The following is a 134,535-nucleotide window of genomic DNA, read 5'->3' as shown; positions in this document are numbered from 1 at the left end:
AACAAAAAACATTGTGTATTATTGCGCAAACAAGAACAGTAGGCGAGTAACCAAAAATTACATTATACATCATTTGGCACTACTTCCGCCAATCGAAACCTTTAGATATTATATGTATAATCTAATTAATTACATAATTTTTCATAATATTGGATCAAAACCAGAACTCTAGAATTTATTTTCTTCAAGTTATTTGCTTTCTTTTACCTCCACCACTTTACAGCTGCCAGATGTCCGGATCTAGAAATAAGCATAGTATTGCAAACTAACTAGAGGGGTTTCGTTGCTCTCATTATTGTGTCATATCTGACGTGGCCAGCTCCCCGTCTAAGTTAAAATCCATAATTCCACGGACTGATTTGACAGCTCCTGGCATACAAAGCGATTGTCAAATGTATGAAAAGAGCTGTCAAATCAGTCCGCGGATTTATGAATTCTACCTTATAAGTAGTTTTGCTTTTTTTTGGATAAAAATAACATTATTATTTCCTTTATTCATTTTCGTTCTTAGGCTACGTTTTACATTATTATTATCGTGTATGTCTTTCCCGACCACGGAACAATGGTGTTCCGGACCTTTGGGAGGCGTATGCGGAGCCGAAGCCAACGCGCAGAGGCCCTTTTGACAATTTAATGAAAAGAGAGGGGTACACTAAGCGACAGCACCCGCCATGGTGTAAGGACTATTGAGAGTTAATGGAGTCTAAAATGTACTAGGCTATTGGGTGAATAGTATGGACTGATTACTGGGCTATTGGATGAAGAACCGGACGCCTGCCTAATAAAACGGTATCCAATTTTATTTCCGGCAGACGGTGACTCGCCCTCCGCAAGATGGGCCCCCATAAAAAGCGACATCAAAGATGGCTCAAGGGCAACACCGGTGCGGGAGCTGGGGGTAGAGAGGTGTCACTGGACTTTAAACATATAGCCAACTCGCCACGTAGGTTTCCACATCTACCCTCGAGAACAAAGCTCTAACGACCCCACTCTGGACAGCCGGCTAAGGCAAGCCAGAGGCAGGGGACCTGTCCCACCATCCGACAGGGCACCCCAGGGGCACTCAGGTACGTGGAGTCGCTACTCTCCAACAGCTCGCCACAAGCTGCCCTGCGTTGACTGATTGCGCTGGTGAAAACCAGTGGGCGATGGGGTCGTCACATCCCTACGCCTCTATTGTCAAGGCGATAAAGTGCTTGTTCGCATATTTTTGAGTACCCTGGCCGCTCCGATGTATCTGATGGCGACTGTACAGTCGCCATCAAATATATCGGAGCGGCGAAGGCACTCAAAATATCTGAACATGCACTTTATCGCCTTGAGAATAGCGTTGTTCAGATATTTGTGACCACCTTGGCCGCTCCGATATATCTGATGGCGACTGCACTTAAAATGATTAGTATAGGTATCTAATATCTATCACGTTTGAATTGTTGATCAAGTACTAGAACCTACTTGGTAATTATCTTTCACGTGCGAACTCTTTTAACTCGCGTAGTCCTACTTCAAACTGCGTTCGATATTTGATTTCTTCATGTTTTCTTGGTTTTCTATATTCTTGACGTTGACAACTTCCTGCAATTGTTAGCCTCGTAATATTTTATCGAAAGTAGACTGCGAAAATTGTTATTTTAATCTTTAACAATTTTGCCCACGACCATGATACCCTATCGCGTAGATATTGAAATAAAAAAGAAAATTATACAATTGCGGAATGATGGTCTGCCTATAACAGACGTAGCTAATGAAGTTGGAGTTGCAGTAAGTATTGTTTACTATACATACTTACAGAATTTAAATGCAAAGGTTATTACGATAATGATTTAATAAATTAAAATTTTATTTCAGAGAAACACCGTGTATCGATGGCTGGAGAGATGGCAGCAAGAAGGAGCTTTGTCGAATCATGTATCTTTTGGACGTCCACGTTCTACGACACGGCGTCTAGACATGGATATTATAAATCAAGCTCGTGAAGAAAGATTCATAAATACCACCCAGTTTGCAAACCAATACCAAGTATCGAGCAGTACCATACGACGGCGTCTAAAAGAGGGTGGTTTACAAAATAGAGTGCCAGCAAGGAAACCGGCACTAACTGATAGACACAAAGAGGACAGGTTGCAATTTGCAGCTAGGTATTTGAATCATAATTTTAATAAAGTCATTTTTATGGACGAAAAGGTGTTCTGTTCAGCAGATAATGGCAGAATGAGTTTATGGAGACCAGACAATACGCGTTATCTGGAGCAAAATGTAGTGCCTAACCGCCAGAGTGGGCGTATTACAATTGGATTTTGGGGCTGGATGTGTAAAGATGGCCCAGGGGAGCTGGTAGAAATTACAGGTCGTATGAATGCGGTGGATTACAAAGAAATACTTGAGGAGTCGTTTTTGCCTACTGCCCAAATATTTTACCCCAATGAACATATAACATTCATGCAAGACAACAGCTCGGTGCATAATGCTCGCTTGGTTCAGGGATGGATTCATGACCACAGAGATGTGCTGACTCGCATAAAAATGCCTGCAAAGAGCCCCGATCTCAACCCCATAGAAAATCTATGGGGTAAAATGGTGCAGGAGTGGGACGGAAACCAGTGTCGCACCAAAGATGCTTTAAGACGCCACGCTCTTAACGTTTGGGAGTCTTTTAGAGGGCGAAACGTGTGTGAAAATCTGGTCGGCTCAATGCGAAGACGATTGCAAGCTGTATTAAACGCCGAGCCACCGGGAAGTTACACGAAGTACTAACGTTTTCACAGGCTGAAGAAAAGCAGAGTTTTATTTTGTTTACGGCTAGCGAAGCACGTATTAAAAGGTTATTTTAATGGTATAAGTAAATATTGTTCGTGTTTGATTCTTAAAATAAAAATATTTTCTACTAAATCAGTTTTTTTATTTATATTAAGTTTTTATATTCATATGAATAAGGTAGTGATACCAATGATCGACAACTTAATACCCAATAAACGACACCAGTAGTTCACGTCTATTACTTATGAAATAAGGTTGAAAGTGTCGATCATTGCGTGAATATCGAGCACTGGTGTCGTTAGCTTACCTATCAATATACAGTTTTCGAGAATGCTGCTTGAAATTATCTCATGTGTCTAAGAAACTTACTTGCTCATCCATAATAGTCGTCAAAATCATCCTTGACATTGACAACTTAGTCAATATAGGTAGTAACGAATTCAAATGTGTAGGTAGTCGCCATCAAATATATCGGAGCGGACAAATATCTGAACATGTACTTTATCGCCTTGACAATAGAGGTTTTGTTCAGATATTTGTGACCACCTTGGCCGCTCCGATATATCTGATGGCGACTGTACTATGTCATACGGATTTACAGTATATTTTTTCATAAATGTTCCGATATTTATGATCACCTTGACTGCTTAGATACCATTGACGATCTGTTTGTTACGATATCTTTGTCTCATTGTATGTCACGAATTAATTGAAAAGTCGCTGCTCCCAAATTTACGGCGAATTATATGGTCCCATATTATAGACCTTATCTATCGTAACTAATATATTGAAATTTAATGCTGCTCCGAAATATTTGAGTACCTTGGCCGCTACCATATATCTGATGGCGACTGTACAGAGGTTGATGAACGTAATACGCGACGTGGTACGTATTTATTAATTAAGGCCTGTGACCAGCAGTGGGACGTATATAGGCTGAATTATTATATAATAAGTTGTAAAACATCGTGGTACAGTCCTCCATAAGCATACCTTTAAAGAAAATATGCCAGTCTATTTTTTCTACATTAATATTTTTATACTTGTAGTCAGCGGCGTAAAAATTATAAACAAAATTAGGCGGCAGCTTAAGACTAGGTGTACCTATAATTAAACTGTAATTTAAACGTTAGCGATTTATGATGAGAATCTTCATATACAAGTGGTGTTCTATATCTCTTATGATATTACACTCCCAGGGTAAATACCGAATACAACTGCGTATTTTCGCACTATAGCCTATCCGAGTGAAAAGGCGAGTGGTTTTTACACATTTTAGAAATAAAATAGTAAAAATATACTTGTCCTACACTTTCGAAATATTAAATAATTTTATCTACACACAAATCATAAACCCTCTATGAAGTCTATGATGCCTTCAAAATTCGTAAATAATGGCCAACATTACGATAAACTGTTTTATTACAACAAAATTCTTATCTGTGAAAAGGTTGTAATTGCTTCATAACTACATCAAAATCGATTTGGTTATGACATTCAAATTTGGAACAACTCGGAAAAAAAGAAATTATATTATATTCTCAACCAATTATACGCTAACATTTCGAAATTCAATTTGAATTAATTTTTCTGGAATTTAGCGTCCGTCACTAGTAGTGTTTAAGTCGATAAAAAACGGAATATCGTGCTAATTCATAATCATATTTATCATCATTATATCAGTTCCGTCATGGAGAGACCTCGTGGAAATAAAAACTTAACAGTAGCTATACAAGAAGCAATTATAAATGGCTATAGAAATGGTGAAGCCATTTCAGCACAATCGACGCTGGCTAAGCAATTTCAAGTTCATCAGTCTACTATATCGAAGGTTTAGAAACGGGAAAAAGCTCACGGAGGTGTCAAAAGGCCCAACAGACCTGGTCGCCCACGCTGCACATCAAGTTTGATAGACCGCAACATGTTGCGAATAACAAGACACAATCCACGACTCACGGCGAGCGACATTATGCGGGGAATATCGTGTGGATTTTTTTTTCCGTTTCTGTGTCCGTACGTACTGTAAGAAATCGCCTGATGGATGGTGGACTTCGTGCTCGTCGTCCTGCAAAAAAACACTGATTTCCAAGAAAAATCGAGCAGCTAGAAAAAAAAAATGCGAAAGAACATCTTTCTTGGACTGCGGAAATGTGGGAAAAGGTAATCTGGAGCGATAAATCCAAGTTTTTACTGTTCGAAACAGATGGAATTACCTACGTACGACGTCCCGACAATGCTCGCTATGACCCCAAGTATCAGCAAACACGGAGGCGGCTCCCTTATGGTGTGGGGCTGTTTCAGTGCAAGTGGAGTTGCTCCTTTACATAGAATAAACGGCATAATGACGAAGGAAGTTTATGAATGTGTTTCTTCCCTGGGCACGCCAAAATTTCGGCAGAGCGTTTATGTTTCAACAAGATAATGACCCGAAACATTCGTCTATCTTGTTAAACAATGGTTCAAAAAACGTAGAGTGAGGGTTTTGGAATGGCCCAGCCAAAGTCTGGACTTGAATCCTATAGAAAACCTATGGAAGGAGCTAGGTCGTCGTGTGAGTGCAAGAAATGCAGGAAATGTCAACGAAAGATTTGAACAATTAAAGGAAGAGTGGGAACGCATTCCAAGTTCTTTCCTCGCGCAGTTGATTGCATCACTGTCCCGAAGATGCCAAGCTGTTCTTGATGCAAAGGATTTAAGTACCAAGTACTAATCTAATATTTTGATTTTCTGTGCAGAATCAGTAATTTTTGTTGTTTTCTTTATTAATAAACCACTTTTACCTATATTTCGAGAATTAGTTATTTTATGCACTTTTTAATCAACTCGTACAAAACGGTGTCATATAAATGTAGTTTAAAATTTTACTCTCCATCTAAAGGACTTTCACATGATAATCGTTTAGGCAGCCTTAGTCGTTCTCATAAAAAAATACTTAAAAAAAACACAAATATGATAGATTATTTTCCGCTACTGTATGTGAGTAGGTAAAATAGTTTAAGTAACTGTACATAATTAGGCATTAAAACACTCGTGTATTTTAATGCCTTTCATTATGTAGCAGTGACATAAACTACTATTAACAAATTATTCCGATCCGAGAAAATACTCCTACATTCCGTTAAGCCAGAAATTGAAAAACCTATGAAAACTATGCCATCAAACTTTTTACAATTCCGCTACGTGATAACTACGCCAACGCTACATGTGGATCAAAATAATTGAAAAACATAACGAGACAAAAATAATTGTTTATTTATCGTCAATACCTTCCATATGCTCCTTTTAAATATTTGGTTAATAAGAAGTAATGAAGATATCCAAATTATGTTGTCATATACAGAAAACCAATATAATCCAAATTCAGTTTTCTGTTTCATCTTAGCTTTTATGGATCTGAAAAGTTATAAAAAAGTCAAAATTAGAGTATGTGGTGACATAGTATAAAAATATATGATTTTAAACAAAAGCCCCTGTTGTACAGGTTGGACCATAATAAGTACAAAGGGTGTAGCAGGATAGCCTAGGAAAAATTGCCCCCAGCGATTTTGGGCCGAAACTGTAATCAAACGATGCCTTTTGGGGAGGTTATACTCTGCACAAAGTTTCATCCCTCTGTTACCCCCTGGGGGTGAAAAACACCCGATTAACCCCAAAACTGTTTTAATTATTTTTTCCTAAACTATGAAAGTGACGAATTTCAAATTTCGTACAAATATTTATAAGACTAAAAGCTATGTGCTAAAAAAATATTAACCCCCTAACCATTGAAATTCTTGTAAAAAAAACAAAAATAAAAAAAGAATCAACCTGTATATCAAGTTTGGCTCATGGTACCACACCATTTTTTTTTTCAAAAATGAACCAGTTTATATTCTACATGATACAAAAGTTTCATGGACCTACTCCAGAAGGAACATTGCGAAATTAATATGTATTGGCTCTTTGGTACGTACTATTCATTGAACTCCCACTAAGAGCCTTGCATTATTAATAAACAATGGCTTGCGATCGGACCGCTGGCGCTGCTCGTGCCCGATTTGAAAAAGGTGGGGATAAAGAAGTATGAATCAAACTCATTTGTATTTATAAAAACATTTTTAAGGTTCCGTAGTCAACTAGGAACCCTTATAGTTTCGCCATGTCCGCCTGCCTGTCTGTCTGTCTGTCTGTCCGAGGCTTTGCTCCGTGATCGTTAGTGCTAGAATGCTGAAATTTGGCATGGATATATAAACCAATAAAGCCGACAAAGTCGTACAATAAAATCTAAAAAAATAATTTTTTTGAGGGTACCTCCCCTACACGTAAACTGGGGGTGAATTTTTGTTTTTTGCTTCAATCCTACAGTGTGGGATATCGTTGGAAAGGTATTTCAAAACTAATAGGGGTCTTCAACAAAAAATTTTTGATTAATTGAATATATTCGGAGATAATCGCTCCGAAAGAAAAAAAAATGTGTCCCCCCCTCTAACTTTTGAACCATAGGTCCAAAAAAAAATAAAAAAATCGTGGAAGTAGAGCTTAAGAAAGACATTAAATGAAAACTATAGCGGACATGATCAGTTTAGATGTTTTTGAGTTATCGCAAAAAGTTTCCCCTTCATAGTAAAAAGACATACTTTAATTAGGTACTGATTATGCAAATTTGCCTATTTGTTTAACTCACGTGAAAGGTACCGTTTCATCCCTTGGTTAACAATTTACTATACTTTAAGCTCCAGTTTAGCTTATTGTGGCGGAAGAGTAACTACGGAACCCTACACTGAGCGTGGCCCGACATGCTCTTGGCCGGTTTTTTTAAATTATTTTGTTTTCGGGTCCGAGACGTTGCGTATTAAGCATGATACGAGTATAATGATTAGTAGCTACGAAATAGTACGTTTATTTTAATTTCGCAATGTTCCTTCTGGAGTAGGTCCATGAAACTTTTATATAATATAGAATATAAATTGGTACATTTTTGAAAAAAAAAAAAATGGTGTGTGTACCATGAGCCAAACTTGAGATCCATGTACAAATGAGTTTGATTCATACTTCTTTATCCCCACCTTTTTCAAATCGGGCACGAGCAGCGGTCCGATCGCAAGCCATTGTTTATTAATAATGCAAGGCTCTTAGTGGGAGTTCAATGAATAGTACGCACCAAAGAGCCAATACGTATTAATTTCGCAATGTTCCTTCTGGAGTAGTTCCATGAAACTTTTGTATCATGTAGAATATAAACTGGTTCATTTTTGAAAAAAAAAATGGTGTGGTACCATGAGCCAAACTTGATATACAGGTTGATTCTTTTTTTATTTTTGTTTTTTTTACAAGAATTTCAATGGTTAGGGGGTTAATATTTTTTTAGCACATAGCTTTTAGTCTTATTAATATTTGTACGAAATTTGAAATTCGTCACTTTCATAGTTTAGGAAAAAATAATTAAAACAGTTTTGGGGTTAATCGGGTTTTTTTTCACCCCCAGGGGGTAACAGAGGGATGAAACTTTGTGCAGAGTATAACCTCCCCAAAAGGCATCGTTTGATTACAGTTTCGGCCCAAAATCGCTGGGGGCAATTTTTCCTAGGCTATCCTGCTACACCCTTTGAATTACCGCTTTATTTATGGGAAAGTGTCAAAAATAAGAGCGACCATTGGGAATGTCGAACCATGACCTCATTTCCCAAAGAACAATGCGAATTTTGTGTACCTGCGCGACTATTACTTAAACCCATCGACATATTAAAAAAAGGTGACGCCGACTGCCAAAGAAATATGTTAAAACTAGCTGTTGCCCGCGACTTAGTACGCGTGGATTTGTATGTTGGTGGTTATATACATGAGCATAGAAAATTATGCAGCAAAAGGTAGCAGTAGGGATGGTTAATCACTTGTTAATAATTATACAACATGAGATTTGTCTGACATAACCTACGAAGTTTCAAGCCCGTAAGTGAAATAAAACGTTCTCGATATAATCCCTCTTAATCCCTTAAGAAGATTTTCAAGTTCACTATTCCAATCGAATGCAAACTTTAAACCCTCTTTTCACCAATGTAGGGGATTAAAACAAACTTTCAATGAACGCCATTTTAACTCACTTGGGGAATTAATTTCTAAAAACGTTGAAACCACTTTTCATGTTTCCTATTATTTTGTTTTTTTACGACATTTCAATATCACTGTTAACAAATAATTTCGTTCCCCATGCAAACTTACAACCCTTTTTTCACTAACTTAGGGAATGAATTTTCAAAAAGGGTGATATGTCAGTTTTCGTCTATTTGAATATAGTGGTAATGCCCGTTTGCCAAGTTTCAAGTTCCTAGCTTAAAAGGAAACTCGTACCACATATAAACTTCTATCCCCTTTTTTAACCCCCTCAGAGGTTGAAATATCAAGAAAATTAAAATAACTTTTTTTTAAACTTACATTATGTTTTTCTATAAGGTTTTAAAGCATTTGTAATGGATTCAAACTTTCAACCTTTATTTAACCATTTTAGGAGAAGATAATTAAAAACGCTGAAAATATTTTTGTTTTATTCTAATAATATGCCCATAAGTTTCAAGACCCGCACTCAAAAAAATGTTTGACGTCCATACAAACTTTCAAGTGAAAAAGGGGTTACTACCTTGGGGGATGAATTTTCAAAACCACTTAAAATAGTTTTCTTCACTTTTAATGAAGTACCAATTAACGAAGTTTCAAGTTCCTAGCTTAAGTTAAATTTTAAACCTCATACAAATTATCAACCCTTTTTAACCCATTTCGGGTATAAATTTTTTAAAACGCTGAAATAACTTTTCTTGAATTCTAAAAATATGGCGTGATACAACAATTCAAGTCCAGCACTCACAAAAATGTTTGATCTCCAACCCGTCGTTCACCACCTTAAAGGATGACTTTTCAAAAACTTCGTAAATTTTGAAACCCATACAAACTGTCAATCTCTATTTAACCCTTTTAGGAGAAGAATTTTTTAAAAACGCTGAAATAACTTTTCATGAATACTAAAAATATGCCTTTATACAAAGTTTCAAGTCCAGAACTCAAAAAAATGTTTGATCTCGATACAAACTTTCAACCCCTTTTTCACCGCCTTGAGGGATAAATTTCAAAAACGCCGAAATTAATTTTCTTCCATTTTAATAAAATACCTTTTTACAAAGTTTCAAGTTCGTAGCTCAAAATAAAACTTGAACACCATACAAACCTTCATCCCCTTTTTAACCCCCCTTAGGAGTTGATTTTTCAAAAACATTGAAATAACTTTTATTTGTAATCGGCTATTATGCCTTTATAACAAGTTTCAAAGCATTGGTAATGGATTCAAACATTCAACCCCTTTTAACCCCTTTACGGCATGAATTATAATACCTAGTTTCAAGTTTTTAGCTTAAAATAAAACTCGTACCACATATAAACTTCTATCCCCTTTTTTAACCCCCTCAGGGGTTGAACTATCAAGAGCGTTAATATATATATATATATATTTTAAATCTTACGTTAATTTTTCTACGAAGTTTTAAAGCATTTTTAATGGATTAAAACTTTGATCCCCTATATAACGCTTTAAGGAGAAGAATTTTTAAAAACACTGAAATAATTTTTGTTTTAATTTAATAATATGCCTACGTACACAATTTCAAATCCCGCACTCAAAAAATATTTGATCTCCATACAATCTTTCAACCCCTTTTTTACCTTAGGGGTTGAATTTCTCAAAATCGCTTCTTAGCTCTTGTACACTTTATAAGTGCAACCAAGTGTGTAAATTTCAATTTCTGGCATTTATAGTTTCGGCTCTGCGTTGATGAGCCAGTCAGGGCACGCGCATTTACGCGAAGTTCGATAGGAAGGGAGGAGGTCACGAAAAAATCACGACAGCGAGTCTATTTTACGAAATTTTTAAGCGCGTATAGTAAATATACATGATTTTCATAACGCAAGGGAGGGGGGGGGGGGAGGTAAAGAAGATCCTCACCAAATATCACCAAAGGGGAGGGAGAGTCAAAAAGTAGCCGAAAAAAACTCGCGTGAGTTGTGCACAAGCCATTATAAAATTTATAAATCCTAATATTTCATACAAAAGTAAACATAATGCAAAAAAGTTTAAGTACCGAAATTACAAACGCACATTTTAAAACATTGAATACTTTATGGTTTAATGGCTAGTGTTGGTAGGAACTCAAGACTTTTGAGCCTGAAGGATTTGCCACACTGGATGCGTTCTGCGGGCTGCGGTCAGGTCAAATTGAATGCAGCCCGCATTATGTATGAACGACAATGTTGGTCTCTATATATTTTGTATAGATATGCGATCTGACCGTGCGAGCACGTGGAAGGAACGGAAGGACGCGAACGGGCAGATAGGCGGGCAGCGGGCGGCGGGTGGCGGTCGCTGTCAGTACTTGGATGGGTCACCGTTTTTATAGATATTGGTACGGAACCCTTCCTGTGCGAGTCCGACTCGCACTTGGCCGGTTTCTTTCTTATGCTTCTCTGGAAATGATATATGCATCCGTCAATGAATTAGTCAACTTAAGTCTATAAGGAAAAAATACTAAGTGTAAAAATGTCGGCAATACGAATATTGTCGAGAAAGAAAATTGGAGGAAAATATTATTGACTAAGTGTAAAAATGCCGACATTTTAAAATGACTGCTATGACTTTTGAGTGAGAATAAAAATGACGAGAATGACTGAATGTAAAAATGCCGACACACATTATTTTAAAACTAGACGAGACCCACTGAAATCAATTTTGACCGGAAATACATTAAAGTTTTAAAGAAAATGACCAAGAATGCAGTACCGCCCATGGTCATTGATTTTAAGTGTATCGGTACCAACCTTGTTCGTCAAGGCAAACCCGGCGAAATAGCGACATTCTTTTTGATAAAACATATAAAAAGTATTTAAAATAGACTGAAATATAGATCTTAGGACGACCTAACCCCTTTATGCATAAACGTCTCCTAAAGTTCCTCTCCAGCAATCGTTTATACCTTTCCAACGTATTGGTATGATGGAAAGGGAGAAACAGAGGATAAATGTAGGTATAAAGGAAACCAACCTATGTGAAAGGCTAATTTTTTATTATTTTGGTAAGTTTAATATTTGATGAACGTTTTAGTTTTTACGAAAAGAAGTTACGATTACTTTAGTTTAAGTGAAGAAGTGTTTTGTGCTTACTGTTTTACAATGTGTTATTCTTTTCATATAACCCCTTATAAACAGTTTTTATCTAGGATATGTTTATTCTTTTCCCCTTTTCCAAAATGGGGCAGGTCGTTAAAATAGGCCAAAACTCCATGCAAAAATTGTTTTTACGCCAAAAACATTTTTTCCTACGTTTACCTATCAGAACTCATCAGATTACGCCCTTAAACAGATCACCAGCATTCTGGTTACACCTTTATAAGCAAGTGACCGAATCTATAATTAGACGTTCTACATTATCAAAGTTTTTACGACTAAATTATTTGTTGACATTTTTAATTATCGACAATTTTATACTTGGTATTTTTATATTTCATAACTATACATATATGTGCATTTTTATTTATCGTCATTTTTATATCACGACATAAAAATATTCCGACTATTTCATATTTTTAAAATAGACATTTTTACATTTAGTATTTTTTCCTTATAGACCTAAGTTGACAAATTCCCGTCAATTCTTGCAGCTGGAAACATTTTGGACATTGCCTGTTTTTAAAGTTCCGTTGCCTAAATGGCAAAAAACGGAACCTTTATAGATTCGTCATGTCCGTCCGCCTGTCCGTTTTTTTTCATATTTTTTCATATTAATCAAAATTTTAATTCTAATTACTCTTAATGGATATATACAGATGATAAGTACTATAACTAACTTATATCTGAATTAATTATTCAATATTTTAATCATTTAATACGCGTTTGGGACATTTAACCTATGCTACATACTCGTATTTCCGTATTTTGTTTTAATAGTGCGGAAAATTTGTGTTATATCATAATGCATTTCTTACATTTCTGACGTCATCTTATCGCGCACTGTTGTCAAAATTATAAAGAAATTTGAAAAACCTATTTATTTTTAAGTCATTAATAAAAGGAAAAATTTGTTTTAACGACTCAATATTTAATAAAACCATGGTTTTATGTATCGAATAGTGGCGGGTGATGTATTATTATTTTTCAGTGCGCGAGTATTTTCTTGGGCTTTTAGCACATTCTAACTTTTTTAATAATAAAATTGAATACAAGTTAATATAATTAACCTAAACAACGACCAGACCTTGCGCGGGCACTTACCTATTTTTTATTGAGTATATAATAGTAGGAAATACGTTATAAAGCATATCTACCCTTATATGGTATTTATTTGTTATAAGACGTAAATGATAAACGTAAGAATGAAGACGTATAAGATAATATCCACATTGACTCATTGCAAGTAGGTTGCCTAGTAAAATTGCGTAGGTACGGGCAGAAAGAAACATTACTTTTCCCTTTTTTGTTTGTTATTTCATCGTAAGATAAGCTTTCATTTGATATATCATACGATTAAAAAATAACAAACAGAAAGTAGAAAGTAAAATCTGTCCGTAAATTTACTAGGCAACCTATTTGCAATATGTCAAAGTAAATAATATCTATCATTTATTTCTAATCAATTAATAATAAAAAAAATTGTTTTACTACAACTATCCCATGTTTACGGTGATTAGACCCGTTTCAGAGAGGCTTAGACATAGTACAGTTTTTGTCAGTATATCTATGTATGAGGATTTAACTGATTGTAATTACTGTAAATTGAAGAACTGCGATATTTGAAAATAGTCATCTGTATCTGTATCGTGGAAATAAGCCCCTTTGATGCGTATGCCAGATGAAGTTGAGGAAGCGTTTGAGACTCTTGCAATGAATTCATCCAGAGCATAGCACGACACATTAATAAAATCATGTTGTATGAGCACACTGTAGACCTCGTTTGTGCACCTGTAAATGTCAATAATATTAATAAAACCGGCCATATGCGATCGGACTTAGGGCTTCGAGAATGTCAAGCCTTCACACATTTTCTATGTATATTTTTGCTTAAATCTTACTCCCGCTTGAGCAGTTTATATTTTTTGTTTTTATGCAAAATAGTTTTATTAGTTGAGGTATATAATGTGTTCAAATCTTTAATTTTCAAATCTAAAACAATAAAATTCGTTTTATCCAATGCTTATAAATATTCGTCTAATTGTAGCAAAAATAGTACGGGAAGATCTTAATAGATGTCAAACTATAATTTAAAAAAAACTGCTATTTTAGCGGACGGGAAGCTCATTTCCACCTTCTAATAGTAGTTTATGTGACTGCTACATAATAAAAGGCATTAAAATACACGAGTGTGGGTTTAAGAAACGAACGAAGTGAGTTTCTTAAAAAGATCAAACGAGTGTTTTAATGCCTAATTATGTACACTTACATACACTATTTTATCTACACACATATTATAAACTTTCTATGAAATATTCACTAACCCAAATTACAGCCACCGTTAGGGTATCGTTGCCAAATCGTTGCTCTTATGGCGGAACTCGCGGATATGTGGTGGCGTCACCGAAATATTTTTATCGCTTATTTTACACGAAACTTTTGCTATAGTTACCTTAAAAACAACAAAACATTCATTTAATACTTTAAACTAAAAGATAAACTGCACGTCAAATGTCGGTAAATGTAAAACTTTTATCACGCATGTAGTTTTTTTTTTTAATTTAGAGACAAATTAGAGTCGGGGGTCTATTTCCATATCATTCGATACAAACGAACATGCGAGATATGTTAATATTGTATGCAATTGACATTTCATTTCATACAAAAAGGCATCTCGACTGATATTAGAATAGAGGTCAAATCGAATTGTAGTTATGAAGCAATAACAACATTATCACAGATAAGAAATTTGTCGTAACAAAACAGTTTATCGTAATGTTGGCTATTATTTACGGATTTTGAAGGCATCATAGAGGGTTTATGATATGTGTGAAGATAAAAACATATTACGAGTACATATATTGTGTTATTACCTAAAGCGTCAAAAGAAAAACACACTCAGAAGATTTCAAACATCAATCTATATCTGTTTTCGAGCTTGTTCGGACAGATGCAATACGGTTATTTTTTAGCTATTTGCATGCCTTTTTTGCAAATCAACTAGGTATGGCAAAATACTGATTTTTGATATCATTGATAATGAAATAATGTGACTAGAAAAAATTAATGTAGGTAACATTAAGGTAGGTAATGAAGCTTTTGTATTTGTCAAGTACAATCATTTTTGCGTCTAGCTGAAATATTCGAATAAAAACTTGGATTTAAACAGTTTCAACACCCATTTTAACTATATTCTTAGACTTAGCTTAGAATATTTTGTATACATGTATTTAAATCAGTCCAAAATGAAGACAACTATACTTTAAAAAATTAGAGTGATGTGGAGGAGACAGTGTCCATTCGCCACTTTTTTTATGATGAGACATTGCATATAATTCCTAATAGACGGTGTTCTATGCATTGACTAGGTTAAAAATACCTGTTCCATGGTCGTTGATCGTAAAGTCCCGTACAGATGAAGTCGAGAAACATTACTTGCAGATACGTAGAAAAAAATAATTGCGATACGCCAATTAATATCCATAAAATATTAAGACCTGAAATAACACACTTTATAGTTTTGTAGTATATCCTCCAACCACTTAAATGCAATGAAAGGCTTTATGGAAGCGCTGGTGGCGTAGCGGTAAGATCGTGCGACTTTCAATCCGGAGGTCGCGGGTTCAAGTTTCGTCGTAGTCGCAGGGTTCCGTTTTTAGGAACTTATGTACGAAATATCATTTGATATTTACCAGTCGCTTTTCGGTGAAGGAAAACATCGTGAGGAAACAAGACTAATCCCAATAAGGCCTAGTTAACCCTCTGAGTTGGAAGGTCAGATGGCAGTCGTTTTTGTAAAAACTAGTGCCTACGCTAATTATGGGGATTAGTTGTCAAGCGGACCCCAGGCTCCCATGAGCCGTGGCAAAAATGCCGGGACAATGCGAGGAAGAGGAAGAAAAGAAGAAAGGCTTTATGAAAAACAGAAAACTTGTCCTACCAGTAGATTAATATTTTTTCATCACACTTGCTCGAAAAAGATCTTATTTCATGCGGGTCTGCTGAAGGACAATGGCCTATTTTGTTCCCCCGGGAGTTATAGATTGTGAAAAAAAGCTATAACTCCCTAGAAGGTTATAGCTTTTTTTTTTTAATTATGTCGCTTATTCATGCAAACCAAGTAGCATAATAGTACATTATGATACAAGTGTGCTAAGATGGTCATTAATTATTTACAAACGAGGCGATATTGTGCGCGCGAGCTATAAGCGAGCTAGCAATAAGAAAGCCGATGTGGGTAATGACCAATGCCCACGCGTTTCATACGACGTTGAAAAACACTTGTGAGGAAAAAACAAATCTTATAAATTAGATATTTTTTTGTCAAATGGTGACGTACAGTTTTAATATCGAATAATTGCACCAAAGAGTACTGGGCTTGTAGGCACTTATTCGCCAGCTCATTGAAGTAAGCTACAAACACATTTTCAAAGAAAGACTGGGCGTTTTGCTGATTTTCCATTGGCTCGGCTCTTGCCTCTATTAGTATTACTTGCCTCTATTACATTACTTCAAAGCTTGAAAATGACATTTTCATCAATATATAAACTAAAACATGCAAAACTATTCCAATTTTATGACCAATACGGAAAATGGCTGGCGCTTTATTTTTTTTACGCACGATTCCAGTGCGCGCAAGGCAAAGGCGCGACAAAATTGACAGCCAGCCAATTAAAAAAAATTAAAAAAGCCATAAAAAAGCCAATATTTTTGTATTTCTATTCGACGGATGGAGTTCAAATCGATAAAATGTTACGTTTATTCATTAATGTAATTTACGAGATAATTTAATCTATAAATTATGTTTGGTGTGATAAAACCTCTTTGAACTAATATTTTAAACCTAATAGTTGGTTAATTTTTTTTTATTACTCGACCAAATTAAGAAGGCTCCGTTTCCATGCTTACTATTAGCAATCAGTTACCTTCTTAACTCAGTCGGATAATATAATGAAAAAGCACGAGTGTTATAATATACCGGAAAAGCACGCGTGTTTAATATCTAGGATTATGAGCCTAAAATAGGTGGAATAAAAACGGCGTTTTGAGCAAGTGTGTTGAAAATGAATTTTACTTTTAAAATACTGACGTTTATAATTTAATATTTTTGTATATGTGTAAAATGATTTAATTTGATTCATTTAACAGCCGTTTTAAATATTTTTACTTAATTTTCAATCGTGGCTGAATGCCGAATAGGTCTGTGCCTTCGATGCCTCACCTGCCAAGAAATTACAAACTGGCGGACGAATGTTTGATATGTCACCGCATTTAAGAATTATTTCACTTAAAACTTTAGTTTTTTCTTCGCAAGTGTGATGAAAAACATTGTGTGTAACTCCGGGGGTAAGAATATTGCAAACTCGGGTCTTTAATTCCCTCCAGCCTGCGGCTGTCGGTTCCAAAATTTCACTTATGTTTAAATATTGTACTGGAAGATTTTTTTTAATATTAAGAACGACTGTCAAGGCGACTAAGTCTATTATATAAAGCCGCAGCCCGAAGATTAACTGTTAACATTAAGATTAACTGTTCTGCCAGAAGAGGGTGTCCCGGGGGTTGAAGTTTACAGAGAGTATGGTTGTATATAGAGGGTGGTCCGGTGATAGAAAAATCTGAGTTTCGGTCTGCCGGATCTCGACCAAGTGTCATAATTATTGTGGGACGAGGCCATTTTTTTTTTAAATGGCCAACTCAAAATGACACCTCCATTTTGTTTTTTCAAAATGGCCATTTCAAAATGGCGCCGAAAATTCAAAATGTTCTTAGAGCGCTAATAATCACACTCAGTGAATCCTTTATAGTTATACCTCCAATAAACGTTCTATATGACAAATTGGCTAAAAAGACTAGTATTTCCAACTAGTTTGAGGTAAAACGGAATAAACGACAATAGTTTTATATCTGAAATTAGGAAAATGATGAAAGTTCCCATTTTATCATTTTCCTAATTTCAGATATAAAACTATTATCGTTTAGTTCATTTATCTATCCATGTTAATTTGTACATAATGATATAGGTGAAATGTCTCAAACGACATTAAAAAAAAAAAAGTTATCCGACAGTGAAAGTTTATTTGTCATAAGGCAAAAATATCCAAATTAAGATTGAACTGAACTAAAAAATAAGTAAAAAACGTGAAATAACTTTCATCTAATCTCCACTTTTCAAAATTTTGTTAAAAACCAAGTCGTTTAATAATTTTTCCTACTCCTCTACTGTTATCTGTCATTTATGCATTCATTAACACGAATATAAGAACATACATAAAAGATTTCAAGAAAAGTCTATATTGTCTATTCCTCATAAAAGCTCTTGTGCTTTTATAAGCTATAACGTTACTGCGATTAATGGCTACCAACCTAACAAAACCAAAACGAATACAGTTTTAAACTAAGTGCATTGCTGCCAACTTACAAAATATTCATTTGGTTGCATAGTAAAAATAATTACTTCATAAGAAACACGCATGTGACACCCGTAATATAGCAACACCCATAGACTACAAAGACCGCTTAGCGTTGCTTGTTAGTCTCCGTAGGCTACGGTGGCCAAAATTGAGAAAAAACTGTCCAAAAAATTAATTTAGCAAGTAGCAAGTACCAGGGCCTCATGAGTTACGAGGAGGTGTCGCCGACCGGCCGGCCGCGGCCCGGGGCGGGCCGGGCGCGTATCAAGGTATGCTCGCGCGTCTTGGCTATATACTTTTGCTGTAATTTGTTTACCTAAATTAAGATTTATTTTTGTTGACTCGTAGGAAAAATATTGTATGCAACGTTGTATAAGTAGGTCAAAAAATTCTCGTGGCGTATTCCTTTACAATGTTCGCCTACGCCTTCGGCTCCGGCTCACATTGTAACTCACGCCACTCGCCTTTTTTGACCCTTCTTATACAACTGTTGCATAAAATACTATAAATGTACGAGTGATTCTCTAAATCATCGACTGGATAAGCTACAATAAAGTCGTCAAATGCATACGAAACCTTGTCCATCCGATGCGATGCGATCTGGCGATTCCAACGATGTATATAACTCAATATGTTGCCTCTGAATATAACTGTGCCACTGAAGAATGTAACCTACTATTAAGTAAATCTAGTTTAAGCTTGAACATTGTTAGTCAAAACATCCGTAGTGTTTACAAAAACTTTGATGGTTTTATAGCACAACTAAGTCGCTTCGAATTTGAAATAGATATTATAATATTAACTGAATGCTGGCTAAGTGATCATAAATTGGTACCTTCCTTGGAAGATTATGTTTCATATTCCTCCTCAAAGTGCCTAAACCAAAATGATGGTATTGTTATATATGTGAAACAAAATATCAAAAACTCTGTAAATGTGAACCAATTGGTGCAAATTTAATGTTACGAAAAATTCAACCTGACATCTATATACTGGCAGTATACCGCTCCCCGTCTATACAATCTATTGATGGACTTCTGAGCTCCTTGGAACAAATTATTCGGCCAATTTCCTATGGAAATAATTTAATGATAGTTGGTGACATAAACATTGATATCAAACCAAATAGTATTGACAGGAACAAAGCACCATACCTTAATCTATGCGCTGAGCTTGGTATGTTACCAGGTCATTCTTACCCAACACGATTGTCAAATTGCCTAGATCATGTTATTATAAAGACGGCACTGCCCGCTTCTATTTTTGTCATTGACTCCACAGTAACCGATCATGCACTAGTTCTATTAAACCTTTCACTGTGCCTTCCTCAGTCTACGAATATGCAATTGACATGCGTCGGTGCGCTGACGCGCTATTAGCACTAATAGCGCGTTCAGTCTGCTGCACGTGCGCGTGCACAGTGCAGGCGAGCAGAAAAGTCTCCAGTCGCAATTATGAACGGCACACAGAAAGAGTAATTAGTGAGGTGCGCTAACATCCTAAACTGTGGGATTAGTCTCATAGCTTGTACAAAGGTCGGTATGCAAAACCAGAAAGTGTGGCGGCTAATTTCCTTTAATTTTAATTATCAACGCCATTCACCACACAATTTTTCACACGACTGTTCTTTACAGTGATCGGTTTTGCAGTGCGGGTTTTTTTTGTCATACACGACCGATGGTACGCTCAACCGACGTCAGTGACCGATGTCAGCGTAGGAGGAAATCAAGCCTAATATATAAAGAGGCCGCCGGTATATCATCCTGTGTCCCTTACCTCCTATAAGACTGTAGACCCTTATAAAGGCCTATTCCAACATAAATAAGACAAGTTTGAAAATCTAAACTAGAGCTTCTGGGACTTATAGGTAGTAAGATATACTCAACGAAATGTAAGGGCCCTACGAGCTTACTTAAGTAAATTTCAACTACGAATATTAAGGCTATATTGTCTACAGAATTTAAACATGAAAACTGCTTACCTATATATCGTAATAATAATAAACGTTAGCATGATTTAAGCTAAAAAGTACGTTTTTTTTTTTTACCTAAATTCGCTAAGCAAGGGCAAAAGTAATGGGTCATTGTAATTACCGTGCAACAGTGGCGTCATTCTTGTCAGAAATAAATGGTGCTGTCGGGCGTATGATCCAAGAAAAAGATACAAGTAACAACTTGGCAAGGTTTTTAGAAACGCACATCCTAAATAATTCCAAAATAATCTGTAATGTATCAAAAAAGGGTATTTTAGTCCAATATGAGTAATAGAGAAATAAAGCATTAGTGATATATTACAATTACAACTCATTATGGTGTCATGAAGCGAAATGATGATGTGAAAATGTTTTTTTTTTATGTTACAAAAAGTTTGTCAACAATATAAACTATGCCGACGATATGCTGTGTCCATCGGTCAATGCACTATACAACAACTGATAAACATCTGTGAGACATATGCCGTGACATATGGACTCGAGTACAATGAAACAAAAAGCGAGCTCCTGGTGTATAAGGCCGGGAATAAGATGTATAAAAAGGTTCCGCCTGTAACACTAAACGGCAAGCCACTTGTGAGGGTTACAAAATTCAAGTATTTGGGTCACTGGGTCCCGGACAGACGATCTCACCGATGACTTAGATATGGAGAGGGAACGGAGAGCGCTGGCCGTGCGCTGCAATATGCTGGCACGCAGGTACGCAAGGTGTACTAATGAAGTTAAAATAACATTATTCAAAGCTTATTGTGAGTCCATGTATACTTGCGCCCTGTGGACCAGATATGCGCAGAAATCGCACAGTGCTCTCCGGGTCAAGTATAACAATGCCTTCAGGGTGCTGATGGGGCTGAAGAAATATTGCAGTGCATCGGGAATGTTTGCGGAAACTCGAACGGATTGTTTTTATACAATAATCCGTAAACAAGTCGCCTCCCTGATACACAGGGTATGGAACAGCACCAACAGCATCCTGAAAGCCATTGATTGACGAGAGATTATTTTTCTGGGTAAGAAAACACACGCAGTCGAGTTTTATCACCCGGAAAATATTGTTATAGGATTATTTCTGTTTATTAATTTTAAATTTATTAATTTATTCATAGTCGTCATAGTTTACTAACCATTTTTCTACATGTGTAACTACTAACAAAAATATGGATTTGAAAACTTCTGAAAATAAAATAAAATATTTTATATACATGATATACATCATATGTGAAATAACTTCACATTTACGTCAGTGGCACCAAATGTATGGGGTCTGATCATCACTGTAGCTGCTGCTACAGCCAGCTTTTGTTTCTTTCTTAAGAGGCTGTTAATACCCAATTTCGTTTAAATAAATGTAATGGCGCCGTAGGACCATAGATAGCACGGCGCGGATTTTCACGCGACGTGTATCTCGGGCTTAAGAACAAAATTTACTTACACGTTAAAATTTATAAATTGTATACCAATGACATCAGTTTTACTCGTAAACGACACATAAGATCGGATATAAGTCAATTTCTCGCATTTAGTTGCAGGAATAATAGGCCTGCTTGACTTAAGCTGCTTCTAAAAAAAATGGTTATTATACATATTAGACACTGACATTATTGCAAACATCACCTTTTCGGAAAAAGGTTATTTCTTTCCTGCAAGAAGAGAACAAAATGGCACTTTTCATCCCTGCTAGGAGGGATCGAAGTAGCAGTTTTCTGTTCTAGGACAATATGTTTTTACTTTTTTTGTATACTATTTTCTTAGCTTTAGTAATATTTTGAAATATAATAATATGTGTCAACTTTCCACCTTGGGCGTTTACACTTGAATCCCTCACTACGCTCCGGATTCTACTATAGACCCCTTTACTTTGTTTAGGATTCAATGTACGCCCTCGCCGTAAATCCTCATTCAAGTCATTTTACTTCCTTGTCACACAATCTAATATTTTAGGTTATAATTCATCAGATAAGACTGCTAATACGCTCTTATTAACCTACTTCAATTTCAGGAAGGGTGAGATTCTGTGTTCGGTTGTGGTTTTTTTATGTATGTTAAGAATTTCAATTTATTAGTTTGCCGGTTTATGGTAAAATAATTTGTTTAAGATAGTCCGTATAATATTTATTTATATATATTATTGTATCTCCTTGGATTTCACGAACCTAATAATCCCGGTATTTTGATAGGCTTGCATGGGGATATAGACCCAACACGTAGATTCCCCTTGGAGAGCCTTAATGTCATTTATTATTATAATTATAAATATGAATATTTAACAATGTTACACAATTGAATCGAACTAGTCCCACAGTAAGCTCAATAAGAAAAAAAAGAATGGGCACTAGACTACGATATATTATTTAGCCCCAATGCATAGTCCTCGTCTATAGTCAGAGCATTCTCTGAGGTTCTCCCATTTGTACAAAAAAGATAATACTGATGTAAAGATGATACTGATTCAGATTTAAAGCTAATGCTGATGTAGTTTAATTTTTTATGAAAATATTCTAGAATAACTTTCTAGATTAAAATTCAAATATAAGAAATATCATTAAGTGTACGAAGAGAAAAATATGTTTTATTCTTTCCTTTAGGAATATAACAGATATAGAAAGGGCTATTAGGTACTAGTGAAGCAACAAGGCTCTACCAATATAGGTTCTTACAATTTTGCTTCGATTGAGCCCATGCTTCCAGAAGTCGCTGGCCCAATATTACAGAGTTCTATGTTACAGTTTCAAGATAGTTTAAATTCGACTCAATATCACTATGTAGGGACTGCGTCCTACATTCGCCCAAGCTTTAGATGATATTAAATAAATAATATATTAATTTAGCTTTTCCCGTTATGCGCAATGTGCATTTTAGTTAATAGCATACGTAACTGTTTATTATGACCGTTATAGGGATGAGCTTGTAAAAGCATTGTAATACAAGTAATCTGTTTCCTTCCCTTTGTCGGCACTTGCCTTTGTGTTAATCTCTCTTTGTTTTATTTCTTTGTCAGTTTCCGAATATTGTTAACTTTAAGTCATAAACTAATTTGTAGCCAGCGGGGTAATTCGTGGGAAACGTTAGGATTCGCCATGTGCGAAACCGTTATAGGTTCTGTACCGCTATTCCTATTCCGTACCTGATGCAAGGTTATAATCATCGGGATTGCGGGAGTCAGAAGATAGTTTGTAGTCAGACGTCAACTCGACAAGTTGTCTCGTACCAATTATTACAGGTCGAGCTTGATATCGTATCGCTCCCTCGTGTTCTCTTGGTACCTATCTTTAACGGTCGAGCTCGATTATATATCGCTCCCTACTTATTATTGTAATTAGTGTTAATATAGATTTATTATTGTTACCGCGTCTGAACTTTTTATTTACCAAACCCCACTGCCAAAACTATGACAATGTTCAAATTTCAGTTCGATAAAAGTGAAACATAGAACCCTGTAATATTGGGCCAGCGAAGTGGTATAGGAGAGGACAATATGATTTGGACAACGCTGTTTAAAAGTCAATTATTTTCAACACTAAAGGGCTAATGTCATTTTATTATACGATCCAAATAAACTAGATTAAACGTTACCTTTATGGGTTCGATAACTGAGTCGTTTCATTTGCTTACATGTGTAAAATTTATGCCAATAAATAAAATATTTTCTTTATCACTAGACGAACTCCACTGAGTCCGCTGCATCGGGGCTAGCTAAATATAAAATAATCGAAATTATGGAAGCGGAAATATAATCGAGATATATGTTATCCTAAATAAAATGATATTTTTAATTTACTTTATACTTATAGTAGTATTTTGTAGTTTATTTCATTAATTTGGTATAGGACGCTACATCGAGGGTCATTGGGTGCTCAGAATAATCTAGGAGGACCTTGGGCTTGAAGTGTGCTCAGACAATTTACGCTCTGCTGAAGTATTGGGCCTTTACTCCAGAAAGATGTTAAAGAGGGCACCACGATCCATACAGATTATTTGATAGCGTATGCTTGTCTCGACGAGTATGGGTACAAACATACTAAAAAAACAACAATTTTGTTCCATACAACCCTTTCATAGCATCTAATGGAATACATGCCCGGTGGATTGCAAGCACAGAAAAAAAAAATGTATCGCACCTTTTGATGATTACTCAAAATTTCCTGTTACACAAAACTGTAAAGTTAATCGACACATTTTGAAAGGTGACAATGAAAATTTTGACATAATGCATTTTCCGTGTAAGGACATCTAGAGATATCCATATGCTTAAAAAAAGATGAGAAAAAGATGTCTGATACATAAATAAGAAATGGATACCCATTAAAAGAATGTATAAAGTGCATTAAATATGGTTTTCAATTTAAATAAAATATTCATTAAAATATATAGCTTCAATTATCATTCAAATCACTATGCTCATATGGCAATTTTAACATTCAAATTTGATTTTGAATTTATAGTCTATTACTTATTGTTTACCACCACTACAACACCAGAAACCGAACGGAAATTTTATAATAATCAAGTAAAAGTTAATTTCGTCAAATTTAATGGTTTATTTGTATACTTATAAAGTCATTAAAGCATACTACCGACGTGTTTTTGTCATATCCCTAAAGTGTACTCTCAAAGCCCGAGGAACCGGGATATATCACACTGAGGCGGAAGGGATCTCTTCCCGCAGCGCGGTAGCGGTCACATTGTCCGACTGCTAAAGTTGAAGACTCACAGACGTGATCCTATTGTCAACGTACAACGAGATTCAAGAGCAATATGTAGAGAAGGATAGGACAAGCCTAGCGAAAATAACCGATTTTCAGCGCTATTATAACCTCAAATAGCATTCATAAATATTTCACAAACCAAGCAGCACGCAAGCACTTGGGGAAAGGACTGTAGAGGTTCCCTATCCCTTCCTTCTACCCCAAAATCATTCGCACCCTCCTATTAAGGCGACTTGTTTTTAGGTTTTATCTTGGCGTATATAAGAGAAAATGGGATACTGCCGATCCAAGTTACAGATATTCTTTAATTCTGTATCGTCAATTCGTCAGATCAACCGAACACTACAATCAATTTAAAGATATATATTTCTGTATAAGTATTTTATGCTTACCTTTTGGACGACGTACAAGTTAATATCATTAGCTGCGTAGTATGTATCGGAAGCACTGTCCTCCCTTGATTCAATAGAACTTATCTTATCTAATTGCCACTGCGAGTTTCTCCTCAATACATCCTCGCTGCTGCTAACAATGTTTTTTTGCGTACTCATTGATCCAACATCAAAAGCATAAAAGTTACCCTACAAAATTCAACGTAAGTTTCCTCTTGTATACTGTGACGGATCTGACAATTGTCGACACACGTCACCTAATTCTTAGTTTTATACAAACCAAGGAGGATTTTCGTACGGATTTATAAGTATGCTAAGCTCATATATATATATATATATATATATACGAGTATAGTACCTGGGCGACCGAGCTTTGCTCGGTTATAACTATTTATTGTAATATGGTGGTGTATAGGTGATAATCTACATAAACTTAAAAAGTAAAATGTGAACTGACAATTATTATTATTTACAATCGATTTTAACCTTACAGCACTTGTCACAGAGTATCGCCATCTATTGTCAATTTCTCTTATTACATAGGTCATTTTTTTACTAAATTAAACTTGTCTTAAACAATAAAAATTAAAAAATTATTTATAAACTTGAACATATAAAAAAAACAAAAGTTAGTCACCGGGCGAGATCGGGACCTGGGCCAGACGGACAGTGGCCGGCAACACGAAATTGGCGACCATATTCTGCGTCGAAAGAAAAACGCATGAAAACTCGAAAACACGCGTTTTCCCAAACTTAAGACTAATCTAGATCGATTGTATACCCCCAAAAACCCCCATACACCCAATTTCATCGAAATCGTTAGAGCCGTTTTCGAGGTCACAGAAATATATATAAACATATACAAGAATTGCTCGTTTAAAGGTATAAGATACCTTTAAACGAGCAATTCTTGTATATATATATATATATATATATATATATATATATATGTATGTTATATATATATATTATTTCCGGGATCTCGGAAACGGCTCTAACGATTTTGCTGAAATTTGGTATATGGGGGTTTCTGGGGGTAAACAATCGATCTAGATTAGTTTTATGTTTGGGAAAACGCGTGTTTTCGAGTTTGCATGCGTTTTTCTTTCGACGCAGAATATGGTCGCTAATTTCGTGTTGCCGGCCACTGTCCGTCTGGTCCAGCGGGTTAAAACGCGTACTGCTAAACGAGTGTTACGGGTTCGAATCTCGCCCGGTGACTAACTTTTGTTTTTTTATATGTTCAAGTTTATATATTTTTTTTTAATTTTTATTGTTTTAGACAAGTTTAATTTAGTAAAAAAATGTAGTTAAGATTATCACCTATACACCATCATATTACAATAAATAGTTATAACCGAGCAAATCTCGGTCGCCCAGGTACTAAGATATATATATGTTGTAAGGTAAGGATGCTAAGCACGAAGAATTTTATATCTCTATCGTACGCGCATAATTATTGTTTTGTCCTTATCGCACAAGCGGTATCGACCGCAAATCATGGGCGGGACAGCAATGTAATTATGCGCGTGCGATAGCGATAGATGTTGGAAATGGCGGGTCAGTATACGAACTTATTCGTGCTTAGGATCCTTAATTTAGCGTTGAGAACTTCGAGCAACACCGGCTTCCGACACGTCGGAAGGGAGGAGCCTTAGGGCTCCTCTACACGATGGCCCAGTGTAGGCCAGTCTAAGGGACGCGGCTATGCGGTGGAATGAGATAGCAATATCACTTGCTCCCTCTAACGCATAAATGCGTTCCTTGGACTGGCCTACGCTGGGCCATCGTGTAGAGGAGCCATAAGCGATATCTTACCGTACAAATCTTTCTGCCATTTTTTGCGAGGGGAAGCGTGCACGCAGTCGCACTTCTCACTCACTACATACAAAATATAATCTGTAATGACGACACAAATACATAGAAAATGACACACGTCAAAGACAAATCTTGCACACCTCGATCTCTTTTTATGTAGGTACGAACGAGTCAAAACATGCACCGGCATAGGCACAGTTGTGCTAATGCTTTGGCAGAGGGGAAATACTATGAATGACGTCTCCCTTCCCTGTGTTGCTCGAAGGTTCGGGTTAAGGATATTTTATTTATCTTACATTTCACTTAATGAGATAAGTTGATACATACAAAAAAATTATAGGGAGCGTTAATAGTGATGTAAATTACATATTATTTTTATTTCCAGTAGGGAATAGTAATAACAAAGGCAAGGAAGGTTGGGAAGTTTATCTGCTCAGATCCAGAAATTTCCAAGGAAAATGGCAGGCTGAGATTAAGTCTGACCCATCAATCTGTTTCTGGTTTGAAAAAAAAATGTGTAGGTACTTAGAGTTTATTAAAAGTGTTTAGTTGTTTTATAACGCAGCTATAGTTTTTTTTTTAATTCACCACTTCTGGCGCATATCTGGCGCCTTTTCATTGTCATCTGTCAAATACTGTGAAATATACCGTAAAGTAAAAAGTACACGTTTTCTTTCTTAAAATCACGGAATCCTTTATGGTAGCTGAGCGTAGTTAATAATCATTGTCGTAAGCAGTAATTGAAGGAAATCTGAAGTGCTATTGGAAGTATTAGAACAAATTAAATTATTTTCAGAAAATCTTTAATTTGTTTTTATTTCAAGTAGAAACACTACTATATAAATTATAAGTCACTCATGTCACCGTCTTGTGGAGCACATCCTTTTTTGGATGACTAGCGGTAACCCGGGGTAGTTACGGTTAAACTTCCACCGACATATTAGGACAGTACGCGATCATGCAGCTTATTATGTATGCAGACGTCATTGCCTTCTAAATAAGAAGAACAAGTTGTCGATTCGTAATAAGCTGCACATCTACAAAGTGTGTATCCGTACAGTTTTCTCATATGCCTCGGTCGCCTTCGCCCAGACCTCTCCCCGCCAGTTAAAGAGCCTACAGGTACTCCAAAACAAATTCTTGCGGAAGTTGGTTGGGGCGCCGTGGTATGTGAGAAACAATGATTTGCACGAGGACTTGACTTGACACTAACAACTGAAGCTCAACACTTTGTGTGCGTCGTCTGAGGCATGTCTTATTAGATCCAGACGATCGGACAACTATAGACTATGTTACACAAACTATGTTTTTGCGTTTATTTCTTGAACTATGTACTTTTACAGAAAAAAGTAAAAAAATATTATGCTTCACACAAAACTCACGTAATATATGAGGTTATTAGTTTTCACGCTCACCACTAAATGTAAAGTATATTTACTCAAAACTATGTTTTTTGAGATAGCAGAGATACGACTGACACGGCAGAGACGGAACCCTAAAAAGTTGTATTTAATGACTGTATTGTAAGCCCGATGGCCTTTATTAAGTAGCTCTTTCTGGGAATAGTGCAAGTAACAAAAGGTTTTGAAGGTTAAACTTATTTTTATTAAAGGCTTTTCGTTGTATTTAACGACAGTAATGAAGTGTATCGTGACCTTACGATAAATACTCGCTTTGTATTGTTTGGCGATCAATATATAAGTAGATGAACTTGTCTTGATACTCTTATTTAACCGCCTCTTTTTCATGAAGTTTTCCTCCATGATATGCTTTTCAGAATTCAAACGACCTCGCTCTTCCTCTAATTATCGAATTGTGTTTGAGGTCCCATAATGAAACTATCCCTGTCTAAAATGTAAGTTTCTTACGTGTATTTTTTGTCATATTATAAATTATATGGTACTCTTACTTTTGAGATTTTTTATTTGGTAGTTTATAAGAATAAATGTTATCTTTTCCACAAACTCTTATTTTGAATATGGCATATAATGATTAATTGTCAAATATCATGTTCTTTGGAGAGCGCAGCATATTTCTAATCTTTACATGAGGACGGAATATTGTCCTAATGCTAAACCCCCGGCCTAATAGGCGTCCAATTTCGTCAGTCACTCCCTTAATGTACTTAGGTAAGCAGGTGCTCTCTCCGCTGTGTGCATCTTTTAAAACGATGACGAACCTGCTGCACCAACCTCGAACAATATGGGTCTGTTGGCTCTGTCTCCAACCATACACATTCCTTTGTAACATCTGTCGTACATGTCGCAGCTCGCCTTGTTGATATTGCGGATCACAGAGACGCACAGCCCTGTTAATCAGTGCGCGTGGGACTGACGACAGGTGTGCGGGATGATGTGAGCCAGCCTGCAACCCTGCAAGTATCTGTCTGGTGAGTGTGGTGACAGTGTAGTAGACATAGTGAGTTTGTGCTGTTTTTCGTTACAAGTGTAAGGTGATCCACACCCAAACACATCCCTATGCCCGCCTACTACGTCAGCGCAAGACCCAAGGGGGGGTTGAAGGTACCTTTTTCAGACTTTTGCTCATATCTCGAATAGCATTATAATTACTCCGGATAAAAGTTTAATCGTAAAATTTCCTACAAATATGGTAATATTTATTTTTACTCCACGATCAATACTTTAGGAGCTACGGCTGTTTAAGTTAACAAAGAGACAAAAAATAGACATTTAAGGAAACGTGGTTTTTCGTAATTGTTCATCATTACTATTTTTTTTGTTTAGAATAAGCTAACTTAGTCACCTGCCGACCAAGTATAAACAAAAAAATGGCCAAAACATGTCGGGCCATACTCAATGTAGGGTTCCGAAGTTACCCGTCCGTCAACAAGACTTTGCAAAAACTCAAAAACGGCTGGACCGATCAGTTTCACTAAGGTTTTCCTTGAAGCCCTTACTAAACTTTACTTTTACGATTTTGTTTTGTTTTTTAGACCCATGGTTCCGATGTTATGTGAACTAGAGGTGGTAACATATTATTTTTTCTTTCAGAGCAATTATTTCCGAAAATATTATGTTTATCAAAAAATGGTTAATGAAAGACCTATTCAACGACACCCCACACAGGGTTAACTAAAAAAATGTATCCCCACTTTTAGTGTAGGGGAGTCACCCTTAAATTTTTTCTTAAGGATGGCTCCTACATCAAAAACCTCCACCCACGAGGACTTTTGGTATGTTTATCTGGAGACTACAGGGTATAACTATACCACTTTTCAAAACTACACGAATTATTTCTCCTGATTTTGTTAATTTTCTTGAGCTACTCAGCGCGCGCGCAGCGTGCGACTCGGCGCGGGGCAGTGGCAGTACCCGAAGCACGGCCGTCGTGAATGCTGTTCACTTAAACATGACGCGCAAGGGATTAGGTTTTATACTGGTGTTATTTTGTTCGTCGATTACAAGTGTGTTAACATGTGTTATACATTGTTTGTTATCATTCTTTTCTGTATTAATAAAAGTTTATTCTTCAACTTGCATGTAAATATGTAGTTCTGGATTAGTAAGTACTACAAAGCGGTCTAGTAGGTTTTTAATTTCAATTTTATTAAAGTAATATCATATTAATATAGTTAGTCAGGTTCTGATTAGGGATTGCAAATATTTGAAACTTTTCGGTTTTCGACAATTCGATTTTTTCTGATGAGATATTCGAATATCTAGTCGATTAAAATTCGAATATGTATTAAGAAATAAAAAAATCAATGAGAAATCGACTTTTATAATCATTTTATTTAAAAACTATTTGCACGTATTGCAAAAAATAATGATATTTTGCAGCAATCCACTTAATTAATTAAATTTTATCATCCTACTGAGATGCCTACATTTATAAAAACGAGTCGAAACGCAAAAATTAGACGTATTCGATATTTCTAGATAAAACTTTTAGTATAAATGCATCGTTGCGTGAATTAATATTATTATAACTAAGTAAAACCATCCAAACACGTAAGAGATAAAAATAAATTAGTAGGTAATTATTTTCCGAATTAAATTTAATATTTATGTTTAGTCACTCAGTTGCCTATAATAAATCCTTTCATTCCATTGTATTTTGAACCGCTCTATTCCAGTCTGGTTGTGTGAGAGTAAACGGACAGTTGAGTGGTTTAGCATCGAAAAGAGTGTTAAGCAAGGATGTGTAGCGGCACCGTGGCTGTTTTAATCTACTCATGGACAGTAGCTTGCTTTGCATCATTTGAGAAATGATGAATGCGAGCTGAGAATGCGTGGGTCAAATGTCTTCTTTAGATGACCTGGTATTGCTAGCGTCATCGCGTGAAGAGTTGCAGGAGATGGTTACTAGAATGCATGGGTCTTTTGAAAGGAAAGGAATGAAAATAAATGTAAGCAATACGAAAGTAATGGTATTTGGAAAGGAAGAAAATATGTCAAACTGTGTAATTTTGATTGGTCAAGAAAGAGTGGAACAAGTGAAAGTGTTCGTGTATCTGGGAGCCTTGTTTACTAGGGACGGTAAGCATGATAAAGACATTGAAAGGAGAGTAAATGTTGGAAATCGTGAATGGGTCACTTAACGCTTTAATGAGCCGCCAGAAGGTGTCACAAAAAGCACGGTTGGCTGTGCATACGTTGAGTGTTGGTGCCCTTATGTATGGTTGTGAAAGTTGGGAATAGCAGAAGAGGCATCAGAGCCAAGTGGATGCAATGGAAATGAGACTGTTGAAAAGTGTGTGTGGTGTGAGATTACAAGATACAATTAGAAACAGTGTTATAAGGGAAACATGTGGACTGAACGAAGATCTAGTGACAATAATTTAAAAAGGTATGTTGAGATGATTTCAACACGTGGAAAGAATGAGTGAAAGAAAGCTAATAAAGAGAGTCTGTAAGGGAGGAATAGTCTGGGGGGGGGAACTGGAAGGGATAGACCTCAGCGGACTTCGTCTGATCAAATCGGGGATAATCCGAACGTTTTCGATTTAGTTTTCTTTGAAATCGAGTTAGGTTTAGCTGTTATTTCACGAAGCCTATCGAGAGGAAAACAATAAAAATATTATTTTCTTCGCCTTTTGGTCAGGTCGGATATTCGACAAATTCGAATTGCAAGCCCTAGTTCTGATATACTACGACCAGGTATGTCAGAAAAAAGTAGCTACTTTGTCTATATCCGTTGTAATATCAATATTTCGTCAACAACTTACAACACATACTTAAGGTAAGATGGGGTAAGACGAATAATTAAGTTGATTAACCTGTGCTTGAAAAAAAACCGTAAATAAAATACGGCAAGACCAAACTAATAATACTTGTATTCCTGAGGGCCTACCGCGAACCTCGTTCGATGTGTTGCCTCTCTGTCGCACTTGTAAATTCGTACGTAAGTGTGACAGGGAGGGAACACGTCGAACGTGGTTCGCGATAGGCACTCAGTAGGGCACTAAAAACAATGTCACGCTAAAAAGTTCATTTATGTATAAACACTAGTATCAAAATGTGTAAGCCGCCAATGGAACTCGAATTGCAAGTCATTCACTTCACCGTACCTACTAAATACTCGGTATCATATCACAACTTCTCACACAGTCGAAGTTCATTCTTGCTACATTTAGCAGATTAAGTATATTATCTTAATTTTAAATAAGTTTGTTATCAGTTTGTGACAAGTGCCATATAAATCGAATTATAATGTTAAAGGACAATGTGTTTGGTATGAATAACAAAAATGAATAAAAATGCTGTAACGTCTCGTTGGAGAATAATGCAGTCTAGCGTTCCTAAAAACAAGGATGACGATTTGCAATTGACAAACAAAATCGTTAACTTCGTCAAGGATAAAGGTAGTTAAATTATTATTTTGATATTTTTTTTTTTATGATATGGGTTTACTTATTGCGCAAAATAAAATATTAATATTTATTTTATTTCAAATATGCACGGTAAGTGGAATATTAATAAACAACAATCTATTTTGCCAGGCAATTAAAGCTGAAAAACCCAACAAAACATTATGCTTAAAAGGAGACAGATTAAGATTATTCAGAAATATGTGTGTTATGGAACAAACATCTCATTTTTTGTATATTTATATCCTCAAACATTATAAGTACACTGCTTCGAAATAGAATAGTACTTTTATAACAATTAGGCCTCGAGCAAAATTAGATCAAAGAGACAAAAAATAAAGCGTAAACTGAGATTTTCTGTTAGTTGGTTGAACTTTACTTACCTAGATAATATATGTTACAGAAAACAGAAAACTAGGTCTACAACATGAATTTTTGATATAACTGCAAATTTCAACGAGATATGTAGATTTTATTGGTATGAAAATCTCAATTTCATTTTTAGGGTTCCGTAGCCGAATGGCAAAAAACGGAACTATTATAATAATAATAATAATAAATTTCTTTATTTCAGATACATGCGATCCATAATTACACAATCATTAATATTATAGCAATTTTGATAAAATTATTTAGACAAAATATAAATTAATAAAAACAAATATATATTAAAATTACAATACTTACTTAATTACTTGCACACATAAAATTAAAAACTAAAACGAATAACGAATAACATACAATTGATAAAAACTAATAAATCAGTTAGACGCCCTGTGCAGCTTATCCCAATGAAGCTGGAAAGGGCCGTCTAGGCGCTCTGCCACCGTCTGAAGGAGGCTATTCGGGCTGCCGCGCAGGCGCCTCACCAAGGACGCAACGCGCTTGCGCATTATGGCATGGAAGCCGTCCGTACGTCTCTCGCAAAACATTCCCGATGCACTGCAATGGCGCGGCAGCCCCAACAGCATCCTAAAGCTATTATTATATTGGACGCGTAGGGCGCTGAGAGCCCGTAGTGTGTAGTTAATCCATAGGCTGCAAGTGTAAAACGATTGACAATACGCCTTAAAAAGGGTAACCTTAGCTTCTTTAGTACACCTTGCGAACCTACGAATCAACATATTGCTCCTTACTGCGAGCGCCCTACGCTCCCTCTCCACATCTTTGTCGTCACTCAGACTCTCCGTGACCCAGTGTCCAAGGTATTTAAACTCTTTAACGATACTAAGAGGTGTGTTGTCCAGTTTAGCCGGCGGCACGCGTGGATAATGTTTGGTACCCGCCTTAAAAACCAACATCACGCTCTTAGACGTGTTGTACTTAAGCCCGTGTGCCTTGGCATACTGTTCACAAATACTGAGCATCTTGTTGAGAGCGTTGACGGATGGGGCTAGCAGCACCATGTCGTCTGCATAACTAATGTTATTCACAAAAGTGCCATCCACAGAGCATCCTACCATGGTGCTACTGAGCTCCCTAATCAACCTGTCAACGTACAAGCTAAAGAGCCTGGGCGACGACAAGCCACCCTGTCTTACACCACATTCCAGCCTGTATGAGACTGACAGCGAATTAGCCCACCTGACAACATTTCTCTGATGGTTGTACCAGTACTTAAATAATTCAACCAACTCACTGGGTAGGTGCGCATCCTCATACAGTTTCTGCCAAAGTTTGTCGTAGCATACCAAGTCGAAGGCCTTTGACAGATCGAGGAAACATGCATACACAGGTGTTTCCCTGTCCGTGTAGTACCGCACAGTGTGTTTCAGACAGAGAACTGCTGTCTCTGTAGAAAGGCCGGCTCTAAATCCAAATTGTGCATCATGCAGAGTCAAATGTTTTTCCAGTTCCCTGTCCAACACACTGTCCAGCACCTTTGCCACAATCGTGGCCAACGAAATGGGTCTATAATTATTTATGGTAGCGACATCTCCCGTTCTATTCTTGACTATGGGCACCACCACGGTCTTCATCATGTCGTCAGGTAGGTATGTATGGCTCACGCATAAAGTGAAGAGCATGGCTAACACTCTTGGCAGATGTGCTCCGGCGTTCTGTAAGTGCTCTATACTAAGAGAATCATGTCCCGGTGACTTACCGCGTCGCATGCCCCTCAAGATTGCTGCCACATCCTTCGCTGTGATTCTCACACGAAAGCCTTCCGTTACCCGCTCCACGTGTGGCACCCCCACGCCAGCACCTAGTTCAGACTCGATCCGAAAATGGTTTCTGAAGAGTTCGGCAACCTGCAAGGGATCGCTAACACCCTCGACGATTATAGATACGTCATGTTCGTCTGTCTGTCCGTTTATGTCACAGCCACTTTTTTCCGAAACTATAAGAGCTATACTGTTCAAGCACATTTTCACACAAAAATAGAAAAAAAAAACAATAAATTTTGGGGGTTCCCCATACTTAGAACTGAAACTCAAAAAATCTCTTTTCATCAAACCCATACGTGTGGGGTGTATAGGATTGTTCAAAAATGATATTGAGGTTTCTAATATCATTTTTTTCTACACTGAATAGTTTGCGCGAGAGACACTTCCAAAGTGGTAAAATGTGTTTCCCCTCCTCTAACTTCTAAAATAACAGAATGAAAAATCTAAAAAAAATATATGTCAAGGGTGCGACTGTGCCTGTTGCAGAAATTGAAGTGGTAGTGGTAGTGGTAGCATCAACTAATCGATTTTGTCGGATGTAGACCGTAAGGTTGTAGTGTCTTAAAAAGTCGGCTCCGAGAATCACTTTACCGTCGTCGGCTACGATGAACCGCCAGGGATAATCACGACGTAGACCCAGGTCTAGAATTAGGTGCGCGTAGCCGAAGGTGTCAATGGGGGAGCCGTTAGCGGCGGATAGATGGTAATTTGTTTTAGGGCGGCGCTGTTTAAGTAATGTGTAAGGGAAGACGCAAAGTTCACTGCCCGTGTCGATGAGAAACTGCATCTTGGTATTGCGCTCAGTTACAAACAGGTGACCTGAAGTGCCGCGGCAATCGTCCGTCGCCGTCACTGACTGCCCGGCAAGTTTTCCGACGGAAAATCACAAAGTTTGTCACATCTTGTTGCATTTTTGCCGAAATTGGCGTGGTACCAACATACAGGAAATCTTTCATAATTCGATGATAAACGCTTGACGGACTTGCTGGGTTGGGAACAATACGGTGAGCGAGATCTACTAGAGTTGATTTTCAAGGTTTGCATTTGTTTCCTTAATTCTGAGATTCATACTCCTATACCACTGGCATCGCAGGTGAGGAACCTGGGGTTGATTCATGACAGCGGCCTGACGTGAGAACCGCAGGTGTTGGACGTATGTCGCCGGGTCACTAACACACTTAGAGACCTATACCGGCTTAAGCACTTCCTTCCATTATGCTGATTGTATGTTACGCGAATATAACACAAATTTCTCGGAACAAACTAGATCGGCTTCTTAATAATAGCATCAGATTTATTTTCGGACTCCGTAAATATGACCACATATCTGCATATCGCCGTCGGCTTAACTGGCTCCCTGTTCGTAAACGTAGATCGTTGCGATTTTTGTGCACTCTATACTCTGTTTTATTCGATCCAACAGCACCCGACTATCTCAGATCCAAATTTCATTTTATAACTGCCCGAACAAGTTGCACCCTTCGCGAATCCCGTAGTCTCAAGCTTACTGTTCCTTGTCATCGTTCTGGTTTTGTCTCTAACTCCTTTACCGTTCAGGCGATCCGGCTTTGGAATGATCTCCCACTCAACATCAGACAGGCTCAAACCAAGCTTTCCTTTAAGCGCATGTTAAGCAAGCACTTTTTCGACAAGCTCTCTGGTTAATTGTCCATCGTAGTCATAGTATTTTTTGCACTGGGTACATAAATTAATATATATGTATGTATTATAGTATATTTATGTAAGTTCTTTAGACAGTGTTGGCCCGCCTAGGCCTTTGAGATGTCTAAGGAACTGCGATGGTTTGCGGTCTCCAAGTTCCTCATGCATCAGCAGTTGTTTCACTTTCTTGTCTTTAGAGGCGGAGAGTTTCTTGTTTAGCTCTTCTTACAGTTTTTTATATTTATTTTCGGCAGGTGGGGAAATAATCAAATCTTTGAAATCTTTGCAGTTTTGTTGGTCTAGATGGCTGATCACAAAGTTGAATTCGGTCTGGTCTACCGTAATATTCGATAGGCTAAATTTCACTTCTATCTGAGCAAACCCTATCTCGGGATTCTCAGACCAAAAAGGTGGAACTTTGTCGCTTACGCGATATACTTCGGCAGCGGGTGTAGAAGGAAGCGGCTTTCCAAATGTTGCAGGTAGTTCGCCTTGAGGTGGTGTTTTCGTTCTGTGGTCGGTCATTTTCCGGGACGTTTCATTTTCTTTACTTCGTGTTCGTCGGGGTCATCAGTGTAACGGTGAAATGAAAGTCTCTGATGAAATCACTAAACTTTGTATTTGGGGCACAACACTCATACAGTAAATTAATCAAACAAACAAAGTACGACAATATCTGTAATATAGCTTTCGTGAGATGCCCAACAGTATTTAAAATATTAAATTAAACGGCTAGGCAAAAGCAACCGACATTTTTATTGACGTGCCGAGACAATGACAGAAAAGACGGCACAGGCATGTGCAGGTGCGCGTGCAACCCTTGCCTGCCACAAGTTTTTTGATTTATTAAAGAGGTCCTAAAATTATCTCAAAACTACATTCGTGCTTCCGTTCAACCCACTTAGTATAAGGCAAACACGATATTAAACGTAATTCATGAAAAGTTTATGAAACGATTAACTAATTAAAATACGTGAGTGTCGTGGAACACTTGGTTTTAACAAAATATATTATTATTGATAAATGTTTATAATATTGATTAACAAATACAAAAAAAAAACACAATTGACAAAATACTAATAATAAGTATCGAATCTGCTTACAAAAATTCACAGGTCAGTTCAGAACTCCAGAAGTGCGACTGCGACGACAACCAAACATAAGAAAAGATTTTTGTACAAGCTGAAACTGATACGCTTAGCTCGTGCTTCACACTCGCAGTCATTCAAAAATATGAAATAACTGCAAAGAAATATAAAAAGTATCATACACGTCCGGGGTTCAAACTCGGATTATTGCTGCTACAAAGCGGCTGTTTGCCAACTGCGCCACTATGTATAATATGATATACGTATGTCGGTGAAATTAGGCTACTTATTTTCGAGAAATAATTAAATAAGAAAGGGCCGTCACGGGTTTACGCCTAGTAGTGGAAGGTGGGGCTCATAAAAGACGCCGCTGCGTGAACTTTGCGAGGATAGGACCCAAAGATGGATTCAAGAAGTGGAGCCACCAAGATTGATTATGATGTAAATTTTGAAGGGGGGCTTTCCATATCTATCACTTAACCATTTGGCCAAGTTTGGTGTTGTTATCATATACATCGGGGATGCCGAATTCATTTATGGTATCATATTGACAGCATTAACCAAAGAACATAGGATAGTTTTAATCCCAAAAAAAATCCTTGAAAATGAAAAAGGAGGTGTAGGTTTGTATGGGGAATTAATAACTGCTCAATCCACATCTACATCTTTGATTTAGTTGAAAATGATACTTAACTTAGAACCTAAACTTAAACAATTATTTACCTCAGACGTCGACGCTGAATTAATTCTGCCAAAGGATTTCTTTTGTTCAGACGACGCCGAATTTTTAACCTTTATGCTTTCTGCACCTTCGACTATAGCCCCCGTCCGACAATCGTCCGATGAGAAACTTCGTTCGAATAATAATTGATTAGATAAAAGGTAAAATTTGTCATTTTAAATGCAAATAATCCATTATCAAGGTTGCTGCTAGAACTATTTTCATACAAAAGTTTATTGACCTTTATTTCTCACTTTTGATACTAAAGCCGCCATAATAACATTATATCCTAGAGGCAACTTTATGTCACGATTAGAAAACTAAATCCTAAGAACAAAGAGAATTCAAATTGTCGTTGCTAGTATAAACAAATTTAATTTAATTTAATCGACCGGAATACTCCACCAGTGTTGTGGGCTGGCACGTACATCAGTGTGATCTGCAACTTTACCTAAGTATTTAAAGGTACCATTCTAAGTTATGTAAATTGTAATTTACATAAACATTTTGTCGCACTATGTGTCTGTGTTTGTACACGAAACATTCTGCAAGTCGAATTGGTACTGTTCAGTGTTCTTACCCTACCATTGTCTCTATATATTTATATCTGTTGGTACGTCTAAACCTTAAGATAATAAGACAATGTTATAAAGTTACTTAATTTCATTGCAATTAAATCAGGTTTCAATAATGGATCATTTGACAAAGTATTTATTGTACAATCGGACACCAAAATCAAATGACAAAATGGATTATGAAGCGATAAAGGCGCAGCAAAAAGGGAACCAAGAAAAGGGAAATATTGATAAAAGGCTCCTTTTGCTATCGCCGGATCTTGGGAGAAAGAATGAAGGTATGACATAGTTAAGCAAATAGTTGATAACATTCATGGCAAAGTCGTTGTTGTAGAGCAGAATAGAACTTTATTTTTCAGAAGATGTTTTTAAACGATCGCAGCGGGATAGGGAATGTACAAACGGTATTTTTTTAAGATACATAAATCACTATCAGCTAGTAGTGTATGGATGCGCCACCTACTCAATTTTTGTATTTCCTATTTTAGGTACAGTTAGCATCAATAGTAGCGGATTAGACTAGATACGCGTCATACGTATTCTCCAATAGCTTAACAAAAAGACATATGTCTCTATATGTAGAACAATTAGATTGTAAAGATTTATCTCAATAATAATTCTCGGGTAGCACACGCCATTGGCGCGTTTTTTTTCATCCGCTACTTATGATGCTGACTGTACTCATTAATTTGAAGGATTAAAACGAGCAGGAAATATCGTAAGAAATATCGAAAAAGGTTAGATTATTTATAAAAACTGCCATTTGTGATTTAAGCTACGTCAAAAACCGGCCAAAACGATGTCAAGCCATAGCATTTATCCACTCACATGCTTTCGGTAGCACAGCTGTAGCTACCAGTTGTCACCATTATTTTATTATAATAATACTTACTAGAAGTCACTGAAAAATATCAATCACGTAAAATAATTTTTAACAAGCAGAAACGTCTGCGAACGATGCTATTAAGCTTAGAATAAATTTAAAAGTGGAAAATCCAGAGGCCGTGAGTTCAAGTCTCACCCAAGACAGCTCAAGAAAATTAATAAAATCAGGAGAACTAATTAGTGTAGTTTTGAATTGATATAGTTATACCTTGTGGTCTACAGATAAACATACTAAAAATCCTCGAGGGTGGGGGTTGTGCTGAGGGTGTAAGGGGGGGTTGAAGGTACCTTTTTTCAGATTTTTGCTCATATCTCGAATATTTGTACAAATAGCATTATAATTACTTGGAACAAAAGTTTTACCATAAAATTTCCTATAAATTTGGTTGTGTCTATTTTTACTCTACGATCAATACTTTAGGAGCAGTAGGAGTGTTTAGCTTAACAAAGAGAAAAAATAGACAATTTAAGAAAACGACGTTTTTTCGTAATTGTTCATCATAACTCATTTTTTTTGTTTAGAATAAGCAAACCTGTTGACCAAATATAAAAAACCAGCCAAGAACATGTCGGGCCATGCTCAGTGTAGGGTTCCGTAGTAACCCGTCCGTCAACGTAGACTTTTTGCAAAAACTAAACAATGGCTAAACCGAGCAGGTTCGCTATAGTTTTCCTTGATTTTTGAAGGGGTATTTCGTTCGACTTTGCAAACCAAAGCCGTTCCCGTTTAAAACCCCTTCATAAGGCTTTTTAAACGACTTTTATTACGGATATCGGTATACCAAACGGATACTAGATACCCTTTGCTAAGCGCTTAAAAAGTCGTTCGAACTGCTTACCTCTTGAAGGGGTTTCCCTTATAACGCTTGTGCCATTTTAATCCTTGTATCCATAAATATAAGAGCAATATTTCAGTATTTACGTTGTAGGCGTTTAGCGCATTGTATCGACACGCGCCTTGACGTTCTTTGATAATGCCGCCGTCGCTTGCGATCGAAAGTATCTTATCAAATCGTAATAAGGTTTAATTTTGTGTGGCATAGGGCGCGTGTATGTTGCGTCGTTTTGTTCCGTGTCCGTGTTGCGTTTGTTTATATTTTGTTGAAGTGAAAACTTCGTTAGCGGCGCTGTGCACTTTTTGTGATGGGGAAAAAAAATTAGACTCGCGTCAGGTGTCACGTGACCGTCAGATTGAAAATTCGTAAGAGGGACACGTGACATCATGGTGACGTGCAAATTGAATGTCATCGAAGCTTGTTTACTTTTGAAAAATCGTATTCCATTCAAGTGTGACATTTTATTTTCTTCATAATCAAAGTGCTGTCATAACGGTTCTTAATCTTAATCTTTGTTAAGACAAGGAAGGATGAATTCATAATATATGTATATTCGAGCAATAAAAGCGTAAACACCAGCCGCTATATGGTACATTTTTATATAGAATTGTAAACTATCACATATTTACACCTTAAAGTCAATAAACTCGAAATGCACACTAACTAGTTGTCTGTCAGATCATCGCTTAGCTATGCTCGATCAATAAAATGAATCACTTCAGTTTTCACAAATTTTGAACACGTCATATACCAACATATATTTTACCTTCATTGTCCTCTTCGAAGTTGGTATTAGAATCCTGTGCATCGGGCAATGAGCTTATTTGACATTCACTAAAAGGATCAGAACATTGTGTCTTATTGTCGTCGTTATCATCCTCTATTTCTAGGGCATATATTCCCCTCCTAGTGCTAAAAAAAAAAAGAAATAAGTAGGTATACCGAAATTATTGGTAGCTTTCTCTATCAAAATTACAATGAGCAAAACTACCCGCATATAATGACTATACGCACATAGAGTGAGAGCAAGACAAGTCTGCAACGATTTTGATAGTGCAAGTGTTATTTTCGTCAAAATTCTATGAAATTATAAATAACACTTGTACTGCATGTACTGGACAAATCGTTGCAGACTTATCTTGGTCTAACTCTAATCCGATTCCAACGTTTTATTTACTAACTTACTCATAGCTTATGTTCTTTAATAACTTTATAAACACGAATTTTCTTCTTTCTTCGTCTTTATTTCATTACAAATAATATTATAAAAATGCGTGTGTGTCGTGAAACACTCGATTTAAACAAGGTTTAATTAATACTCGATTTAAACGAAGTTTATTATTATTGATAAAAGTAGTATATTACTCGTATTGACTAACAAATACAAATTATCAAAACTGCTCACAAGTCAATTCGCACATAGGACTTACGGGCAGGGAGAACCACTAAACATAAGAAAACATTTTTGTACAAGCTGAAACTGATACGCTTAGCTCGAGCTTCACATTCGATGATAATCAATCAAAAATATTAAATTCAAGTACAAAAAATATATAAGTTAGAAGTAATATCTGCATACACATCCGGGGATCGAACCCGGATCGTAGTTGTTACTATCTGTTTTATAGCAGCTGTTTGCTAACTGCGCTACTATCATCATCATCTCCTAGCCGTTTTCGACCACAGCGACTGCGTTCTACCGCTGAGAGCGTCGGTGGTGCGCTCTCAGGTGACTGATGTAGCCAATTTTTGCAGCAAGTTTGCTATCACACTCGCTGCACCCCTCCGACATCATTGTTAAGTATGGTCACAGGTGGTCTGGCCATCAGCTCGTCGCGCTCGAGAAATAATTAAAATAAAAGAGGGCTGTGACGGGTTTTCGTGATGGCAAAATTATACACTTTTTTCGCCTAGCCCTCACCAGCCAACCGTCCGATGAGGAACTATGTTCCAAAAACTTAAAACGAAGTATATAAAATTGTAGCAGCTCTAAATAATAACAACTCTATATATAAGGTTCGGAACCCAAAACAAAACTGAATCAAAATAATAAATTTGTATGTTTAATTTAAATCGTAGCACTGTGTATTACCGAGCTGAAAAGCCTGACCAGTATGATCACGCGCCATATTGCGGAATTTCATTAGAACTAAAAATTTCGTACTAAGCTGAACTGTCACTCTATACATGAAAATAACAGTGCCCTCTTGACAATGGTCATATATTTCTGGTCGGGCTTTATATAACGATGGGATGTCAAAAAAGGTACAATACGTACAAAACAAATTAGCGTGATGTAAAAAGAGGTATTTCTTTAACGTTGTAGGCATCCATAAACTAAAGTACTACCGATTTTTTTTAAGTTTGTAAGACTGAGGTAGGGTAAAGAAGGGCTCAGAATCTGCCAATTTGACGTTTTACGAGTATAAACATAGATGACTTGACTGCTTTTACTCTTGCACGCCCACTTTATCAGTAGGAAAAGATGCGAAATCCAAATATTCTATGGAAAGCTAGCCCTTCGCACCTACATTTTTTTTTATTTGCCTCCTTTTTTATCGACAATGTAATTGTGCTAGAATACAGTATAGTATTCTTACCAACCCGTTTCTTCTTCTTATATCCGGATGGATGATTGTTTGATATAGTAGTCCATACGAGTAAATATAGATATTTACATTACTTCGTACAATTGTCTCATTTTACTTACATTTTTTTTTTTGTAATTATTTCAATTAAATATAGTAGCTAAAAAACAAGCAAACAATCACCATAACATTTAACTCACCATAGCGATGCATACGGACGGAGCTCTGAACGCCACGAGTCATTGCATGACTCGGACTTGGCCAATTTTTTTTATTTTAATTTAAGTGTGCGCACACGCGCGTCAACACTGTCATCCCGTTTTACCGGCATGATTTTTCAGATTAAAACTGTAAAAATATTATTTTATTTTAAAATACGTACCTCCGTATAAATGCTATACGACTTCTACGCACCGACAATAGTCAGCAACTAACTCAAAAAATGCCCCGCCTAACAAAATCAGACCGAAATAGGTACTTATAGATTAAGGTTAGGGAAACAAAGGGAAATCCGTTCCTGAAGGTCGGCTATCCAATATACAATTAAGCTGTTCCAAAAGCTTATTTAAAGAAAGGGAAACCCCTTCCTACATTCAAGTGACCGCGAAAGGGAAACCCCTTCCTACACTCATATAACCGCGTAAGGGAAACCCCTTCCTACAGGTAAGTCAAATGAATGGGAAAGCAATTCAAGTGGTAGGCATGTGATTTGGGCTATTTTTTCAATGGCTTTTGTCTGGGAAGAGGTTGACCGGTCCCTGCTGAGCATGGCCCGACATGTTCTTGGCCGGTTTTTTTTTATATTTGGTCAACAGGTGACTAAGCTTGCTTATTCTAAACAAAAAATTAGTTATGATGAACAATTACGAAAAAACGACGTTTTCTTAAATTGTCTATTTTTCTCTTTGTTAAGTTAAACACTCCTACAGCTCCTAAAGTATTGATCGTAGAGTAAAAATAGACACAACCAAATTTATAGGAAATTTTATGGTAAAACTTTTGTTCCAAGTAATTATAATGCTATTTGTACAAATATTCGAGATATGAGCAATAATCCTACAGCTCAAGTATTAATCGCAGAGTAAAAATAAACATAACCAAATTTATAGGAAATTTTATGGTAAAACTTGTCCGAAGTAATTATAATGCTGTTCGTTAAAATATTCGAGATATGAGCAAAAATCTGAAAAAAGGTACCTTCAACCCCCCCTTACACCCTCAGGACAACCCCCACCCTCGAGGACTTTTAGTATGTTTATCTGGAGACCACAAGGTATAAGTATACTAATTTTCAAAACTACACGAATTATTTCCCCTGATTGTCCATACTGATGTTAATTTTCTTAAGTTAACAGTAATTTTTACACTTTTAAATTTATCAATCACGTGAGTGGTTATGCACCCATGTCTAATTGCAGCTTTCTAGTACTAATGATCATACTTTACACTCGAGGGGGCATTTTGCGGGCACATCAGTTACTAACGTTTGCAAATAAATCTATACATTTTCGAGTTGTCAGAAAAAGGTATTTATCTATAACTAGGTATTTAATCATTATTTTTAATTATATCTCTCGTGTTGAATAATGATGCCTATGACAATTCCTTCAAGTCTTTTTTGGTTGGGTTCAATAATAAAAAAAAATTCTACATAGGTATATTTACGTGACAAATACTCCATAATTATCTTTTACCTTTGAACGAGAAATTCTATTATATATGTATATAATATTTCGGTTACGGCTCAACAATTTCGATGAAATTTGCTATGGGTACAGCAGTTTTGGGTGCGAAAAATTGCGCTAGCTATATAACAATAAATCCTACAAATACGACTACGGAACCCTAAAAAGTGACATAAAAATATTTGACAACATATTTTTCTCAAACTTGTAATGAAATGTTGACATGACTTACTTCAAATTAGGTCCTGAAATACTATTTACATATCAGGTGCAGTGAAGATGATATTGTAAAGGAATTTCATACAGCCTTACACACCTAGGCCTATGACGCAACCTTCTTTTGAAAAAATTAATAAAAGCGTAATGGCGTGCGTGATATCGCCAAAATAATTTCATTTTTGTTCCCCTACAATACCCCACGCACTGAATAACCTATCAGATTATGACATGAAACAATCATCATCATCATCCTTTTGTTTCATTGTAAGTTTGAGAAAAGCACTATACAAATCTCGGCGAGAAACGGGGTTGCCGGCCGCGTATCCCTACTTGACCTGCAACCCTTCGTTTCCCGTCCTCTATAGTAACGTACAATTCTTCTACATAGCATATTATCATAAACAAAAATTAAATATTTAAATCATTACATTTTGCCTCTCGTGTAGAATTTCTCGCCGTTACAGGGTTGCAGGTAGTAGAAGAATCATTCAGTAACCATAAGCCGGGTCAAAGAGCGCAGCCAACATCTTGAATTTCTTCATTTCTGGACTAGATATTTGAATCTGAAAAACCCTCCTAATAAATCCGTATTTATTAATAATTTATCGATCAGGCCGTTGTAAATTTGTCTAAGGTCGTTTAATATTTAAATACGTAGTGGAAAGTATAATTTTTTTATTCAATCGCGTCGCAATTTAAATGTATATCTGTGAATCTATCTATATAAATCTGTGGTCAAAAGATGTGAGACTAGCTTTTTACATCCAGGACCACAAGGTTGAATTCCTAAAATGTTAGATTTGCAAAAAGTTGAATTTGCAGCATGTTGAATGTTAAAATGTTGAATTTGCATAATGTTGAGTTCTCTTTATGTCCAAATTGCATAAAGTTGAATTTGCAGCTTGTTGAATCCTAAAATGTTGAAATTGCAGAAAGTTGATTTTGCGGTATGTTGAATCCTAAAATGTTGAATTTGCATAAAATTGAATTTGCGGTACCTATAGAGTGTAGCAAAGGTCCCGAGCGATACCTTTAACCTTTTGAACGCCGCTTAGGATGTCATCGGACGTGCCCGTGTCGCCGCCTATACTAAGTAATAACAAACTGTGTAGTGCTTGCCACATAACTTACGATAAAATATTTTATTGTTTATAGTTTACAGTGATTAACTTCATTTTTTACCACCTTATCATTAAAAAAAAATATTATAATAATTAAATCACGTTTACCAATGTCTTTTTTATGGTTTTCTTTTTTATGGTTTCGTCCCTTTATTAATGGATTGAATCTGTGAATTTTACCAGCTATGCAAATTTATTGATGGACTTTGCTACATCACTATTATTTTTTATTTCGTATCTGTGACGTCATGAGCGGTCTACTATTTCAGACATTGGCGAAGGCTTCATTGTATTTTCGTTGATAAGTTGACACTAGTAGGGAGAGGATTGATCACATTAGAAACGTATCGAATCTGAAAATTTCAACGTTGTTTGGCATAATAAATCATAAAATTTTACACAGTAACACAATTCTTTTGATAAATAAATATTGTAAACTCAATATTATTATAGTATTCAAAGTTATAAAACTACTAAACAGTACCTTTTTATATATTTTGTTGACCTAACATAACTTTGAAATATCGAGTAATACCACCACCACTAAAATTTTCTAAGTTATATCTTTGACGTCACATGCGGTCTCATTTTTAAGACGACGGCGTAGTCTGTATTGATTATTATTGCGGAATATAATAACTTAGTAGGGATTACCGATGAACCACGATAACAGAGTCTCGCCTTATTTATCGATTCAAATATCTATCATCGATGAAAAAAACCGACTTCACGAAACCCTGGAAGGTAGGCACTAGTACAATTCAAATATATTTATTTCTAAGTTCAACTTTGAAAACGTCCAAGGACTCAATATGTCCAAGTGTCAAAATGTCCAAGGGTCAAAACATCCATGGAATCAAAATGTCCAAAGAGTAAATGGTAAAGTGGAACTGCTTGGATCGGGATCACAATGACAAGGATTAGGTACTCGATCATTTACTGCGAGGCCATCATGGCATGTCGTGTTGCTAGAGTCAAGTTTCTGGACGCTGAACGTGCATCTAGAACTGCAGAAGGAGTCTCTGCATGGCAATAGCGTATGAAGCGAATGTATCAACACTTGGTGTGGCTACTTAAGTCATTGGGTAACTTGATTCAGTTAAGGACAGATTCTGGTTACGGCAGATTATTTTTATGACAGATTCAGTCATGGAAAAAGTGTCTACCAAATCTATCATTCATGGATCTATAAAATATTATACGTATAGACAATATAGTAGGTGACGCCAAACCGCATCAGACCGGTAGGTCAGGATTATTGGTAACAATCAACCAGGGTCGCGTTTTATAAAGCTACAAATTACAATTTACAAGCGTAAGTCTCTTTCTATCCTCTTGTGTTTAAGGTAGACAGTTTTTTAAGGTTACCTATGGATAAAAATTCAAATTCTTAAATTATGATTTTTTAGGTTTTTGGTCGCAACTGCCCAACTTCTGCCATAACACGAATCTGCCGTAGCCAGAATCTGCCTTAAACAGAATCTGTCCTGAACCGAATAAAGGGGTTGGGTATTGGCAGTTGCTCTTTCTGCGGCCTCGACAACCGCGGCAACCTGAGCCCTACCTCTGTGCCGGCGGCACCCTAGGTTAGGTTTTTATAATGTTTTTATTGTTTTCGGCAATTAGGTACATGCAATCCGAGACATTTCCCAATTAAGCGGCTAACTATACACAAAAATTGAGAAATAAAAAACATGTTAACATTCTTAAATTTATTTAAAAGTAAATATAAGTCCTATCCTCCTGGATAAACAAAAAAACTTTTTACGCAGTCCATTCTGACATACGCATTAGGTACGGAAACAAAATCTTTTATGTAATTGAAACGGAGACTGTGTTTTTGTCTCTGGCAATGCCACTTAGCACGATGGTTGTTTGGATTGGAAACTAAGTAAATCGAACCTCCTAGCCACGCGATGAAGCCCTCAAATAGGAAAGCTTAATCTCGTGGCTAGGGGGCTTGATCAGCTTAGTTTGACCTAACGAACAAGCATGCCAAGCGGCGTTCCCTGAGACAAAAGTGCAGACGCCATACATTTCCTCCACTACTAAACTAAGTATGATATGCGAAGACAAGATTTTACAATGTAATATAACAAAGTATTACAGATTAGTATTTCCGTATCTTTTGTTAACGTCATTAGCAATTCGTGCAGTTACGGCGAGAAATGCTTTTTTGAATATTTCTTTTAATGCTCTATTGTGCTCAAAAAAGTCCTCGGCCAAAATAGTGGCGAACAGTTCATGGCGCTTAGTAAGACTAAAACTATCTTCCGTCTGCGTATAAGTAGAAAGCGTAGAAGCTGGCTCGACAACCAACCCGTCATCATCTGTTTGCGTCCATCTTTCTAAAACAGTTGTTTTTGGTGTTTGCGTCCCACGTTGTACGTATAAATCGGGTGTGGAGACCGTTGATCTCGATTTGAAAAACTCCTGGGTTTCAGCTAGATACACTTGGTCTACATAATCAAGTAGAATTGATTGACTGTAATCCGTATCCATTTCTGAAACGCAAAATATTATAAGAAAAATGACACGACTTATTGTTTAAGCGTATCGTATCATACACACGACATAAATATAATAGTGAATATTTTTTTTTTACCTTATCACGAAATAAATATCTGTTTAAATTGTATTATTAAATTAATTTGCTGTTACTTTAAATAATACTAGCGTTGAAAATTTCCGGAAAAAATCCCGTTTTTTTCCAAACGGCTCGTTTTTTTCATGATTTTTACGGAAAAATCATGAAATTTACCGCTTCAATTTATCCGAAAAAAGGTAGTAGTTGTGTAGGTAAATGATTATTGACAATATTGACATCGGTGTCAGTTCAGTTCAATTGTCCCAATGAAGCCACACTCATTATGCTTATCAGTTGGATTAATTTGTAATTAAATACGGCACTTAGATTGTTATAGTATCTACTATCCACTTACCTAGTACTCATATTGAAAAACAGTTCTTAGTGATCTTCAAAAGTGCGTTATAATGCCGCGTGCAAAAAGCGGTGTTTGGAGACATTGGGATACAACCGAGGTAAACAACAAAAAAATAGCCAAATGTGTATTTTGCTCTAGAGAGTAATGATATAAGAATAGAAATGATATTAAATAAATTGTAGTGACTTATTGTATTATTTCTTTAAAAATCCGAAAAAAACGGAAAAAAACCTATATTTCATAAATTCCCGAAAGAATCATTTGTTTTTTTTCGACATTTTCAACGCTAAATAATACGTAGAAATGAAGTGATAATAATGACATAATAATGTTTTGTTTTTTTGAAATATTATAAGGTATAATGAATATTTAAACAAGAAGTATGTATAGGTAGGTGTCCTATCAACTTCATAGTAAAAACGATTTAACGTACCACAACTGAACGGCTCACAAGTTAAGATGTGAAATAGTCGACTGCAAGGCTCAATACATAAGTACACGTTACATTCCGTGCACATATACCTGGTCTGTTTCCTTACTTGGCGCATAGCACACATTTTACATCTCTGGCTTTTTCGATTCGGTATGATCACTGCTTAATTGCATCACTGGACAATATGGCGCCAGGATTTGACGACACCGACCTTGGTATCCATGACTGCGAAGCCATTCTGTATTTTGTTATGAGTTGTCTGATAACAGCCAATTGAAAATCTGCGAAGTGTAGCCCTGTCTGTTTTTTTACAAATTTATATAAAAAATATGCGTTTAAAAGTTGCATATCGAAAAATCGAAATGCTAACTTTTTAAACCATTTCTTAGTTTTGCGAATGCAAGTCAATGAGCTAATCATCATGTCAGCGGTATCTACTGACCCCATATTTTTTGTATATTCCTCAATGCATTTTGGTTTCATTTTTGGTAGCCCCGAATTTCTATCCTCCTTTTCTGTTGGTATCATTGTTGAATCATGCATCGTTGATAAGACAGTAACACTTTTCTTATCCTGCCATTTTAGTGCCATTAAAGGTGCTGAGTAGAAAGCCTGTATTTCCCCCTTCTTAATTTTCTTAAATTTTGGCATTCCTTTTCTATTAGTTCGAACTGTACCACAAGCATAGACCCCCCTTTCCTTCAAATGCAAGAATAGTTGTGGCGATGTGTACCAATTATCTACGTATAGCTGCCTGTTGCAGTGTAAGTAATCAGTCAATAGAGTGTCGACTATTGAGCCCGTTATACCTAGTTCAGGTAAAATTGTTACACTAGTTTCCGTACCGCAATAAACTATAAAATCGACTATGTAGCCGGTTTCAACGTCGCACAGAACAAACAATTTGATGCCAAGTCTATTTCTTTTATTTGGCAAATACTGCTTGATAACTAGTCGTCCTTTAAATGGAACTATACTCTCATCGATACAGAGTTTACAGTAAGGGTGAAGAGTCTCTTTAAACATTTTTCGACAATGGTTAATTAAAAATTGCACTTTACGTAGTCTTGATGTGTTTAGCATTTGTGTTAAAGGATCTGCAAAATGTATCATTGCCATTATGTTGCAATAACGATTTCTACTCATTAAATTGCCAAATATAGGCGAATTCAGAAGGATGTCGGTTGACCAATGTTCCTCGATTGTTAGTCTTTGGTTTCTCGTAAATAGCATTGTGATAGCTAAAAATAAATGCATTTCATCTGATGTAACGTCCGTCCAAGATTTCTGTCTTGAACACACCCGAATGTCTGTATGCCGGATAAAATCATGTTGATATAAATTCGTACACCGCACTATTTCTTCTACTTCGGTTTCATTGAAAAAATGTAGGAAAAAAATCTAATTCTGTAGAATTTTGGGGGTGTAAGTTCAAATCTGGTCTGACACCCGCATTGTAATCATCAAAGTCTTGCAGTGCCGAAGGAAAAGGTTCGGAAGTCCAATCAGTTTTTGAACCACGTTGCACATTTGCCTAGAATTGTAAAGAAACGGTATGTTAGAAACAGACAAGACAGACAACTTTTCTCCTATGTTGTGAACTAAGAACCTACGACTTCGTTCGCGAGGAATATTATATAGAAATTAAATGACTACTTTGTGGAGAATGTTTCACAAACGTTAGCAAAATATGAAGTCCGGCTAAGCCACGGAAAATCAATGAAATTTGATTTACTTGTACCTTGAACCCATAGAAGGTAGTAGGGACCGTGAAGGTAGGGAAGACAAAGTAGTAGGGACCGTGAGTAGCGATGAAAGACTTCCACTCCGATGGAGTCGTTGGTAGCAGTTAGGTTACATTTTTTCCGTGGGAATAAAAATCAGAGTTTAGTTTGCAATACCTCAATAGTTTATACACTTCTTTTTCTTATAAATTCAACTTCTTAAACCGTACCTGTTGCTCAAATTGTATGTCGTCATCCGACTCGAAATCTTCATTTTCGTCCGCTCCTTCTAAAATTCTAATTAATTCTTCAGCGGACGACATTGTAGAATAATAGACAACTTACGTCATAATTTTATAAGAACATATCGAAGTGATAAAATAGGTTAGCTAAGTAAGGTCAGTCGCATGCATAAATCTTACGTCGTAAATCTAAACATCGAATGAGAAAGTCGACGTAGATATTTCAATACCAATCATCGTCACATCACTGGTGTCTTTTAAATAAGACTTTGGCTACGAGACTTGGGGTAAAATCATACATAATCTAATGGTATAATTAAAGTTTATTTTCAACTAGAAAATATAATAAAATCAACAGATCAGTCTCACTGTTACTTAATTAACAATTACTGCGACTTACTTATGCAAAGAACCAAAGTAAACTTTATTAAAGTAAAGAATGTCTTGAGAAAAACATGAAAAAAATTGTCTTATTTATCAGACTGTGGCTACACGAGGTGGGTATTGATTGTCTGATATATCAGACTACGGCGGTCAAAAGGTTAAATAAAGTCTGAAGACTGAAATTCATGACCATCAAAGGTACTTTAACAATTCGGATCATATCTTCTACATGCATTTGAATAAATTCTTGGGTAAGATTTTCTCCGTAATCTACTAATTGCGACCAAATTCCACGCTGCTCTAAATGTTCAGAGCAGACACGACTTCTTGGTGGAATGTAAAAGTTGTACACAGCTTTTGTCATATCAGAAATCGGTAATAAAATACGATTATTGCAACCTGTAAAAATGCAATGATCAGGATTATCACATGCTTTCAATAGTGGACGAATGTCTTGGTGAAGTGGAGGTGCGATTTTCTCGTCGTAACCATTCATTTTACCTTCTTGTTCTCAAGATACTCACTACAGAATCAAAATCAGAAATATAAATTGAACTCAGTTCCTTGAAGTAAGATAAGATCAAGCATTTATTGACAGTAGTGTTCGACAAGTTATCGACAAGGTTCTAAAAGCTCAAAAACGGGCTATTCGAATAATGGCTAAAAAACCTCACGATCATCCAGCACAGAATCTTTTTAAAGAACTAAAAATACTTACCCTACCCAGCGTTTACATTCTTGAAGCCGCCCTGCACGTTAGGCAGAGCCTTGCGTCGCATCCGACTCGCGCGCAGCACCACGCCCCTGGCCGGACCACGCGTGGCCAGCACCTGCTAGTCGTACCATCTCGGAGACTCGCTAGGGCTCGGAAATCACTTAGTGTCTTGGGGCCCAAGATTTACAACTCTCTTCCAGCTGATATAAAAGAATCACCATCTGACGCAATTTTCAAAAATAAACTGAAAAATATTTTGTTACTCATGGCTTGTTACACCATTGAAGAATTTTTTGAGAAAATTAAATCACTCAATGAACTAGGTATATCATTGACCCACTCACATAAATAACTGCCTATTGCATAATAATTGTACCTATTTGGTCATTGAACCATTATTTTAATGAATTATTAAATTATTTTTAGTTTTTTTTCCGATTTATACCTAGGTTAAGAAAAAATGACATGTAAAATGTTGAATTTTACCAATAAATTTCTGATTCTGATTCTGATTCTGTTGACATTGAATAAAACAATACCATAGAGCTCATTAGGCATATATAGTCTTACCAGAGACTGTCCGACTTCAAGCATAGACTGGATGAATCATACTGTCTCTTTCTTATGATAATACTCTAACCATTCAAAAAGGGAGGGATATAGTATACTCCGTTGTTACTTACTGCGCTTTTTGTTTGCCAGACTATAATAGGTAGTACTACGTCGAACTAGAATGCTAGAGCTCACTGCAATAAAAGGCGGTTGGGATCATTTAGGATAGTAAACGACTTCAAAAACTTTATTTAGCCAATTGTAGAAAGTTCATGTTACAAATGTTAACGGGTGACGGACATCGTCCGGACGTCAAAAATCCAAAAACAAATACAGAAATAAGGTTTACTTATGGGGTTTATTGAAACCTAGTAAATCAAACAAAAAAAAAAAACAAAACATCCTTACTCCTTAGAACCAACTTACAATAAACAATAACAAATTAAATATACTCTTGCATATCTTGTTCACTTCATAAAACCTAGTTTCAATTTAATAAAATTTATTTTTCTGAGGAAATTTATAGGTGATACTGTTTTTCTCTCCAGCTTTTTCAATAAATGTAAATATTTTTTATCAAAAAGGATATCTCTTATACGCCCTGTTCTTTTTAAAAGGCATGCACAACATATACCGTTCGATTTTCCTATCGTAATGTTGCATTTCTTTTATAAGTGTGTTGAACACCAAGTACCAGTTTGGATCTCCAGGTAATCTTGAATTAATTCGACTATGGTAACCCTCACAAATGTTTGTAGTGCGATGAGTGTCTCCTGCTCAACTTATCAAACTGTGGTTGCTGTTATACCATGTATCCTTAATGTATTTAAAAAATAACTTCATTTTTGTTGTAGTCGGTGCAGCATTTTGAATGGCAATCCATGCTTGTGACATAGAAGTGGGTGGAAGTAAAACAAAATTACAGCAAATTCTTACAATATTTCTTGCACTCCTATCATCAGTTGTAGGTCTTCGGATTTTTACTATTTTAATTTCTTTTGCCTTTCGCCAGACGGCTTTGTTGAAGTGTTGATAGCATCCAGATAATTTAACATCTGGAAAAGTAGACCTGACGGCATTGATCTGGGCAATTTCGAAATCACACTTATAGGATTTTATGACGACAGGCAGATTTTCTTTTATCAAGTTAAATAATCTCATGTAAGTTTCTCGTGTCTTGTTAGGAAGAAATGCGTATATAACCGGGAATACGTTAACCGTTGTTTGGTCTGAATATATGTCTAGATGAATAATATAAAGCTGTCTAAAAGGACGCGGAGCTGTTTTAAATGTACCGTCACCACTGTAACTAGGGTAAAGGCACCTATTACCGTGGTAGTTAAGGAACTTTTCAAAAGAGATCCAAAAATTAAGGGTATCAATGCTGTCTAACAGCCAGGAATATTTTTTTTTCATCAGAGCATTTAATGAACTTTCCGTTTCACACGTTTTTGGATTCATTTTGGGTTATTATATGTATTAAAATATTTTTTGAAGCCAAAATGACCAAATCTTCTATTACCGTGGCAAGGGACAGGCTGTGATTCTATTATCGCGAATTGAGCTTTCATTACCGAGGGTACAAATGGCATGATTTTTCTGCACTCGTTAATAGAAACCAAACTCAAAATTCGAAACCTAATACCGATGGTTTAAACAATAATAACGACGTGGGTTCTGTATATTATTTTTGTGTCATTAAGTTTAATAATGACACAAAAATAAAAAATAAAACTATAGGAGTATGTTGAAAAATAAGAGATATATTCGAAGAGATTATAATTTTATTACACTTTGGCACAATCAAATACTAACTTACCAAGTACCCAAGAGTACCAGTACCCCTAGTGTAAATAAATTCGATTTTGAAACGTGACGTACGCGTTTGCGTTTAGTCTCATTTTGTATTGGATTTAGAAAGAGCGCCCCAAGCGGGACGTTTTGGAAATTCAAAATCCTATACAAAATGAGACTTAACGCAAACGCGTTCGTCACGTTATGATGTCGATAAAATTTACACTAGGGGTACTGTATAACAAGTTATACTTAAGTTGAATGTTTTACATGTAAAACAACAAAAATTATTGTTAGTAAAGTTTTACTAAGGACGTATAAGACAAATAGGCCTGCCTGTTATTAAATAAAGTAATTTTTAAATGCTATAAAGATTGATAAGAATTTGTCTTACTGACATAATTAGCTGCACAAAAAAAAAACAAGTAAGTAACATTTTCTCATAAGGCACAGCGTAAATTATAGCCGAAATTTAATAAGCTGGACGTTTACCACCTGACTGAAAGTTTACCACAGTGAAATGGTAAACGTCCACCTTATAAAATTTCGACTATATATAAAAACATGAAAATTTTTAATTCTAATATTTTTGATAGGGTAATTAAGTTAAATAAAGTCTCTCACATATTATGTGTTATAATTTACCCGTTTATAATTAACAAATCACAGTACTTTTCTTATTGCTGATTCTTATAGTATTTAACGAATAGTAAAGGAACTTTCAGGATCTTGCATAATAACTATACCTAATCTCTATCTTAATCTCTAATAAAGATTAATAAAAACTTGTCTTAACCTACTGACATGATTAGCTTCATAAACCAAAAAATTCTTCAAAAAGCTTCACAAAATAAAATAATGTCTTATTATAAATCACAGTGTGAATTACACATTCACATAATGAGTCTCTCAAATATTACTACGCGTTATAATTACACAACAATTATCCTCTCTCATCCTGTCAGATAATTTTTATACATTTGATTTTCTACCTTACAATGATCATAAAGTCAGTATGTAAAACACGCTAATACACAATTTACCAAGGTAGAAAAAGTAGGAAACCAATCGTATAAAAGTCATCTGCCAGAGTCAAAGTTCACATAATATAATTGTAATATTATCTGGATTATAAATCTCTAGCATGAACTTTTTTTTCTTTTACATTACAACTTATCGGAAGTCGTTAATTTTTTTTTCTACTATTATTAATAACCATTTTTTTTTTTAAATTAAACGTTGTTGTTTGTACCTATAAAGTTAATATTTAATATAACTCCGAGAGATACTTAAGTACCTATTTTGAAAGTATTTGTGTATTCACGTTACGAAAACGATATTTTTTTATTTTAAGATAATCAACACAACATTCTAAGACTAATTATACAAACTTAGACTTAAGTACCAATTATTCAAAGACCATACAGCAAAAAATCACGATTATTTTAATTGCACATTTTCTGAAATGTTATTTGAGATCACGATAAGATCAACTTTGGCTTAAATATTAAATAAAACTTTTAGGAATATAGTTCGTGAACCTTAATATTACTGAATTATTTGTCATTACGTATCGGAATCCGAGTCAAATAGACTGCATCTAACTGGTCGAACCATTTTCGTTGGCAGAGAAAATATTTCTTCCTTGCCACTATCGGAATCTTCTTGTATTTCTATTCTACTTGTACTCGGCATATTAGTTTTCGTCGGCTTCATAGTTGTTTTCTTGACTACTTTAACATTGGGTTTTTTCAAAGTTATGATTTGCAACGGTTTCTGTTTCTTGCATTCTTTTTCTTTTTCTATAGACTCTCGTTTTCTTTTTTGCTTGAGATTTTCTTTATCTTCTTTTTCTTTTTCTACTTTTTTCAAATGATTAATAAATTCTTCTGCAGTAGCTACTGTTGGCGTTACTTTGTTAATTTTTTTCTTGTTAGTAGGTTCAGTTTTTTTTGGAAAATATAAGGCTTTCTTGAATGGCGTATTGATACGTTTAAATGGTGTCGGGATAAGTTGAAGCGATGATGTACTATTTAAAGTACTAGCGATAGGTGCATGCTGCTCAGTATTTGAAGGTGTAGCCGCCCGTTTCAACGGTGTCTTAGTCCCACTTAAAAAGGAACCAGCAACAGGTGACCAACGGTTTTTCTCATGAGTGGTTCTTTTTTTTTTGTCATGCAGGTGTGCTATGTCTTTGTTCTCATTGTATTCAATTTCGGATAACGAGCTGAGGGGACTACAACATTGAGCTGATTCCGGTGTTGAAGTTCGCATTACTTGAGCCATTAAAGAAGTTGTTGGTGTTTTCAAAGCTTTATTATCAATGCCGGCATTAGGACATACATTGTCGATAATGGTGTTTTCAGACAAACCTATGTCAGTTGTATTCACAAGTGTGCTGGAGCTCTGTGCTGTAGGCGACAAGGACGAGGCAGCTTTCATGTCACGTGTTAATGTGCCATCATGCTCTACAACGAAGTTGAGTACCGGTTCTGTAATATTCTCAATATCGACATTATTAGTAAAGGTGGACTCCCCAAGCTCCAAGTCTGTTGTGTCTGAAGCTGGTACCCCTTTAAAACAGTGTTTTCTCCAAAAATCGTAAAGCTTTGTGTATGCAGGTTCACCTGTCCACTGGTCACCTTCGTTATCTTTAAATGCCCATAATGTAACCGGGGATAACCTGTCCTCAAACTGCTGGGAAAACTGCCTATTATTAGTATGATTACTAGTTCTTTCTGAGGAGGAGGCGTCTTCCGTGCTGGTACCGTCTGCTGATTTCGGTTTAGTCGATAACAATTTGGTATAGTCAATGTTGTCAGGATTAAACGGGTATAAGCCACAGCAGCGAAATCCGTTCTTGATGCTTTCAACCTTTAAACTGACATTAAAACATTTTTCAACTTCTAAAGCGAAATCAGTGCGTTTTAATTTCTTGTAGTCGTTTAGAGCTCTAAAATCACGAACAATATTTCGCCAGGCTCCTTTTACTGAACGAAATACGGCTACATCGAGTGGCTGTAATATGTGAGTTGCATTCGGTAGGAGCGCAATCAAAACTATCCCCTTCTCTTTACAAAAGGTGGATAGAGGCAAAGATATGTGGGAAGTATGCCCATCAAGAAATAACGCGACTGGCAACGTGATTTTTTGCCGTAATACCCAAGGATAAAACACATTAGTGACATACTCGTAGAATGTTTCCATGTTCATCCATCCAGATTCGGAGTTTCCTAGACCCCACCATAATGGCACTGTGAGCTTTATATTAGGTGGCATCCTTTTGTAGGGATATAGTACCATTGGTGGAGCGATATCACCATTAGCTGAAACGTTGACCAAGACAGTAAGGCATTCTTTATCGTCATTGGCAACTCTTGTGTATACTCGTTTGCTACCTCGCTTCACTAAAACTTGAGATTCTTTGGGACTTAGAAAAAATGCAGTCTCGTCGCAATTAAAGACTCGCTTAGGATCTTCAAAAATATTCACCAAATCTTGATTTTGCAGGTACGCCCTAACGCGGTCAAACCATGCTCTTAATGCTCCTTCGGTGACTTGGTTCCTACTGGTAGGCATATTTTGAGTCACTCTTTTAGCCACAGTCGGATGGCGTTTCATAAATTGTTGAAACCAGCCTTTGCCGGGCACTCCGTCTTTGAATGGATTCGGCCGATTTAAACTTTTTACAAGTTTAGAAACAACTTCTAACAACTGTTGTTTACTAACAGGAAAACCGATTCTTCCCAGATAATGTATCCAATCCACTATTTGTTTTTCTTCTTGTAATGTCAGAATTGGTTGAGTACCACATTTTGCATTCTTATATTTTTTATCCCTTTTGTCTCTGAGTGTACTCTCCGGTATGTTATAAGTTTTTGACGCTTGGTATATTGACATGCCTTTTGATATTTCATCCAGAGCTTCCGCTAGGTTTGCATCAGAGTAAAGTTTTCTTTTCTTTTTTTCATCCATGATTCTAAAAAATAAATGCTTTGATTACATTACAAATTCTCAAAAAAGTAGGTGCTAGATCTATTTTAGTGACCTTGTGTGCCAAATAAGCAGAAAAATCAACACTCGAAAAAAATGGTTGTCTGTAAAGTCGGTTTACGGACGATAACATTTTGCGTGATAACGTCATAAGAAAACCTTGAAGAAAATTTGCATGATGACGTCTCAGTTACCATGGTAATCTATCTACAAAGTTTCGATGACGATCTGTACACGACGTGGCACTTTTTCATGCATGCTACCGGCGTTTATCAATTTATAAGACGATATCACGTCAATAATAAGTTTACATTTATTATCATTGGTTCAGTCTAATCGTATCTTTACACTCGCTAAAATCGCAAGGCAAGGTGTCTGACAACATACTGTAAATAAATGTAGGACTGACACATTTGTAATATGTTATCAGGACTACTGTCAGCAGTCTATGCACAACTTTGCGGCACGGCTTCGAAAGACTTATGCTAAGTTTACTAACCTTGTGGCACTTAAAAAACTGCGTATGTATGATATTTTTCACTAAACATGCTTGAACATAAAGAAAGTATATTACCTATAATAGGAGCCCAGAATCAGCTCTGTAGTAGACATGCGCGAAACAGTACTTCAAAAAGTAATGCTATTTCACATCACTTTTTCGAAAACGTAATGTTACACTGAGATATAGTTTCTATTTTTCTCCGTGAGCTTCTACGGATTATCGTCTTATCTATTGTTTAAAAACCGCAAAGGCGCGTGCCACTATGAAAAAATGGTCAGGCCGCATAGGTAGCGTTTATTGAATGACTACTCTATTGAGCACGGAATAAGATTCATTATGAACTAATACAGAATTCTAACAGAATAGCTGTCTGATCTCTATTGGTGCGTCTAATGTAGGCGACTAAACGCTCTAAAACCAGCTTAACTTTATTTAAAATTAGCCTGTTTAAAGTTTTAAATTAGCAAACAACTGTTTAAACAGTTGATTATAAAAATGAGTACCTATATCTCGTTATTATTGTAATTACACAAACCCATTCTGTTAGATGTGTACCTACTATTTAAATAGTGTTATGTTTTATCTCTTTAAATTAAAGAACGTAAAACCACCCAAATATATTTGTGTGAAAATCTGGCCGTTTTTTACCTGCTCTTCGAGAAACATAACATTGCTTCCTTGGCGCTAGCTAGCCGTGCGCTCGCATTCAGTGGCGGATTAACCGAACAGCAGAAAAAGCATATGCTAAGGGCCCCGCGCCTTGGGGGGGGGGGGGGGGGGCCGCGCTCCGACCCTGACCATACGATTTCGGCACGCGAAACCGACCAAGTTCATCTCGAACTCGCACTCCGAGGATCCTGTACCATCACAATTTTTTTACAATGTATTTTTTCGTAAGTCAGTGGCAATTTTGACAAATTTTTCTTTATTACGATACCAAGTTTGTAAGGTTGAGGAATGCATTGAGTTTTAAGGCTTATGCAAAGACCGGGAGCAGAGTTTCACATACTTAAACCGAAGGTGCAGAGTGTCTCAAAGCTTTCGTGCATGGCTAAGCTGCAGGAAACAGCAGAGCTCGGAGACAAACAAAAGTAATTATGTTAAAAAACAAACTGGTGGGAGCAAGGAAGGATGATGGCCAGCTTTGCGGCAGTGGGAGGTTCCTCCGGCTGGCTGGGAGTCCAAAATATGCGGAGTTGCTGCAAAGCCGTGATCGTGATCGAACCAACCTAATTGTCAAAGTGTTAAAAAAAGAAAACAGCGGGGCTCCGCGTAGGCCGAATGTTAAGCCCTGCATCCGCCGGGCCGGAATCCCATCCCATCCCATCAGGGCCGGAAAACCAAATGATCCCATGAGTCGTACTTTCGAGCGAGAATGAAGGCCGAGCAGCAGGCGAGCCGAGTTCACATTGGTTTCATTCCAAACTCTGTTCTAGAACGCTACGGGCTTCCGTCCTTATACGGAGCTCGGCCTACAGACTCGCTCACACTAGGGCATCGCTTTTATTCTTGCAACTTTGCTATCAGTTTCGCACGGGAACGCGGCGAAATAGGTGAGACTCAGCTTTTGGGCTCGTTTTTTTACTCACTTGGCAATTGGTTTCCAATTCCCACTGCGTGCGTCCCTGATACATCCTACATTCCTACCAGCTTCACGTTTCACCTATTTATACAAGCTTTTATTTAACTTATTATTATTGAATGTTGTTAAACAGTATCCCAACATGCTTGCATTTAACTTGCGGTTTTCGAATGTTTTCAAATTTTGCAAATTATTTATTTGCCCATTTCTCAACATTTAAGAGAAAATTTAGAGTATTTTGATATTTCACCGACACTTGTAAAATTTCTACCGCTTTACGCTTTAAAAGTTGTATGCCCAATTTGGCCTTTATGTTTTCTATGTATTTAATGAATGAATGAAATTTAATCCAGAAAATTGTTTCCATATACATTATACATTTACACATCATATTAACAATTACATTACATAAAAAAATTAACTAAATTAAATTAAATAGCATCCTAAAATTAAAACTACTGCAATTATTAAATGAAAGCTACTGCAATTGGTTTCAATATTATTAACCCATAATTGTTTTTTTGCTTATTCATTTTCGAACTAACAAATATCAATGAAAAATTAAACTCAAGCAGCTCTTTAGCTCTTGCTTATGGTAAAATGTTGCTAGCGATTAAAAACTGATGGTAAATACTTGCTTTACAGGATTTGTCTATCTATACCATCCCATTACTGGTGCCTGTTCCATTATAGGGGTGAGGAAAGGTACTCTGATAAAATAACGCAACCTCACTAAGATTAGGCTCTTTTGAAATGCCTAAATGTAAATGAAAAATAAAACAATATCGGGAATTCATGAAAATAAATAAATATGGAAAATATCCCGATTTACAGATGTTTCGTAAGACGATATACAGATGTTTCGTTTAAAAAAAACTACAATATTATATTATATGTATTATTTGTTACAGCTGCAATAGAAATACACACTTGGTGTAAATTTCGACTGTCTACCTGGTATGGGTCATACGATAGAGCACACTGAACGACAGATTTAATCAACACGGTTTTTTATAGAGTACCGGTATTAGAACAAAAACCAAATAATTACGATTTTCATATAGGTAGTAGGTATAACGACAATAGAGATATAAATTTCAAGGTACGAGGCCGCCCCGACCGTCGACTGCCAATCGATTGCCAGCAGAGACCCTGCTTGGACTTGGGCGATCAGTTGAGAAGTAGCCTCTCAGGATCGCGACTAATGGCAAATTCTTCTGCGACCCCTATGTCCCTGAGGGATAACAGGATTACATCATCGTTTCGTATTTATCATTTATAACGGTTGAGCTTACTTATAATAATAATAATAATAATTCAGCCTATATACGTCCCACTGCTGGGCACAGGCCTCCTCTCATGTGCGAGAGGGCTCGGGCTATAGTCCCCACGCTAGCCCAATGCGGATTGGGGACTTCACATACACCTTTGAATTTCTTCGTAGATGTATGCAGGTTTCCTCACGATGTTTTCCTTCACCGAAAAGCTAGTGGTAAATATCAAATGAGCTTACTTATATGTTTTTTTTTAATGTATATCTAGATATTACGGTTATAAAATACATACCTCCAACTTGGTGTGATAATAAAGAAAAATACACTGCATAATTAACATGATAAAAACTAGTTCCAGCACAAGTCGAAAACAATTTAAACATTGTAAAAATGTTGTGATGGTACTGAATCCTCGGGGTGCGAGCCCGACTCGCAGTTAGTCGTTTTTTTTTTAACCAGCGGGGCCCCGCGAGTTATTGTGCTAAGGGCCCCGCGCCTTCTTAATCCGCCCCTGCTCGCATTACCAGTGCAAGCGAGGTCTTCGAATACGTATCTTTGTTTCGGATCGCAGTGTCACAAGTTAAGCTGGTTTGAGAGCGTTTAGTCGCCTACCTTAGACGCACCAATAGAGATCAGACAGCTATTCTATTAGAATTCTGTATTAGTTCATAATGAATCTTAATTATTCCGTGCTCAATAGAGTAGTCATTCAATAAACGCTTACATAGGTATGCGGCCTGACCATTTTTTCATAGTGGCACGCGCCTTTGTGGTTTTTAAACAATAGATAAGACGATAATCCGTAGAAGCTCACGGAGAAAAATAGAAACTATATCACATCACTTATCACTCGAAACGAAACATTTACCCGAACGAATACAGTGCGCGGACGCGCGCGTGATGGCAACGTCACACTCATCACAGTACCAAACTACCAACTACATTACGCAGCGAGTGTTAGGACTCTAGGGCGTATCATATCGGCGCGTCGCCGTCGATCTATTACGGATTGCGTTTTGTCACCGCCATGTAATAGATCGTTTTTGTTAATGTTTTTATTTTTATAGTCGTAAAATATGCATCATAGATAAAAAATAAAAGAAAATATCTGTTAATTAATGAGATAAGTAACGCCATCGAGAGTCACATGGTAGTATTTTTATTTGGGTATATCAATAAAATTATGATATGATACTGATACGAGAATGTACTGTAAACACTAGCTCACTATTAAACTAAAGATAAATAAGTAACTTCACTCGTGCTTAATTTAGTTTGCCGTGAAAGTCAACCAAACCAAACATTTCACAACAATAATAAACAGTAAATACGTTTTTGTTCGTCAAATTCAAACTCGCAAGCGAATTATCATTTAGCCGCATCCTTATATGTAAAATACTAAAAACATTGTAAGCTCTATGGTAACGCATTACAGTTTTAAATCGATTGCAGGTGCAAAAATCCGTTATCGTATCAATTTAATGAAATTTGCAATAACTCAAATGCGACTGCCATCGACCGGCCGAGCGGACCGATCCGAAGTGTTCCGAAAGCATTGCGGAATGAGAGCGAGCGAGCAGTGAGTGCGGGTGCGAGCGGGATAGCAAAGTAATGATAGCATGGCAAACAAACATCACACATCACACCATCACGTCTCATTGCTCATTATACATTACGCGGATTGTATATAGACTTGAACGGACCTTTCTTACCGAGTACCGACTACCGGCGCGTCAATCTATATTGATGCTTTACGAGTTTACGCGCGCTTCGGCCAGTCATGTGCTCGAGTGATGTTTGATTGAAGTAATGCTTGGTTTCTCGGAGTGATGCGTAATGCAATATTACGCGTTTGAGTGATATCTCATTTGTGATGTTACGCGCATTACTTACACATGTCTACTCTGTAGAGATAACAGTTATTAAAAGACAGCCTTCCAAAGAGTCGAATTTCCTAAGTAACGCTTTAATTAATCGGCCGTTACAATTAGTGAGCACTGAGCAAGTTTTCTTTGTAAATACTTGGTAAAGTAAGGATTATTTCCGTACATGGCGTGAAGAAGTTGATAAGTCCGGGCTAAAAATTAAAGAAATTTGAACTTTAAAAAAAATTCATAAGGTTCTAATTCCTTCGATTTTATATCTCGAGTTATCAACTTCTTCACGCCTTGTACGGATTTATACGTAGTATTTAAATCATAAATGTGACAATTTTGGACTACCATTTTAGAGTTATCATTTTAATGTTAAGTAGGTAATTTCTTCGGAATATATGATTTTAAGCTAGCATGGTCATTTACATTATACTTAAATATTATTTGAAACGGGATATTTACCATATATATTAACTTCTATGAGCTCCGATCATCACTGGGTAACTGATGTGCTGCGAGTTTTTAGTTCTACCCACACACCGAAGCGATCTATCCTCTTTCGGATTCTCTTATAACAAGGTTAGACTACGCAGTTATTCAAGTGTCACACTGTTAGCACAATTTCTCCTAACAGATTGAGTTTGGGCAGCTAAAAAAAGATCATGTCTGAGATTTTGGACTACAGTATAAATAAAATTATATAAAAAAAAATCTAATCGGAATTGTCCGGCAGTTGGGTACCCTTCCTTGTCAGAGTAATAACTGAATCAGAAAACAGAAGAATTTAAATCTGATAATGATAACTGAAGTCTAAATTTTATCAACGAAATCTGTACTTGCGGTACCCTAAATGCGATATTTCAATACAATACCAAATAGTCACTCGGTAATAGATAACTCTTTAAGAGCCTATTACCGACCCATTCGATATTTCTCAGGGTCGGTAATAGATTTCTATACATTCTATTACCGAGGGTAATCTGATCATACCATCGGTAATAGGCTTAATTTGGAGTTTAATTAAACCTAATTCCGACCCATAAAAAGAATAAAACACAGATGGTTTTTCAAATCAAATCAAACACGTATATTACAAGCTTCTTGTAAAGACAAAATCACATAACTGGCAAGTAAATTTTAGGTTTTAACTCAAAATAAAAAAAAGTTGACAGATTAAGGGTTCCCATAGAAACAAGGAAATCGGTGCTGAAGTTTTTGTTAAAAATTAAGGGTTAGTTGAATACTTTCCATACCACGGAAATAGCTCTTTAATAGCGTGAATAGATCAAGATTGGAATAAATAAAAGAAATTATAAAATTGATAATTTGTACCAAAACTAAAGAGTAAATAACAAAACTACCACTTTTTCTATTACCGTGGCATACCACGGAATTACTTACCACAGAAATAATTGGCGCCTATCACCGCTGTATTTTATTTTCAATTTTAAACGTATTTCCCGGTCAAAAACTAAGTTAAAAGTAATTCAAAATCGTGTAGAAAACAATACACATCCTCTTAAAAGGCATTGCACTAGTTTATTTGCCATAACTATTACGTAAAACACTAAGTAAGATTGGAGTGCACTTACCTGTGGTGCCACGCGTCTGTACGGAACAACCGGTTCTTGCGCCGCCGTCGCACAAACTGACGAATCGCGAGTTTTTTGTTACACTCACACAAATGCACACTAATGGGCACGATAGACCAATGAGTGAGCTTGTTTTGTGTATGCTTTATTTCTTAGGGAATAGATCTGTTTGCTTGCAAAATGCGTATTTGTAAACACCGCGGTGTTAGACGTCGATTTTGATACCCGCGTTAATAGGTGCCTTTACCCTACAACATTTTGATGATTTTATTGCCGATATTGCCGTTTTAGAGCAAAGGTTAATAATTTTTTCTTGATCTCCATCTTCAATAACCTTGAAATGTTTAGGTATTTCCTTTGGAATTTTTACGTCTTCTATTTTCTTGAAAACAAGCGAACTGGTACCTTAGTACTCTTTTCGTGTTCTGTATAGAGTACTTTTGATCGAGGCAAATGATGGAATTTCGGTCACAGAAAAAAAAAACATTACTTTCGACAAACTTTTGCACCATTCCTTCATATATTTGCTCTATTGGGTGTAAATTAAAACATACTTCCCGCTCCATATTATTTATTAGCTCTGTAATTTTAATTTTATTTTTGTCCGGTCTACATGCTCATACTCATACTCATAGTTTATTGATAATGTAAATAACAGGTCAGGCTTACATGACTAATATAAATTACAGGTAGATAATTATACAACATTCATAAATTTCAAAAATAAATTCAATTAACAAGTTGATTATTACGGCATTATTACTATTATTAATATTTATTTAACTACAATATTTTGAGGTCAAGTATTCCTCGACACTATAAAACGGCCGCTCAATAAGCCAAATTTTGAGTTTAGCCTTGAAACTCGCCAGGCTAGGCGCATCAGTTATGGACGCTGGTAAGTTATTGTACACAGCGGGGCCCATGACGTGTATAGATTTAGCCGTTTTGGCTAGACTGCGCGGCACTGCCGCTAATTTGTGTCCAAAGCGAGTCAAACGGTCGCTTTTTTCACCCCGTTTGTGATATTTATCCAGGTTCTCTCGTGTGTACACGGCTGTCTGCAGTATTAAGAGACCCGGCAATGTGATAATACCTAAGGCGATGAAATGTGGCTTGGCCGACTCATGCCATGGTACTCGAGCCATGGATCTTACGGCTCGTTTTTGGAGCCGAAAAACACGTTGCCAATCAGCCGCGCGTCCCCATAGCTCAAGTCCATATTGTATAATGGACTGTATGCTGGCATAATAGCAGCTGCGGACTGCCTGACGTGGTAGAACAGTTGTCAGCCTGCCTAAGGCGAAACATGCTCTTCCTAGTTTTCCGCACAGGGATTCGATGTGGTTCTCCCACGTTAGGCTTTGGTCAATATGAAAACCTAAGAAGGAGGTGCTATTGACCTGACCTATGACACCGCTGGGGAGTCCCACATGCAACGGGCGACGCCAGCGTTCGGACAAATCGAACTGGATGAATTGGGTTTTGGTTAAGTTTAAAATAAGACCGTTATGTTCAAACCAGTCCGATAATTGCCCGGCAACCGTGTTTAACTTCGCCTCCAGTTGGTCAATGCTTGGAGCGGTTACAATAGCTGCAACGTCGTCCGCGTACATGTATACCTCTCCCTCACTAACCGCCATAGGCAAGTCGTTGAGAAGGATGGAGAAGGCCACATTGGACAGCGACGATCCCTGGGGGACGCCGATGGCGGTCGATAGCCCATCCGAGTTCAGAGTACCCCTTTGGCCAGATACGTACTGCGTCCGGTCGCGCATAAAGTCTGCCATCAGGTCTTGTGCAGGTCCTCGAACACCATAATGGTAGAGCTTCGAACAGAGTAAATTATGGTCAACTACATCAAAAGCTTTCGAGAGGTCGCAGAAAAGGACTGCGACCTCGAGCTTTCGTTCACGCGCTTGGAGAATAAGGCGTACTACTTCACGCGCCATCATTGTGGTAGATCGCCCTGGTCTGTATGCATACTGGCGTTCTGATACGCAGTTATTGTTTAAAAGAAACTGAGATAGACGAGTTGTTAGTCCATTCTCAAGGACTTTCGCTACTACTGGTATAATACATATCGGACGATAACAGCCAGGGTCGTCTTTCTTCCCCTTCCCTTTGTACAGCGGGCTGACTTTTATTTCCTTAAGGGACTTTGGGTATCTTCCAGATCGCAAGCATTCGTTAAAAAGTGTAGCTAATGGATGAGCGAGCGGAGTGGCCGAATGTCTAATAAGTTCTACTGATATACCGTACAAGTCTTGGGTGGGTTTATTTGCGATATATTTAACTATGATTTTATGCACCTCTGCCGGTGTGAAGTACTTAAATCGCAACGAGCGATCGGCAGCGGCACATGCGTACGAGAGCGAGGCAAGGGCGCGAAGAAGCTGCGCAGGCGGGGCTCCACACAGAGTCGCGGCCCACACAAACTGCTCGTTCATTGCATTTAATAAATTTAATTTACTTGAGAATTCAGAACCATCTGGTTTTTTTATTAAATTTGTATAGTCAATGGCAGAAGTTTTATGTTTGTTCGTTTCTGTGTTGACTATATGCCACATAGATTTAATTTTATTGTCACTATTGTTTATTTTGGTAGCGTAGAATTCCGATTTAATATCCTGCGTGAGCTTATTGTACCTGATATTAAGTTCGGCTATTCTTTGTTCTAACAAATCTTCCTGGGGGAATTTCTCTTTAAGATCAACAACGTCAAATAGCAATCGTTTCATATTGTATACTTCTTGAGTAATCCAGGTAGTACTTTTTGTGACGGTTGGTTTGACCTTGAATGGGAAACAGATTTCTATTTTGTTCATTATAACATTAATGATTGCATAGGCGAGGTCGTCAACGGTGGTTTTGTTCTTATATAATTTGTCCCAATCCACACTGTCAACGGCTCGCGCGAAGGCGGCAATTTTAGAAGCGGCGGTGTAGTCGCGGACGTGTACGCGGGGGCGGCGCGGACTTGCATCCACACTCAATTACCACGCGGAAGCCGTAGTGGTCGCTGATATTTGTTACCGCTGCAGACGCACCGACCAAGTGATCCTTATTTTGGTTTATGTACACGTGATCCAGAGAGGTAGAAGTTGTACTGGTCTCACGCGTGGGGAAGTTTACTACATTCTCAAAGTTATGTGATGTAAGGATGTCAAGTAAATGTTTGTGGTCAACTGACATTGTTAAACAGTCTATGTTGGTGTCGCCTACTACAATGCAGCTGTAACCTAATTCATTGACTTTACTGAGCAGTCGATCTAAAATGTCGAGAAAGTCTACAGATTTGACTAAGTTTGTTCGATATACACAAACTACTAATACATTGAAGTCTTGGATCAACGTGGCTGCGATTTCGCAGTACCTTTCCACTGACATAGCAGTTAATTCTGTTATTTCAATGGATCGTAATGTGTTTTTTACATATATACAAGCGCCACCGTGTTCACGAGAACCGCGGCAGAATTTAGATATCAAAGTGTAGTTATTAATATGCACACTTTCTAGCTGGTTACTTGTCAGCCAATGCTCCGTTAGTGCTAGAACATCGCATTTTAATTCTTGTTGCAATAAAACTTCAAGTTGTCTAGTTTTGGAGTTCAGCGATTGCATATTTTGCTGACAAATAACCAAATTATTTAAATCATTATAAGCAGCGTGAACAGTTGTTTGTTTATTCGTTATCACTGGCGGGGGCATCGGCGAGGAGAGCGGCGTTGTGCCTGCGCGGGCGCAGGGGCCGGGCTCCGGGGGCTGCGGTGCGGCGGGAGTCGCCGGCCGCCGACCGGTTTGACGGGCGCCTCGCCCGTCTGCCGCTGGGACGGAACCACTCACTCACTTCAGTGCCGACTGGCCAGTTGTTCGCTTGCATGAAAAAGTTAAATGCGCAATTTGGCAGAGTAATAGCGAACGATGCGTAATGTGAATGTTTTAATGTTAGTTTTTCAATGTGATAGGAAAGTTGTGCATTGTACTTGTTTTGCATGTAGTTTTGTAAATTCGCCGCCGTAGTGTTCGCCTTGAAGAAACATGCGTGGATTTTTTTGGCTCGTTCGACTGTTTGTAGCTGGTTATCTGCGCAGCCGGAGCCCTTTATTACATTTCGTTTGTGTAGTCGAGGTTCGCGTTGCTTATGTGACCGGGGCGATGAATGCTTAGTTTCCCGCTTTATCTCACGTTCATCCTTACATAATGTCACTGTGGCAGAACAAACATCCCGGTTCGTGCACTTCCATCGCGAAGTACCGTTCTGATTTGATCTTCCATCTTTTGTCAGGGTATATTTACCTCTGATTGTGATTACAAGAAGTTTGCGTTTCTTTTTATTAGTCATAAAGGAAACTGTTTTGAAAGGATTAATTTTGAATACAAAGTGTATAAATTATGTTTTCGTTTATTCTCTTAAGATTTTAATAGTTAAAATACTTATTTACTGATCAGAACATTAATTCGCAATAATTAATTGACATTGTCTGTCATTGACAATGACAATTAATTGTTTTCTAAAGAGTATTATCATCTTATCTAAAGAAGGTTTGCAGTACTTCTTGTTCATCTTTAGTCATCATAAACATTATAGATAATCTAAACAGTTACTTATCATCAACAAGTATTAGATCTATGTTTGTCTAATCGATTCTTGAATTGGTTAACATTCTGAGCCGAAACCACGTCTTCAGGGAGTTTGTTCCAAGCCCTCACTACTCGGTTGCTCAGGAAATGTTTCAATTCGTCGGAATACTTTTTCAATTGCATATTTTTGCAAATCACGAGTTCACAATTCAGGGCGAACTTCTAGTATCAATAGTATCACAAGCCATTTATTTGTCGTGTTCTTAATGTAATAGCCATCCACCCCGGTTTCGCACGGGTAATAAAGTGTAATTTTTTCCGACATCGTTAGTTCATCGTCATACGTATTTAATCCAATTTACACAAAACCTTAACAAATTATACACCTAAACCTTTCTCTGTTGATATGCATATGGCAATCCGTTCAGTAGTTTTTGAATTTATTGCGTACATACAGACAGACAGACACGGTGGGTAATTTGCGTCAGGTACCTACTTCTTATGGTTGATAGATATAAAGAAAAATAAGACGACTTGAAAGTGATTTTCGATACGAAAGCAGCGTACCTACGCACGGTATGCGATATCAGATTTCGTAGATTAATAGGTATGTCTTGATTATTTGATGGCGTGCCTAATCTTTTGTATGCTTCTGGAACATGGCGCCTCTGCCGAAAACACATTCATACATTAGATAGGTTTCACCTGAAATGCCTGCATGTAGTGAAAGTGGCCGTACATTTGCTGCTAAAATCGGTTACAACTGATCTTACTTTTCTCCAGCGACTATTTTGGATTATGTAGGAGAAATAACCATCGGCATCGCAGCGAATAATCAATTCGATTCGACTTGAGTACGAGAAAAAATAGGCTTCATGTAAAATACACGTACGGTATCGCAGCACGAAGGGATTTTATACGGTGTATTTTATTTATGTTTTCTACCCATTATAGAACCTTGTCATACTTGTAAACAATGACGTGCCAGCATGGTATCGCTACAAGGAAACTTGCTACGTACTATATTAACACGAAACCTTTCAATATACAAAAAGCGTGACAAAGAATACACGTAGTTATATCTGGCAGAAACAAAGAGTTTTAGAGCTATATATCACGGCAAACAAAAGTAAACGTTCTCTCATTCGAACTAAAGCTTATTTATCAATATTGTACAATGTGTACGTAAGCAGGTATAATATATTGTATATCACTGTCCCAAAAAGAGACGTTAGGCAGACTACACGAACAGTTTAAAAAAATCGAAAACTAAATATCGAAAGAAGCATTTGAGTTATTTATTACTCTATTGTAGTCGATTTCGATGGTAGATGTGAAAACATCAGTGGCGAGTTGGCAATATTATGTATAAATAAAAAATAACCTTTAGCCCTGTAGACCGGCGTTGCCATTCAGCCATCTATGATGTCGGTTTATGAGGAGGCCTATCTTGCATCATCTGCCGGAAATAAAATGGAATACCATTATTAAAATGGTATCCAGTTCTTTCATTCATTCAGTAGCCCAGTAGTTATTCCATTGGCTTCAGATACAGCATCGTCCGCTCGATATACCCCTGACATGGAATTAAATTGCCTCAATGTGTTGGCTTCGGCGTCATTATGTTGATTTTCTCAAAAAGTGCAGTATCATTTTAGTTAAAATGGGAGGATCTGTGAAGTATCACCTTCCTAGTACGAGTACCTACCGACAAATCCGATAGTTCTGATTATTTAGTAGACTTGTTTAAAATGTTGATCCAATGAATAATCCAAGTTTGTGACCTCGAGCGCCGAACACAACTTTGTCAAAAATCTAAAAAACCGCGGGTAATTCGTTTTTAGGGTTCCGTAGCCAAATGGCAAAAAACGGAACCCTTATAGATTCGTCATGTCCGTCTGTCTGACGGTTTATGTCACAGCCACTTTTTTCCGAAACTACAAGAGTTATACTGTTCAAACTTGGTAAGTAGATGTATTCTATGAACCGCATTAACAATAAATTTTTGGGGTTCCCCATACTTAGAACTGAAACTCTAAAAATATTTTTTCATCAAACCCATACGTGTGGGGTATCTATGGATAGGTCTTCAAAAATGATAATTGCGCGAGAGACACTTCCAAAGTGGTAAAATGTGTCCCCCCCCGTAACTTCTAAAATAATAGAATGATAAAACTAAAAAAAAAATATACATTACCATGAAAACTTCCACCGAAAATTGGTTTGAATGAGATCTAGTATTTTTTTAATATGTCAAAAATGGTACGGAACCCTTCATGGGCGAGTCCGACTCGCACTTGGCCGCTTTTTTTGTTTTATTTTATTTTGGCGATTATGATTATAATCGTCAAAATAAAATTAGGGTTCTAAATGACAAGTTTTTGATAGTATCATGTCAGAGCGTTTTTAAAGAGACTAAATTTACTACAATACGAGACCAGAATTGTATCTGTAGATCTAATAGTTTTTGAGATAAATCTTTTCCAAATAGATATATATGTATATTTCTAACTTGTTTTCATAAATAAGTAATTGCAGAGAGTATGCACTTTTGTCTCAGGCGATGCTGCTTGGCACGATTGTTCCTATATAAGGTCAAATTTGGCCTGGTAGCCACGAGATCGTACCGTGCCTATCCCCTAAAAAAGGGTTAATCGAAGTTACACGAAAGCACATAAAAGTCTCGTTCGTTATATATTCTTGAATGTATTCTTTTTATATATGGCAGTTATCTAGATATACACTTACCTATTTAACATTAATAATATCGAATTAATTGTAATTAACCATTCGATTATAAACTAATACAATAACTTAATATCATTGAAATATCTTAAAAATTATATCTATCAATTTATTTATTTTAAATATATTGTATTATAAAACTAAATATTATATTAACCTTTAATTCAGTTTACCTAAGTATATATTATACAGACGGACTAAATCTGTTATTACTTTTTATTCTATTTTTGTAGTCTAGCGAACTCACTGGTATTATGTATTCACTCTAATGTAACACCAGTAAATTCAGTGTTATTACACCTTCAAATGCAAGCATTTTGAACCAAACACCTACGCTAGTGTGACGTGCAGTTAGGTTGCACATTTATGTGCGGTGAGAAATCGTTTTAGTCTATGAAGTATATACCTAAAGATCGCTGCATTGATCGTTAGTAAAAGAATTTTGTAAGTGAATTATTAATAATAATTATTGTGATTATTTCTTATTTGAATAATCTATCAAATGTGTTTAGTGGTATTAAAAGGCAGAAACTCGGAAAAATAAGTTTATTTCAGTAACTTAGAAGTATGCTTCCGGGAAAACGACACACTTCCGCCGTACTTAATGAAGGTAAATGAAAGCGCATGAAATATAGCAACTATTCACTATTCAGCAACGTTGTTTATGTGCATTATATCCACTCATCGGTAAGTCAAAACAGCCCTATATTATTAGCATTGTTGTCTGTTATATAAATTATCAAACTAGTTTAAATTGGAGTTCAAAATAAATTGTGAATAATGAAATGAAACCAATTTACCTTGTTTTATAATGTCATACTTTTTATGGACCATGGACAACCACAATCTTATCAACGGTTTATTTAAGTAAAGCGTGAATTAATATTAATTTCTAGTTATAATTATTAATATTTCATTAAAAATGTTAGGTTACACATAGGTCAGATGGAAAAAAACATATTTGTTTACATTATTTGGCATTTTTATTGAACTCCACTCCAGTTTTGTACCTCAAACTAAATGAAAACTAAATTCAATTCGTTGTAGACGATTTATTTATTATAAAATATTATTGGACGACCAGTCTGGCATAGGGGGTAGTGACCCTGCCCATGAAGCCGACGGTCCTGGGTTCGAATACCGATAAAGGTTTTTATTCGTGTGATGAGCATGGATATTTGTTCTAGAGTCTTGGATGTTTTCTATGTATTTAAGTAGCTTATATTATATTTATCGTTGTCTGAGTACTACAATACTAGCTTTCTTGAGATTGCTGTAGAGGTTAGTCAATTTGTGTAAGAATGTCCAATATTTATTTATTTCTTTATGTATTTATTATAGGGTGAACATGTTTACTACAGTTATATTATTCAAATAATGGTACATACATATAAATGTAGTAACTACATTAAAATAAACGCCGAGTGGGTCGGAAATCGTGAACCATATACCTATGATTTTATTGAAGGCAACTTCAAAATCGAATCTAAGTAATAGATGTATGCCCTTGACACTTATAGCGAGAGCGTGCAGCACGAAGGCAATTACTTGTAATGCAGTTCACATTTCACACTTCGACGCAGTTAGAAATCACTTCCCCACAGATACACCCGAACTGTAGAAATAACCCTGCGTTGCTTCACCAAAAATAATCCGTGTTTCTGGTTTCGCGATAAACAACGTAACGATTTACTCTTTAAATTATTTGCCCGTATAATAGACGTACCAAAGTTCCTCGAACATTTCAACATATTTTAAGATTCAACTTCAACCTAAAATTACTATATTGACATATAAAAGAAAACTACGAAGACCAGTCAAAGTTTGGATAAAATGATACGAAAGAGTGCTCTGGGTACATCACAGGAAGAGTGTTTTGGTATTTGTTTATTCAATCTACTCTACTTATCTTTATATGAATCCTATATTACTAAGCTATATTATTTTATTATTATGGTAACCCATTGGATTTGTATTAGAATTTGTTTTTGTTGTGTTAAATAGGTAACATCCATCCCATCCATATATCAGTAGGAATTAGATTTTCAGAATAAAAATCATCTTTAAAACCATACATTCACGTGATGGTTGAATATTTTATTATAAAATATATTATTAGGTACAATAAAATTATTCTCCAGCCGTTGAGTGACAGTTGCATTTTTTGATACCGTGACAAAAGAATAAACTAATGATAAAAGTATCAGTGGGTACGTATTTTAATAATAAAAACAAGCGTATTAATTTCCTAACTAGAGAATAACGTACACTATGTATGTACATTTTACTAACAAGTGACTAAAGATAAGTAAATCGTCGGACTGTCCCTAACATTGAATAAAGACAATCACTAAACTTTATCTTCATATTTTATATTTGGTATTGTGAGGGATATTTCAATGCTAGTTATGGCCAAGATTATTTTTAACTAATGCAAATAGTTATTCATTTTGTATTTTCTACTAAATCTATTTTAGTAAAGAGTTAGAAATTGTTTAGACAGAACGGCAATTTTTGTTACAATTAAATTAATTTCGTGTTGAAATCTATGAAAATCGAACTTAAATTTACCTGGGACTAATTATTCGGTTTCTTCTGCTATTTCCAACGTATAATTGTTTAAAAAAGAAGCATGTCGGACCATGTAGAGCGCTAGTGTTGCGCGGTCAATTCCAATGTAAGTTTAAGAGGATATATCAGCTGAACCCCTTCTCAGATTTGGGATTTTAAGGTAAATTTGTCCTCCGCGTTAATGGGAACGGTTCCTTAAATTAGTGTGATAATGACTACTGTAGCTTAGGTGAAAAACCCTGCATGAAATTCTCAGAATACGAGGTTTCGTTCTCGACATTTTCCTCCTCAAAAACTTAACCAATCGTAACGAAACTCTGGGAACGGAATGAGAAAAATAATCTGTGTCTGACCTCTTACATTTTTGCGTTTATTGTTGCCGATTTTGTATGCTAGGTGTTTGTTAACAGAGTATTTATTTGGCCGTTTTTGAGTGATTCTCAAATAAAGTTACAAGTTAAAGTTAGTAAAGCGTTTTGGTCCCTAGTGAAAGCGGTCGAAGGAAATTTCTGCCGCCCATTACTGCCTCCCCTAGTAAAACCTGACGGAACGCTGTGCTAGCCATAAAGCCTATACAGTCAAAGAAAAGGCTGACTTGTTCGCTTCTCTTTTCGCTAAGAATTCACGTCTTGACTCAGCCGGTAAACTTCCACCCGTGCTTCCTGAAATGAATATTTTCATGAGGGATGTTCATATACATCAAAAGGAAGTCCTCAAAATACTGCGAACGTTAGATGTGAATAAAGCCAGCGGTCCCGACGTAATCCCTGCTATTGTCTTGCGAATCTGTGCAGCCGAGTTGTCCCTAATCTTAACACGCCTATACCGCCTGTCGCTCGAAACCGGCGTAGTACCCTCGTGTTGGAAGCTTGCAAACGTGCAACCCGTGCCCAAAAAATGTAGTCGTTCAGACCCAGCCAATTACCGACCAATCTCGGTTACCTCCATACTCTGCAAGATTATGGAGCGTGTACTGAATAAGCGGCTCCTATCACACCTAGAGGATAATGATTTACTCAGCGACTCTCAGTATGGCTTCCGCGGGGGTCGTTCGACTGGAGATCATCTGGTGCATGCTACTCATCTTTGGAGCGAGGCAAGTGAGAGGTACGGTGAAGCCTCTAAAGAGTCTCTAAAGCATTCGACCGGGTCTGGCACGCAAGTTTGGTAAGCAAGCTTCCAGCATATGGGATACCAGCCGGCCTGTGCAACTCGATTGAGAATTTCCTGAGCGAACGTTCCATCCGGGTGGTGTTATGGCTACACATCTGACCAATGGGCTATTAATGCCGGTGTTCCTCAGGGCTCTGTTCTGTCCGCGACCTTATTTCTGCTGCAGATCAACGACATGCTAGTCCCAGATACTTATGTATGCCGATGACAGCACTGTCGTAGACAGATATCTCTCCAATGCTCGGGCCAAAAAAGAGGAGGTCCAATCTTATCGACAGGCTATGGTAGACCGTCTGAATTTGACACTTAAGGTAGTATTCGATTGGGGCGACGCAAACCTGGTCAAATTCAACGCTACCAAAACACAGGCATGTCTGTTCTCTGCGAAACAGAGTCCTTTCGACCTGACTCCGACTTTCCGGGATGTATCCGTATCGATATCCAACCATCTTCAGCTACTTGGTACAAGTATCTCATCTAAGCATCTGCAGCTAGACGATTAGGCGTCCTTTCTAAGGTCAAGCAGTACTTCACACCGGGGCAGCTTTACATAGCTCAAGTCCGGTCGTGTATGGAGTATTGCAGTCACCTTTGGGATGGATCCGCCAAGTATCAGCTAGCCACCTTATATTCTATAGACAAACGCGCTAGGAAGCTTAGTGGGGATGCGAGATTGGTAGAGGCTAGACTGCAGAGCCTAGAATACCGTAGAAAGGTAGCTCGTTTGTCGGTATTCTACAGGATACATTTCGGGGAGTGTGCGATGGGATTACATAATATTATCCCCCCAACTCCGTTCTGCCACCGTGGGACTAGACGCGGACTTGCGTTTCACCCTTACGTCGTTACTTTACCACTGATTCGCACTAAACGCTACGCATCCAGCTTTATCATTGCACAGGCCGGCTGGTATCCCATATACTGGAAGCTTGCTCACCAAACTTGCGTGCCAGACCCGGTCGAATGCTTTAGAGACATCGAGAGATACCGCAAGGGCTTCACCGTACCTCTCAATTGCCTCGCTCCAAAGATGAGTAGCATGCACCAGAAGATCTCCAGTCGAACGACCCCCGCGGAAGCCATACTGAGAGTCGCTGAGTAAATCGTTATCCTCTAGGTGCGATAGGCGCTTATTCAGTATACCATTGAATTAAAATAAATATATCAGGAGAAATCGTAAATTAAAGTTTCATTACGAGCCATAACTTGTGTGAAATGTTAAAGACGCTATCCGCAGTTAGTTCTAATTTTTACCACCTTATGCGCTGGGATCGCTTTACTTACCCCCCACCATGCACTTCGCACGGTCCCAATAAATAATGATCGGACACCGGTAGCATTTTATGTCATTTTGACGTCCAACGTAATGACTAATATGGATAAGCCTATGTTCACTGAATTTAATTTGTTATAGTAAATTATCATAATTTTTTCCATGCTTTATATTGTCAATCGATTCCTTTTAACATTGAAGATTCATTTATGTAAAGAGAACGAGCGTTCGACACCAACAGATGTGAGAGGTGCAGAATTATAAACCGATATTTCGTTGTTATCATTTACGCTTCTAACAAATTCATAATCTGGTATTCTTTCCATTACCGATTCCATTTTGTTACTTAATGAATTCGAAAATGTCATCATTATACACAGCCTTACCTCATCTAGTAACTGAAATGATTTTCGGATAGATAAACCAAGCATTTCTAATATTGTTATATTTCTTGTTATTATTTCAAAATTTTCCTTGATGTATATAAAAAAAAATAAGTTATCATCTTGCATCAGTTGTTGGCGGCTTTACGTATTGATAATGCCTCATTCTCATTACTATTAAACCTATTTATCACAGACTTAATTTGGTCAAAAAATGATGCACAGTAGAAGGATGCTTCTAGCCATGTGCCCCACCTTGTAATCACGGGTTTTGGCGGTAAGGGCATGCCGGAATATAATTGTCTTAGTATCTTTTCTCTTCTGGGGCACTTTAAAAACACTTTTTTTTACGTTAGATATTAAGTTGTCAACATCCGAATATTCTGAGCGTATATGCTCTGCAACACGGTGTAACGTATGAGTGAGACATGTGAAGTGTTTTAGCTAAGGGAATATCTTTTTTACCAGTTTTAATAAAGGCTGGTAAAGCCTTTAACATATATCACAGTATAATACAGTAGATAAACATCAAACAAAGTTACATCGCGCGGTTTGTATGTGTGCGTGACGTGTAAGTACGCGCGCGGCCCGCGTTACATGGAAACGGCGGGGCTTGAATATGCTTGAATCAGACCGGGCTGCGCCGCCGCCGTGTTCAGAGCGTTGTCACTCGAAACGACAAATATGTCATCAGTGTCGCGGTCACGGCAGTACTGCAGTGTGTATGGCTGTTTATAAAACAATATTTAAATTGTAAGATAGGTAGGTCTCTCAATTTATGAGGAAATGAATGAGATCGAGCTTATATTACCCTGGCCTTGTTTTCCTAAACAATATTTTTTTAAATTTTATGTAAGGATGCGGATCTATTTTACACTAAAGAATAATAACTAATAGTTCTGTACAACAAATAGACGAGAAATATTTTAATGTAGCTAATTTGTAAGTGTTGTGTAAAATGTTTTGCCCATAAATATGTTATTTTCGATTAAATATATATGAACTTTTGTTTATTATACAACTATATACACGTATATAAGTTTATAAAGTACATATCACCATTTGTACAAAGTCGTCATAATTTTAGTGTGCTGCTGGTCTATATGGAGTTCTTAGTAAAGTGACCCGCAGCATGCGCCGCCGACAACAAAAAAAATTGAACTGTTTATTTATTTTTAATTTTAATTTTATGTATTACAAATACTTAGCTTAATCTATATTTTTACTTTAGATTATTAGCTAAGACGAATCGTATGCAAGTGTATAGAGCATTAATTCAATGAAATAGGTACGCAAGTATAATAATTCGTTTGTGTACTGATGTGGTACCTATCGACTATTACTAGCATATTACTTAATATCAACTACATATAGTTTAATAACACCTAATATTCAAAATAAATATAAGTACCTAATTGTTACCCGACAAATTTGTGCGACAACCCTGTGCGTTCAAGGTCAGCAGGCATTGCGCGCTCCTAAAGGGCCGGAGATTGGTTACTGTATTATACTGCGCATATATGCTGCACTATCACCCCATAATTCTTTAAAAGTGTTGATAACTTTGAAACAGTTTTGGCATTTGTTACTTCAATCACCTTGCATCGTTATAGGTAAATAGGAAAGTTAACACTATGGTGTAGAGGCTACACTAATAAATTCACTATGAATCTTCCTAAAAAGTCAGTACTTTCGTCCAATGACACCCACAAATTAGTATCAGATTTTTTCTTCGATATCCTTTATTGTTCTTTTGTAGTATCTTTCTTAATATTTTTTGCTCGAAATACTCTCACGTGGCAAGCAGTAAGGTGCACACTGCACATATATTTGGCGAAAAACTGTTTGAATGCATCACTTTTCAGTTGATCCCACGGAATATTACATATAATATAAAAATGTAATAAATGAAAATTAAATTGTCCTTGATCTATTTTTCGACGTTTTCCGACAAGATGTGTCTTTGATTTAAGGAGTTTTTGAATATTTGATTTGCGTTTAGCAAACAAATTTATTTCACATTTTGTACATAATATTAAACCTTTCGTTTGTCGTATTTAAGATCCGGTTGATCTTGTAAAGATTTACGAATGGTAATTTCCTTAGGCATATTTTACGTTACACCACACAATATAGCGAAATATACCAAATGAAATCAACAATTCCAAAACCAGAGGAATACTAAATATTAGAATTTTGTCCAATTTTGCACCATCATAAACCAAAAAATCGTTTTTAAAATCTTGTGGTATTTGAAATAGAAATAGAAATAGAAATAGAAATATATTTATTGCAAGAACATAGTATTTTGATACAATTGGTGGTCTTAGAATAAAAAGTCCTTATGTTCTACCCTATGTAAGGCATGCAATATAAAGCAATTAAATAATACAATCATGGAAAAATTTACAAAATTTCAATAGGTCAACATAATAATAAAATAATTTATTTATTGATTTTCGTCGGACATGAATTCTTGAATTGAATAGTAACACTTTAATAATAACCATTTACAGAGGGCATTTTTAAATAGCCGCGGTTCAGTTTCCAATATGTGTTTTGGTAATTTATTATAAATTTGAATGACCATTGAGTATACATTATTTTTAAACACATTTTTTCTTGCTCTAGGTAAGAATATTTGGTTTCTACGTCTGGTCGATCTAGGAAAAAATTTACTATTTGTGTCAAAATATTCAAGGTGCTCTCTCACAAATAAAGATGCCTGTAATATGTACATGCATGGCAGTGGAAGAACTTTTGTAGATTTGAATAATGGTCTGCAAGGCTCTTGAAAATGGACATTGCAAACGGCACGCACACATTTTTTCTGAGCCAGGAATGCTTTATGAACATCTACAGAGTTGCCCCAGATCAATAATCCATAGCTCAAGATGGATGAGACATATCCGTGGTAGGCTGTTAAGGCCACAGCTTTAGAGGAAATTCTGCTAAGTCGTCTTAGAGCAAATACGAACTTGTCGAGCCTATCACATACATTGGCGACATGACATTTCCAGCTGCAAAATTTATCTATGTGAATCCCTAGAAACCTGGTGCATTCTACTTCTTCCACACTCTCAGTTTCGTAATGTATGTCCAAATCGATGTCTGCGCTTCTATATGTTCTAAATTGCATTATACATGTTTTATTAATATTTATTTTTAAATTATTATTGTTGAGCCAATGAATTACATTAACTAACGTGTCATTTATATCTTTATTGAAGTTATCTAAATTATCAGACTTTATTATCAAAGTAGTGTCGTCTGCAAACATTATGCAATTATGTTGTACTTGGTTAGGCAGATCGTTAATATATAGAAGGAATAATAATGGGCCAAGTATACTCCCTTGTGGCACTCCGCATAGATTAAATTTATATTGTGATCTTACAGACACTAGCTCATTGTTAATAATCTGCTGTATTTCTGTACATTGTTCTCTTTCAGAGAGGTAACTTTGTATCCAGTTCAGCGCGTTTCCTCTTATGCCACACCTTTCCAGCTTGTTCAATAATACCGAATGAGTTACAAAATCGAACGCCTTGCTGAGATCCAGGAAGACAGCTGCTACAGGAGTATCACCATTTATTGATTCCGTTACTATTTTTACAAGATTAAAGCATGCTAGCGTAGTCGAACTTCCTTTACGGAAGCCATATTGTTGATTATTCAAAATTGAACAAGAAGTGAGAAAGTTCAACAGACGTTCGTGCATGGCTTTTTCTAGGATTTTAGAAATCACGGGAATAATAGTAATAGGCCTATAGTTATCCATAGAGGTTTTGGTATTCTTTTTGAATATGGGTTTGACTATTGAACGTTTTAGATTGATGGGAAATTTACCTTGTTCAAAGGACAAATTTACAATGTGTGTGAGCGGAAAAGCGATCTCTTCTGCACAGTGTTTTAATATTTTAGTTGCTATGTTGTCTATGCCTACTGCATTACTATCGTTTAAGGACAATATAATCTTGTATATATCATGTATATCGTAAGGTTTAAGGAAGATAGTTTTTTCATTTATCGGATATTTTAAATACGACTGGTCCTGCAACACTCTATGTGTAACAGGTACGCTCGTAATATTTATAAAAAAGTTATTAAATGCTTCCGCTATATCTGTAGGATTTGTGTACTTCATTTGGCCGTTCTCAATACATTTAATGAAATCAGGTTCTTTGAAGGTATGACCATTAATAATTTGCCAAGTTGCCTTTGATTTACTTTTAGCATTATTAATTAATCTACTGTTGTGCAATTGGTGTGCTTTATGAATACACTTCCGGAGTAATTTTGTGTAATTATCGTATTTACGCTTGTTCAGATGTTTGTTCCCAGGTTCTTGCAGGTATTTAAGGTACAGTTTTCTCTTACTAAAACAAGAACGTCGTATACCACGGGTTAGCCATCTGTTATTGTTATGCGTATTATAGACTTTTCGCCTAACGAGCGGGAAGCACAGGTCGTTAAATAAAACTAACATTTCATGGAGGTTCTGGAAGGCTGCGTCAGTATCAGTTTCATTAAAGACTTGTGCAAACGATAAGGAAGACATACAGCTTTTAAATTTAGCCAAGTTTTCAGAGCAATAATCTCTTCTTATAGCATAGTAGAATCTTCGTTGATCGGTGGTGGCTGATTTTATTGTTATAATTTGCGCTGTCTCGTGGTCAGAAAGGGCTAGTGGAAGGACATTTGGTATAACTTTTTTTACATTACTAGCTATGTGATCAATACACGACTTCCCTCTAGTTGGGGTTTTTATATGCATATGTATATTGTAGTTATTTAGCAGGCTTACCAACTCTAGAGTATGTTTTTCCTTTTTCAACGTGTTAAAATTCCAGTCTCCACTAAATATAATCTTATACTTTTTCTTTTTTTTGTACGTCCTTAACGTTTTCAGCAGTCGCTTTAGCGATCGGTACCGTGCTCGATACATTGAACTCTTGCAAGAAGGAAACTCTGGGAGTAAAATGTTATTGTCGCTGTACTGAGGTGACTAAAATTCACTTTCAAAAATTTGATGAACTGGAATCATAGATTTACACACCTTTTCCTTGCAAGCATCCATAAATTTATCTTTCAGCCGTTTTTTAACTTCAGATGTATCGGAAAAACACGCATGAACTCCTGTACGCAGAATTTCATTATTCGCACTCAGAGTGACGGATGCACTGCATTCTGCCGTTTTATAACATCGCCAGTTTGTGCTTCCAGATTTATTTTTGACGCTAAAATAATATTTGTTCGAGCCAATTATTAAAACTCTTTTTCCTCTTTCGCCAGTCACAAAAGATAATTCTCCGTTTTCATCCATTTTCTGCAACCTTTACTGAACTACACAGAAACATGCACCTTCGTATGATATCTAAATGACATGGCATTAACGTAACACTCGAGATAAATAATTAAATATAGACCGTAAGTGCCGGCCAGTATGTCGAATTAATAGAGAAAAGAGCAAAGAGATTAGATGTTTTAATATTATTGCTTGAAAACCATAACTTCATAAATTCATAGCGTTTACGTATTGTAGAGAACAACATTAAAAAATTTTAATAAAGATTATTTGTCATTCTAATTAATAATGGCAAAGAAGCACACGGGCCATCTGTAAATAAATATAAATAAATATTATAGGGTATTCTTACACAAATTGACTGAGCCCCACGGTAAGCTTATAAAGGCTTGTGATGTGAGTACTTAGACAACGATCTAAATAAGCGGTTATATAAAATATTTTTTAATAAAATAGGAAATTAGTTGAAATGTGAATAGGAATCTGTAGACATGAAAGTCTGTAGTTTTAGGAATGTGTAGACATGGACATCTGTATAATAAAGAATGTGTTGATATGAAAATCTGTAGAATTGGGAATATGTAGACATAGAAATCTGTAGAGTTAGAATTATGTACACATAGAATTCTGTAAAATTGGGAATCAGTACACTTAGGAATGTGTAGAAATAGAAATCTGTAGACATGGAATTCTGTAAAAGAAATCTGTAGAACTGGGAACAATTCTAATAAATAAGGCATGAACGTAGACCAGCAGAACAGAATATATTGACAACTTCAGAATGACAAACATGTTTCTTTTGCTATACAGCCTACATTACACTCCTCCACAATAGTTAATAATAACACATCAAACTAAAAGAGACTTCCTTAATGAGTACATTTACATAACAATAGCTAAAGATCTAACCTAGTAATTCCTTTAAGGCGACATTGCCTAAAAGGACGAGCGTGAGGCGGTGACGGTGTGTTCGGTAAAGAAGCATTTGGCGATGTTGGTGCGCTAGGTAAAGCATCTTGAAAAATAGGCGACCCTGGTGGTGCCTTAGAGGGAGAACAACTCGGTTGAGGCGCATGCTCCGGGAACACTACCACGTCTGACGTCGATCCCGTTGACCGCCCGACTGAGTCCGTCCGGGTCTCCTCATTGGATACATTAAGTTTACGAACTCCTTCGTTGCCAGGATTTGTACGGATATCCGGTTCCAAAGTTTCTGGCAAGGAAAACACAAGAGATTGTCTACCTGATCGCCGCTTCAATTGATCGATATGTCTATGTACCACTGATCTATGTACCGCTATTCCGAATATCCTCGTCGCCAGTGTAAAATCGGAATATAGAAGATTATAAATAAGGCACGAACGTAGACCAGCAGAACAGAATATATTGACAACTTCAGAATGACAAACATGTTTCTTTTGCTATACAGCCTACATTACATAATCCTAGACATTAAACACGCGTGCCTTTTCATTATGCTATCCGACTGAGAAAAAAGTAACTGAATGCTAATAATTTCCTTCTTAATACGAGCCTTATTAATTTAGTCGAGTAATACATTTTTTTTAACCAACTATTAGGTTTCAAATGTTAGTTCAAAGAGGCTTTATCACACCAAATATAATTTATAGATTAAATTATCTCGTAAATTACATCAATGAATAAACATAACATTTTATTGATTTGACCTTCATCCGTCGAATAGAAATACGAAAATATTAGCTTTTTTACTTTTTTTTTACTGGCTGTTTGTGTGTTGGAACCGTGCGTAAAAAAATAACGCGCCAGCCATTTTCCGTATTTATCATAAAATTGGAATAGTTTTGCATGTTTTTAGTTTATATATATATTGACGAAAGTAGTAATACTAATAGAGGCAAGAGCCGAGAACGATAGCCTTTTACAAAATCGCGTGAAAAATTATTGGCGGCATATGAAACTTTTATTCAATGGAAAATCAGCAAATACGCCCAGTCTTTCTTAGAAAACGTGTTGGTAGCTTATTTCAATAAACTGGCGAATAAGTGCCTACAAGTCCGCACGCTTTGGTGCAATTATTCGATGTTAAAACTGTAAGCCACCATTTTGAAAATTGTATTTTTACTGTTTTGACAAAAAAATCTAATTTATAAGTTTTGTTTTTTTCTCGCCAGTGTGTTGAAAAACATCCTATGAAACGTGTGTGCATTGGGATGGAACCCACATCGGCTTTCTTATTGCGCGCCTCAATATCGCCTCGTGTGTAATGACCAACTTAGCACACTTGTATCATAATGTACTATTATAATCATTCGTAACAACGAGTAAACTCCCTTCATGCGTCGGAGCTGACACACACACACTCTTTATTGTGAACGCTATATTAGACTTTTGTTGTGGATGATGCTGCTGGTTCTTACTACTTGACTGTATCGCCGTAACTAATTGTAGTACCCAATTTCCTAGAATTTCTGAGATATTTCCTCCTGACTACAGCGCCGGAATGAAAAAATAATAAACTTAACGAACAAAGTATCAATTAAATTAGCGTCAATAATAAAAATACGTATTTAGAACTATTTATTTTTTAGTCTAAATAAAAAAGTATTATTTCATTTAAGTTTAAGTTCAACAGCATGCAAGAAATAATTGCTTGCATGTTGCTTAACGTGTTAATGTATACACAGTAATCTATTTCAGAACGGGTGTTGTATCCGCGAAACAAGTTATCGCCTGGCACGAAACCTTGCGTCGTTGGAGGAAATCCGATAACTGAGGAGCTGGCAGTTGTAAGATAAAATATTAATATTTCTAATTTAATATTCATATTCTTTACTTGTATTGATCATACATTGTCATAGATATGTAATTTACATTATCTCTTTAAATATTTATTCTTCAAAATCATCACTTAAAAGTATATGGAACTTATATTATATGGAACATTGGTCTTATTAATGTAAAGTATTTATTCAACGTCACAATATATACAAATTAAATTACTAATGTATATTAAAAAAACATATATTATGTAACTTCTAAAACTAATTAAATAAAAAAATACAATCATTAAAATACTTAAGGACTAACAAATAAACTTAACTATAAATAAAACTAAACCTAAACTAACTTCTAAAAACTAGTCAAACAACCCACCCCGCGTCGCTCCCAACGCAAAGGTGCCCATCACGCTTGCAGCGTTTCCGCGTTGAACCGCTATGGGCAACCTTTGCGCTAGGAACGACCCGGAGCGGGGGTCGAGACCCCTTTCCTGCAAGCGCCGCCCCAGTTCCCCAAGAAAAGAATTCGCCTCCGCGCACCAGCACCCTGACGTCTCCACGGCAAGGGGAACAAACAAGTAGCTTGCCAGCCCCGAGTACTACACACGATTTACACTATTATTAACAATAGGTTCTTATGTCAGAAATACATAAAATTAAAATCATTGTAAACATTGAGAAAGTAAATAAGTAATTAAATTGACGATAAAATAACTAGTGTCCGACCGTAACATGTTTTCTTGCCGAAATTAAAATTGAAGGTTCGGTTTTGTTTCGAGTTTCGGCCGAAATTGAAACCGAAACTTTTGTTGGACCGTTACCCATGAAAAAGTAAATACCTTTAATTCGCATATGTGGTACAAAATAAAACAAGTTTAGTAAAAAAAAACATAAAATAAAATGTACCTAAGATTTAATTAATATTTTCTTATTTAAATTTATAAAATTTAATTTGAAATCTAAACTTAGAAAACAATAAGTTTTCACATCGTAGCCACTCATAATAGAAAATTTCTGGTATAAATAGTATTATAAATATTACAGGAACTTCGCGTAACAACTTTTGGCACGGCATCATGCCCACCGCGAGTAGAATGGGTCAGGTCGCCCATTGTAATGAGAGCACCCGACCAGCCTTTAGCGTACGGCCTGGCAGCTCCTCGCAATGGTACCAGATCACTGCTTGCTGGCCTCCAAGCTCATGTCATCAAGTGGCTCCTCTTTGATTCTCGACCTTTGACTAAGGATAACAAATCTGCCGAACCTCCAGAAACGTGAGTATTTTGTCTCAGACATATTAGAAAATTTCCGCACAGTTCCCTTTCTACCTTTTACCTACATTTCCAATACGAATTTATCAACACGTGAATACTGGGACAAAACATCGTCTTATGTATTCTTTTAAAATATTTATTTTCATTAATTAATGGTTCAGTTACATGTCAATTTGCTTATGCTTACATTACGAGTACATGTATGTCTATTCTTTATCAAAAACAATATCTCATTTTGATAATAACAAAACTGAACAAATAAAATTTTCATAAGACAAAATATATATATATATATACATTTCAGTCTGCTAATGCTGACTAGCATATATATTTTTTCATACGTTTTAAAAATTTCTCTGAATTAAGTTGTACAAGAATTGAGATATTAAAAATCATAGCTTGAAAACCTAAAGCGTGACTAGAATGCCGATACATTGCCAAGGGACAGGTGCTGGGCGTCCTATTCACCAAGTAGTGAGCGCACCCTGTACCTAGTTGTTTTCGGGAACGAATACACTGAGCGCCGAGCTGTCATATATGTTTAGTGTGAGTCCATATTTTTTTGCTCATGGAAATTATTGAAGAATATATCGCTGTTCCAGCCATATAGGTACTTACTATTTTGTGTAGTGGTAGTGGTTACAAAGTAATTAAAGAGAAAAACGAGCCAAAAGGATGGTGTATGATATCCGGTATGATATGCAGTAGACAAAGGTAATATTTATGAATTATATTCACTCATATTCCTATCATATTTTTACTTGGTTTTGTTATTTATGAAATTATATTTATTTCCAGGTTTAATGGCACGAATAAATTATTAGATTTACTAATAGTCTTCTGAAAACTTTTGTCGTATGTCTTTTAAAGATTTCAACTTCCTAATAACTAAATAATATAGAACCATTAATTGCAAAAAAAGATACGAAGTTGAGGAAAGCTATTCCGGTCAATGAACCCATAACTCTTCAATTATTGGCAACAGGAGATAGCTATAGAATAGTGTGTGTGTCACTTCAACCTAATTCTACCATAGTTTCACAAGTTTTTTTTTAAATAGTTACATTAAATTAGAACAATAAAAGTCCTGTTCAAATTTAAACATTTAAATATTATATTTACGAGTAAATCATGGTAATTGAACCACCATTCTTATTTTTGTACTAACACCGGTACTGATATTGGCTACTTGACTGTTTTTTGTAAATAATGTCAAACGATCTTGATTATCCTGAGGATCAAATCTCTATATAGGACTCATGGCATTTAAGCAACACAAAGATCAGAAATGAGAGTTAAAATCTGACGCTCGCACTCGACGATTGAAAATTGAAACGCCTCTAACAAAATGATAAGGTGATGTGACGTCACATCATATAAGTCTGTCCTAAATGTATGGAAGATATAGGAAATTGCCATTTTGACCCTGAAATATTACGTTTATGTGTATAGTTGTCATACAATTTATTTTTCAATAAAATGTAAGGCATCGAATGGTACCATTGGTATTGATAAGGTTATGTGACGTCACATCATCATTATATTATAAGTCTGTCCTAAATGTATGGAAGATCAAGGAAATTGCCATGTTGACCCTAGACCAGCGGTTGAACAAAAATGGGTTTCGATAATATTAAAGTTTTTTCTTTTTTGATATGTCACTGGGATTATGTTAAATAATACTTTGGTAAAAAGTTAGAAATTTTAAGGTTGAGCTTTCGGTTATATTTAAATATTTAATTTTTTGCTAATAACTAAGTAAATATAGAATTAAAGTTACAGCAAACTTTATCATATCGAATAACACTTCAATTTATGTACAATTTTCAGTTTTTAGAAATCTGGAACAGCTGCTTTCTGGTGAACGTAAAAACACGAGTTATTTTGTAAATATAGAATTAGAGTAGCTGATATTGCAAAATTACGATATTATCGATCAACTTAGTATTCTAGTAAAAAGTTAGACATGTAGACAATGTGCTTGTCTAGATATTGATTTCAGGTTAAGCAGTATAGCCAATATTGAATTAAAGTTTGTAGAGTTAATAATAATCGATCATCAACAATGATCTCAGTTACTAAACAAAAATTTAGAAATATAAAATCACGGCGACACTCATTACTGATATGTATGCATTCCTTGCTTATATAAATACGTTACGTTTCAAACGCGCGGCAAGTTTGCGCGCGCCGCGCGCTGTTGCAAGATGCAGCGAACAACGGTAGTGGGGAGAGGGGTGCCCTTGACTGCCTCTACGGTCCATCAAAAAAATTCCTAAAGCGTGTTTTAAATTAATAGCACTAGAAAATTGTTATTTTATTGTTAGTATACTAATGGAAACTTACCTACCCGTATTAATTACTATACTAGGGATTGCCCGCGGTTTCGTTCACGTAGAATTCGTTATCGCATTATATGAATATTATTTATTTATTTAAACTTTATTGCACAAACAAAAAAAAACACAAATGGCGGACTTAATGCTAAAAGGCATTCTCTACCAGTCAACCATTGGGTCAAATAGAGACATTAAAAAAAACACATTCTCATACAGATGACCACCCTTCCTTATACCATTTTAAAAGCCAGTTGCAGCTTTTCTTTCCCGATTTTTTTCAGATGTTTGGACTTGGTATTTTCCTCGCGATAGTTATTTGTTTTAAGGGGAATGTTGTTGTTAACCGCTAATGCTAATATTGATAACCGATAGTTATGTAGAGATACGTTATAAGGTATATGCACCCTCATGTTATTTATTTCTGATAAGAAATAAATGTAAGACAAAATTCACAGTGATACATTTCAAGTAGGTTGCCTTGTAAGATTGCGTACGGATAGTTTTTTGTTTGTTATTTCATCGTATGATATATCAAATGAAAGCTTATTTGAAAGTTGCTGTATTAAAAAAGTTGGTCCAGTTAATGGTCGCCTAGATTAACCGATTTTTATATAAAATGTAGGCAACCATGGACTGGACCAACTTTTTAAAAAGGCAACCTAGTACAGTTAGTAATATAGTACCTGGGCGACCGAGCTTTGCTCGGTTATAACTATTTATTGTAATATGGTGGTGATAATCTACATAAACTTAAAAAGTAAAATGTGAACTGACAATTATTATTATTTACAATCGATTTTAACCTTACAGCACTTGTCACAGAGTAACGCCATCTATTGCCAATTTAATCTATTAAATTAAACTTGTGTAAAACAATAAAAATTAAAAAATTATATATAAACTTGAACATATAAATAAAAAAAAGTTAGTCACCGGGCGAGATTCGAACCCGTAACACTCGTTTAGCAGTCCGCGTCTTAACCCGCTAGACCAGACGGATAGTGGCCGGCAACACGAAATTAGCGACCATATTCTGCGTCGAAAGAAAAACGCATGAAAACTCGAAAACACGCGTTTCCCAAACATAAGACTAATCTAGATAGATTGTATACCCCCAAAAACCCCCATATACCAAATTTCAGCGAAATCGTTAGAGAAATGTATATATATATATATATATATATAATATATATATATATATATATATACAAGAATTGCTCGTTTAAAGGTATAAGATAAAATAACTTTTCTTTTGATATATCATGTGACGTTTTCGTTTACACATTAAAAGCACGGTGTAAAAAGTAACAGTGGGCCGACGCCTTTGATGTTTGCGTAAATGCCGACACCGTTCAAGGTCTCCGTACCTACCTAGGGTTATCACAGACTTACACAACTGCCCAAAAGAGGATGGAAATGTTTTTAGTTTTCATGTTGTATGATGTATGTGTACTAATTTTACAAATGACGTCCATTTTGGAAATAAAGATGGCGGATGTCACTTTTTTGAAAAAGTCGTCATGGGTGTTGTTTTCTGGGTTTTTAGGGGTGTAGATTTCAAAAATGGCATCTATTTTGAAAATAAATATGGCGGACGCTACTTTTTGAAATGGGTGTCGATGTGTGTAGCAGTGATATCAACCACCTTTAATTCTAAAATGGTCTCTATTTTTGAAATCTGCACCACCAAGAACCGCCAAAATGGACGTCATTTTCGTAATCGGAATCCCGAGGAACCTCGGATATGACACCCATATCGACTTTTAAGAAAAAATAATTTCCGCCATCTTGGATTTCAAAATGAACGTCATTTTCGTAATCGAACCCCGAGGAACCTAGGAGATGACACCCATATCGATTTTTAAGAAAAATTAATGTCCGCCATCTTGGATTTCAAAATGGATGTCAGTTTCGTCATCGGAACCCCGAGGAACCTTGGTGATGATACCCATATCGATTTTTAAGAAAAAATAATGTCCGCCATCTTGGATTGCAAAATGGACGTCATTTTCGTAATCGGAACCTCGAAGAACCTCGGAGATGACACCCATACCGATTATTAAGAAAAATGAATGTCCGCCATCTTGGGTTCCATAATGGATGTCATTTTCGTAATCGGCACCCTGAGGACTTTCAAAAATAATGAAAAAACAAAACAGAAGCAAGAATCAATTTCTTGCTTTTTAAAGTCTTAAACTACTCATAAATTCTTAAAATAAGTTATGAAACATGTCCGCCATTTTGAATTTAAAAATTTATATCATAATTATGATATATTTTTGTTTACATTGAGACAAATAATTAGCACATGTCGTATGCAATATTTTAATTGTGTGTTTTTTTTTTATATTTTTATACTACGTCGGTGGCAAACAAGCGTACGGCCTGCCTGATGGTAAGCAGTATCCGTAGCCTATGTACGCCTGCAACTCCAGAGGAGTTACATGCGCGTTGCCGACCCTAACACCCTCCCACCCCTCGTTGAGCTCTGGCAACCTTACTCACCGGCAGGAACACAACACTATGAGTAGGGTCTAGTGTTATTTGGCTGCGATATTCTGTAAGGTGGAGGTACTTCTCCAGTTGGGCTCTGCTCTAGATCTGGAATGACATCCGCTGTGCTGTGCCTTACCACACAGAGCGAGATGACATTCACAATGCCCATACCTCTTATAATGCCTGTGCTCAAAGTGTGATTGCGAACTACCTGCAATAACTATACATAATTAGGCATTAAAACACACGTGTGATCTTTTTAAGAAACTCACTTCGTTCGTTTGTCAAGCCCTAATTTAATGCCGTTTATTATGTAGCAGTAACATAAACTACTAATATATGTTGAAAGTAAGTACTGGCGGCTAACACAATGGTAACAAAAGACAAAAGTTTTGAAAATGTAATTTTCATCATCGTCACTTGGCTGTACATTTGAGGGCCTATCGCGAACCACGTTCCACGTGTTACCTCTCTGTCGCACTTGTAAATTCATACGTAAGTATGACAGGGAGGCAACACGTCGAACGTGGTTCGCGGTAAGCCCTCTGATGCCACCTCCATTAGTCTTTTGTACGTCGGTATAGCCTTCGACTCAATGTGTAATCTACACTTTTTATGGAAACGTAGTTCCTCCTTCCCGTAGAAATATTTAACTTTCCCATCACCAAGAAAGATTATTTGCTCGCAGTTATTACTTATTAGCTGCTCAATTCCTCGTTTTTTCTCTGTTACTAAGTCAGTACAGTAGACATATCAAACATTTTTCACTCATTTTGAAGTCATAATAACTTTTATTCTATAATTAAATTCATGTAATGTCCGCATCTAATTTATGTGCACGATAAACAAACAAATGAATGATTTGAAAGAAAAGACAAACAGCGCTTGCGAAGCTGAGCGGGAGGCGCGGGCGGGGCGAGGTGTCTTTCGCTCACTAGGTCGGCTACGATAGGCTCCCGCGCACCGAGCCGACATGTTGACGGACCAGCGCGGCGTGGTTATGAATTTCGCGCCTTTTTAAGTTGATTTTACTATTACAATGCAAGCTACACACAGATATTTCTTACTTTCCATAAAATGGCTGCATATATTATTTTATAGTAATAGACTTATCTCTACGGACTTTAATTCAATATTAGATCTTACAGGACAAAAAACGCATATTAATTGTAAAGCACATATGCTATTCTTCTAATTTTTTTGCCTTGCCTATTAACTTAAGAATTTAGATATGATATTGTGGATTTTTCAAACTTTAATTCAATATTGACAAAATAATAAGCTAATTTGAGTTTGACAAAGTAGCACGTTGATTTTTTTTCTAAAAATTTGATAGCATAAGCCTCATACATATTATAAAAGACGATGCTTAAATTTTGTACTTTAATTCAATATTCAAAATTCATCAATAAAAATACATAAATACCTTATTTATATCTAACGCTCGTTCTAAATTTTCTTCATATATTACAAATATGCTTAAAAATATGTCCCATACCAGATAAACATCACTTTTCACTCTTTAGAATTATCGAAACTTATAGGGCAAAAATCCGCTATTGAGCTACCCTGAAATATTGCGTTGTCATACAATTTATTTTTCAATAAAATGTAAGGAATCGAATGGTGCCATTTTCTTTTCTATTTTTGAAAGACAAAAAATATTTATTTCGGAGCCTTGTATTTTTTTATGATCTCAATATATTTTTTTAAGAGCCACTTTTTTATAATGGATAGCTCATTTTCTATACATTTAACTAAATTTTGTTATAATATTCAACATGTGTCAAGTACCCAATTTGAACAATAATATCCAGGGGTCGTACAAAAAGTGCGGATGACGTCAAACCACTTATAGGATGATTTCAAATAGTATTTTTGATTTTCATAAACAATTATCACTTATCATTTATCAACCTCTTTATTAAAAGATATCGCCACTTGAAATGAGTAAGTACGTTTTTGACTGACACATTGTCAATCAGATGAACAATAAATTGACTTCGTTATTGTTTAGCTATTGTATCTTCACCATTATATTTAGCTAAAATTTATATTTACTAATGTATAAGAAAACGCTCTAAAATGTCATCTTTACTCGAATATTGTGGCAATCCCACTGACTTGTTCTAACTAATTTCAAATAATTATACCTTATGGTAACAAGTTTCGCGAAATTTATTTTATTCACTACATCACCCTAATACCACCTGTATTATTAATTCCATGGATTTATTTACGATTATTTTGTTACTTCATTAATACTACTTTGTTACTACATGTCACACGGAAGTTTAAATACAAACTCAAACATCACCTGTGTGCAAGATTACGTAATTTTTACGTCATCCGCACTTTTTGTCCGACCCCTGATAATATCATTAATATTATCTTTGTAATTATTAAATTTATGCAATGTTTAAATCGACAAATGCACATAACAAATACTTTTTACTTATACTGGTAATTTTTGAAAAAAATTGCAACATCACTATCTTGAATACATTTATATTGTCTGATTTGCACTTTGCATAGTCTCAATGTGTATGAAGGACATGTGTTGTTGTGAATGTGTACGAGGGACACTTGAATCAATAATGGGATATGCCGTGGCATCGGACTAATGTGCTGCGGAGACGGAGATGATGTAAAGTACGGGCAAGTGCTCAACCAGTTAACACTTCCCAGATTTTGATCTATTTTTTTATTTCAATAAAACACCAACAACAGTATCATTACACTCTTTATTTTATTTATTCAAAAAACAAGTAATCAGTCTTTAATCAAATTTGATTAGTTACCTATTTGGCAACAAGATTTGATTTGGAAGTTAATTAAAAAAAAAACAGTCTTTGGCTACTGGTACATAACATATTTCTGCCTATGGACATCGATAACCTGCCTATGGACAGCACTGTACATAAATCAACAACATTGATTCAACGATATATTTCTTCTAAAACTTTTATTATCAAGATAAATATTATATAATCATTAAGTAGCTAAATAATACGTTTGACATATTCTAATATACTTTTTGCTTCTTAGCATTACAATATTCTCGGTACAACTCTTCAGCAAATTCACCGCAGTGGGACGAGTTTCCACGATCGGCACAGTTATCGGAATCATCATTCAGCACGTAACACTTTTGCGATTCATCAGCAAAATCTATATTGTTTTAGTGAGCTTTTGAAACGCATTATTTATGGTATTTAGTCTTCTAAATACTTTGTGTAAGTAAAGCTTTCTTGCTTTATTTTTACATACAACTTACATTAACGCATGATAACTTATTGTCCTCCAAGATGATTTTTTTTGTGACGCGCGGTACGCCGTAAAAATAACATCTTCGCGTATTACTTTGCGTTAATATATTTCGTAAAACAGATTTGTGATAGATGTGGGCGACGCACCTTTATAGAAAATGTTTACTGTCATTATGATTTTAATATCCAAAAACAAAGAAATAAACATACATAATAAAATAAAACTTACTAACAACTTAAACTAAAGATAAAAAATTTGGCCCAAATCGCCGTCAATGGGCAAGGTGCCTAGAAGGCTGGCCGTATTTCCCCGCTGTATGGCGATACTTATACGCTGAGCGAAATAGTGGCCAGCCCTCTGGTCGCCCGAGGCCTCTATTAGGCGCGCCGACAAATCTTTAAAAAGCCGACGCGCACTTGGCCCCCATGGCCCCAAGGTTTCAACGCCAAACGCCGCAAACATGTAGCTACTTCCTAGTGCAGAATATTTGCGGCGCTTGAGGCTTTCGGCCGAGGATGCCGCAGCGCCAGCGGTAACTTTGGTGCTCGGGACATGGGACGGTGCCAGGGTATCAACGCATGTAGCGTCCCACACTAGCGGCCGACCCATGCTCCAAGGCACCAGTGTCATTCCGTCGGGTCGCTTGCCATCGTCCCTGGCTAGACCGCTGGGCTCAAGTACTGCCGGCACTCTGGCACTAACAAGGGCCCGACGGATAACATCATTGATACTGGCGTGGCGGGGCATTCTTCCAGCGCTTCGGACGCACGAGAGGCCATGGTGGCCTAGGATGTCCACCATGGCGCCGCATTGACAGCGATGTGGTTGGTTAGTTGATGCCCCTAAACGTAAGCTAGCTGCCAGGCGGAAGGTAGTGTCATCCAAAAAAGTGCCAATATTTGGAGAGGGTAATGCCTGCAGCCACAGACCCGACTCCCACTCCGCAGTCGCAAGGAGACGAGCTCGGTCTGTCGAACTAGTTGACGTATCTAAAAGGTTTTTTCCGTACTAGTTGACAGAGAGGCTCGTCCCATTGCTTCTGCGAGCAAGGATTGGCAGGCGGATCCGTGTTGGGGCAGGTTATAGACCAAACGTTCTTGGCCTCGGAGCAGTGTGCGGCCTCCATAGATCCAATGGAAGAATCTAATATTTTCCCTATGAGGCTCTGAGCACCATGCACCGAGGACAAGAACGCAGGTAGAGCAACACAGGAAATTTTGCGGATTCCCAGGCCGCCAAACCTAATAGGTAGGCTAGCCTGGGTCCAAGATCTTTCGTCAAAAGAAATGTTGAAGATAGATGTGAGCGTTTCTATGACTAAAGTATCTAATTTTGAGACCAAATTGGGATATTTCCAGAGATGGGTTCCGCGAAGTATATAAGTAAATTTTGGGACGAAAAGGCAATGCTTAATGATCGAATATGCTGAATGTAGATTAATTTTTGCCAAACGATGTGATGTTGCTTTGAAATTTAGAATTTTCTCATCGATGAAATTTTCAAAGGATTGATCTAGGACGGGACAACCAAGGAGGTGAAGTGAATCATTGTTTAGAATTTTGATATCTGGGGCGAGTTGTTTAAAAAGGTTCATTGTATTTTCCTTATCCGGACAAGAATCGGTAATAAAAAGTTGGCACTTGGAAAAATTAAGTGAGAGGCCAATTTTTTTCATGTCTGTATTAATTTTTTTTAAATCTTCCAGTACGGAAATTACCTCGCCGCCAAGGGTCCCGTCATCCAAATACCATACGTTTAATTTTGAATTTAGTTCCTTAATGATGGGATGTATAGCGAGGCTGAAAATTGCTGGGCCAAGCGGGTCGCCTTGTTGACAACCTGCAGAAGAAGCCAGAACGTTGGTTTTATATAATAATTTGGAAGGAGAACTATAACATTGCCAAAGAAATTTATATACTAAAGGAATTTTGTCTTTTATTTGAGTCAACAAGGCGCCTCTGTCTACGGAATTAAAGGCATTGCAAACATCCACCTTCAGCAGGATCTCTCCAGCCTTATGCTCGAGGAAAGTTCGTACGGCGTGCACGGCGGCTTCACATCCACTTTTGGAGCCGAACCCCAGTTGGACAGGCTGAAGTTCTGGGGTAAGCTTCGAAAGGATGGAGCGGCACGCAATCTTGGCAGCAAGGCGTCGGAGCGTGGTGCCAACTGCAATAGGGCGGATGCCGCCGTCTTTTTTGGTAAGAGCACAAAGGTTTGCTCCATACAGGACGTCCCTGATACCGTCCGGGACCTGACCAGCCAACATGATATTCACCAGGGCTGTCAGGTCCTTTAAGAGTATTTCCCCAGTTTCTCCACAACCGCTGCACAGGAGGTCTTTCAGGTGCTGAGGTGTCAGACCATCCAGACCTCCTGCAGAGCCATTGGGGAAAGACATTACGGCTCCAAAGACATCCTGTGTGGTAGCAATAAGGCTTAGGTCACTAGTTAGTGGGGGATCAGGTAGAGAAAGGTTTGTAGCTGGAAGTGGATGTTTGCTGTGTAGGGCTGTGAGAGTATCAGAGTTAGTTGGGGCTACTGCATCGTCAGAAAACAGCAAGCGAGCGGCACCTTTGATGTCGCCATCGGAAACTTTACTCTCTACTTTTTTAAATAAATTTGATTTGTTGGAATTCCTAACATTATCGAATTTGGGCTGAAACAAAGTATCAGTGCAGCAGTTGTCTTTAACGATTTTTGTTAGTGACTTTGAATTTTCGTTTGAATTTACATGAAGAACTTTAAAGGTGAAAGTAAGTAAATGTTCCCAATTGGGTTTGGAATTATCTGAGAGGACTGTTTTAATTGTGTGGCTGAGGGATTTAGAAACTGATACGCGGGCACCGCGTGGTATCCGTTTTAAAACCGGGCGCGAATTTTTCAGATCACTAAGAATTTGGTGAAATGGTACGTCTAAACTGGTGTGGTCTGGTAACTGTGAAGGCGGCGGAACGTTAGGCTGGGGTAGTACGGGACATGAGGGTTGAGTGTGGCTTCGTTGATGTTTTTTGGCGATATGGATGTTAAGGCCTCGAGGGCCTTTAAAAAAACTTGGTTTGGGGCATTCTGGGCAACGGAGACGGTTTTCTGGCGATGCAGCAGTTTGTATAGGGCAGGAAAGGCTAGCAAGGGGCATCAAGAACACGTTAAGAAAAAATACGACACTTAAAATCAACTTAAAATAAAATACAAAAAATAAACCTAAAGCCTTAAATAAATAGGTAAAGATAATTAAAAAATAAATATGCGATTTTCTTTAGGGGGTGTTGGCACTCTTGAACTCCTAGAGGCGCTTTGGGATGCACACTCTTGTGCGTATTAAGCAGGTAGAATATTTGCCGCTAAATAATAAAATGTTTACTTGTTATACTTTTTATATTGTTTGAATTCTATTGTTTTATTATTGATTTATGTTATTTTTTACATGCTGTCATTGTGCATTCTTCTTCTTGTTTCCAACGAATAAAGTACTATCAATGAACCAGCGCATTTTTATCATTAATAATAGTATTAGTGGGTGAATTCGTTTTATATGATTATCTTCTTCTTCTTCCTCGCGTTGTCGCGGCATTTTGCCACGGCTCAAGGGAGCCTAGGGTCCGCTTGACAACTAATCCCCAGAATTGGCGTGGGCACTAGTTTTTACGAAAGCGGCTGCCATCTGACCTTCCAACCCAGAGGGTATAAACTAGGCCTTATTGGGATTAGTCCGGTTTCCTCACGATGTTTTCCTTCACCGAAAAGCGACTGGTAAATATTAAATGACATTTCGTACATAAGTTCCAAAAAACTCATTGGTACAAGCCGGGGTTTGAACCCACGACCTCCGGATTGAAAGTGGAACGCTCTTACCGCTAGGCCACCAGCGCCTTTTTATATGGTTATATTTAATCTTATTAGTCATTAAATTACCTCGAAGTGAAGATTTAAGTGGATAGTAATAAGTGTTTCGTGAGTGTGAGCCAGGTTATGTTTAATCTACCCACCTAAAATAAAGTTTTGTTATGACATCGAGATGGGGCGTTCAAATGACGACGAAGACGAAGTTTATCGGCAGTTTATGATGGAAGTAGCAGGGATATACGAATAACCCCAAAATTCTGAGCTGCTATGGGATAACAGTGGTATGGGACTGGAAAATACTATTTTTCAAGAAGTGAACCAAGGGAATAGTGTTGCAACATAGCGAGGCCGATCTAGCTCAAAAGAAGAAGATGATAATGGATTTAGGTTGGTGGAAAAAAACGGGAAAAAGATTCAGAGTGTTAGAGATTCATCGCCACAAAAATATGTAAGGTCAGAGAACGAACAAACACCAAACAATGAAATGTAAATACAGTTTATTCAATGATAATCATAAAAATACAACTTTAATATACATGTAAATTAATAAATACTTAACCTACTAGTACAATATTTTACTCAAAAAGAGCTTCGCGAGCTGCTCCTGGAAGACACCTGGTTTTCATTAAAAATAATAATAATAAAAAATGGTGATGCCTGCGTCGTATGATTTCTCCAACCTGGAACAATATGATATGGTATCGTTTTATCATCGCAACACACATGGACTTATTAACTGAATGATGCAAACTTACGAGATCACGGTCAGTTTCAAACTCAAACATGCTCAAGCCTGTACATGAAAATTTAGATAGACGTTATTGCAATTACTTTTTACGGAACCCGCAGGGAAGCACGAGAACCGAAGCTAGGCGTTTCAACGTCAGGCAATTTTTTGTTTGTAAGTTGTTGAATGCTACAGTACTTCATGCTTACCACTTTTAGCCGGTGCAGGACTTAGTCTTAGCAGACTACCCCAAACGAGTTGAGTTTTGTCGGTGGTTACAAGAAAATCGGGAAACTAATATTCTGTGGACAAGTGAAGCAAATTTTTCTCGCATAGGATAGTTTAACGTTCACAATGAATATTATTGGAGTTACCGAAACCCGTAGCTTACAAAAAGAGATGCTTAACAAGTTTGTTTCGCTATTAGTAAATACTGGGCGGGAATAGTAAACAATACTGTGATTGGGCTACATTTTATAGAGGGGAGAATAAACGGCAAAAATTACCTAGAGCTGTTGAGAATTGTTGTACCAGAAATACTAAGAGGCGTCCCAGAACAACTTTTAAACAACCTGTATTTTCAGCTACAGGCCATTTTCAGCACCGAGTCAGAGATTCTTTAAATGAGGAGTTTCCACGACGATGGATTGGACAAGGAGCCCACTAAATTGGCCGGAATCCCGATGTTTCTGACTGTCTGTACTTTCTGAGTACGTATGTATAAGACATGAAATAAATATTCCTTACTCGAAACGCCATGAAAAGTTTTTAACTATCCACACAGTATACTTTAAATAATTTGAAATAATTAGTATCATTTATTTATATGACTTACTTCAATGATAAATTAAATAAATACGGTCTTCTTTTACTAACATAGGAAATCATGTTTTTTGTAGTCGGTTTCCATAAAATAAATAGTACTTATGTACATTGATATACCCACTCGTACGCTCTAAAAGTTCTAAAACTACACGGGCGAAAGCATACGATATAACATCGAAATGCCTGTCATAATTCTCCTACCAGCCACGTGCTCCGGCATAAATTCCGACCATCTATGGACTGTTGGACAATATTTTACTTCAGTACTGAACATAACGGCCGAAGCATTCGACTAAGTTTATTCAAATTTACAAAATATTGCTGAACATAAAGAATGGTATCATCGTTTGCGAAAGTGCGTGAAGTATTAGATAGGTTGGTCGATATCACGTGTCGAATAATATTGAATTGTTTTCGTAGGTGTTATTTCTTCCCAGCACAATGTAATGGCAATTAATAATCAATTTGTAATTAAAATTACATACGAGTAAGTGAGTAGTTACTTTTATTACGGTAACCCTTTTTAGGGCAGTTTGAGAAGAGTTCGAGGGATTTAGTTTTGAGGTGGCGGGTAGCTGGGTGTTGAGTGATTTAGGCGTTGAGAAAATTTGGGTGGGTTTGAGCATTTGGCAAACCACGAACACACGATCATATACGATTGGACCCATCGAAAATGGTAGGGGCCGAGCGAAATTCGTGGTTGGTGTTGGCCATAATATGTCAACGCTGTTAGTACATAATGTATATTTAACTACCCTAGTGTCTTCGAACAACACCGGGAAGGGAGTAGGAATTTGCAGACATAGCGCTCTGACTCGTCAGTACATAAAAATAGATCGAGGTGTGCAAGATTGACTTTGACGTGTGTCATTATCTATGTATTTGTGTCATTACAGATTGGATTTTGTTTGTAGTGAGTGTGACTGTGTGCAGGTTTCCCCCAGCAAAAAATGACAAGTCGATTTGTATCCAAAATTACGAGATTTATTATCATAATTTTCATTCTGAATAAAATACTAGCTCATTGTCATCATATATCATAGCTGTACTGAAAGACAAAGTCCTAGTTATATTGTTCCCGCGAGAGTTATGGATTGTGAGAAAAACTATAACTCCTTTTGTTACTAATTCATACGATTTAAGTAACTATAAATATTAACGTTTATAATTTAGTATTTTTGTTCATGTTTAAAAATATTTAATTTGATTAATTAAATAGCCGTTTGAAATAATTAACACAATTTTCAATTGTGGCTGAACGTCGGATAGGTCTGTGCCTTCGATGCCTAACCTGTCAAAGTTTAAGACTAATGTCATGTTTCAAAAGTCACCGTATTTAAGAATTATTTCGCTTTCAAATTTAGTTTTTTCTTTGCAAGTGTGACGAAAAACATTGTTGTTAACTCTGGACATAATAAAGATTTTTTTTTCGAGTCTTTAATGCACTCCAGCCTGCGGCTATCGTGAATATACAAGGTGCCCGTGAGCATTGCCAGAGATTTTAACGGTGCATTCCTGATGGCAACAGAAGCAAAAAATGTTATATGACTTTTAGTGAAATTCGACAAACCATAAACATTTTGAACACTCCTGTACATAAAACGTATTTTTTATTAATAAACAGATAAACACATAACCTAAAATTAACTAAAAAGTTTTTTATTTTTATTTGGGGGTAGCCTCTCGAATACAATTTTTTAATTTTTCGATGTCAATCAATAGATATGTCCAGACTAGACCTAGTGGCAATACCGCACTCAAAAATGTGTTTTGTACCGACTTATGGCGAAAGAATGATTTCGAAAAACATTTAATTATCTCTGAAACTAGGCCTAATCCAGAAAATTTTATATGACATTTTAGTTTCTAAATAATTACCAGGAATGCTTAGTTAAAATGTCTCGCAATGCTCACGGGCACCTTGTATAGATTCTCGTACAATATTTCAATTACCCCTCTCATTGTACAATGTACTATTTGAACACAGTTCAGAAAGTAATATTATTCCTGTTAGTCGTTTGTCCATAATTACTCCTACATTCATTGATTTAAGACACTACTAATGTTGGAATCTAAAATTATGAGGGCAATTGTTTTATTACTACCTAACTAGTTAATACTAAAACATTATCATGTGAATAAACATAGGTAAATCCCTTCCTACTAATCTAACAAATGCGAAAGTATTTATGTCTGTCAGTTACTTCTTCCCACGTAATCCGCTAAACTGATTCAGATGGTCTTTGGTTTATAAATGATAGTTATAGGATATAGGGTAGTTCTTATCACGGAAACACCATTGTACGCAGATGAAAATGCGGCCAATAGCTATAAGTCCCAAAATTACATAGCTATAAGAAAATATAAAATAATAAAGAATTTATTATAATATAAAAAATATCTAAATCAAATATAAGTTACTAAAATAATCTACTTCATTTGGCATAACATCATCCCTATTATCCTCGTAATCTAAAAATACGTATGTTGTTATGAAAGTCGTATGCAGTTACGTTTTAAATCAGCATGGTAATATTGAAAACATGTCATCTTATTTATTCCAAATTTTACTGAAGTTATCTTTTTCCTTACCTACACGTGAAAACTGATCCTACTGTCCTTGGAATGTTCAGGATAACTTCTGCACCACCTCACGACACATGAAGACATTTATAATTATAAAAAAACCGGCCAAGAGCATGTCGGGCCACGCTCAATGTAGGGTTCCTTAGTTACTCTTCCGTCGCAATAAGCTAAACTGTAGCTTAAAGTATATTAAATTGTTAACCAAGGGATGAAACGGTACCTTTCACGCGAGTTAAACAAATAGGCAAATTTGCATAATCAGTACCTACCTAATTAAAGTCCCAGCGCGCAAAAGTTTTTTGGAGAAATCGCGAAACGTCTGGTTGACGTAACTGGTGACCGAAGAGCTGGCGGCTTCCTCGCACAACGTATCAGTATTGCGATACAACGAGGAAATGCCGCCAGCATCCTTGGTACAATGCCTCAAGGGCCTATTTTAGATATAAGCTAGTTATAGTAATCATCTGTATATATCCATTATTTATATTGTTATTGTCAATAAAATAATTTATTTACCTAATTAAAGTAAGTCTTTTTACTATGAAGGGGAAACTTTTTGCGATAACTCAAAAACAGCTAAACTGATCATGTCCGCTATAGTTTTCATTTAATGTCTTTCTTAAGCTCTACTTCCACGATTTTTTTTTATATTTTTTGGACCTATGGTTCAAAAGTTAGACGGGGGGGGACACATTTTTTTTTCTTTCGGAGCGATTATCTCCGAATATATTCACTTTATCAAAAAATGTTTGTTGAAGACCCCTATTAGTTTTGAAAGACCTTTTCAACGATACCCCACACTGTAGGGTTGAAGCAAAAAGAAATCACCCCCACTTTACGTGTAGGGGAGGTACCCTCAAAAAAATTAAATTTTTAGATTTTATTGTACGACTGTCGGCGTTATTGATTTATATATCCATGCCAAATTTCAGCTTTCTAGCAGTAACGACCACGGAGTAAAGCCTCGGACAGACAGACGGACATGGCGAAACTATAAGGGTTCCTAGTTGACTACGGAACCCTAAAAAACGTTGTTTTTATAAACCGATTTAGCCATCTATCACTGACAGTCATCTCGATCGAACTGAAGTTGCCAATCGAGTAGTTCGTAACCCCCGCCCACCTTAGGGTAGTTTACGTTGGGCTATAATTGAGCGTTCACAATGCTTCCATGTTTTGTTTCCGTTCGCTGGTAATCAAACTCAATAACGCCTTCATGTCACTGTGAAGTTGACTTTTGTCATAAGTAGATATGGTACCATGAAATTGTGGAGTATGGTTTAAACAAAAGGGTTTATTACCAACTAAATTGTTAATTATCTCAGGTTTCTAAATATTTTTTTATTTGCCACATTTTGCATAATTCTTTTTTAAACTTTAGCACTCTAATTTTATTTTTAAATGGTAAAATTTCTCGTGAAGAGCGATATTATTTTATGTAAAAAAACACAAACATATACCTTTGTTTATAATGAAATTGTTTTTGGTTTGCTGATTGAATAAAAACCAAAGAGCATATAATCACTACGTTTTAAGAGACGGGACTTCCATACTAGCGAGTGGAATCAGTTTGTTTCGCAAATCATTACCAAAATGTACGACAAAGAACTGTCAAAGAACCATAGTACCAACATAAGCAATTTAAATAGTGTAGTACGCTACACGCTTGCGTTTCTTATCGATATCGATAAAATGGGGAGGGTTGAAATGTAGACTCTTGTCTACAAATTTTGTACTCGAAATCAAGTTAGGATCGAGTCCACATTTAAGTTGTATGTTATATAGTGGATAGTTCTATGAGTGGACTAATACGTGGTCGAGCTTAATGTGGACCCGATTTTTTTTAGAACACCTTGTTGTTATTCACCACTAGGGAGGGTCAAAGTAGCACTTTTCTTCCCTACTAGGAGGGATTACTTTTTTCCACTTTTTGCATACTTCTTAGGTTAAATTATTTAATTTAATTACCATTAATTAAATTTATTTTTTATTTGTACCATAATAATTTCCTCATAGATGATGTGAAAAGCAGTATGTAAATTTATCACGTGGTAGCAAAAATATTTCCACCTTAGGGTGGTATTTCACCTATCCAATTTCTTCGTCCAATGTCATTGCGTCTCACTCTATAATTAAGCAAAATGTGAGACGCAATACACATTGGACAAAGAAATTGCATAGGTGGAATACCACCCTTAGGCGTTAACACTTGAATCCCTCACTACGCTAGGTTTCTATTTTAGAATAGGTACCTCATTACACTCAGAATGTAATTATAAAATCCTTCACTATTATTTTTCTTAATTTTTTTAAATTAAAAGCACTATTTTCAAAATGATCTGCAGATACATGTTTCAATAAATATAACTTTTCTATGGGAAGATGTATCAGGTCTTCGCTCCCAACAAATTTGACCCACTGCCTGCATCTGAAAACATACAGCCTTGGTTAGGCACAGTTTATATTCCAAGTGTTTGCTAATGAGATGATCAACTGATTATTTAGCGCTAATATGCATCTATAAATCATGTTTTTTTGGCATCCAATTATCAACAACCCTTTATCAATGCTCTAACTTTTTATGTATTTATATGTCTGTTAATCATGAGAACCGGTCTGGCCTACTGGGCAGTAACCCTGCCTATTAAGCCTATGGTCTCAGGTTCAAATCCTGGTACGGGCATTTATTTGTGTGATGACCATGCGTATTTGTTCCTGAGTCATGTGTGTTTTCTATGTATTTATATGTATATATCGTTGTCTAAGTACCCACAACACATGTCTTATTGAGCTTCCTATGGGATTAAGTCAATTTGTGTAATAATGTCGTATAATATTTTGTATTGATCACAAAAAGAGAGATTAATTTACTTAAATTTCAGATTAATATATTAAATAATTACTATATTAAAAAAAACATGTTAAATAATGACCATTAATGCATAGATGATAGATACTTTTCCACTGAAAATCTTCGACGAATTAATTTTGTGTCATATTGCATGCTAGTTCTCAGGAAATTCCACATATTTTATTTTATTACTTACACTGATATACAAATAAACATACAATTATCGATAGTTTTAGTACATCCCTAGTTCACGACTAAAAATAATATAATATCAAATTTTCGATGTGTTTAAAGCCTGCTGCACCAGAATAAGGTCAAAAATATCTAAAGCAATACGTACCGGTTTTTATCCAAGGGATATTTCGCCATAAAATCCCTTTTTTCGTGATTTTCTCGAGTGGCTCGCTTGCCACATATTTCACACTTAGTAAACCGTTTTCTCGGTGGCATTGTAACAAACTCGTTCTTTACTCTGATCACGGTTCACTATTTTCGATGTTTTCACTAAATAGATAATAAAGAAATTGCACGAAATACCCGAACAAAACATTGAAGCCTTCATAACAAACAAAACAATTAGGCTGACAGTTGACTTGATGTAAACTTGACAGAATAAATAGCACTGACGTTTTATTTTTCTTCGTTAGCAAAGATTTGCGAAACAAGTTCCATACAAAACTTATTTTGTTCCTAGTTGCGTCAGCCTGGGTAATATAATGTTGTTGTGGGCTGTCATCTTGCTGTCACTGATATTAACATATTTCATTTTAATGATTTTGTTTTATTTTTTTAAACCAGATTTACGATTATAATAACTCGATTGTAGATCACTTAGGTAACACTATCCCTTCAGCCCAGTCCATAGAAATGTTCCACACTGTATGCAATAGATTTCTGATTGTAGTTACTTACGGCCTTCTGAGGAGCGTCAAGAAGAAGCTTTGTGGCGTGCGTGCAGCGAAGTAATATGGCGGTGCGCGGGCGGCATGAACCCTCCACAGGCTGGTCAGCCAAAAGCAGTGGTGGCACTGCCATCAGATATGACGTACGTGCAACACAACTCTACCTACTATCAAGATGGAGTTACCGAAAAGGTAATTGTCTTTCGAAAAATTTAATAAAATGTAATGGGTACTTACCCGAGTCATGGAGAGCATGTAGAGTATTAAAGATCGGGCGCTTGTCTAATAAAACAGTATGGGTAAAAAAAATATTTCCGACAGAAGATGACTCGGTCTCACAAGCAAAATGCGATTTCTAGGACGACTTTAGAGCAACATCGGTGTAGATAGAGGCTTGTTGGTACAATACTGGACGATCGTTTTGCCATACAAACGTAGTCTCCACTTTCTTCCTTAGGTATTGACATTATAGAAAATAGTTTTCCACTTTTTTTTGTATTCATTTCATTTCATTTACTTAATGTATATTGACGATAGCTTTGCCACTTCGTTTGTTTTTGAATTCAAATTATTATAAGTCTTAATACTCTCGCTGCTAACGAAGCTTTTAATAATTTGTATGAAATATGTTTTTCTCTCTTAGATCAGATATTACGAAAAATATTTTTATCAAATTATACGTAGAACTATAGCTATGACCCTTCGTTTGACGTTTTGCGATTTTACTACTGTCGGCACCGTCCGGCTTCCGATCATGGAGAAAAATAACTTACTGGACGCCGAAAAACACGAGCTTGATTCCTGTAATAAGTATTTTAATATTTATTTTCACCCCGCAAGCTGCACTTATTTGAATTCACCAATTTGGAGGATGTACAGATTTTTATGAAGAGGTATTTATATTTGGTAAGTAAGCACTTATTTTGTAAATACAGTAGCTCATTGTAGGACAGGCCGGAAAACCGTTGAAAGATGGACGAGGGAGTTTGAGACGACACGTTAGTGGAGGCCCTCAAATAATACGTGTCCATCTTTAACGTTTTCGGCCGAGGCATTACATAGTGCTTTTGCATGACTACTGCGAGGAAATAAGTACTTTAATAGAAATTAATGATCTAGCTTAATATAAACATATTGGGCTAAGTCACCCCCATGTTATGTTTTTTTTTAGGTTTTTAATTTTAGTTTTGTAAGTAGTTTTAATTTTAGGTTACATTTTATTCTAAGTTTGTTATTATTTAAGTGTGTTATTGGTTTTAATAAAAAATCATAGAAATTAATATTTATGTATGTATGTATGTATCTATGTATGTATGTATGTTTGTATGTATGTATGTATGTATGTATGTTTGTATGTATGTATGTCACTTTATTGCACATAAACAAGTTAACATAAAACAGACAAAACAAAACAAAAACAAAAAAATGTTATGCGCAAAGGCGAACTTATCCCTAAAAGGGATCTCTTCCAGAAAATGATTTCCAGAAAACTCTGAGAAAATGCGAAATATTGGCGTATATTGGCGTGAGGACAATTGATGAATGAAAGCGATGTATTTTTGCGAGGAAAATTTATATTCGTATTTTTCTTTACTAGGAGAACACATTTTTATAGCGTAGATACGCGTTTATAGTCAAACACAATTTAGACTATCCAATTCAGTAAATATTTTCCGATTCCACCTTTTTTACTTTATTATCACTATTCAGAGGCGTTTGTCTGTTGTTTGCTTCAAACCGACTCTAAACTTAGAAGAGTTTGTGTAAAAAAAATCACAAACAGCTATAAAAGTAAAAATGCCTTAGCGTGGACTGAATTTAAGGTTATTTTGAAAATAAGCATGTTTTTATCAGTCCGACATATTGTACTTAGAGATCTACATACCTACGTTCATGTATAAAATATCCACTAAAATAGTTTTACTTGTTTAGTTTAAAATTGAAGAAGGTTGCGGCGCTTTGTTGTTGCTGTATGCCGCAGTGCTGTCTAGAGGATGTGAAAAGTAAGATCATTGTATTATATTTTAACATGTTTCTTTTTGCTTGTGGTTATTAAATTATAATAATGTTAAATGTTACACAAATCTACTAAGTCCTAGACTAAGCAAAGCTTATATTATTGTGGGTTGACGACGAAATACTTGGATATATATATTATAAAAGTAGAAACAACCATAATACGAGAATAAACATACAAATAAATACCCTTACCAACATTCGAACCCGCGGTCTTTAAGTTCGTAGGCAGGATCACTGCCGACTAGGCTTCGAGTCCGTTAAATAATACTTATGTCCTCCGATGCCTTCATTAAAATCAAAATGTTCATTCATTCTTCATTAAAGTCAAAGTATTAAAAGGAAAATTTTGAACAGCGTTAAAAAAGACTTGGATGGCAAACTGACGTACCTGGTATCATCGCACGTGGAAGGTTCGCTAAACGTTGTAACGCTGCTGCTGACCGGGCGAGCCACTCCGTATCTTCATAACGGAGTCGTGTATATAGGTGACGAGGACCATTATGTGAGTTGTAAATAAAATAATAGATATGACCATATACTATATGTTATAGTAAATAAAATAATAGATAGGACAATATGCCACAATTTTCGTGTCACATTTGAATATTAAATAATAACACTTCGATTTTTATATGTCATTAAAGTTGGAATTTAAATGTTAGATTGGTTTTATCAAATAAATTGCCAATGCAACAATCCAGTTCTCATTAAGGCAATTATAATTATATATATTTCAGGCTATGCCGCAGTTCGGAGTGTTGTCACGTAGTCCTGTTGGTCTTTTAGTATTTTATGGAAATGAAGACAATGCTAAAAATAACGCTAACCAGCAGCATCCAGGATCTAGGCTTAAGACACCAGCTATGCCTATTTGGGTAAATATAAAATATATGTAATATTTTGAATATAAAATATATGTAAAAAAATATTTTGTATTCAAAATTCAATCAATAATTGTAAAATTTATGTAAAACATGCATGTTAAACAACCTAGAGGTACACTAATAACTAGCGTACGGACAAGTGGTGGCATTTTGAATAGAGCGGGAAATGGAGTCGCCTAGGGGCATTTTATGATAAAAAAAGCGGCCAAGTGCGAGTCGGACTCGCTTATGAAGGGTTTCGTACCATTTATGACGTATTAAAAAAACTACTTACTAGATCTCGTTCAAACCAATTTTCGGTGGAAGTTTGCATGGTAATGTATATCATATATTTTTTTTTAGATTTTTCATTCTGTTATTTTAGAAATTACAGGGGGGGACACAATTTTTCACTTTGGAAGTGTCTCTCGCAAAAACTATTCAGTTTAGAAAAAAATTATATTAGAAACCTAAATATCATTATTGAAGACCTATCCATAGATACCCCACACGTATGGGTTGGATAATTTTTATTTTTTTTATTTTATGACGTATTAAAAAAAACTACTTACTAGATCTCGTTCAAACCAATTTTCGGTGGAAGTTTGCATGGCAATGTGTATCATATATTTTTTTTAGATTTTTCATTCTCTTATTTTAGAAGTTACGGGGGGGGGGGGGGGGGCACATTTTACCACTTTGGAAGTGTCTCTCGCGCAAACTATTCAGTTTAGAAAAAAAATGATATTAGAAACCTCAATATCATTTTTAAAGACCTATCCAATAGATACCCCACATGTATGGGTTTGATGAAAAAAGATTTTTTGAGTTTCAGTTCTAAGTATGGGGAAATTGATTTTAGCGTTTACAAGTTTAACGACTTTACATGATAGTAAATATGGTGTTTGTAATGCATCATCTAGTGATTTTATAATTACATTTACCACGCATTTGCCAACATCATCAAGCGTTTCATCTACTGCAAGCCATAAGTTAGAAACCAAAAAATATTTCTTATTTTGTGAACTGTTGCACTATAAATTTTAGCAAGGTAATCAGGTCAGACAGTCTCTTCAGGAAGCTTACGGTTTTTGTCGAGATATTTTTCAAAGAACTTTCTTAATTCTGGATGATTTACTCGTATCCAAGGGATGTTGCACGCAATTAGGAATACACATAAGTCGTAGACAGAGGTATCGTTTTTGTTTCCACAATTTATTTGGTGATTTTTACTTTTAACATGTTTTTCAATGTTATATTTTTTCATTTGTGTTAGATATAATTCACATGATATATAGTACACGCTATTGTTATCCTTATATACAAGATTATCGTATGGTTCAATCCACTTCAAAATTGTCGATTCTGGTGGTCATTCATATTGTTTAATTTATATTTCTGCGGTCGTGATGTTTTAAATTATTAGCCTAGCGTATTACCAAAAACACATGTAGCAAACTATTGTTTAAATTGAGAACATGACAACAAGGTTGTATATGGTCAAAAAGTATATTGATTGAATGTGAGAGAGCAAGAGAAATAGATTTTGAGTAAAGTAAATATCATATAAAATTTGAATGTATTTATTCAATCATAAAAAGTTAGTAGATAATAACGACTCCGTTTCATGCTCTGTTCAAAATGCCACCACTTGTCCGTACACTACTAATAACTGTAAGTCATCCATACTATTAAATAACAGGACCCTAGCTTGTGCGAGTTAAGCTCGCGTCTCAATGGTTCCGTAATATCATCACACTATTTTTACAAAAAAATTATCTCGTGTGCGATTCATAATTTACCACTCAATTTATTTCTTGTCTTGCACTATAGGTATATTTCTTTATTATCGCACGGAGTTTGTTGTTTCATAATTCATAATTTAATAATTTTGTGTGTTTAACTGTTAAAAACAATAAAATAGGTTCGTTATTTGTATGAAGCCCCCTTTTTATTGTAATTAACAATGTATGTGGCGAGATGTAACGCCAATAATAACACATAAAAGTTGGGTCAAATATACTTCAGAGGGGTACAACTCAAAATTTTAGTTGTATATTGAACACATTATATTGCTACACGTTTTTAAAAAGGCACGAAAAATCAAACAAAAAGCGGACAAGTGCGAGTCGGACTCGCCCATGAAGGGTTCCGTACCATTTATGACGTATAAAAAAAACTACTTACTAGATCTCGTTCAAACCAATTTTCGGTAGAAGTTTGCAGAGTAATATATATATCATATATTTTTCATTCTGTTATTTTAGAAGTTACAGGGGGGGGGGGGGGGTACCACTTTGGAAGTATCTCTCGCGCAAACTATTCAGTTTAGAAAAAAAAAATATTAGAAACCTCAATACCATTTTTGAAGACCTATCCATAGATATCCCACACGTATGGGTTTGATGAAAAAAAATTATTTTGAGTGTCAGATCTAAGTATGGGGAACCCCCAAAATTTATTGTTTTTTTTTTCTATTTTTGTGTGAAAATCTTAATGAGGTTCATAGAATACATCTACTTACCAAGTTTAAACAGTATTAAAAGTGGCTGTGACATAAACGGACAGACAGACGGACATGACGAATCTATAAGGGTTCCATTTTTTTTTACTACGGAACTCTAAAAACGTGATTATATTAAGAAGGGCAGGCTCCAACTAAATCCTTACTATGTTAAAGTTGGCTTGATAGATAAAAATCACCCAAACAGGTCTAATTTTATCATTTATGTTCTTACAGCGACTGACTGATGATTTTTGACCGTTCGACTATTTAATGTTTTAAAACGTGAAATCATCTGGAATAAATGCTATTTGAAAACAAATTAGACATTTTAACATTGTATAATGCGGGTTTTATACAATGCAAATCTTATATTATTCAAAATTATACAAAGTGACCTATCTTGTGAATTTCATATTTATAATTCGTATTTATATAGGATGTATTATATTACTTATCCAGTGTTTCTTTGTAACTAAATAACACATAAATGTATGATTCATGTGTAATGTAGGCTCAGAATAACGTAACGCATAAACGTACGATTAACGCGTAATATAGGGCCACATTGCCGCAATAGATAAACGTATAATTCACGTGTAATATAGGCCCATACTGCCGCAACATAGAAACGTATGATTCAAATGTAAAGCGACTGATAATTCTATTCAGAAATTCTGCTAAAACTTGGTTATTTCAGGTGACAAGTTGTTCGGGACATTATGGCGTGATGTTTAATACTAATCGTGAATTGTTAAGGAATTATCATGCAGAGAGGAGGTTCGTAATTACTGTATATATTTATGCATTGACATGAACATTTTAGATTTTAAGTGAGATGGTATAAGGACCTAAATCGTACAAAAATTAATTTCAGATTTGATGTCCACTATTACACTTCCGGCGGCTGCCATGTACTGTTGAATGTCGATACACGCGCCCATGATGACATAGCAGGACCAATGCGGAATGATGACATTAGTGCCACGCCTCTCGAAAAACTCATTCACACAAAGTAAGTTCATAAATTCAAATTCCATTAATTAGCTGCAGCCTTTCAGTCAATCTCAATATATTTCATATTCATATTCAATGCATACATACATACATATAATCACGCCTATTTCCCGAAGGGGTAGGCAGAGACCACGGATTTCCACTTGCTACGATCCTGACATACCTCTTTCGCTTCCTTCACTTTCATGACATTCCTCATACACGCAATCAATACTCAATACTTTATTCTTAAGGCTGGTTAGCACGTCCGGAATCTCTCTCTGAATTCATAATCTGCATTCAGATTCTTAATTCAGAAAGCTTTGCTTTGTGTGTGTGCTGGTCCATACATAAAGTATGGAAAGAGTTGCGTCCGGAATTCATAATCAGAATTTTCATATTCTAAATACATAACGCACGTCAGTATAATTGTGACAGATCAATCTGAGAAATTCATAATCTAAAAAAATCAGAATGTGTGTGGGGAATAGTTAATTAGTAAATTGTATGCAATTCCTTGCGTTCTGAATTAATAATATGAAATCAGATTAGAACAGACTGTGTAAGGCCGGCCTAACAACAGCCAATTAATTTAAGACTGTCAAACATAAAATATATCTTTGATGCTACAAAATAGTCCCCAATTAAAAGGCCTATCTACGGTATAAAACACACCACAAAAAAAGAAGTCACAGCAGAATAAAAAATATACAAATCAAGATTTGAAAATGACATAAAAGAAAACAATAAGTATTATTAAAACATAACTAACATAATAATGAAATGCGTTAGTGAACCCCTTTCCATTAACTGTGAACGCGATCGAATACCTACCGCACCAGACCACATTTAATGTTTGAGTAACATTACATAACCTATATAGATCCTGTCATTCACGACGACAACGCGTACCTTGACTTTTATTGTCATGCTATTAAAGGTTAGATTTGACAAATCTGCGCGTCATCGTGGATGACACGAAGTATAACAATGTTTGAATTTTATACCATTTATCTCAGGCGGTTAGAAGAGATGTTGTGCGGTGATTGTCTAGTAGTTTCCAGGCTTCATAACATTCTTAATACCTCCACGGGCACAGCGCCATTCGCGAAACTGCGTGCTATGGCACAGGTAGGTAAATCCAATACAAAATATTTTCCCGTCTATGGATGCACTGCCACATCGCATTATATATAAAAGTAGTGCCACATATTGGCAGATCTGTTCTTCGTACATTGGAGAGGGTCGTGATACAGTATCTCATCTATAGCCGTAAAGTCGTCAGCTGTGACCTGTGAGCCACTGCATGCGTCATGGTGATGCATAAAGTCGGTAAGTCACTCTGAGGAATTTGCTGTGACGCCAGAGTCATGTGGTGTGCCTAAATGGCACAAGATATGTGACTTCATTATAATCCTATTAAAACTCAGCGTCTGTGGATGGGATTGCGGTGTTGTCAAAGTAAACATTATCGGCACAGACGTGGTACCGTATCACGAGGGTCTCGTTTAACGTTTCTTGATGGACCGTACGTGAACGTGTTAAGACTTGAGTCAATATATCTATAAACTCTACCATGGGAAAATTACCCATAAGTCATTCACAGCAAACATTCAAATAATTACCCAAAAGCTTTGTATGACAACATAGTACTTAACTAAGTATTTAGTTTAAAACTTTGTTATTTTGGTCACAGGTGGCAAGATGCGAAAATAACCTGGACAGGTGCAGGCCCTCACGTCAGCGATTCTCCAATCTGAACAAAAATTATAAACCAAACACCTATGCATAGTCGTAGAATTATCCATTGAAAAGTAATTTACTGAAATAGTTTAAATATTATGTGCGCCTTGTTCAAATACTTTGTCATAGTATTACATTCACTCGAAGTAGTAATCATCAAATTTACAGTATTTTAGTAAATTAATTCAATTCAATTTATGCTCTTCACTGCGTCTTTGCTTTTATTAAGTAAATTAAATAAGTAGTAGTAGTAAGCGTCGAAGCGAAGTTTATATGATATGATATATGATCAAATCAGAAATGGCTATGATCACGTCTCTTTTCCTTGGATCTGACGTCCCGATATATGTTCACTTTTCGATTGGCGCTTTGGCTACGGCCCTGATGTTAGTTTTAGGTCAATGTTACAATATAGGTACACTTTTATATAGGTACTGAAATTCTGTTTAGTAATAAAAAAAATATATAAATGAAGTTTGTCACTAGAAGCTTAAATTTATGGCTAGAATTGAGTGTGTTAGTAACATTATCTAAAATGCTTTTAAAATTAATAAAGATACATACAAATTCTTGCTTCATAGTATAAAAGAGATTTTTATTAACTCACCTTACATCAGCCGGTTCCATTTGACATTTAACAGTTTTTCGAAAAAATACCGCTCTTGCATGAAATTTTATTTTATTTTTTATATCGGTTGAACACCGGGTAAAATAAAAATACTTTTATAGTCTTCACACTTTATGAAAAAATATTGAAAATGTTGAAAAATTTAAAGCGGTCGAAACGCTCATAAATTTTGGCGCGAATTCTATTATTTATTATTATTATTTTCTTTATTTATTTATTTTCTCAGGCTAAGATTTTTACAATATGTATATAAAAGTTATATATAAAAACACTTACAAAACAATACAATAGATATAAAACCATTATAAAAAACCTAACCTAGGGTGCCGCCAGCAGCGGGGCAGGGCCCAAGCTGCCGGTGGTCAGGGCCGCAGAGAAAGGAACCGCCGGACTATCCGCGTCATGTCCAAGATCACCGCCTTCTGTATCTGACCCTTGATCCAACCACCTAGCGAGAGTCTCTCAAGGTGTTGGTCGAGCCTCTTCGATATGAGACGAAACGACTATCGGGACAATGATCGTCGAATAAATATCCCACATGGCGGTTATCTCGTAAGCCAAGTCTAGGTACTTACTGGACTTGTCCTTCTCGGCTTTCACGAAATTCTCGTCATGGGGGATGGTGATATCGACGAGCACGGCCCGGCGTTGCGATCGATCTATTATCACGATGTCAGGCTTATTGGCTACAATAGTCCTGTCAGTGATAATAGATTGATCCCAATAGAGCGTGGCACGACCATTTTCGAGAACTGGCGCAGGTGAGTACTTGTAGTACGGTACTTCGCGGTCCACAAGGCTGTATAGAAGAGCAAGTTGCTGGTGAATAATCCTGGCTACGAGATTATGTCTATGCAAGTACTCGCCGTTAGCAAGATGAGAACAACCGGAAATTATATGCCTGAGTGATTCTCCGGAACGGCGGCATGCCCGACAAATGTCGACCGTACCGTCCTTTAGGATATATTTCCGATAGTTGTTCGTCATCATCACTTCGTCCGCAATTGCACAGGCAAAACCCTCGGTTTCTCCGAAGAGATCCCCGAATCGTAACCAGTTCACCGACGCGAGCAGGTCCACGTCAGGTCCCGTGAGGGCCTTGTAGAACCGCCCGTTTAGCACCTTACTCTGTTGCCAAGGAGAGCGGCGTGAGGTTCCTGTCTACTGCCACCACATCACGATGCATCCCACACTCGTTGTTAAGGAAATAATTCTTGAGATTGCACACCTCGCGGTTGTGGAGATCTTTGGCGTTTAGGAAGCCTCGACCTCCACACTTCCGTGGGATGTACAATCTCATAACAGACGAGCGTGGGTGTAGCATGCGATGTGTGGTGAGCAGTAGTCGGACACTCCGATCCAGGGCGTCCAACTCGGTCTGAGTCCACCTTAGTATGCTAAAGGTGTATATGAGTAGGGGCATTACCCAGGCGTTGAAGGCGCGCACTTTGTTGCCTCCTGACAAAAGACTGTTAAGTACTTTTGTTAGTCGACTGAAAAAGCGCTCCCTCGTCCTCAACACCCAACGACTGTGACATACCAAGGTATTTGTAGGTTTCTGATTCAGAGATAGATCTGAAAGACAGTGTCTCAGAAAGTTGTAAATTTGTTGAATTTACAACCTTCCCCCGCTGTACATGCATAACCGCACATTTATCGACACCAAACTCCATATAGATGGCACTACTGAAAACTTCAGTGGTTTTCAGTAGCTCCAACAAGTCTTGGCTATTTGGTGCAAATAATTTGAGGTCATCCATGTACAGAAGGTGAGAAATTACTTCACCCTCTCTCCGAAGCCGGCAACTTAGTCCCGAATCCTTCAGCAGGGTGCTGAGGGGATTCAGAGCTAGGCAGAACCACAGGGGACTCAAACTATAACCCTGGAATATTCCTCGCTCAATCCTTATAAAATCCTGCGGGTCAGGGCGGTCATCCCCACCTCCTGGTTGACGAAGGACTGTGGTCCACTGCCTCATACACGCTCTTAGGAAGGCTCTTAAAGCTGTATCAACTTTATACAACTCTAAGACCCTCCCCAGCCATGAGTGAGGCACCGAATCATAGGCCTTCTTGTAGTCAATCCAAGCGGCAGAGAGGGCCCCCTTGTTCCGCGGATTTGTTGGCAAATGGTCATGTCTATGAGGAGGAGCTCTTTAGTACCACGGGACCCAACCCTACATCCATTTTGAGCGGAGGCCAAAATGTTGTTAGCGACAATGTGCGCATTTATTTTTGATCTCAAGATGGATGTAAGGAGCTTGTAAAGTGTAAGCAAGCTCGTGATTCTTCGCTTCCGCTTCAGTTCTTAGCTTCCGTGGTACTACCGGACTTGGTACTACCCGAGAAACTATTGATCGAAACACAATAGGTAGGATTTTTTTGGCACTTTTTCGTATATATATTTTCAAACGTGACCGTACAATACTTAAGCTTTTGTTCATATTTAAGTTAAAAATTGATTCAAACCTAAACTGTGCTTAACGCATATACTTAAAAAAATGATAATATTTTATTATATCGGTTTTTATTTTTTTGTAAAAAAATAATATTTCGAAAATAACGATGTATAAAATGTGAAACGTTATTCGACTAAACATTCCTTAAACGAAAAGATTACTCTGCCAAATGAAAATCGTCTAATAATAGTTCTGCTAATTTACACAGAAGCGAACTGAACTGAATGTGAACGAAGAGTCTGCGTAACGTTAGTCGACCAAAAGTTACATCTACAAATAAATTACTCTGCGAAACGATATTCGGCGAATCGTCGTCTGCGAATCGATAATCTGCGAATTCATTTTCTTATATCCAGAGAGGAAAATGGGGACTACGTTGGCGACAAAGCGGTCGTTCACTTTCATGTAAAGTAAAATATATTGAATAACTAGAACATAGATACACCATTAATTGACAAACAAAGAAAAATAAAAATAATCTTTCACATGTATTTATATAAAAAGTGAGATTATATTTTGAGTTACAGAACCTTAAAAATTCATATGTATTTAGGAACAGTAAAAAAACCTTTAGTTTTTAATATTATATTTAGCTTTTCTAAAAAGCTTCAAATTTGAAGCTTATGAAAACATTACAGTATTTTTCAATAGGCAGGGAGGGAGTCATTTCCAGAGTCGTTATAGGTAATATAAATTGAAGATGATTGATGGTCTATCCGACAAATGTACCAATAAAAGTAATTTATCAAATGCTTGTCAATCCCAATGGCGGCCTGGTCTCACCTTTCCGAAAGAAAGATTTTTTTCGCATCCATTTGGAAGGAATCTATTTTTGGTTATAAATTGTGCTTTAATGTGAAATAGCACGGATGGTATCGACATCTAATAAAAAGGTGATGAATTAATGAATGCTTAAATTCTTGGAAAATTACTTAAATGAAAACTTAGCTGTTTGTTTGAAATCGCATTAAAATATATCTTTTCGCGTTTTCACTAGATTGACCTTAGCCGTTCGCCTTATGTGTAACAAAATTACACCTTGTTTGTAGTCACAATTTTATTTTTTAATATTCCCGGCGGAGGCAAACAAGTGTGCTCCTCCCTGATATCAAGCAGCTACCGCAGCCTATGTGGCTTACAATTGTAGTGATAACCAATGAGTCAATTTCAATTTATATTAGTACATATGTCACGCAAGTAAATAAGTAATTATGTATTGTCAGATTGTGTATGTCAATTTACAGATGTTACAATAGTATGTTATAATAGTGTCACAATTAACCGGTTTACGCTATACAATGTACTTATTCCTAAAATAGGCAGAAATCCATCAATTTTGGTATATAAAGATAGTAACAAAGTAGGTGTAAGTATCAAGTACTTAGATTAAATCCACCGCTTGCAGCTTATACCTCTTTGTCCGTTTTCTTTGCAATAATTGTCACATTAGGAGAATTTCACTCTGTAGCGCACTTTGAAATTGACACATGAATAGTTCGGTTCCTTCTTATAACTGAAGAATTTCATGGACATTTCATGTATAGGTCCTCTGTCTCGTCTACGCACCTCTTTAAATGCGCTCCAGTAAGTCCCACTTATCTTTAATGAAGTGAAATCGCACGATTTTTAACGGAACGCCATCGGACTTAATTGGCGTAAAAAAAATTGGACTAGTAAATTTGCAAAGTATGAAGCTATTTTCTATAGCCATAGCTGACCTTGCTTTGCTTTGGCTTTGTGCTTGTTTGTGTGAGTAGGTATTTCCACACGAAAATGATTCAAATAAGGAACTTAGCTTCCCAAAATTACAACACCTAATACACATACATACAACAACAACAACAATGACGGGAGGTTTAGAGATCGAAGGTAAAAAAAAAAAAAACAATCGTTAGCGCTCACGTCAACTAGTGATGAAAATGCTAGCTTTGAAATAGACTTTATAAGTTCAAACATATAATTAATTTTCTCAATTTGCGTAATTTTAATTTTCTTCACGTCAAACATGTCCGATGACATTCTTCAAAATGACACGTGGGACTAGAGCGCTTCTATAGGGAGCGTGCATGAACTATAGGAGGCAGCACAGGAGCTGTCAGATTTTTGGCGCGAAGCGTAAATGTGATGTTTATTGTTCCGATGTAGCCCACAAGATGGCAGAACCGTCTATGCACAAGAAAACACTTGACGTGGAAATGTGCATGTTTATGGTTCCGATTCAGACCACAAGATGGCAGACCCTCCAACGCGCACGGTCCCTATGGAGGTAAGTACCTGCTTAGACAAGAGATAAGACCTATGCCTGAAATTCTTCAGCTATAAAATGGACCCGAATCATGGCATCATTATTCATGTGTTTATTTTAACGAATATATGGAGCAAACTCATATGGAGCTACAGAGCGTGGCGCCGTGGCGTGGCAATACTATATATTACTCGAAATTCTCCTAATAGCACAATCGGATTAAGACCAACCTCGAAATTTTTAGAACAGTCATGAAATTTGGTATATATATAAATTAAATTCCCCTTTTTCATGCCCACACCATTTGACATTTGGGGACCTCGAGGAATCTCAGCCATCTTGGAAAATGTGTACCATCCAGGAGAAAATCGCGTTTTACTTTAAATCTACATTCTTTATGAAAATAAAGTGTAAGGCAACCTTAAAGCTTATTAAATTCTACACAAAAAGCCTTTCACTTCTCTTTTGACAATATTCATATAAATCCATAGCTAAAGAGAAAAAAGGAAAAAACAAATAAGTCGCATACTTTTTCCTATGCCGTCTTATCCCCATGGTCCCCCAATCTCAAATTTTATGACACGCATACCGGAATCCTAGAAATTGTAGGTGTGAAATTTGATTACTGTCACTATTATTTGAACCCCATTTAGACCTAAAATCTGTTTTTGCAATCACATTATTTAGCGCTAAAAAGTTTTCCTCCATTAATTTTAGTAACTTTACGTAGTACGTAGTTAGTACGTAGCACTTGTGTACTAATCATGGATCTACTGATGTATATTTTATTGAAATCCGATAATTAGTTTAGGCGCTAGAAGAAAAAATATGATTTAATATTCGGAGTCCTCTCAATAAAACAAGTGTAAATAAGTTGTAAAGGTTGAGAGGAATCTAACGATATGTCATTTAAAAAAATCCGTCCAGTATCCTAAGCTACAGGGTGTACTGAATCATCAGTTTCTACCCATACCCATAACCCTTCTTTCTGATTAAGTCGCAGTCGAGTAAAATGTTAATATTGGTGTAGATCACGTACAAATGTATAGTTAAAAGTGAAATTCATATTCCTCCGAGTTTCCTATTAAGAGAACAGAGCAGGAAATGGTGTCGTTATTATCTACTAACTTTTTATGATTAAATGAATAAATTAAAAATTTATATGATATTTATTTTACTCATAAATTATATTTCTCTTGCTCTGTCACATTCAATCAATATACTTTTTAAGCATATACAACCTTAATTGATTACTGACCAAAAACGTTATAAACTGTAGATACGACAAAAGAATTTCAATTTAGACAACAATTTGCTATATGTGTTTTTGTAATACGCTTGGCTAATACTCGTAATTTAAAACAGCACGACAGCAGAAATATAAATGAAACAATATGAATGACCCACCAGAATTGACAATTTTGAAGTGGATCGAACCATACGATAATATTGTATATAAGCATAACAATAGCGTGTACTGTATATCATGTGAAATATAATATAACACAAATGAAAAAATATAACATTGAAAAACACGTTAAAAGTAAAAATCACCAAATAAATTGTGGAAACCAAAACGATATCTTTGTCTACAACGTATGTGTATTCCTAATTGTGTGCAACATTCCTTGGATACGAGTAAATTATCCAGAAGTTAGAGTTCTTTGAAAATTATCTCGACATAAACAGAAAGCTTCCTGAAGAGTCTATCTTAAGAAAGTATTACCTTGCTAAAATTTATAGTGCAACAGTTCACAAAATAAGAAATATTTTTTGGATTCTAACTTATGGCTTGCAGTAGATGAAACGCTTGATGATGTTGGCAACTGCGTGGTAAACGTAATTATAAAATCACTGGATGATGCATTACAAATACCATATTTACTAGCATGTAAAGTCGTTAAACTAGTAAACGCTAAAACCAATTGCATCTGTAGTTGACGAAAGTTTAAAATTTTTGTGGCAGGACAACTACTCCAAAAATTTAAATAATTTTTTGATATTCTGTACTGATAGTGCTGCGTACATGATTGCAGCTGGCAAAATTCTAAAGAAAAACTACAGAAAAGTAAAGCACGTTACTTGCTTAGCTCATGGGTTACACAGAGACGCAGAACAGGTACGATCGGAACATAAATTTGTGAATTCTGTGATATCAAATGTCAAGAAAATTTTCTTAAAATCACCCCATCGCGTTCGGTTTTTTAAGGACCACGCTCTAAATGTGCCTTTACTACTAAAACCTGCACTAACTAGATGTGTACCTGGTTAAATGCTTGTATTTACTATGATAAACATTTTGATGTTATTCGAAACATCGTAATGCAGCTGTACACAAACGAGGTCATTGCTATAAAAAAAAGCTCAATTTAATTGAGCACGATGAGGAAGATTTTGAATCCTATATTCCAGTCGCCATTTGAAATTAGGTAAACATCGCAGTAGATACTATAATTTGTAACTACATATTATTTTTCTTAATTATTTATATTCATTTTTGACATAATAGTTACGTGAGTTTCCCGGTGAGAAATATATAGTATTAATGTGTACATGCTTTTATTATTTTTTATGTAGCCAATTAATGACTGTCCCATTTCTGGGTAACGGCAGGCCCTCATTTTTTCCCTAGACTGTAGCTCAAATTTTCAATTTCTTTTTCTACTGCCTTTGCCCCTACTTATATTGAGGCATTAAAAAATATATATATTTTTAGTCTAAAAACTTTGGCACTACTTGAATAAGAATTAAAAAGTGTAATAAATATGTTTTCGAAAAATCATGTAATCGTTAATCATTTAATCATAAAATGCACCTAGGCGACTCCATTTCCCGCTCTGTTCAAAATGCCACCACTTGTCCGTACGCTACTTATAACAGCACTTGTGCTTTAAGATGATTGTCGCCCGTGATGAATGTCGGCATTGGCCCTTGAGCGTTCGAGGCCTCGGAGCGTAGCTAAGCGCTCTGTCCCCGCCCTACCCCTTTCATGACGATCGCAAGCAACGACGTTCAAAGAATAAGATTCAGCGCAGAGGCGCGCGGGTGGCGCTATACTATAGATAGACATTCAACATCCTGGACTTTTTTGTAGACCCATGAAGGAGATACATACATTGTGTTGTTATACTCGTTACGGATATACGATGTATGCCACATAATCACAAATAATTTATGGTATTCGCTATGTGCATGACTGTCACGCAACCTAGCAGCCGCAAATCTAGGGGAAAACGTGAATTCACTTCATCTTATAAAACTACTCCAAAACTAAAAAAGACCGAACGGATTTTTATACGACTTTCATCAATCAATAGAGTGATTCTTGAGGAAGGTTTAGGTATACAACTTGTTAAGGTTTTGTGTAATTTGGCTGAAATATAAGGATGTTGTCCAAATGTTGCCTGAATCATAAAAAAAATAGTTTTTTGTTTGTATGGAAAAGACACGAAAACCAAAGTTGTAATTACAGTTTTTTTTATTGAAATGGTTTTAATCCTTTATAAGGCATAAGGGTGTCAGAAATTATGCAAAATTGAACCCTATTACTTTGAAATAAAGGTAAAAATCGGGTGGGAAATATATTCCCTCTGCCTTATAAAGGCTTAAGTTAGTAGTCAAACGGCCTGTATTAATGTTTCTTCTATGGAGAAACTACAAGTCACAGGAAAAAAGTCAAACGTAGAAATGTTGTACACCAAACGTAAATTTATATATATATATATATATATATATATATATATTTATTTTCATTTTTTTTTGTTGAACTGTTAAGAAGATATCTAGAATCATCTAGAAAGTACGAGTTTACGACCAAAATCGGCGTCTATCGCCTTAAGCATTATACACCCCTGTAGGGCTAATATGGTCGGTGTTTTATCATATGTGCAATATGTAATTAACCTGCAGACAATGCATAATAACAAACATGCATTTATATTACTGTTAAACAATACTTATACTTCTAATTAATGTAGGTAGAAATAGCTAGTTAACCGGCTCAGATAACTTAAATCGCACAAACTAGTTAGCAACCAGGCTGTTATTCCCAACATTTGCATAATGCACGCGTTACCATTTTATAGAACCAGTATAGACACGTCTTCAATTATGCAAGGTTAATAGCGATATCGGTGTCAAATTACAGTGGTTTAGTTTCTTTCTTCGCGGCCGCTGAGCCTATGACTTGATTAGTATATAGGTACATATTAAAGGTAAGACGTATTAAAGGCCATGCCTGGATAACCTTAGTGAATCTGCCTCCAGCGAGTCCTGGCTTGTATTTTTTTTGATGATATGGCTTTATATGTATTAGTAGCAAGTATGCAACATATCAGCCTCACAAATGTCAGGATTTGGAAAAAGAAAAAAAAAAGAAAATATGATCTTTCTTCGATATTTTTTTTTCTAGCGAGCCGATTTTGACGTGCGTCACATATATTGTGCATAAAGTAAATGCAATTATACGACATCAATTATAGGACACATACGCGGACGCGGTACAATAAAAATTCTACGATTATATGCAACTTTTTTGGCGTTTCTTTCAGATTCGCGTTATCGAGGTTCCAAAATAGCTACAAATTATTATGTTATTACTTCTCTACGCGGCTTTAACGCCATTTTTCAAAGCCTTAGTAATTCTATTGTTGAATCTGTGCTTGTAAATCAATCGAGGCAAAATGCAGATAGTTCATAACTTTGGAAGACAATGCAGGCAAATAGCCGTTGTCAGCGGGAAGCGGCAGCGATACACTAAATCAATTTACGGGAACAAAGTGCGTCTATTGTGGCGATATCAATTTATCAAAGGATAAATCCTTTTAAATCAATCCAATACGGTGTGCTTAATTTGGACGCACGAATCTGGCAGTTTATTTTTTTGATAGGATGAGATAGCTGGTGAAATACTTATTTTCTTAAATACGGTTTATTTAAATGCATTATTACACCTATTCGTAAATCGAACACGAAAAGTGTTTAGTTGTAATATTTTCAAATTTATCCTAGGCCCGATGTACAAGTTAATTTCGGGTTTTGAACTCTTATAAGAAAGTTCAAAATTCAGAACCACATAAATTGCCCGGGGTTTTTCTAGGTTAAAAAGTAAAAAAAACTTTGGATAATAATGGAATTTCATGTGCTTATTTTACTCCTAGTAGTTATAGTTGACAAATTATACAGTTATTAATTATGTACTACATGCAAAAAAGTTGAAAATTATACGAAAATAAATATTGCTAGAAACAATTTATAATTCCCTAGAAAACACAATTTTCCAGACTTTGTTCTTAATTACATTCAAATAGTACATTATGATATAAGTGTGCTAAGTTGATCATTATACACCAGGCGATATTGTGTGCGCACGAGCGAAAGCGATTGCGCCATAAGAAAGCCGCGTATATAATGGTCACAGGCACACGTGTTTCATACGGCGTTTTTCAACACACTTGCGAGGAAAAAACAAGACTTCATTTAGTCAAATTTTAATTATTTAAACAATTAGTAAAAGTACAGGTTTCAAAACGGTACTGAACAGTTTTGTTTGGCATTACGGTTTCTGTAATGTTGTTATTTATTTCATTCTCTTGGGTGAATGTCGGCGACGAACAATTGTTTTCGATGGAGTTTGATGGTTGTGTTAAGGCACGAGCAGGAGACGACAAGAAATCAGGGCCGCTGTCGCGTGATGTTCCGGGCCGCGACTCTGGGCAAACCTTTTTTGCCGGTTGCTCCAAATTTATAGCCCGTGTGATTTTTTTACCAATTTTTGCCTTATTGTGTAATGAGTCTTCCACATAAGACTCGGCGACTGCGTCTGAACGCCATCCGCCATGACGCTTTACGGTCAATACATCGGCCCCCGAATCAGCTAGTAAAGTAGCCGAAGTCCTTCTGAAACGGTGTCCAGTGTAGGAATCTGCGTCAGGCAAGTCCAAATATTTGGCTATTTCTTTTGGCATGGCACCAAATTTATTAATGCCAATAGGTTGTGCTGTACACTTCCCTTTTTGAAAATTCTGGAAAAATCGGTCAGATTTGGCATTTGGTGAACGTAGAGCTTGATACTGTTTAACTATTTCATAGAACGGGCCATCTATCGTGAAAATTCGTGGAATTTTGTTTTTGGTATTTTTAATTTTTACAAGAAGCATTTTGCCGTGGGTTTCTATATCTTGAGTCGTTATATCACTAAGTTCTTTACGTCTACAGGCACCTGTTACGCCGAATATTAACGCAACCTGTAAAGAAACCAATGATATAATAAATTAGGTACTTATGTACTTATAGGTAATACAAGGTAAATTGTATAAATTCAACTGACCTTTGCTGCAAAGTACTGATAATCAGGAGCTTCTTTCAAAAACTTCTCCACGTCGGATGGACTCAATACTTTTGATTTTCGGCCAGTGAATCCGTCCGAGCGTCTCTTCAAAAATGCCATCAGGTTATTGTACGTTCGAATATCTATGTTATTCTTTATCTTTACTGTGCTTTTTAACATAGAATAAGTGCACCAAAGTGAGCTGGGCTTATACTTTTTGGCCAGTTCATTGAAGTAGGCTAAAAATACACTTTCTGAGAAAGACTGAGCATTCTTATCGGTTTTCCATTTTAAAAATGTTTCATAGGCCGTTAAATACATTTCATTCGATTTTGACGGCAAAATGCTATCGCACGCGTTTTTCGCCTCGTTACGTATGTCCGGCGGAGTTAATAATAGGTTTTCTTCATTTTCTTCACTTGAAGTAGACATATTCGTTAATATTAAACTTCACAATTAATCCAAACTTCGTCACATCTATCAATCAATAAAATTATTTACGAAAAATGACGCGATGTTTTTTTTCTTGCCGCGATACCGATGCGTGTGCAGGGCTAAGGCGCGAAATAAACGACATACAGCCAATTAAAAAATGAAAAAAAGCTAACATTTTGGTATTTATAACCGACTGATGGAGATTAAACCGATAAAATTTTATATTAATTCATTAATGTAATGTACGAGATAATTTAATCTATAAATTATCTTTGGTGTGATAAAACCTCTTTGAACTAACATTTGAAACCTAATAGTTGGTTAAAAAAAAATGTATTACTCGACCAAATTAAGAAGGCTGCGTTTCCATGCATATTATTTGCAATCAGTTACCTTCTTAACTCAGTCGGATAATATAATGAAAGAGCCCAAGTGTTATAATATACTGAAAAAGCACGCGTGTTTAATATCTAGGATTATGAGCCAAAAATCGGTGGAATAAAAACGTCGTTTTGAGCAAGTGTGTTGAAAAAGATATTATGTCGAATCAATGGCATTCGGCGCGGGCGCCGGGACTCTATTTAGTCTCTGAAAAAAAAAATATGCGTGACTTGCGTGTAAAAGTTAGCATAAGCATTTGATGTTTAGTTTATCTTTTGATATTACATTACTGCTGAGAATGGAAAGAAAGGCATTTTCTGACCAGGTACCTAAATGGCAAAAGGTTATTTTATAAAAAATAGTTATTATAAAAAAGAAAAATAAACACAGTTTGTTACCTATACTAAATTTAATTGCATCTACAGATCTATTATACAGAAGAAGAATTACAAAAGCACTAATAGCGTCGCAAAAGCCATGCACTAAATTGATTGTAAATAGTAGTTTAAGCTATAGTGATAGGTATAATAGGGGTTCTTAAAATTCAATGGTCGAAGTTGCAAAACGAGACGCAGCCGAACTTTGAAAAAAAAGACTGAAGATTTTTAAGAACTAATTATGAACTGTTGCATACTTTTTTTTATGACAGCAGTACAGCTAACACAAAACACTCGAGAACAATGAAAATGGGTTACTTTGTATGAAGAATTTTGTACACGGCAAAAAACGTAATAAATTGAACCACAGTCACTGTTCATTAATGTATGGAAAATAATATAGTATCCAAATTATATAGGACTAGAGATGGGTCGCCCCACCCCCGAGATACCCCACCAGGGTAAATATACATCTACCCGGTAATTACCCGTATCTACCCAAATGGGCGGGTAGATGCTTTTTGCAATGCAATGTGATGTTAGTAAGTATTTGTTTATTTTTTTATTTTCATTTATTGTGTTGGGATGTTTCCCAATATTTGCTATAGATTGATGTCTGTGTTTGTCTATTTCAGAGCACTTTTATTGTATAAACCTAAAGTGGAAACTGTTTTTTCAAATGTTTTATCTTCCTATTATTAAGATATATGTGTTATTGATGCTGTAAATATACAATAGAAGTATACGAGCCCCAATGCAGAAGAGTTCGGCTACTATTTAAAATTGAAAGTAACTTTTTTCAAAGTCAAATCTAGTAAGTAATTTTAGTAGCATAGGAGCAAGAATTAAAAAAAAGTGTTGTAAAATTAATCAATTTTATTTCCTATATAATACAACAAAAAATATTTATGTATTGCAATAAAAAAATACAATTCTTTTATCAATTACAACGCATAATAGTTCGGCTATCGATCTTGAGTAAGCAAAATAGTTCGCCTACCACTTAGTTGTCTCGCCTCTACTCTTAAGAACAGCCTTGATCCTCAATGGCATCGTCGCTACTAACTCTTCGCACTCTTCTGAGGTTATAGACTCCCAGACAGCGACGATTTTCTCTTTTAAATCACTTTTTGACCTCGATGGAAACTTGCGTAATTTTTTTTTCATTTTCCACCAGAATATTTGAATGGGTGACAAATCTGGACTATTCGACGGCCACTCCATAGTGGGGATTCCTTTAGACTCGAGCCAAGTCTTCGTGGTCTTCGCTGTATGGCAAGATGCCCCGTCTTGTTGAAAAGTGTAGACATTTTCATATTTCAAGCTTGGTATATATGGAATTAAACTGGTTTTCAAAATGTCCTGGTATTTCACTGCATTAACAGTCCCTTCTACAAAATGCAGGCGGCCTACCCCTTGTGCCGACATGCAACCCCATATCATCACAGACCCAGGAAACTTCACTTTTCACTTAATGCAATCCTTGATGAATGCTTCGTCTTTATTTCGAATGATATTTTTTCGTTCGTCGCCGACAGTTACTTCGAATTTTGATTCATCACTCTATATTATTTGACGCCATTGCTCAGTAGTCTTTTGATAGCGATATATGTTAAATGATTTACTGCATAACATGGTTGGTGGATAATTTGTCATTTGTCTAAATTTCTAACTTATACTTAGTTGATAAGTAGATAAGTTGAATATTACATTGTTAATCGTACATAAAAACCAAGTGGTTACGGTGACAGCTGGCTTTCGCTTCATCTTTTGAATCTCATATATCTATGCTAAATAATTACATAAATACATTCCTGTATAAATTTATTATTTTTTAGTACTATTCTTCATCATCATTATGAATCATTCTTATTTATATCATAACCAACACTGCTTATTTAATTTCGTTTGTCTTATTATCAACACGGAAATAGCGCTTATTTTTCGAACAGTTTAATTGGTATCGCAGGCCAAGCGGCGTATTCATATCTACTTAACCTCTGGCGGTATGACATTCAAAACCTCAATCACTGTTAAATGAAAAACTGTGCGTTAGGTTAGTAGAGTCACTTGTAATGTCAAAATTAAATTACGTGGATGCGACCTCTTAGTAAAACCAAGAGACTTACGAGTATACAACGTGTTCAGAACGTCTGTGCTCGCTTTTGTTTCTGCATCCCATTGCGGAGGTCCACAAGTCACCATTCCTTAACCGATACAATATTCCAAAAATGCACCACCGGCATATATGAGTTCTTTATTGCAACATGTTGGCGCGTAGGTTTGCACGGTATACGAAACAAGTCAAGGCGACGCTGTTCACGGCTTACTGCCAATCTTTTTACACCCGCAGCCTATGGATCAACTACACGCGTAAGGCTTACAACGCTCTACGCGTGTAATATAACAATGCTTACAGGGTTCTGATGGGGTTGTCTCGTTTCTGTAGCACCTCGGGGATTTTGCTGATGCCGGAATAGATGGATTCCATGCCATCATGCGAAAGAGGTGTGCTTCAACCCTGAGCAGGATACGGGGCAGCCCCAATAGAATCTTGAGCGTTGTCTCAGACACGTGGGACAGCCCCCTAATAAGACACTGGCTTTGTCTGCATGCGCCAGTTCCTTATGTAACGGGTCATAGGCTAAGTTAGTTTTTTATTATGTTATTTTTCTTCTCTTTTTAGGGTTCCGTAGCCAAATGGCATAAAACGGAACCCTTATAGTTTCGCCATGTCCGTCTGTCTGTCTGTCTGTCTGTCTGTCCGAGGCTTTGCTCCGTGGTCGTTAGTGCCAGAAAGCTGAAATTTGGCATGGATATATAAATCAATAAAGCCGACAAAGTCGTACAATAAAATCTAAAAATGAAATTTTTTTTAGGGTACCTCCGCTACACGTAAAGTGGGGGTGAATTTTTTTTTTCGTTTCAACCCTAAAGTGTGGGGTATCGTTGGAAAGGTCTTTCAAAACTAATAGGGGTTTTCAAGAAACATTTTTTGAGAAAGTGAATATATTCGGAGATAATCGCTCCGAAAGAAAAATAATGTGCCCCCCCCCTCTAACTTTTGAACCATAGGTCCAAAAAATATGAAAAAAATCATGGAAGTAGAGCTTAAGAAAGACATTAAATGAAAACTATAGCGGACATGATGAGTTTAGCTGTTTTTGAGTTATCGCAAAAAGTTTTCCCTTCATAGTAAAAAGACTTATTTTAATTAGGTACTGATTATGCAAATTTGCCTATTTGTTTAACTCAGGTGAAAGGTACCGTTTCATCCCTTGGTTAACAATTTACTATACCTACTTTAAGCTCCAGTTTAGCTTATTGTGACGGAAGAGTAACTACGGAACCCTACACTGAGCGTGGCCCGACATGCTCTTGGCCGGTTATTATTGTATTATTTAGTTTTAGTAAAAATTAAGTCTAATTTTAAGTACACATAGTAATAACTTTGCTAACCCCGATGCACTTTTATGTCTGAAATAAACGATTTTTATTTATTTATTTTATTGCCTCTTATCTCGTTGGAATAATAAACTGTCACTGTCAGACTCCTATTTATTTATCCGAGAAGCTTATTCAGGTTAAGTGCTACTAAATTTTTAACTCCTAGATACGCATCGGCAGCCTTCTGGGGCAGTTTTCGTTACGCAGCCTCCAGACGTTGTAATTACATCCCGCTTCCTATCACACTGACATAAATGTACTCCGTACTAGACATGCTATCGAGAACAACTTGTGTCCGCCATTTTCGGCGTTTGACGTCTGTCACTAAGCTTAAGAATAATAGCTAGTCAGAGGCGAAACTGTTATTATGACAACTTTTTATTTTCTGCCTAAATACGTTCTGTAAAGAATCTAAATAAAATGTATTTATTTCCATTAAAGTGTAATGTTTTTTTTTTTGTAACACTGCCGATATTAAAATGTATAAAAATAGTCCTAAAAACCATTTGTATTTGACTCCCGTACTCGTAGCAATTTTTATCAAATCGCGCTTATAACATAATATTATTCTTTAAATATAGTGTATATATTCTACAAACAATAAGGTAGATTATCATTAGGATCTCCGTGTTACATCTGCGAAATGTAATCTATGCGCCAAAGAAAATGGCGTACTTACCCCGCGAGTGTGTAAAGTGATGTTTCAAAATAATCTAAATAAGCTTAAAACAACAAAAAAATCGCAGTGGATTGTTATTATATTACTTTTATTATGTTATAGAAATAAATATTATTAGAATACATTTTCATAACGCATAAAGGTATTATTTTTAAAATTTTCGTTACATGGGATGGGTGCCATCTCGCCAGTAGTCGGAGACGCACTAAATGCAATGAAGTGCCGGCACTTAAATGAGGTGCGAAATAATTTTGTTGGAAATGCCGACTCTAATACTATATATACCGCAATGTCCTATCATGAACCTGCAAAGCATTCATATTTTATAACGAAAAGTTCATGCTTGACCATCAAATAAACGAGGAATGCTTGAAACTGGAGACAAACGGCATATAAGGATCCTGGACGAATTATATTATATTATTATACTAGCCTATATGGTGTCCCACTGCTGGGCAAAAGCCTACCACCTCGATCTCCATCCGTCTCGTTTTGACCAATCTTTGGCCAGCCGTTGAGATATGCGGCCAGGTCATCCCGCCATCCCCGCCTGGGCCTATCTCAGCCCCTCGCCCATCTTGCGGCACCCACTCTGTGGCTATCCGTAGCTAGATAAATTATATAACTTTTTTTTTTCCGTAGGTACTCACCGTCTTTTTTTGTGCCTTCCGCATCGCAATTCACACTAATTTTTAATTTTAGAATATACTTTCAATAGAATTTTCAGGTTGTAATGTCTTAGACTTAGTTAGTATGTATAATTTCGGGTTTGAAATCCACTATGAAACACGTAAACCTACCCATGTTATGTTGTGTTTTAGTCATTTATTCCTGCCATCTTGCAAGACGGCGCCAGCTGCTCGCTAAATATGTACGTCACATTTGGACGCGTTCACGATACTCGTATCGCCGCCATTCTTTCATTCAGCGTTAGCCCCACCAAGCTAGCACCATTGTATGTCGGTACCGTTTCATGGCTATGTTGATATACCTACTGAAACTAGAAAATGAAAAAAAGTAGAGAGAGGATTTTGTGGCTGTTTAAATTTATCTGTTATTGAGCGAGCGAGTGATTCTTGCATTCAACTTGGAACACACGGCTGGCTACTCTGCTGTTTTTTAACTGAGCTATTAGAGGATAGTTTGTTACGCAATAACTTTAGTAAATTTGTTCTAATGATATTAGGTAAACGTATTTTTGAGTTGAGGGCATTATATTTTATTCATTATATTATGAGCTGGCTTGATCAAGAGGTTATGGAGTGACTTAAGCCTTGCGG

General features: G+C 36.3%; 3 protein-coding genes across 7 annotated transcripts; 1 reads left to right on the top strand and 2 right to left on the bottom strand.

The window, feature by feature from the left end:
• Positions 1 to 56,851: 56,851 nt before the first annotated feature.
• Positions 56,852 to 60,619, bottom strand: LOC133518845 (uncharacterized). The gene is made up of 2 exons (XM_061852589.1): positions 59,991 to 60,619; positions 56,852 to 59,402 (listed from the first exon to the last, which is right to left on the bottom strand). Exons 1-2 carry the CDS (start codon positions 60,026 to 60,028, stop codon positions 56,990 to 56,992), a joined length of 2,451 nt encoding a protein of 816 aa, XP_061708573.1. The 5' UTR covers positions 60,029 to 60,619; the 3' UTR covers positions 56,852 to 56,989.
• A 13,264-nt stretch (positions 60,620 to 73,883) lies between these two features.
• On the top strand, positions 73,884 to 116,483 carry LOC133518855 (inactive ubiquitin carboxyl-terminal hydrolase MINDY-4B). Of its 5 annotated transcripts, XM_061852620.1 has the most exons (12): positions 73,884 to 74,013; positions 74,125 to 74,179; positions 86,957 to 87,045; positions 88,081 to 88,310; positions 108,155 to 108,344; positions 108,993 to 109,058; positions 110,085 to 110,155; positions 110,526 to 110,673; positions 110,909 to 111,046; positions 114,238 to 114,317; positions 114,415 to 114,552; positions 116,230 to 116,483. In XM_061852620.1, the coding sequence occupies exons 2-12, from the start codon at positions 74,137 to 74,139 to the stop codon at positions 116,291 to 116,293; spliced, it is 1,257 nt and encodes a 418-aa protein (XP_061708604.1). In that variant the 5' UTR covers positions 73,884 to 74,013; positions 74,125 to 74,136; the 3' UTR covers positions 116,294 to 116,483. The 5 variants fall into 5 exon arrangements, with proteins under 5 accessions (XP_061708604.1, XP_061708595.1, XP_061708621.1 ...); XM_061852611.1 differs by having other exon boundaries at positions 73,895 to 74,179; XM_061852637.1 differs by lacking the exon at positions 74,125 to 74,179 and having other exon boundaries at positions 73,995 to 74,013.
• A 9,692-nt stretch (positions 116,484 to 126,175) lies between these two features.
• LOC133518836 (uncharacterized) lies at positions 126,176 to 128,135 on the bottom strand. The gene is made up of 2 exons (XM_061852579.1): positions 127,937 to 128,135; positions 126,176 to 127,853 (listed from the first exon to the last, which is right to left on the bottom strand). Exons 1-2 carry the CDS (start codon positions 128,114 to 128,116, stop codon positions 127,098 to 127,100), a joined length of 936 nt encoding a protein of 311 aa, XP_061708563.1. The 5' UTR covers positions 128,117 to 128,135; the 3' UTR covers positions 126,176 to 127,097.
• Between the last annotated feature and the right edge of the window lie 6,400 nt (positions 128,136 to 134,535).

The sequence above is a fragment of the Cydia pomonella genome, chromosome 1, assembly GCF_033807575.1.
Source record: "Cydia pomonella isolate Wapato2018A chromosome 1, ilCydPomo1, whole genome shotgun sequence".
NCBI lineage: Eukaryota > Metazoa > Arthropoda > Insecta > Lepidoptera > Tortricidae > Cydia > Cydia pomonella.
Note: the sequence above shows the minus strand (reverse complement) of the source record. Positions and strands in the feature narration are given on the sequence as shown.

Bases quoted from the DNA above. Each gene is read 5' to 3' on its own strand.
- LOC133518845 (XM_061852589.1), bottom strand. From the start codon at position 60,028: ATGTCTACTACAGAGCTGATTCTGGGCTCCTATTATAG. The intron at 59,403-59,990 runs GTAATATACTTT...TTTATTTTTTAG, and splicing joins ATTCTGGGCTCCTATTATAG to AATCATGGATGAAAAAAAGA.
- LOC133518855 (XM_061852602.1), top strand. From the start codon at position 75,403: ATGATACGAAAGAGTGCTCTGGGTACATCACAGGAAGAGTGTTTTG. The intron at 109,059-110,084 runs GTAAGTAAGCAC...TTACTTGTTTAG, and splicing joins TGAAGAGGTATTTATATTTG to TTTAAAATTGAAGAAGGTTG. The intron at 114,553-116,229 runs GTAAGTTCATAA...TTTTGGTCACAG, and splicing joins GAAAAACTCATTCACACAAA to GTGGCAAGATGCGAAAATAA.
- LOC133518836 (XM_061852579.1), bottom strand. From the start codon at position 128,116: ATGTTAAAAAGCACAGTAAAGATAAAGAATAACATAGATATTCGAACG. The intron at 127,854-127,936 runs GTCAGTTGAATT...GTTTCTTTACAG, and splicing joins ATCAGTACTTTGCAGCAAAG to GTTGCGTTAATATTCGGCGT.